General features: G+C 41.1%; 2 protein-coding genes across 5 annotated transcripts; one reads left to right on the plus strand and one right to left on the minus strand.

Moving 5' to 3' along the window:
• Nucleotides 1–773: 773 nt before the first annotated feature.
• On the plus strand, nucleotides 774–46,918 carry NRAP (nebulin related anchoring protein). Of its 2 annotated transcripts, XM_085064813.1 has the most exons (42): nucleotides 774–1,042; nucleotides 1,314–1,408; nucleotides 2,121–2,208; nucleotides 4,437–4,541; nucleotides 5,101–5,205; nucleotides 5,905–6,012; nucleotides 6,857–6,961; nucleotides 7,490–7,597; nucleotides 8,569–8,673; nucleotides 11,451–11,555; nucleotides 13,406–13,522; nucleotides 14,931–15,035; nucleotides 15,980–16,087; nucleotides 16,786–16,890; nucleotides 19,276–19,374; nucleotides 19,891–19,995; nucleotides 20,852–20,959; nucleotides 21,778–21,879; nucleotides 22,395–22,592; nucleotides 22,814–22,918; nucleotides 25,175–25,273; nucleotides 25,585–25,689; nucleotides 26,143–26,250; nucleotides 26,877–27,188; nucleotides 28,238–28,342; nucleotides 30,315–30,413; nucleotides 32,245–32,349; nucleotides 32,729–32,836; nucleotides 33,282–33,395; nucleotides 34,744–34,941; nucleotides 36,325–36,429; nucleotides 37,459–37,557; nucleotides 38,370–38,474; nucleotides 38,840–38,947; nucleotides 40,541–40,852; nucleotides 41,625–41,729; nucleotides 42,384–42,482; nucleotides 42,601–42,705; nucleotides 44,230–44,337; nucleotides 45,002–45,313; nucleotides 45,502–45,654; nucleotides 46,503–46,918. In XM_085064813.1, exons 1-42 carry the CDS (start codon nucleotides 971–973, stop codon nucleotides 46,602–46,604), a joined length of 5,214 nt encoding a protein of 1,737 aa, XP_084920939.1. In that variant the 5' UTR covers nucleotides 774–970; the 3' UTR covers nucleotides 46,605–46,918. The 2 variants fall into 2 exon arrangements, with proteins under 2 accessions (XP_084920939.1, XP_084920940.1); XM_085064814.1 differs by lacking the exon at nucleotides 19,276–19,374.
• On the minus strand, nucleotides 45,976–68,301 carry HABP2 (hyaluronan binding protein 2). Of its 3 annotated transcripts, none has more exons than XM_085064822.1 (14): nucleotides 68,146–68,301; nucleotides 60,038–60,074; nucleotides 55,372–55,503; nucleotides 54,179–54,286; nucleotides 53,658–53,774; nucleotides 53,216–53,335; nucleotides 52,712–52,883; nucleotides 52,191–52,279; nucleotides 51,839–52,070; nucleotides 50,814–50,956; nucleotides 50,327–50,461; nucleotides 48,666–48,811; nucleotides 47,587–47,787; nucleotides 45,976–46,562 (listed from the first exon to the last, which is right to left on the minus strand). In XM_085064822.1, the coding sequence occupies exons 1-13, from the start codon at nucleotides 68,212–68,214 to the stop codon at nucleotides 47,611–47,613; spliced, it is 1,677 nt and encodes a 558-aa protein (XP_084920948.1). In that variant the 5' UTR covers nucleotides 68,215–68,301; the 3' UTR covers nucleotides 45,976–46,562; nucleotides 47,587–47,610. The 3 variants fall into 3 exon arrangements, with proteins under 3 accessions (XP_084920948.1, XP_084920949.1, XP_084920950.1); XM_085064823.1 differs by having other exon boundaries at nucleotides 45,976–46,970; XM_085064824.1 differs by lacking the exons at nucleotides 60,038–60,074; nucleotides 68,146–68,301 and adding an exon at nucleotides 56,388–56,487.
• Nucleotides 68,302–144,179: the final 75,878 nt, after the last annotated feature.

Below are 144,179 nucleotides of genomic sequence, written 5' to 3' on the forward strand. Positions count from 1 at the left end.
AACAGCTTCCTTTGTTCAGAGCAGACTTCACAACCCTTATAGCTTGTTTGAATCCTAATATCAGACAAAATAATTCCTTATTGTTTTTTGGCAAAGGAATTTTTATATTCTGATCTATGCCAGTGTAGTCTTGGTGAAAATTGTTAAATGGCTGCTTTGTTCATTCTATTCAAAAGTAAATGGTTCCTTTCTGAAGTTTTTCCTGTAGGAGATTGACATTTGGATTTGTACCCATCAGGTTTAGAACTCTTTGACGTAAGAAGCTCTGCCTGTTTCACTGTGCATCCTCCTACACCTGGAGATGGAGTGACAGGTTGATGAAGCAGGAAAATATGAGAAATGAGTGTGCTCTGCTCTGCTGACCATAATATACAAGGTGAAAATGAACTTGTCTGGGACAATGGCAGTGAACCTCTTCCGCCTCCACCCAGGCACCAGGAAGCTTCAAATCCATCTCTGGCCTGTATCTCTGGTGGTACCTCCTTCTACTATGAGGCTGCTCCTAAATACACAATATTCCTCCATGGGGTCACTTGAATATCAGGGTGTGGAGAAAATGTGGTAAATTGCTGCTGCTGTATGTACTTTTCATCCTGGGTTTATGACAGCAAAAGTGAAATAAGAAATGATCAGTCTCTAACATTCACATGGATGTGATTTGTTTCTGTGAGTTCATTCTTCTATTTAGAGAAAGATATTGCTACCCTCCCTTCTGCACTGACACAGTTGCCAAAATAACCGCTCTTACTAACTGGCAGCTTTAAAAGCCAGCCTGCAGCTGACTTTGAAACAGAAGGTCAGCAAAGGGAGCAACAGACTTCAATTCAGAGCTTTAATGGGAGCCATTGACCACAGCAAAAGGCCTTGACTGGAGTGTCTAGAGTGTGCTTTGCACAGGCCAAAAAGTCACTTTCATACTCTTTGAACCTTTTGTATAAACCTATATATTTTTCACTCTGTGGATTTCAAGATGAATGTGCAGCCGTGTGCTAGATGTGGCTATGGGGTTTACCCTGCTGAGAAGATTAACTGTATAGATCAGGTCAGTTCTCTTTCTTTATCATTTTGGACTATAATAAATGTACAGATTGGCACTTTTAACACTGTGCAAATCTCTTGCTTCCAAAAGTTCTTTACTCATAACTGGGTTTAGAACTGAAATGAATTAATAACACATATATATTTGAAGAAAAAAAGAAATCATCAAATTCATTAAATGAATGGTAAGGCTCAATATTGAGATTTTAAACTTAGCAGGATAATAATGAAATACAAATAATATCTGTTTGGTTTCTCTTTTGTGGCATTTCCAGACATGGCATAAAGCCTGTTTTCACTGTGAAGTATGCAAGATGATGTTAACAGTAAACAACTTTGTTAGCCATGAGAAAAAGCCTTACTGTCAAGCGTAAGTGTATTTCCTTTTTTTTACTTCCTTTTTTTTTTAAGCAAAGGTGTAATTCACCCAGTCATTTTAATATAATAGAAGATCACCACTTGGACTCAGCTTGTCTCATGTGTGATGTGAAATTAGGTATTGTCAGTGCCTTCATGCATATCTTTGGATTTATGTGAATCACAAATGATGAGAATCTCTTTTTACCGTGCATAAATCTTCCTCATTTGGCCAGTGTCTTAAAAGATACCAAATTAAGTTCCATTTCAGTATTGTGGGAAGAAAATAAACCCAACCACAAAATTCAGTGCTTTCCAAATCAGTGGTTAAGAGTTAACAAGGTTGAGCTAATCATAAGGAAAATGTATAAAATGCAGATTTTGGAGTTGGTTTGTTCTAGGAAGTTTTTATTTTATAATGATCAATTCCTGTCAAATTTGTCAGCAGAAAAAGGAGAGATGACAGTTGTTTTTTATTCTATTATTCTCTTTTGTTATTAGAAACACAGCATTGATATGACGATCATTAAAATTAATTTTGCTCTAGGCACCTACTCCATACAATAATAACTTGAATGCAATCTAAGATCTCTGTGAGAGTGGGGGAAAAGTTGTGTATGGAGAGGGGTGGAGGCTGGCAATGTGTTTTTGAGTGCTCAAAGAGAGCCTTTCTGGTGGACTGTCTGATGCATTCCTAATATCCTTTTACGCTTTCCCTTTTTTAGGCACAATCCAAAAAACAATGCGTTCACAAGTGTATTTGACACACCAATAAATATGAATGCAAAAAAACTGTCGGAAGTAGTAAGTGAGGTAAGAAGCTTGAGGGTCAAATGGGTTTGTCTTTGTTCTACATTTTGATAACATATTTGAGTCTCTTGTAAATATAAATATGTGCTTTTTACTTACCCTCCTGTGTTCTTTTAGATCAGTAAGATCTCAGCTGGGTTTGAATCAAAATTTTTCAAATGCAATTACTCATGTGGAAGAAAGGTTAGGTTTGAGTTTGCTTCTGCTGTCAGAAGGGAAAATTGATTGGAGCTTCTCACTTGTATATCTGATAATCTATACGAATGCACAGTTCACCTAAACTGCCCAGAGCTGTGTAAACTTAGTGACTAGGAGGGGTTGCACAACCTTTGGGAACAAGAGCCACCTAATTGCTTTGTGATCTCATCAGACACCGATGCGAAACAACAGATAAATTATATTTAGGTGGGACACAGGCATAAGTTCCCATAAACACTTAGTCGAGTATTTCCGCCGAACCCGAGATGGGACAACAGGCGATGGAGGGCGCTGGGCAGGGTTTTGCTGGAGGTGTTTTTGGGGCATTGGAGGTGTTTTGGGCGAATCCACCCAGCCGCCCGGCGCTGCTGTGCCCCGGCTGCCCGCCAGGGGCGCTCACGGCCCGCCGTCAGTACCAGCGCCATCGCTGGGATCTCGCATTGTTTCCCTCCAAACAATCATTTCAAACCTGCAGTTCTGAGATTTTGATCAAATGAAAAACACAGGAGAGCCCAGGAATCGATAGCTAGCTCATTTCTCTGCATAATTCTGTTTTTTTTTTGAATGCCTCATCTTTCTATATTCTGAAATAGTATTACACATGGTGAATATAATTCATAGGCAATGTGTTTTGATGTGATCAGCCATCACCAAAATGAACAAAGAAAGTTGTGTTTCATAGGTTATGGCATTCTAAATTCATTCTGATGTCCTGTATTAGCTGTACAGTCTTGATGCACATGAATAGCCTTCATCAGACACTAACATTTATCAGTTTGTACAGCATTCTTATGCCTCAGTTTTTGCAATATCATGGGCTGTAACTATTTCAGTGGTGACTATCACACTTACTTTAAACTATGTGTGACGGGTCTGCTCAGGAATGAGTTTGGGATTACTGCAGGTTCTATTTCTGGTTTTAGGCAGTGATATGAGACTGATACTTCCAGTGCATGTGAGTACACAAGCCAGAGAAATTATAGCTCAAAGATCACTTTCCCTTGTTTTACACACCTAAAACACCTTCTGTCCTTTTCAATCACATAATGAGGTTCTGTTCCAGAGAGAAAATTGCTAAGGGTAGAGAAGAAGCTGATTCTGCAGTACCTGCTTAAAGGGAGTACTTCTGTAAAAATTTGGAGAGCAGGAAAATGTTTTTATTAGTAAACGTATAAAATAGTGATAATTTGGTAAAAGATTATGCTTACTACTATATTCTGTTATTTTTTTATACATAAGGTTATTTCTGATGCAGAAAATAAAACGTTTCTTCAATCCTAACATGATGTTCTCACAAAAGTCTTTTGTTGAGACATCAACTTGAATGCAGAGATAAAAATTAAGTCTCTCTATACAGAATTTCTGTGTTAGCAGGCAAATCACTCAACTCTCTGCTCCTCTGTGCTTAATTTATAAATGGGAATAATGGTACACATTCTCAGTAACATTTTTGTCCAGTCAGTTTAAATTTTCTACTCTGGTTTTTTACATCTGAAGAATGAATTGTATAACAGAGGTGTGATTTCAGATGGATTTCTACATGCTACCACGATAAAAGTAGCAGTAGGAAAATAATGACTGAGGACTAAATATAGTAGTCATTTACATATGCACAGTTAGGATATGATACTTTGTGGACACTGTGCAGGGAAACAGGAGAGTAGAATATTGCTCACTTGGTAATGTTTTTTTCATCTAATGCTGCATGGACTCATCCTGCTTAAAATTTCTCAGGGATTTCAATCATCATAGATTATTTTTCCCAAAAGTATTATCTAAAGATCAAATTATTCTTTCAGAATGTCGTGCCATGTTTCAGGTGTAATATGCTGCTCCTTTACAGATGTGCAGCTCCTATATTAGCAGAAATCTTAGGTAGAAGCTGGGTGTGAATAGAAAGCAGAGTTTTGGCCTTAGGGCTAAATGCAGTCCTCACCTTGTTTGTCTCCCTTCTTACTCATCTCAAAAGAGGGTGTGTATTAGTATGTACTAACAAACTACTAATACAAGTTGTTATCTTTTCTTTCTTTTAGATAAAATATCGAGAAGAGAGTGAACAATTCAAATCAGTCTTTCAATGGGACTCAAGGTCCAGAGAAATTGAAAATGTCTATAAAGCCCAGCAATTGGCTACCCAGGTAAGAAATACCCCTTGAGTCTCCAAGGCATTAGCCTACAGGAGACCAAGGATTGGCCCTGGCAATCCTGATTGTTAGGGGTTTAATCACAGCATTTCAATGCTAAAAAAAGCCATTGCTTCTCATTTGGTTAAATATTTCAAGGCAAAATAGCTCAGTTATAGCTCAGGATAGAAGAATCAGAGGATTCTGAGGAAGGAAGGAAGAGTGTGACTACAGTCAGCTGTTTGGGCTGCTGCAGGTACAGCCATGCTCTGTGTCTTCTCTCTACTGGCACTGGAGCTTCACAGCAGGTGATCTGATTCCCAGGGGATGTTATTTGAATCTCACTCCAGGATCCTAGATCCTGTCATCTTGATGTCAGTTCTTGTTATACAAGTTCTGCCTTGGCATTCCGAAGGGATGTGAAATGTAGGCCTTGCACTGTATGGCTTCACTCTGCAGAGAGTGAATTTCACTTCCACAGCACTGTGCATGTTTCCTTCTTTTCCTGTCAGAGCAGCTGTTTGAATGTTAAACCAAGGGTGAAGATAGGTACTTATTTAGTTTTTTTTTGTAGAATGCTTACTATGCTGCCTATGAGGAAGGAAAATCATGGTACCCAGGAACAATCCCAGATCCTGAGATGGTCAGGGTAACACAGGCACAGAAGGCCCTGAGTGATGTAAGTGGACTGATGTTTGGCTTTATTTTCATGGTCTATCATATTCTGAAAACTTATAAATGCATCAAAATCAGTCTTTGGTAAGATGCTACCTCCAGGCTTTGTGGTAAGAATATCTGGAGTGTCTGTCTACACTCTGATCTTTGTAAAGATGTTGCCAAAGGAGACACTGACATATTTATTTGTCAGTAACAATACTTAGCCATATAAGTGATTAAAGTCACAGGAAAGTTGTATTGCCCAGTCTAAAAATCATACATTTATATATTTATGTAATTGAGAAATGCTTCAACTGCTAACAAACCAAAGTGATCTGATCTAGCAAGCAGTGTTCTCTCAGTAGAGCAGAACTCATGATGGCAAATGTGTCATATTTGCCACAGACCAGATTTTCATTGACTGTATTTCCATGACTGATGAAAATCACTTCTGATTTATGACTAATTGTCTGTGTCCATACAATGGGTTAGTAACCCAGCCAACGTAGCCAATTAACAGTGGGCAATTGATACGAATGAGAAATGTTGTCTGTTGTATATAGGAAATAGTTTTAACTAAGGAACTTATAAGGTGTAAGTTCTTTATTCTGCTTACTTTTAAATAAAGTGATACGTTGCTTTAGGAAGCAGGCATGAAAAGAGGAATCACATTAAAGTTCAGTGGGTTCTTCTGTAATAATCAAACAAATTCATCTTCTAGTTTCAATATACGGAAGCATATGAGCCACGAAGAGGCAAAGGCAGCTTCCCTGCTATGATCACTCCAGGTTATCAGGTTGCCAAGAGAGCCACCCAACTAAGCAGTGATGTAAGTCACAGGGGTTTTTAATTATATTTTAGACTTCTGAACTCGGATAATCCTGGATTCAGGCCATTCACTTTAGATGTCATATTGTATGTTGAATATTTTTTGTATTGTTACAAAATAATAAAATTTCAACTTGATGCACAAAACAGGGAAAACAAACTACTTGGCCTGGGAGTACAACCATATAGGATAAATGACAATGTAGATATTTTCTGAAAAATGTAGCAACTCTTACTGTAATTTTTTACAACCTGAAAAAGATTTGGACTCTCACTGAAATGTTCATTTAATTCATTTAATTCACCTTTGCTTTCACATTATGGCTTTATTAATCTAATTATTTACATTTGAAATTTCTCTCTTTATTATTTGAAATCAAATAACTGTGACATTGAAATTAATTAATATACAAGTTTTACAATATTTAAATATATGCACAGAAAATTTCTTATTTATAAAGGTAGCAATTCACCTGAAAAAGATCAAGTAAAAATAAATCCTGTAGGAATATTTTTTAATTATTTAATTGTTTTCTGCAGACTCTGTCTGCATTGTTATTGCAGTATGATCTTGGGATATTAATGACTATTCTCGTGATATTTTAATCAAACGTATGGCTCACATAAATCAAGTATTCTTTGAAAATTTGAATATCTGGGTCCATTTCTGTCTGCTTCTGGTATTCACTTTAAGGAAATTGGGCCCTAAATATATTGATAACTTGACTGTATGATGTAGAATGTCGTGACTGCTGTTGCTCATTCTCTCTTGAATCCTTCTGATAGGAAATACATTTTTGCTGCTTATTGTTTGTAATATGGATATATGTGTTTTTCCTCTTCAGGTAGAATATAAGCGTGGACATGAAGAGAGAGTTTCAAAGTTCACCTCTGTTGCAGACACTCCAGAGATACTTCACGCAAAGGCTGGAGCACAGCTTGCAAGTGATGTAAGTGAAACAAAATAGATGGACCTGTTTTTCACTCTGCAAGTGGTTCTTAAATCACTTAAAAATATGAACACAAAGAAAAATAAAAAAATAATATTTTGAAAGCCATTTTGCCATTAAGCATTTAATACTTCCAGTTACAAAAACCATATTCAGTTTGAGGCCATTTAGGCTGTCAGGACTGAAGTTAGAGGGGTCTGTTCTATACCCAGCAACAGGGTGCCATGCATAGTAAAGAATGAAGCTGCCTGACTCTAATATAAATAGAGCAGGCATCTTGCAGGCACCTTCAGTATTTTCTTTGAACAACTGTTTTTGTCCTACACCCTGAAGGAGACAAAGGGGCCATGCAGAAGATGTTTGATTGGGTAGTTAAAGACCAAATTGCAAAGGTTCAGACTTCATGGTTCATATTCCTTTTGGCAGATGGAGGCCAAAAGACTGACTTTGCAACTTTAGAGATTGATTATGTGTGCAATCAAGGTACATGTGATCTAATTGCTCCTGAACTGTCTTGAATTTTTACAGCTGAAATACACGGAAGACTTTGAAGAGCGGAAGGGAAAAGGCAGCTTTCCCGCTATGATCACTCCAGCTTATCAAATAGCCAAGAGAGCAAACGAATTAGCCAGTGATGTAAGTGTGCAAAGAAAAGTCTCTTTTGGGAAAGAAAATATTAAATTGTCACATAAATTTTGAATTTAAACTTTTGCAGGTGGAAATTCCGTGAGCATGGCCTGCTGATCTTTATTGGCTTTTCTTTTCCTTTCCAAACATTAGAAAACTGCAACACCCCTGTACTCTTTAATAAGCACTATAAAAGACATCAGTATTGCTTCAAAATGTACAGTAATTGTGCTTTGTCATTGGAAACTGAAAGAAAATCTCTTTTTGTTGGAAAAGGTAACATATGGAAGAACACGTAACTCAGTGGAAGTGAATTTAAAACATTATTAAGAGTCATTGAGGAAAATAAGAGATCTGTAATTTTGAAGGCAAAAGTAACTGACTCTAAAACAATTACATGTTTGTGTGCCTTTGATCTGTGGAAAACCCTTCACTTTTGTCAGCAAACACACATGGTGATTAAAGGGCAACATCAGGTTACAGGCATTCTTTTGACTTCAGTAAATGCAGTGAAAATCTTGGTCTAAACTTGAAGGTTGATTGCCTAAAATTCCCTTTATCACTGGGGAGATTAGCATCTTTCAGAAACAAACCCATTTATTGATGGGATTCAGGTGACCCTGAGGTAAAAAAGTGCTTTGTGGTGACCATGAATTTGCATTACAATCAGTTCTATATTTTTTAACTGCTGGAGCATCAGGGATTAGCCTTTGTCAAGCAGGTGGTGCTGAACACTCCGAACTAATGGTCTGAATTGAAATGGCAAGTCCCGTGTTCCTGGTGCATTATTAAAAAGTACACCACTAGTTCTGTTTTTATACCTTCAAGTGGCATATTTGACTTGTGTAGGTTGGTGGCAATGGGAATTTTGACAATCCTTTACTGACAGCATGTGCATGTCATTGGTTGTTATTTATTGTGCAGCATCTGTGTACCAGACTAAACTCACCCGGATTATTCGTTTCCTTTTTTCCTGTTAGGTAAAGTATCATCAAAGATACGAAAAAGAGATCAAGGGAAAAGCCAGCCATACAGCTGGAGCAGATGTTGCTTTTGCAAGAGAAAATGTAGATCAATATGGACAGGTATGCAACATCCAAGAGATAGCCATGCTGATGTTGATCATTACTGCAGCTGATTGCTCAAGGCTTTAGAAACTGGTGACACCTATTTTCACTTTGTTTTCCTGTGTAAGAAAACAAGGTCTCAAAGGAAAGGGTGCTGTGAAAGCAGCACTGTGCTCCAAATGTGTAAGGTATCTGGCACTGATACTTAGAGATGTGACTACAGGGTGGCTGCACTGTCACTGCATGACACTTTGGTAGGGCCATGCTTTAAGGTAAGCCTGACCTTGGCAAATTTTATCTGTGTGCGTTTATGCACTCTAAGTTTCTATTGTGGTGTTGTTGCACATCACACTGAAATGTGTTTACTTGATTCCCATTCCATAAATAGGGAAATTCAGTCGGGAGAAAAGCAAAAGGGTTGTGAAATGGTAGAAAGTTGTTGGCAGATAGTTAAGCATATTTTCCCTGCTGGTATTTCCACAAATCTTAGAGCTTTGCAGCTCTAAATATGTGTGAACAGCACTGGATCTCTTATATACACAACCTCTTCGATTTGAGCTCCTCTACAAAAGGGTTATTATAAGCCTGACAAGCTGTATTTCTGTTTTTGTGGAACCAAACAAGCTTTAGTTCTGTTTTGCTCAGTGGCGTTCATTTTACTTTTGTTTCATTTTTAAGGGAATACAATTGGTTTTGTGGTCTCCCAAAATGCACCCAAAGTTCTATTCCAATTAAGTTAGGCAAACAGCACAGCTAAATAGAACTGAATACAGCTAAAGGTATTTTGAAAGGAATTGAATAGTGTTCTTGTATAAAGAAAACTATATGGTTAATCTTAGGGGTTTTTGTCCTTCTCCTCAGTAGGTCCATATACTTTGGAGAAATGTAAGAATAGGGTCTGCATTTTCCTAAAACCTTTGGTATTTTGCATTTCTTCACTTCTTCTGTCCAAGCCTACATCTAATATTCTGTGAAAAGCAAACCATCCTTGAAGAATATGAATTTAGAATTGTAGCAATGAAGCCTTCAATTAGTTTCTGTCTTTTGAACTGCTACAAGTTTTAATAAGAATAAACAAATAAAATTAATTTGAAAAAGCACTAATTACATTTTCAGGCATTAGAATGCTTCTGTATTAGAATTAATTTAAGTTTTTTTTTCTTTGAAAGTATCTTTGAAACTTCAGTAACAGACTTCAAATTCAATTTGAGTTTTAATCTTTATAGATTGGATACTGATATTATTAGTCAAATAACATAGAGTCACAGAAATTAATGGATCTTTCTAAGTAAATTGTGACTTAACATGGTAAAGGGATTAGATTTCTAACTGTTGAGATCATCAACAGTGAGTTGAGTGTACATCATACAGATATATATATATACACACATACATGTTTATATATATAACATGAGACAATTTATGGAATCTTACTGTAAAATTTTTATGCTGAACACCTGTTTCGTTCATGTTCAAAAACCTTAAGAGTGGCTAAAATAGTTTTCTGAAACTTTGAATGTATGCACAATTTTAGAAATTATATTCAAATGCATTTGAGAAAGTTAGAAGAAAGGCAGGTTAGACTGGAGAATTCAAACTCATTAATGGTATTTTAAGAAGGTAACCCAGGTGATTAATTAAGGATATTTTAAATTTTTAATGCCTTTTTTAATATGTAACTCTATATAATTTACATGTGCTTGTTATAATTGCATCATATTGTCCACAAACTTATGGTGTGACCTATCTTACTTTGTGACATTGATCGTGCAAAAAATGACCTACAATGGATGGTTTTGCATTGAGAACTCACAAAAGAGATATCCCAAATATTTGTAGTCCTTCCTATCCGTGCCCTCCATGGCATTCTTGAAATGCATTCTATTCCTGGCACATTCTATTTTCACTCAAACTGCCTCTTCACTACAAAGGATTTATGAGATATTGCGTAGAAGACACATTACACTATACCTCACTTGTTTGTGTTCTTGTTTGTACACCATATTGTCCCTAGAAATCACCATAGAAGGCTTTGGATGATTATTGTGCATTGCTACTTAAAAGAAAAAGCTCCAGTATTTTGATGTTAAACTACCAAAATGGCTTTCAAATTGTCGAACATTTACACATAAACTTATCTATAGATAGACTTGAGTGTTACTTCCACAACAATTGTGGTTTTTTTTAATCAGACAAATTGAATTTTGTGATTTTGTTCACTAAGGAGTTTGCCATTTTGATGTCTAGTTATCTCTGCTTCATTTATTAATCCCTCTTCAAAATACATCACTGCACTGGAGAAACATTACTTTTGGTCAATTATGATGTGAAAAATGACCATGGAAAGATCAAACACCTTCTGTAATACCACAGTGTGAGGCTGATCCTGTGTTAAACTTGTTACCTTTAAGCAAGTCTCCTGGCTGCCCAAACCATTGGCTATTTTTATAATATTTCAGGGAAACATGTATTGACAGAGACAAGCAGATATTATCTCTGTAAGAAATGATGTGAGATTAGAAGGTTGTATATCACTGTACACTTGAATACTTTCTTGACCACAGCTATCAGCTACCTAAATTTCTCTTGGAATGCAGCCCAAGTAATGTATGACACTGGTAATTTGACAGGTCCATTTCTTCTTATATTTTGGTCATTTTTTTCATTAATGAGAAAAATCACTGAAGCCATGAACCTTCCTACTAACAAGGACTGTGGGCTTTGTGAAATAACCCATGGCCCCACTTGATTATGTGATGAGTGTGTGATGAGTAAACACTCTGAATTTTCTTCAGGGATATATGGATGAGTTTGAGGAACGCAGAGGGAAAGGAAGCTTTCCTGCTATGATCACTCCAGCTTATCAAAATGCCAAGAAAGCAAATGAATTGGCAAGTGATGTAAGTATGAAACCTGAATCAATACAATTCATAAACAATTAAAAACAGCAGTTTGTCAGAGCAGTGCCTGGGAGGAGAATGCTAAAATTGCACTTGAGAAGTAAACAAAAGTGACATTTCTCTGCATTGCTGGGAACTGGATGGCCCAGGGGATTAATAATATCCATTAATAGAATGGGGCACAGCTCCAGCTTCCATGAGGGAGGAGACAGATGTTGCAACTAATGGGGATCCCTACTGTTAGGTTAACCCTCCTGGCAAATCTGCACCTGTATTATTAATGAAACCTTCAACTGCCTTAATCATCCTGTGGACTACTGTGGTATTCCCAGTAGTGAATAAATGGAGGATGAATGAACTGTACTGGTTTTGATATTTTGATGTATCGTGCCTCTAGCACAAAGCAAGTCATATGGAGGAAAAGAAACATAGAATATGACACTGCCACTTCACAGAAGTGAGCTTATTCTGGGCTGGGAATTTTTAGTTTTGGGTGGTAAACTAAAGAATTGGCAAAGAGGTGGTGGTGTGTGATTCCTGCATCCAGCCCATCCATTAAAGAGCCTCAGTCCTGTCTGAGGATACCATTTCTGGCAGTGACAAAAACTGGGTCAGTCTGTAGGTCAGTACCCTGTGGCTGCTCTGAAGGCTTCCTGTGAGTGACAACCTTTGTAGTGTGGACACCTGTCCCCAGTGGGGCTCTCTGAGCTGATGAGCTCAGCCTGTCTTCTGGGGAGCTAATAGATTGGTGAGTCTTTCAGCTTGTATTAGCCTGGACTAGGCATGAGCACTAAACTGGAGTGAAAGGGTCAGTCATGTTCTGTTACCTGAGCTTATCACTGAAAGAATATAAAAAACCTCAAATCCTCTGTGACCAATCCCAGTTTGATGACAAACTCAGTGATCCCCTGTTGAAACATGAAATATTTAACCTTTCCAGATAAAGACCACCTTTTCACAGGTTTTGAAAATGCTAATGGTCAGTAGTTTCCTCACTAATTTGTAATACTTGGAGTGTGGAAGAGGATTGTTTCATGGCTGTTCCATTTGGACACTACAGTACTCATTAATCTGCCTTATAGCTTTAAAGCTGGGAAACCTTGTGCAGACTTGTAAAATAAAAAAAACAAACAACCAACTATTTGCACTTCAGCACATGTAAAATACTTTTTACATTATGAATCTTGTTTTTGAGCTAGTAACATAAGATGTGTAATATGAGCATCTTCTTGTATGCAAGAAATATTGAAACATACTCCCAAAAGGAGTGTTGCTGGACAAAATTTGGCAAAAGGCCAAGTATTATTGCTCTTCACCCATCTGAGTCAAATTTATATCAATAACCTGATGTCTAAATTAAATTTAGAAGTCCCTTATTTCAATCTTGATTTGGTAGAGAAATACAATTCCCTTACACACACTAAAAGTACAAAAGAAAGGTTTGCAGAGCACTTGATGAATATCTGTAATTCTCTGACTAAAAGCCTAAAATTAAAGTACTGAGTATTCCTTCAGAAACAGAAATGCACACAAGCTCCAACCAGTCACCAACCAAGAATCTGCTAGTTATCTGTTCAAGCTATGAACAACAACCAGTGCTGTTCAATCTGTGGCAAAAATGGATAGAAAAATGCTGTCTAGTAAAATGTCTTGACAGGGGGTGTGAAGGGCTATGGGGTTATATTTGGGCTGTTCCAGGGAGTAAATACTCACAGTGTTTCAACCTGGCAAGTTCCATTTACTTATCAAAGCAAGAACAGGGAAAATCTTCTCCTGATTAATGAAACCAGTCCAAATAGTATGATGAAAAGGTGCACATCTATTTTATAATTCTCCCTACTTCTTTCCAGATAAAATACAAGAAAGATCTTTCCAAGATGAAAGGTGCAGCTCACTTTCACTCCCTAACAGCTGAAGACAACTTGGTCCTTAAACAAGCCCAAAGTGTTAACAAGCTTGTCAGTGAGGTAAGGGCTTGAATCGATCTCTTAACAAGTTTGGGAGCAGCTCATACAAACATTTGTGTTTGATGAGTAAGGACTGGAAGTAAAAAAAAGCTGTTCTTACTTCATTGTACATAACAAAAATCATCTGTGTGTAGCACAGTAACTGGAGAGAAAAGCTCAAGAACAAATCTTCAGGTGCTGTGTTCTGGCCCTTCCAATCATCTGCATGAAAGTGTGGGAAATTAACCCCAGGAGAGTGATTCTAGTTGTGGCCACATGAAGAATAGAAATCTGAAAAAACCTCACCCCTCCAGTCTGAATTGTGCTTTTAATATTATATTAAGATATAATGCAAGTATATTAAGATATAATACAATAACACAAGTGCTTTAGGATGAATTGGGTGTGTACCTTAGAGTGTCTCAAAGATGGCTCTTCTAATAATCAAAAAATACCATGAATAGAGCTAAAATTTATACCATTCTGTTTATGCAGATTTCTGTTTTCTTCCATCGTGTGAAAGACTGTGAGCCACTGATAATTGATGCCTTTTCTGCTTGGCAAGGGAAGATTGCTAGAGAATTCTCAGTAGATTCTGAATTATTAATTTATTTATAGTGTCATATCAGCTATAAAGCTATTAATAAATGTGAGTTTCTAGAACTTCCCCATGGCAGTTTAAAAACTTATACTCTTGAGATGTCAAAGTATAAAACCTTCAATAATGAAAAACCCCTGGAAGTAGGCTGGAAGGAGCCTCCTGGGCCAATGATTCCTGGTTCCTGCTGTTTCCACACAGTATCATGTAATCCTCCTATTCCAATTTCTAGCCTACATTTATTCCTGTCCACTTTATTACCACTGTGTTTTGTGCTAACGTTGCCCTTTAGTTTAAAAAGTTCTTTTCCCTGCATGGTTACTTTTTTGAGAGGTTTACAAATACATCATTTTCTTCTCTGCCCTTTGATTTCCTAGACTAAGCAAGCTGAGTTCTTCTCATCTTTCACAGTCTTTCACTGCAGCTGTTAGAGGCTGAGTGCATGTTCCTTAAACAGGAATGACTATAAGAGTACAAAAACTCTTGCTGAGATCTTGCAGGAACCTGGTACATAGGACATTTGTACATGTTCATTTGCTCCACATTCACCTTAGAATTCCTTTGTATATCATTGTTTTTGTTAGTAATTTTCTTCCTGTCGCTGTCTCCCACACTTTGCAGAGGATGAAATCACATTTCTTTTGCCTATACATTGAGAATTGAGTGTATGAAAACTCTCTTCTTATTAATTTTCATCATATGCCAGCTGATAAAAACCATGTATCAAAATCTCTGGACAGTGGGTCTGCCTCATTAAAAGTATGTGAAGGCACTTGACAGAACAGATTAAGGTTTTACCGTATCTTCCCATTGTGCATTTTTGTCACTAAGGTGGAGTACAAGAAGGATCTTGGAAACAACAAAGGCTACAGCATGAACTACTGTGACACTCCACAATTCAAGAATGTGAGCAAGATCTCAAAATTCACCAGTGATGTAAGTTTTCAGTACCTCATGTGAGGCTTGCTTACCTTGGTAGCTGCTGGAATCAAAGGTCATCAGTCTGTGTGTGTGTGTTTCAGATAAATGTGCGCTGGAAATGTGATTATAACTGATTTTAGCTCATGTTTGTACAACACCAATCCTAGTGTGTCCTGATGTATAGCTGGGGCTCATTTTATGTGGGATTATGAAAAGAACTATTATGGTATTTGGAAGAGAGGTTACTTACCATGGGCTACCAATCTAGAGAAGTAGTGGTCAGCTTTTGTTGTTTTCTGTCATAATTGTTACTTATTTCATTGTGTATATCCATTTTCTAAGTGGAAAGTTAGGCAGAAGATACTTCAACAGAGTTCATACCAGACAAGAATTGTGTGAAAGTAATCAGTGTTATTAATTATATCACTAGTATCTTATTAAATATAATTTTGTTTCATACTGCCTCTTACCACTCTCTGAAATCCTATAGGAGTAAATCCTTTGCCATACAGTTGAGATGGCAGAATGATCAATTTTTCTTTTCAAATCCTCCACTCTGGGATTGGTGAAAGATGCACCAAAATAACCAAATTTTATTCATTTGTTAATGTACAAATATTGTCTCCCTGGAACTTCGTTCTAAGATTTGTTTCTGATGAAATAATATGCAGCAATAGAACACAGAGGTATCTTCTTTAGATGTCATTTGGGTGATATGAAGGGCATTAAAATGACTTCTTTAAAAGAGGAAACTTACAGAGGGTTTTAGCTTTTATTTTTAAAAGTAACAACATTGTTGTGGGCTAATGAGTTCCTGTATTGGAGCAACACTAGTAGACCACAGCTGTAGCAATTTGTCTCCCTGCTGTAAAATATGGTTACCCTGAAAAGCTGAAACTCTTCAGCAGAAAAGCTGGATATGTTTTCTCAGAGTATTTTTATCTTTTTTTTTTGTACAGCTTAAATACAAAGAAACCTACCAGAATGAAATGAAAGGTCACTATGTGGGTGTTGGCATGGACAAGAGAATGCTCCATGCCATGAAAGTTGGCAGCTTGGCAAGTGATGTAAGTCCCTTTCAATCACAATTTTATGGTTGCTGCCTCCTTTTCTTTCAGTTTGCCAGAATTAAGTTGGTAGAAAACTTTAAATCATGCTGTACTGGGATCTGACGGATAGATATGTTGAGAAGAGGGGAAATTCTGGAAACCCTTTTGTACTGTTTTATAGTTCCCTGTGTGGAAGAAGTTAAAATAAGAAATTTCAGTGATCTGGCAACATACTGAGATCCTTCAGTTTTCTTTGACATCAGTAGGATGCTGAAGGTTGTTTGCCACCACCCCCAGGGTCAGACCTTTGCTGGAAAAAACAGTCTTTAATGAAGATTTCTGGATTCCAATTTAATTTACTGGGTTAGTCAAGAAGCTATTTCATTACATACCATTCCTTCAAGTACATTATTTACAAATCTGTAAGAAGCTTGAGAACTAAGCAGAAAGATAAAAGAGATGTGTCATAGGTGGAAGTTAAGTTAATGCTCCCACTGTTGGCATTGGATTAATTGAGAAGCTGAAAAAGAATCAATTAGTGGCTAAACTATGCAAATAATTTCATTTTCTTTGTCACTCATGACATTGAACTTACTTTGTTTCTTGCATTTAATATTAATATTATTGTTTCTCCTTTCCTCTTGACTGATAATTATTCAAACAAATGACAACTGAAAAAAAAGAATGATTTTTTTTTTGTTCTCCTTGTGTTTCAGATAGCCTATAAGTCTGATTACAAACACGACGGTGTTGACTACAATTACCCAGCTACTCTCACTCCTTCATACCAGACAACAAGAAAGTTGGTCCCTTTGAAAGATGTAAATAATTTCATGTTGTTTTTTTTTCTCCCTATGACTTGCATAGCTCATCATCTCTCTGTAGGATTGTGATAGATTGCGTGTGTCAAATGATGGTTTAATGATAGGAGCAAACAGCCAGTGCTAACAAAGTTAAAGCAAAAAAGTGCAGTGTCAAGAGGTCTCAGAGGAGTAGCAAGAGGTGCCATGTCCTGTCGTTGGCTTCAGTTCAGCACAGGTTGCAGAGAGATGTGAAATGAGTGACTTCTGCCCTATCCCAACTCCGTGCTGCAAAACTCTCACCATCCTGGGGCAGCTTCAACAGCAGCATCAAGCACTGAAAGCACTGAAAGGACAGGGAGACTAAAACAGCCTTCTCATCCTTTGTGAATTCCCTGAGGATAGGGGTTCCCCTTTGAAGGGGAACTAATTGGTCACATAACCTTCCTTCAGCCTATGCTCCACGAGAGAGAGGCACCTCTGGGGCCTGGGGTTGAGTTACTGATGGAACAATGTGAGGAAATTTGTGTACTGCTGCGGTTGTGTGTGTGTCCTTCAGATAAATGAAGGATGGCAGACTGTACAGATTGTTATACTTTCACCTCTCACAAGCATTAAAAGCTTGACTGATCTCATCTACTGTTGGCAACTTAACCTGTGCCTCAGCTAGGGGCTCAATCACCAGGCATTGCTTATAAAATCAACAGGAAGGGAGCAGCAGCTCTGCAGGGCATTTCTGACTTCCTGAAGTGTATATACCCTGTCTTTACATTGGAATTGCAGTAAGCCAGCAGCAATGTGCCTTAGAGAGGTCATTAACATTATGTGAGATTTATCTGGGCCTAAATACCTCTGCCAAGAAATAGATGGTAGCGTGAAGAGCTAGAATTCAGAACCCTGACGTTTTTGAGAAACTCCTTAATATACTTCAACTCTAAGATGAACCATTGCCTCTACAGCAGTAATTTTAACTTTCTCTTTGTAAAAGCTTAAACCAGTAAAATTCAATGTTCAGTTGCTTACTGTGTGAGAGAGCTGTGCTCTTAAAGCGTTCAAGGTAAGCACAAATTCATGTCCAAAATGCAAAAAGGCATTTCAACAATTCCGGTGACTTTACAATTCACAGTCAGCATCAGGGTTGGAGACATGTAATTCCATTGGCCACGGAGACTCAGTTGCACCAGTCCTGGTCATCTAGGATTTTGAATTAGTCCCAGGACTTGTCTGCTCCCTGAAAACCAACATGCTTACTCTGAATTCTTTAAGGAGTACAACTCTCTCACACGCTAAGTAATCACAATAAATACACTGTTTCAGTTAAAAAGAAAGGATCCCTTTCCATGGACTTAAAATTGTCTCTGAGGAAGCAAATGAGCTCTTTTAAGTATCTTGATCACTTTGGACCTGTGAGATAATTCAGACTTTTTTTCCTAGCTTTTGTCATTCTGGCAACATGAGCAAGATTATGTGAGGATACCTGAGATAAGAAGGTTTGCTTTGAAATAGTTTCAGTGACTCAAAATCTCTAGAAATACGCTCCACTTTACTGGAAAGAAGTGTTCTTAAGAAACTAGTTTTAAGCAATGTGATTTGCAATGTTTGAAAAGTGGTGATTAACTACAGTGAATATTAATGAAGGCCTACAGGGAATAATAATTGTGTTCTGTAACATAGCAATGAGTTCTTTGGCAGCAACACATTTGAAAGGAAGCTTCATATGATTTTTTTATCTTGCATAATTTGGGCCTTTAACATATTTATTTTATAACTTGTTTTTGTTGCTACCATATTAATGTGTTAGTAATTTAGTGGACTCCAGTTCTCTTGATGGCTGACATTAAAATGACTTTTTTTTGTACCATAAATACATATTTTTCGTTTCTCATCATCTACACAAAACTTTGACCACACAGGGAAATTCTGTGGTTAATTTATTACATCAAAATTCAGTAAAGACAAAGTATAAGAGATTTCATTGGCTCTATGTCGTTTTACACTAAACAGACATCCTCATAGACAGTTACAATAATTCTTGTCTGATAAAGATAAAAATGGACTAAGTGATGGTTAAGAATATAAATTTTGGGGTATATATATAGATTTGGGGGATTTTATAGCAACGATTTGCAGCTGGTACTGCATCTTTTTAAGAATGTGTGGGTTTGACAGGAAAGGATTATAAGTGAAGCCATTTTTAGAGTGGGATAAAAACTGTGACCTCAGACTGGGAAGTTCTGAGGTCTCATCCAAGAGATCCTGGCATTTTTCCTCTACTCAATTTATTATGGTTTAAGTAATGTTTTATTGAGAGTATTAGCTAACAAAACTTTGTCTTTTCAATCTCTCATTTTCCAGCCTGACCATTCTTTCCTTTACTAAATCTTCTTTAATTTTATACTAAATCAGGTAAACTACAGGCAAAGCATAGACAAGCTGAAGTACAGCTCTGTTGCCAGCACTCCACAAATGGCTCAAGCCAAAATAAATGCGCAGCAGCTCAGCGATGTAAGTTCTGTCATCGTTAGCCACTGTTGTTTATTAGAATTCTGAGATCATTTCATTTCATGGGATTGGTAGCCTTATGTGTTTTTATTCTTGATAGTTCTCCAGCAGATTTATAGTCAAAACAAGAATATGTATTGAATGAAATCACCTTCAGAAATGTGGCAAGCATACCAGTAGATATAATATTGTCTCCATTTTAAGGATTTGTATCAGTGTGCTTTGTTAGGAATTTATCTGCTGTGTATTTATTAAGGCAAGATTTTTAATGATATCTTTTGTACTTAAAATTAATTAGTAGCTTTTTTATTGATAGGATAAATTTCTACTTCCTAGTACCTAAGTAAGAGTTATAATTGCCTTACTGCCTTCATATTTACATCAGCCACACCTGTGAGTGTATCTTTAATTTATGGCACCAGTAGCCTGAAATTTAACAGCAATCAAGCAGTCTAATGGTTATATTTTTATTAAGTTAAAAATAACTGTGTTCCTTGCTGACCTTTTCAATATATGCAGTTGAACTACCGAGCCCAGTATGAGAAGACAAAAACAAATTACACTCTGCCTCAGGACGTACCTCAGTTAGTGAAAGCAAAAGCCAATGCTGAGTTATACAGTGAGGTAAGTCAAGCCTTGTGGAAATACTGGAATTCATGTTGCTGTTATTGGACAGAAATAAATATAAAGTTGATGACACTCTTTCTGGATGCATTTAGTATTTATCACTGCTCTTTATACCAAACAACATGAAATATGGTACCCAGAATGGACAGAGATCCAATCTCAAGGACAGTAAAACCATTAGACTTTTTTTTCAAGACATTTTCAGATTATTTGAATTTCTGTAGAATATCACTTATTCACTCCACAAAATTAACTGTTTCTGAAGTGATATTTGTATAAAGAACCAAGATTGGCGCAGTTCTAATAACTCAAAGCCCACTGAAGTCAACGGAAAGGAACAGTGACTTCAGCAAAGTTGGATCAATTCATGACAATATACAGTGATTCACTTAGAGTCTTCTGTGTGAAAATCAAGTGCTTGCAGGAAAAGTTGAACTGCTATTTAATTTTTAAAGCATTTTTCAGTCCTCCATTGTCGTAGATAGTTTTGGAGGAAAAAACCCAAGACAAATAAGTGCAAAATGAGAAACAAACCTTCTAGATAGTATTGATGTGACTTTCATTCCAGCTTCATGATTTGTCATGGTTTCCCTCCTCCATATCTATCTGAAAATGAGAGCTATTGGTGCAGGTTCTGGGACTTTAAGTACCTGTGAACTCCAAGAATAAAATTCTTGACTCAATGCCAGGCAATTAATTAACTCAAAATGACAATGAACTGTGACTTAAGAAGGTTCCAGTTTGTGGACTGAGCATATTTATACCTCTGCTTTGCTCTGTGTAATTTTCATGTTTGTTTGAAAATCCTGTGTGTTTATGTGTTAGTGACATGTTGCTGTCTTTCCTTTCTCAGATTAAGTACAAAGAAGGCTGGGAGAAGAGTAAGGGCCAGGGCTTTGAAATGAAACTTGATTCTCTGCCTTTACTTGCTGCCAAAGCTTCAAGGGATCTTGCCAGTGATGTATGTTATGTTTAGTTACCTGGGAGTTATTTTTATATAAGTAGCTATAGCACAGGGAAATAAAGCTTAGCTCACTTCATGTGGATTTTTAAATCCTGCATTTGGCTGTCCCTTTTCCTCAATCACTAAAGAATAACTGGAAAATTTCTCAGATTCTGCTGTGAAATTTCATTCTCCAAAAATTATTGGTTTTAAAATGATGTGTACAGAGAGAAGCAAAATTTGCACAACCCGTAGTGAAATTCAGTGTTTTGAATTGCTTATAGCCTTGAAAACAGTGTTATTATCTACTACAAAGGCAATGAATATTTCTTTAGTCTGCCTCCTTAACACATGTATATAAAAAAAATTTTTAAAAATCTTTCTAAACAACTTATGATTTTTAATCTATGGAGAGGCAGAAAAGGGAGATATTTTTTCTGTAGCTGGAAAGTGTTAGCAGTGATGGAGATTCTGAAATCCCACCTCATTAAGTAAATCAAATCTTTAATTCCTTGCTTGGATTGATTTCTTATCTTTGCCTCCAAGAACAAGATAATTTAGCTAATCAGAAGAATTTAAGTTTATGAGCATATTCACTTCAGACGGCTGAGCCTTAAAGAATGAGGTTAAAGACCTCAGAAATGAGATTGACCTTGCATTTTTGGAATTTCTGAGAAAATGTGGGAAGTCTGAAGTGACAATGAGAGAATCAGATTAAGCTCTTCTAAATTTTGACCCTCCAAGTCACCAATGAAAAACATATTGCTTGTCTCATGAGTAATTGGAAATATTCTTAGATTTACACTGTTTTTTGTTGTTTTTTTTTTTTTTGACAGATTAAATATAAAGAAGAATATGAGAAATCAAAAGGAAAAGCAACTGGAACCAAAGATTCAAGACTTTTGCACTCTTTGAAGGTGGCCAAGATGAGTAGTGAGGTAAATTATTTCTCTTACTCTAAAGTTATTTTTCATAATTAGGAAACTTTCAGCAACACTATGTGATCTACCACTGTTACTTCTCTCATGGTAAGAAATTCTTGGAAACATTTACCAAATTGGTTTCCTTCCTCCATCTGTTAATCTGCAGTGGTTGCATAGCAGTGGATTTTGGGCAATGGTGTCCCCATTTTGGGGCAGGAATATAACATCCTATTAAAACCTCAATGTGAATAAAATATGACATTAGAACCTCATTATCAACAGTTCTACACAGAAATTTCCAGTCTGTGAAGGTATGTTTAAAAGTAAAATGTACTGTGATAGAGAAAATGCCTCTAGAGTCTGCAAAATTTATCCTGGCATCTGTTTAGTCCCTTATAGGACCTGATTTCTATATGTGTTTGGGGGTTTTTTTTGCCTAATCTGCATAAGGACCCAAACAAGAAGGGTGATCTAGGAGAGCTTTGCAACATCTGATACAGACAACCTATTTTCATTCCTTCTGTTTCTAGATTGCCTACAAAAAGGGTTTTGAGGAGAGCAAGGCCCATTTCCATCTGCCTATGGATATGATAAACCTGAGGCATGCTAAGAAGGCTCAGGCACTTGCCAGTGACTTGGATTACAGAACAAGACTCCATGAGTACACAGTTCTTCCTGAAGATATGAAGACCAAGTGGGCAAGAAAGGCCTATGATCTCCAGAGTGATGTAAGATGATGCAAACTCAGCTAAACTGTTAAAAACAGTATAAGTGCTTAGAGAGTTTTTGATTTGGTGTTAATTCTCATTTAGTATGAACAGTGTCTGATTGGACTGTGGCTTTTTATAATGTTTTTGCAATGGCTTTGGAACTGGAAATAATGCACATGTTCACTTGCAGACATTATACTTGTGTTTCCTGTGCCAGTAAATGTAATTTTCCTCTGCAGCTCCAATATAGGGCAGATCTGACATGGATGAAAGGAGCTGGATGTATCACAGAAGGAAGTCTTAATATACAACAAGCCAAAAAGGCAGGAGATTTAGTCAGTGAGGTAAGCAAAGTGCTCAGGCTTCTGTCTGTAGTTTGTTCAAAGGCTTATGCACACTTATTCCACTACATTATGTGGAATAGGTAAGGAATTCCTAGCAAGGAATATCTGAGAAATGGAAAAACAATGGACATAATTTAGTTATTCTGTAGTTTAGAAGATACTGGGTTACAGATTAAAATTATGTTTTCCCTTTATATAATTATCACAATAATCTGTGAGGTAGTTGTCCCCACAGTTTTGCTTCCACCTCTTTTCATTCCCCTGCCCATTTTGCAGAGCAGCATTGAATTTCCATTGTTTCATGTGCTACATGAAGTACATAGAGGCTTTAAGGAGCAGTTAACCATGTTTGAAAATTTCCTTGGCCCTTGGCAAGTAGGGATGTGACTTTACTGGCAGCTTCAGCTTTTCCTGCATTTCCTTGCTTTTGTTTTATTAATTCATGGCTTTGCACTGCCATTAACCTTATGGAAGTAAGCTTCCTCAGCTTCTTAGCTATGGTTGAGCAGTCTCACTAGTGCTAGGAAAACTAGAGAACAGAGAGAAGGATAAATTAGGGGGAGTTTGACAAGAAGGATAAAATCCCACTTAGGAAGGAGGAACAGAAGCTAGTTAGTTACTGGCGATCACACTCTCTGACACCTTGGGTCTCTGACATCCTCTCACTACTCCTGCAAGGGGAAAAAATACATCTTAGAAACAAAAGAAGAGCAGCTACCTCAGATCTGGTGTCTTGCTAGGGATAGACTGACATCTGCTTCTGGGGTGTGCTGTGGTAATAATCACTTCCACAAATATTTAATCCATAATGATCTGCCTTTGCATTGCAGTGCTGTGCAAGGCCAAGAGATGGCTGACAGTCACTTAAACTGGAGACTGGTGGATATTATTTTAGAGATCTCTATTGCCATACAAAGCCTGGCGTTTTGTCATTTCTTTGCAGGATGTCACTACATTGTGTTCCATGCAATGTGACAAAACATGCTGTTTTTAATCTGCCTCCCTCCCTTCCAGGTTTCTAAAATAAAGCGATGAGCACCTCTTTGAAGTGCTGCATGCTTTTTTAACTTCTATTTTGTGTTCCCCTAGCAGAGACACAGTGTTCAAACTGATCTGTTCACCCATCAGTTCAAACAGAAGAATTTCTCTCCTGAAATGCCAGATAATGAAAAAAATACATTTACACCCTTTCTAGGTGGAATGCCCCACTTCATGACCAAACTGTTAGAATAAGAATTCAACTAAAGCATACAAGAAGTTTTTGCTCAGTCTTCCTTATCCCACTGTGGTCTTGAAACAGAGTCCTGCATTTCCTTTTACTATCTCAAAGAAAGAAAGGATGCTTAGCTTGCTCTCAAATGAGTGGTGCAAAAGGCTGAGGCAAAGTCATTAATTCGAAACAGGCCTGTTCCAAAGCCTGTTCCAAAGTTTTCCATTCACTTCAGTGTGTTTCAGATGTAAAACAAAACGTAAAATGGAATGAAATTATGGACAGTCTTATTTACTCAATTAAAACTATTAGTGTCTATGCACATTTGCCCATTCATATGGATTTTATACAAGTACTGGCATTAGACAGTGAATAAAGAACAATAGTTTTTTTCCATATCTGAGACTTAAACCTTGTGGAGGCCTCTCATGGCTGTTGGTCCTAGAAAGGCTTGACTGCAGTGTCTGTGCTGAGTTGTGCTTTGAAAAGAGGAATATTTTGAGAGGATGGGGAAGATTTTGAATTCAAGTTACTTTCAGGACACTGAAATTGCTCGCTCTAATTTAATTATTATCTTGATAATTTAAAAATATCTCAGTAACATATGACCAGTGATGTGAGTTACCCATGCATATGCTTGAGAAGTCTCTTGTAAGAAAATGAGATAGCAAGACTGACTGTGTATTATCAGCTCTCTTGGATCCTGATTTAAGTTCTACTCAGGTAGTTAACACCACTCACTGTTGGTGTGCAACCAACCAGCTGGTCTGGTAAGAGATGTAAATACATCTGGCACCAAAGGTATCCATGCCTGCAGCATCAGAAACATTTGGCACCCACTTGCAATGCCCTCCTCTCCTCAAGATACCAGCACTGGGTACTACTTGGAAGCTTATTTTGTTGACACCTGTGCTAAGCCTGTCTTGGGAATTTACTTCCAGGGCACTTCTGGCTCTATCAGTTATGTATTTTTTAAAAGTGATAGATTTTTGGGGGAGGGCAAGTACTGTAGAAAATTTTGTGTAACTTGCTTTAATTTGCTGTAGAAAAAGTACAGGCAGAAGGCTGATGCTCTGAAGTTCACCAGTGTGGCTGACAGTTCTCAGATCAAGCATGCCAAGAAAAGCCAGGAACTTCAAAGTGATGTGAGTCCTTGACTGAATTTGTCTCTTTGCACATAGCTTACCAATAATATGGTCATTACTGACATATGTACACCAGTGTGATGCTGAGAGAGCTTCCTTGAAATTTAGCCATGAGTAATTTGGCCAACCTGACTCTGTAGGTCAGTTTTTAAATCCATATTTAAAAAAAAAAAATTCAAGATGCTAAAGAATAACACACCAAATAAGTTAACCCAAACAAATCCTTGAATATTTGGGGTGTTTTAACCAGCATTCCTTCAACATTAATGTGGGCTACTGCTTGTTGACCATATTTTGCTTTCTGTGGACAGGTTGCCTACAGGTCAGGGAAGGAGCAATTTCTTCATCAGTACACCATCAGCAAAGATGACCCTGTCTTCCTGCTGGCCAAGGCAAACGCTGCCAATATCAGTGAGGTACTGTGTGATTCCCTCACTCCTGTGAATAGTTACAGCTGCTGTTAAAATATTTGTTCTGTAGGTAAAAGTTAGGTTCTTTCTCTGAAAAGGTCCTCATGTTTTAGCTGTAAAAACTTGGAATTTAATTATATACTCCTAATAAATGCTAGTCACACCTGCTGTTCTGAAGGCTTGCCACTTTTACAGTTTGATGCTGTGCATTTTTCACGCTTCCTGGTGAGTGGCACATTGACAGTTTGAATGGAACCAGTGAGATAATGGGGTTGCAGTAACCACAATATGCACAGTTACAGGGTACAAGGGAAGACACCAGGATCTGATTCGTAGCCATATGGTTTCTGGGCAAGGAGTGTAGGAGGGACTTGTTACTTGAGAGCTTTTGCTGTGACTATAGAACAAATAGAATGGACTGATAGTAATAAAGAAATTGTGTTATTGTCATCTCTTTAGAAACTCTACAGGAGTAGCTGGGAGAAACAGAAGGAAAAAGGATTTGTGCTTCGTCTGGATGCTTTGTCATTCCTGACAGCTAAGGCAAAGAGGGATCTGGCAAGTGATGTGAGTATGGACTCTATCAGCCTTCTTTATTCTTAGGACAGCTGACAGTCCAGGTTGCTGCTAGTGTTGGGGATGTGTCACATATGTTTCAGTGCCCTGAGCCACCCTCACTCGATTCATGCTAAGGAGCGATGGAGGAGTTGTCTGGGTGATTGGCATTCTGTAATTAGTCAGAAGGTTTGCTCTGAGCAATTCAGAGATTTTCCCCACATGCTGACTATGTTTTCCTATTCTCATTTTAACCTGAGGGTGAATTTTAGAACTCAAAATGAAGTGGAAATCTCCTGTGAAACATCATAACTTAATACATCTATGCCTGGCCAGAAAATTCCTGAAAGAACCTTCTGACCTCAGTGCCTGAAGAATGTTCTTTTTCCTAGACAGAAACAAATAGAAAATATTTCTTACTGTTTTTTTGTGAACATATTATTATTAAGAAAGGGCTTATTCTTTATAAACATTGATTTCTAAGGCATTCCAGTTCTCTTTTGCAAATGATCTTCTTTCTCGCTTGTATTGAGGACCTGGCATGTCACAACACTGGCAGACCATTGCTTTACTACCAGTAGAGCTGTCAGTTTGGCAGCTTAGACCATTTACTCTTGGTCTGTTCTTTTTATTCACAGATTAAATATAAGGAAGGTTATGAGAAGATGAAGGGTAAGCTCATTGGAGTGAAAGCTGTGGAGGAAGATTCGCAGATGGCTCATTCCCTGCAAATGTCAAAGTTGCAGAGTGATCTGGAGTACAAGAAGGCCTTTGAGGACACAAAGAGTCACTTCCAGATCCCCATGGATATGGTTAACCTTGTCCATGCCAAAAAGGCTCAGAATCTGGCCACAGATATAGGATACAAGACATCTCTCCATCAGTACACAGTCCTGCCTACTGACAGGAAGGTGGCATGGGCCAAGTGGGCCTACGGATTGCAAAGTGATGTAAGTCCAGAGCTTCACATATTTCAACATTCTTTCCTCCAGCCCATTCTCAGCCCCACTTAGGACTGAGTTTCTTCAGACGTTTATACTTTTAATGCCATGACATCTTTATGCACCTAATTTTTCAGCTATTAAACAGTGAATATTAACAGTAAATATTAACCACTCATTTCCTCAAGAGATATATTTAAGTTGTGCAGTGTTTTTGAGGAGGGTTATAATTCCCTTTATGAGCATGGCTTCTTCAAAGCCTACTTCAAATGTTAATAAAACACTAGGATTCCTATATGATGTACATTTATTTTTGTTTTCCAAATTTGCAGGGAGGTTAAATAATGTATGGTGATAAAATTGGTGATAAAATTCCATGTGGAGACCACATGTTCAGCTGTAACCATCAGATGAACTGTCTGATCCTGTAAAGTTAGACTTGCCATTCTGAGGTTTGAAGTCAGATCTTTTCAAGGAGACTGAGATAGAAATGTGTACAGGTCTGGTTGAGGTACAGCTGCTGAAAGCTTTCTGGAATCTTTGAGAAACCTGACTTACAGTCAAGAATTTGAAATTCTTGGTACTGTTGGTAGGACAGATTTTGTGAGGAAAGTGAGAAGTACTCCTGTACTCTTCTTTCTTATAGACACATGGAAAAATAAAACAAAATGCTTTCTCTCCAGTAAAACAAAAGGGTATGGGTTGGGAAATTCTAAGTATAATCTTATTTTCTTTGCAAGTCAGGGATGATCTGTTAAAGAGTGCTCTATACACAATAAAACTGAAGTTAGAGTAAAAATTGCAAACAACTATAAGGTGTAGACCACTTTTAAGAATTACCTTGCAAGGCATATTGCACAAGTGCTAGTGAGTCCTTATACTTCTGTTTACTTCTGCTTTTTTTTTTTTTTTTTTGCTTTTCTTGCAACTATGCAATAGTGAATAAAACAAAAGCAGCCACTAATTTGACTTCATTGTTGTTCCTGAGATGTCTGAATCCTTTAATGGCATTTTAAGTGTATGAACACCAACAATAGGACTTTTTTTTCCTTTGTCAGAACCGATACAGAGCAGATTTGAACTGGATGAAAGGAGCTGGATGGATAGCCACTGGGTCATTAAATGTGGAACAGGCTAAGAAGGCAGGAGAACTCATTAGTGAGGTGAGATTTCATGACAGCATGTATCAGAATTTGCTGCATAATGCGTGCAAAATGTCTGTATAAAATTAAAATAATTTCCACTCAAAGGGGAAAGAAAAAGGCATACCACATGAAAGCCCTCAAAACCAGGGATAGGACTGGTAATTAGAGGGAAACCAGATACCAAACACATACCAGTAGGAGTCCATATAGCCTTTGCAAAAACAAAGTAGGTGACAAATGATATTATGAATAATAATGGCAATCAAACAGCGCTCAATTGCTACCCACTAACCTACCTTTTTAATGAAGCAAAACAGGAGAGATGATGAAAAGATAGAGTCATTGGACCCAGAACTTTCTTTTGTAACAGATACACATTGCCTCTTGCTCCTTTTTCACACAGATTCATGCTAGCTATTGAAATTCATATAGATATCTCTGTCTGTAGCTATCTATCAGCCCAAGTAGTTTTCATCCTTATTTTTCCATATAACCAATATCACTTACAGCAGAAGGCAGACTCTAGAATCCTTTGTGCTTGTCCCACGAGGCCTTCAAATGAAGTTCTGGTGGAAATGTTCATGGTATTGTGTTTCTGTTATTTCAGAGGTAGTCCCACTGGCCAAATCTGTTGCTGTAGGAGACTGAGTCCTGTGATTTTTCAATAACTGCAATGCAGGAATCATCTGTCCATTCACTCTGCAGTGTCTCAGAAAAACACCGTCATCCTTTCACAACTGACTGATTGCTAACACTATTTTTTCCCCCCATGTAATTGTCCATTGTGAAGAATGATGATTTTTTTAGACACAATTAATGAGATTCCATTTGGATGTCACAGCAGTGAAAACTGCTGAGTAGAAATTTGACCCCCTAGGTTGTTCATCCTGGCCTTCTTGTGAGTGCAAAGTAATGTTAAGTTGCTGTGAGCCTTGTCCTTACATATACACAGTGACTAGCCCTTCTAATGTTGCTAAAAAGCAATCACCAGAATATAATTTCTAGCAATTTTATGCAGATATGTTCTGGTCAACTCTGCTTTGTCTCCAAATCTGATCAAGACAAGGCATAAACCACTTTTGTCTCCAGTTAAACTTAGTAAGATTGCTCATTCTTAAGGTATTACTTTCTGAAACCAAAACATTACTTATAAGCTTATAATACTTAAAAGTGCTTAAGTGTTTTCCATTGATATTTTTAGTCTTCAAAAGGTCAAGATGTTGCTTCAAGTAAACTTCTGTGGATCACAGCTCACTTTAAAGGAAAATGACAAGCCATGAGTTCATCTCAGGCATTTGGAAAATTTATTATGTGCTATTTGGAGAAGTGATAAGGGTATTGATGGATTTAAGACAACTCCTGCAGGAAGGGAAGCTTTTAGTGACCTGGCCATATGGAAAAAATGTCATTTTTCCATTGAACTGCCTACACCTTAGTGATGTACATAAAACAAGACCTCTCAGAAGATACTGTGGGTCCTTAACAGCGAGCAAAATTTATATCATTATCTAGAAGATATGCCATAATAATTAGGTACAGTGTCAATGGGTGCACAGATTTGCTGCAGGTCTGAGGAGGTAACCTAAACCCCTAAACAATAAGTTAAATAGTTGCCATTATTAACATACTACAATTGTATATAATTTCTTGCCTAAAGAAACTATATATTAAAAATACAATCAGTCATACTTGATTTGAAATAATATAAAAATGATTTTAAAATCCTGAGTTCTCGAATATTTAGGTAAGCAGAATCTGATTTTGAAATATTTTCCCTATATTTAAAGATTAATATTAATTGGCAAAAGGTTATTGTTAAATTGAAACAAATATTAATCTGAAAGTACCTAGGACATAAAGATGAGGAAAGAGGAATAATAATTATGTTCACAAATTCACTCTAATCTCCAGCAACCTATGATTTTTCTCTTTCAAATAGCATGAAAGAGCAGCACAAAATTCACAGCTTTGATCTTTTTCTGCTCAACAGAAGAAGTACCGTCAGCATCCATATGCTTTGAAGTTTACCAGTATTAAAGACACTCCTGAGATGATCCAGGCTAGAATTAGTTATAACCAGGCTGTGGATGTAAGTTATAATGTATATACATTATGATTATAAGAGTGGTATCCTCTTTGAACGACCTGATTGAAGCACTGGCTTTCTCTCTCTTTCTTTCTCTGAGATTATCCTTGGGAACCATGAAACTTCTGTATTCTGGTGTGGTGCATCCCACAAAGAGCATGTTTCTAACTTGGATTGGGAAGTCATGGGGATCCCACTGAAGTGAATGGGATTTTCATACAGAAAGTGCTTTCTGTCCCATTTATTTTCAGAAGTAAAATTTAGGAGTAAGACTGACCTTTGACCTTTAAAGAATTTTGGCCTTTTGATATTCATTGAGGAAGAATACATTTGGGGTTCTTTCCCCTTTTCAAACAGATCTTTCAAATTTCAGTTTCTGCATATTCTTTGGAAACAAAATGTAAGGCAGCATGACAAGGAAGCAAAAATAAATTATTTCAAGCTGTCATCCTGCTGAGAGAGAAATCCAGGAGGGGAAACCTTAAAGGGAAGAATTGAGGCTGTTTGGTGTTTAAACATGTTTATTTTTAATAGAAGAGCGATTTAAAAATATTGTAGACTTAACTGGGATAATACAGAAGTGAATAATAAGCAAAAGTCACTCAAAAAAGACAAGTTTCAAACATGAGAGGATGTTTTATTGTGAAAATAGATATTTTTAAAGTGAAGGAGAAGATGAAAGACTTTGTGTAAAACACATGCTATTGTAATACTTTTGGTGTCTGTGCCTTTGGTTTAATTAATAAGATCCAAAAGGCTTACATCTCAGGCAGGATAAATATAAGTCATTTTTTTCCACTGAGCCACAGTCAAAAATCAGTCTGGTGCTCTACTTGTTCACACATGGAGTTCTCATTAATTTTTCTCTTATGGAGCTGCAATACAAGTGGGCCCAGATGCTAAAAAAGTGTCAGATAGGTGAAATGGAGGGGTTCATTCTAATCTAGAGGGTCTTGAACTCTCCTGCAGAAATAATAGCCTGGGAAAGGCAAGTCAGGTGCTCCAGACATAGGTCATATCTAAGGCCAAAAAAACAGTGTCTGTCTGTACCCGTTTGAAAATTATGGTGTCAATGTAAGAAGAAACTAGGCTTGGAAAGAAAAATAATATGGAAGAGGAGAACTTGCATAGCCATTGCAGGGGAAGGTCCAGTTGCAGTTAATTGCACAGAACTCCTCTTACCTGTCTGCAGACATCTGAAAGTTATCTGGTCCTGGGCCAGCCCTGTGTTCTTCCTCCAAGGGTTGATGTGAATGGCACACACAGACAGCGCTTTTATGATGGAATAAGTCACCCTTGGAGGTTTTTAAATCTTTTCCCATTGACTGTTGAGCACCCCCTTGCAACTAACTGGATATAAATTTGGAGTAATTGCACTGATAATTAGCATCACATTTTTCTGCTAAAATTGAACACCTTTGGAGAGAGGTGTTGGGGGAACCTCAACTCCCCAGATTTCTGTGGAATTTCAGAGTGTTGGTGAGCCACTCTTTGCTGCACATCCTTAATGACTGCTATATATTTTTCTTCTTCCTACTCACATATGTTAGAAGTTTTATCAAATTAATATTCAAATATCTGAATTTTCATATACATTGATTTACACACTCAAAACTTCAAGGAGCTCCTCTCTAGCGTACTCTAGCTGATAAGTGTATCAGACTCCCAAAGCCTTTTGAATCCATTTTGACTGATACAATTACCTGTATTTATTAATGCCTCTGTTGCTTTTGTAGTGTTTGCTTTCCATAAACCTAATTGTTAATAGTTTTGTTTGAACTAATGCTTGAACATGTAGTGAGTACTTGCTACTGAAATTCATCTCTGTTTGCAGAGGCTGTACAAGGAGCATGGAGAGAGTATAAAGCACCAGTATACACCAACAACAGATCTTCCTGAAATCCTTCAGGCCAAGTTAAATGCTATGAACATCAGTGAGGTATAAACCTGACCTTTAATATTTTAAAGGAAAGTGGAAAATTTGATAGTGCTTTGCTGTTTGTCCTAAACAGGAAATCATACTATTTCTTTCCTTTCCCCAGTATATGATCATTCTATGGTCTAAATATTTCTGAACTAATGTGGGAAATCAAAATTCCTATCAAACTTCACCTACATTAGAAAGATTAAGAATGAACAAATACACTTATAATGGACATTTTTTTGTGATAACTCCCATTTGCTTTAATAGTTTCATTTGTATTTGCCCTCTGCATTAGAATAGGATGAAACTAATGTGGTAACTTTTCTAGGATCTCAAAAATGGTTCAATGTCAACCCTCTGAACAGCAACTCTGTTTCTGTTCCATATTTTCTAGGCTCGTTACAAGGAGTCCTGGAGAAGGATGAAAGATGGTGGCTACCAACTGAAACTGGATGCCATCCCCTTCCAGGCAGCAAAGGCCTCTGGTGAAATCATAAGTGATGTACGTGAACTTATTGCTGATACTGTCCAGTAGGACATGTCAGTCAGTCCAGACTGTATTTGCTCTGCTGAGTGACTCTTGATGGAAACAGCATGTCCAGCCAGCTCTACATCTGGGACACATCTGCCCTCGGACTAGTTAGGGGTGCTATTGGAAGTGCAGCCTCAATTAGGTACTTTTGGTAAATAAGCAAAGACAGGTTTGTGAAAGCAAACATCCATCAGCAAACCTGAGCAGTTTGGCTGCTCTAGTGACTGGACAGTCACAGGGATTGCAGCCAGGTGAGGTCTTCCTAGAACCCATGAAGGGTTTATTCAGATTTATTATCATACTGAGTATTGTCAGAATTTAGGGTATTATGAAACCCCTTTTATTCAGGTTTTAATAGTTGGGCTAATGCTTCTCTTCTCTCCTATCCACATTTCTATTCCTACTTCCTTTTTAGCACAAATATAAGGAGGCATTTGAGAAAATGAAAGGGCAGATGGTTGGCTCATATGGCCTGGATGGTGACATTCGTATCGCTCATTCTGTCCGTGCAACATCTCTGCAGAGTGATGTAAGTAAAAGAAAGAAGATGGAGGCATTCTTGAATTGGCTTCCTAACTATGAGTAGTTCTTCAGGGAATTTGCACTTAGCTGTGGACTAGCTGTGGAATAGCCTACTTATTTTAAACTTAGGGCTTTTTGTCCCACTTTCCAGGTATTTTAATGTTATCATGATATTCTTGCCGTTCTTCTATGTTATTTACAGTAACATTAATTTGACAGTAGAAGAAGCCTGTGTTCTTGCACACTCCCCTGCTCACACACTTCCCTGCTTCATTCCCCTGCACCAGTGGTTGCCTAGCATAGAACATTTTACTCTGTGAAAAGTGACCTGCAGAGGCAGGTCAGATTGAGAATTAGCACTGGTCTTTGTACAGAAGTAAATTAAATTAGGTAGAGATGCAAAGTTATTCAGTGTTTATTTTCAGTTTATTGTTTTCCTGAAAGACTAAACGATGAATGAGTTTATGGGATTTCAAGTTGGACTTTTTTGGTTGGGGAATGGTTCCCACTTGGTCTTGAGATGTACTAAGAATCATATAATTTGTTGTTTGCCTGTAAGAACTGTAACTGTTCAGTGCATTTTGAAGACTGTAGCTTGATCCAGAAAGCAGTGAAAAATGGGAGTGTGTTCTTGATTTTTCGCAGTGCTCATCTTGTACTGATGGCATACTTAGACATACAGGTAATAGTAAGTGTGTGAAGAATTCATCCATCGCTCAGGTTACATGACCATCAATAACTCTGGATGTTCATTATCCTGATGAACAGCCTGAACATCTCAAATTTGCATAATCTGATTGGGAAATGTCATGTGAAAAAAGTTCTTTGAAGTTTTCTACACCTTTCTTTTCCTGAACAGAGGCAAGAAGTGAAAAAAGCAAAAAAAAAGTCCCCACCACTAAATATTACTGTAAAACCAACAAATATTTTGACTGATGATTTGTGCTAATTCTAATATAAATAAGGCTGCTTGCATTTTTTTCTGAGGCAGTACCTTCCCCTTTTTGTTACACTTTCGAAAAATGCAGTGAATTAGGATTCGTTTGCCAGTTTGGTTAATTTTATAGATTGACTGTATCTAGTTTTAACAACAAAATAAATAAATAAATAAATAATCTCAGTTTAATTGAATATAATGTAGATGGCTACTTTTTTGATGAAGGCTAGGCTGCCACATATTCTAATTATAGTTATTGATCTTTCAAAGTATAGTTAAACAAGTTAGGGAACTTGCTTTTAAAAAGAATAATTTATACTGCAAAATGGAAGAAGTATGAGGAATGTCTCTTCTGATCAAAACCTGAATTTTAATTACTTTGCTGCAGTATCTATGTGATCTGTTTCTCGTTTGATAGGTGAAATACAAGCAAGGTTTCGAGGACACAAAGTCTCACTTCCACCTCCCACTGGATATGATCCACTTGGTCCATGCCAGGAAAGCCCAGTCTTTGGTCAGTGAACAGGAATACAGGCAGCTGCTCCACCAGTACACAGCTTTGGCTGAGGATGTGAGGCTGCGCTGTGCCAAGAACGCCTACAAACTACAGAGTGAGGTGATTGCAAACATCCCAGGGATGTTTCCCTCTTGGTTCTGGTGCAAGATAGTTCTGTTCTAACTTGTGACAGCTAACAGCATGGGTTTGAGCAGCAGCTGAGGGATAAACAGCGACTGTTTCCCCTTGATTACATGTAGGAATTAAACATTTATCTTACTGGGCAGTGGAACAATGTTTGTGATCACACTGCACCGAGAGAAAAAGTTTAGTGGTCTTTGATGATTGGGTAGAGAAGGGTTTGCAAGTGAGGATGATTGCACTCTTTACCAACTGGTATTTACAAATTGGTTTGCATCTGGGTGAAATTCATGTGTACTTTCACTAAATTCATGTGTACTTTCACGAGAAGGATGCCTGTTGTTAGAAATCTGATTTGTAGAACACCTATAAGTTCTGGCCCAAGACACATCCACTGAAATCCTAAGAAGGATGAGATTAACTCCCTATGTAGTCTTGAGTAAAATTAACCAGGTAATGACTTCCAAATCTGTAGGCACAGCCTTGAGCAAAGGACTTTTTGTAAATTACATTGCCCTGCAGACCCCAGGACGAGCTGTATCTTAAAAACATGCTTGGCCACAAAATGCTACTGTACATCAATTTAACATTTTTAGCCAACAGACTTAGAGATGGCAGACTGTGTCCAAACAAGTGTAACATCAGATGCTGGTTGTGTTGCCCTAATTTGGGTGAAACACACGTAATCAGAGATTCTGAGGCAGGTTTCCATCCATCCTACTCCTCATCTTTCTCATTATGAAATGAAATAATGTTGTTGCAATGTATTTATCAGTAACGTATTGGTAACTTCTGAAAAACTAAGATTTACAGTGAGTCACTGCTTGGTCTGGTGGTCTGGAAAATATTTTAATGAAGTGTATGCAGTGGCTCAGTCCTATTTTTCCTTAGTGTTCCTTGCTTATATTATGACCATTCAGAACAGTTAAAAATTGAAGCTATTTTGTCTGCAGTTTCTCTTCAAAGCTACTAGCTTTTATTTAAAGCTATTTTCTTATGTTTTTATAAACTGGTCTTATGTATATAAATCAATAATATCTACCTGTGATTTATGTGTTATATATGAAGAAAATTCATGTACCTAGAAAAGATTTTTTCAAGGTTACAAATGGAAGATAGGAGTTGAAGCACCATTTGTTGTTCATGAGGCTCAGTAGTCCTCAGAATCCTTCATCTGTGCTGTAGATCTGTCAGGGCTGTATGCACACAGACACATTCATAAGCACAAGATCTTAGGACAATGTGTACAAACTCTCTGTGGTAGATACTAATTTTAATGGATTTATTGTGCATTTTTTGGGTGAATAAATATAGGGCATCTCAAATGCAAACTCGTAATTACTTCTGCTTGGTTTTCCTTAGAATTTATATCGGTCTGACATGAACTTTATGCGAGGCGTTGGATGTATTACTCCAGGGGCCCTAGAGATTGAAGGAAAGAAGAAAGCTTCTGAACTCATCAGCGAGGTAACAAAAGAGGGTTTTGATTTCTCCACTACGAACAAGAGTTTGCCAGATGTCTTTCTATTAGACTGGGCTGGCAAAGTGACTCACTGGATAATGCCAGACTCCCTCCCCTTGTGTTTGATCATTCCATTCGTGTCCTAACTGCAGATGGGTGAACCTGATGGAGTTTAAGGCTTTGCAAACTTTGCTAATTTTTTTGCAAATCTTTTCTCCTGTGTTTCAGACCCAGGAGGTGGTTATTTTATGTTATTTATTTTGGAATTAAAATGGGCTTTTTCAACTAAGAATAAGGCTGTGCCTATCTATACTAAGTACTTTGTACTATTTCTCCAAAATTAGAATGAGCTGTGCAATGCCCAGTACATTACACTGTGCTCAGCTCTGCTCCTGCTTTACAGTCAGTCTGTTTTTCACCTGCTGCTTTTGTGTGTTACTGTTTTTCTCCTCTGTGAGTGGACTTTTATTTCCTCTGTCATATTCTCTTCATACAGTCTCTCCTTGCTTCAGATCTTGGATCTTTTGCCCATATTCACATAGATATGAAATGAGGAGAAACGAGAGTTGTGTTCTAGAGAACAGATCCCTGCTTGCAATGATCTTGCAGTTGTTTTCTTCACAATTCTCATCTAGGGTCACAGGCCAGGTGAAACCTTGTTTCTCTCACAAAAAGATTCATTGGGCTTCAGCTCCTTCTCTCTCTGTACTGGATTGCCTTTGCTGTAATTCCACTACCCAGGGATAATGACACCAAGGGGTGAAATAACCTCATTACTGTTTGCATATTCAGCACAGCAGCTTTTTTTTTTTTTTTTAATTTCACATCTTATTCCTTATTTACTTTTCATTTCCCCTATGAGACTTGACTGCACCTAATTCAGAATAGCAAAAACTAAATTAGTCTAAGGATTAATAGACAAACTAGAGTTTTAAGCACAAGAAGCAGTACTAGGCCACTGGAATTGGAAAAAGTCCCTTACCTGACAAGACAATTTACTTATTCTGTTCATTTTCCTTTGTGTGTGAACTCAGAGTAAATATCGTCAGCAGCCACATTCCTTCAAGTACACATCGGTGACAGACTCTCCTGGCCTCCTTCATGCAAAATTCAGCAATATGATTGCTAATGAGGTAGGCTCTCCTAACGTGAATCAGAAAAGATGCTTTTCAAAATGCAGCAAGCTGGGGATGGAGAAGTGGGAAAGAGACAGCCCTGTTCTGAAAGCAAAATGCATCAAAAAAAGTGCAAGCATCACTGATTTGTGCTTTTTCACAGTTAAATCACTTTTTTTTTTTTGTTTCCAAACATTTAATACCATTTTCAATTCAATCTCTTTCTAAAAGCTTAAACTGTATCCGTACAACAGAGTTCCATTATCAAGTTTTTTTGCATGAAACAGAGACTCAAAAATCAGGACTCTGGGGTGTTCTGGAGGGAGCTCATTTGCATAGTATGATCCATTTTTGAAGGCTCCCAAAAGAAAAATCACTTTTCTAAATTCTGAAAAAAACAAGACAAAACCTATAGAAAAAATACCAAAATCATTTAAAATAACATGAAGAAAAAAATTCAAGCTAGAAAATATGCCCAGTCTACCAGAAATGCTTGCCCTTTTATTTAACACACATTCACGATTCTCTTAACATTTTTAGGTCCACTTTTTCCCTGCTGGGAACAAAACAATGCAAGGCTAAGAATGTAGTGGTTTGGCATCATCATATATTTACAAAAATTAATGTAGATATTCTTTATGCCCAGTAAAAGCCTCACATCTTTTATGCCCAGAAAAAAGCAGCTTAGCAATTGCAGTGGTATACTCTTAGCTGTTTTCAGTGATGGCTGACTCTAGTTGTCATAATCATTAACAACTTAAGTGCTGCTGTTGTATTATTGAAACAATAGAGAAAATTAATTTCAGTTGTCTCTTTGATCTGTTTCCCAGCGCCTGTATAAAGCAGCAGGAGAGGACAGTCGGCATCACTACACACCAACTCTGGGTCTGCCTGAGTTTACACGGGCAAGAATAAATGCAGCCAACCTCAGTGATGTAAGAATTTGTTCTGTATTTCTTACAACTTATTTCAGATGCAGGATGAATTGCGCCGTGGCAAGGAAGATGGATAAGTAGAGGAAATTTGAGGTCTATTCTATTTATGCTTTCCCTGATTTGATTATAATGATATTTATCTCCGTTAGCATATATAGGGTTGTGATTAAATTAAATCTACATAAAGAACGAGACATGTTTTGTCTGAGTTACTAGGATTTCCCGAAGATAATTTTAAAAAAAATCCTTTGATTATAAAGAATGAGACTGTAACACAGAATAACAAATGAAAGATGGTTCCTTTGTTTGTTCCTTTGTGCATTTAAAAGTGAAACAGCAGTCTACATGTGCCTTTCCTACTTTAGGCAAAATACAGAGAATCTTGGCATAATCTACGTGCTCAAGGCTACAAGCTGACAATGGAAGCGCTCCCGTTCCAGACTGCCAGGGCCTCCAGAGAAATTGCCAGTGATGTGAGTTGAATGATTCAACCTCCCTTCTTGCCTAATTTCTGTTAACTTCATGTAAAACAATGTCTAAAGCAGATTTTACTGAATTAAAGCAACTCCATAACCATGTGAGACAAGTGTGAGACAGAATATATTACTTATGAATGAGATTCTTTGTGTGAATTAGGAAAAAAAAGAAGAGGAAGAATCGCTGCTAATCGGGAACCAAGCCAGGTTAAACATCTTCCAGTGGGAAATAGCAAATGAATCAAAGTATTTGCAAACAGAAAAAACAGGGATTCTGCTCTTTATCAGCCTTTTATCTCCTCATATTATAAAGTGCCCACAAACTCTGTCCACCCTGTTTTGAGCTGACTTTTGGAAGTGTTTAGTGCTTCCAAATTGAAATGAAGTCAGAAAAAGCTGAAGGTTCTTTGAATCTCCAAAAATCAGGAGTTGTCTGTCTGGTTAGGAAGTGAAAATCAGTGCAAGTTCCTGTAAATATGTACCCCCTTAACTTCTGAACTAGAGGAAACAAATCATCTTATCTTAAAAAATATCCTATAATTCGGATTGTTGTTTTCATATCACTCAGACATGGTGGTATCCATTTCTCAGAAAGCCTGAGTTCATCCGTCCCTCACAAGAAATTTAATAAATTCTATGAAGACAGAAAAAGTCTTCATTTTATACAGTATTTAGTTGCATACTCTAATGTGATAAAATGTGAGTATATTTTACATGCATTTGTTTTATAAAGCAACCATTTCTAGTTGTAATTTATAATATATACTTAACCATATTTTGCAGAGTGCTTTTGGTTACAGCTTCAGATCTGCTCTAGAGGGTACAAGTCCATAATAGAATTACATCCACTTACAACAGATCTGAATTTGGCCCTTCATCTTGGAAGCACTTTATAAACATTAGATGCTGTAATTTAATCCCCACAACTCTCTTGTGTGGTAGATAAGTGTTATTATCCCATTTCAACTGCATTATGAACTCTTCAGGGCCCAGGCCTTCCCTTTAAAGTTCTAAGCACCCTGTTGATGCTGTATAAATAAGCATTATCATCATCATCACTATTTCACAGAGAGGATAAATGCAAGATCACAGGGAGAGTCATAGTCCCAGCTAAGATGAGAATGAGGGGTTGCTGGTTCTTATTCTTTCCAGGAAAACTGAATTTACTCTTTAAAATAGCTGGGTGGCATTTGCAAATCTCAAAGCTACAGAGTGCATGGTGTTTCGCTTTTGTATAGATTTTTTTTCTTCTTCTGTCTTTTGTTTGTTTCTCTTGTGTTCTCATTCCTAGCAATGGGAATACCATTCTCAGGGAGATAATAAAAGTACATGATTTGAGGTTAAACATGATCAATGCTTTGGGCATATTCAGAAAATGCACTGAGATGTATTTAATTTTAATGTTGCAGCTATGTGGTATTTAAATTTGAGAACAATTAAATATTCAAATAATTGCTTCCTAGTGCTACATACCTTGGGTGGTTTTACAGAAAACATTGATGTTTCAATAATTTATCTTAAGTTAGTTAACTAGAATAGCTGGTCAAAGTTTGTCACATTTTCACTTTTACCTTTTTTCCCCATTTTTAGTACCAATATAAACACAATTTTGTGATGGAGAGAGGAAAACACATTGGTGCCAGAAGTGTTTTGGATGACACCAGGTTGCTGCACTGCTTGCATGCTGCCAAATTACAGAGTGAACAAGAGTACAAGAAGGGATCCCAAGAGGTCTGGTCTCAGTTTCATCTGCCCATGGACATGGTGAATCTTGTCCATGCCAGGAAAGCCCAGGCCTTAGCGAGTGATCAAGATTACAGAAAGAGGCTCCATGAATTTACTGCACTCCCAGAAGACATGAAGATGAAGTGGGCCAAGAGAGCCCACATGTTACAGAGTGAGGTAAAATCTTCCTTTTGGACCCTACCAGCATGGACTCCAGAGCCTGGCTAGAGAGGGACAGGACAGGACATGAGCAAGAAGCTCACCGCTTGGCTCTTTGCCTTTAGAACCCCAAGTCAGGAATCCAGACAAATGGTGATGATGGTTTTGTCTGATACCCTCACTGCCTGGTAATGTACAGCACACATGAGCTAGTTGATTCTCATGTCCTTTCACATATAGGGAGGAACAAAAAGTGAAAAAATGGATGATTGGATTAAAGGCACGCAGTGAGACTCTGAAGTGAAGTCAGGATTGTTGGGATTGAGGGTACTTTACTGACTTTCACTTTTTATTGGGTCTGCCTGATTTTCTTTAATAGATTAGGAGGTAGAAGCAAGCCTTTAATGTGAGTAAAGAAAGAGTAATATGTCCTCCTAGAAATGGGGTTAACGAGGAACCATGAACCAGATAAAATAATTAGTATTCCTGACTTGAGCTCACCTCATAAAATTATTTCAAAAGAGGTTCTTTTACGCCCAGTACAAACAGGTTATTACTTACTGCTTTGAGTCATACTAATTCACTCATGGGGCCTTCTCTTGTAACTTGCATATGATACATTATTTAATTCCTGGTGGAATGAACAAATGCAAACAGTTTGGCTTTACGATCTGATATGTGCATGGCAAATGAAAAACCTCAAAATGTGAGTATGAACCAGGGAGTTTTTTAAAAAACCTTAATAGCTGTGGATACAAAACTGATAGCTAACGATTTTCATTTTTAACAGCATCGCTATAAATCAGACCTGAACTTCATGAAAGGAGTTGGTTGGATGGCTCTGAGATCCCCGCAGATAGAAAGTGTAAAGAAGGCTGGAGAGCTCATCAGTGAGGTAACTGATAAATCTTTCATGGGATAGCAAGTCTGTAGGAATTGTTTACCATCAAGGCTCCTCGTTACATGACACTTACGAATGTAGCTTATCATTTCCTTTTGATGTGGGAGCCTGTTTATACAAGGTGTAAGTTACCAAGAAGCAGTACGGGAGACGCAAGTCCACTGTGTGACACCTGCTGAATATTTTCCATTCCAAATGAAACACAGGAGTATAAGCAAAACATGTAGAAATAAATAAATGCAGTAAACTCCATTATGAAATTCTAAGCAGGTGGTTAGGGAAGTTATATAGCAAGATACAGCACTGACAACCACACTGAAGGGGCATTTGCCTGCTCAGTATCATGCATTAATGGAGAAAAATTATGGGCTGTCAAAAGTGTTCAAAAGCTGTTTGCATGTGAATTTTCAGTGGGAAGTCCGCCTTGCACACACATACACATACAAAAAAGTTTAGTGCCTGATACAAAGGCTTTTCCAGTCCCTAGCTGAAAAAGCAACTGAGACAAAAACAGAACAGCAGCTTCAGGAAAGTGTCTTTTATGTTTTACCCCAGTTATCACACTCTTGGAATTGTCATATGTCATTAACAGAAATATCTTGTGGTTTTTTTCCTTTCTTTGTTTTTGTTGCCTCCTCCCTGTCTCAGGTGAAGTACCGTCAGAAGCCAGAAAGTCTGAGGTTCACTGCTGTGGTTGACTCTCCAAATCTGATACATGCCAAAAAGAGCTACCTCCAGTGCAATGACGTAGGTTTCATTTTAATGTATAAGTGATCTTAACTTTTGCTGTACTATAATGCATAAAAGATTTGATCTTGCCATTGCTTCCAGTACCAGTTGCATTCAATGACTTTTGGTCCCACAGAGACTTTACAAGGCTGGAGGTTCAGAGGACAGGCACAGGTACACCCTGCCTCCTGATCATCCGGATTTCATCCGAGCCCGCCAGAATGCACTTTACATCAGTGATGTAAGTAAACCTTCTCCTTCGGGGAGCTGACTTGGTAAACTTGTTTAGGAATAACAACTTTCACATATGCAGAAGCAAGGTCCTCTGAGCCTGACCAAAACAAAAAAAACTGGAGGCAGTGAGCAGCCACCAGATCACTAGGTTTGGGCTGGGTAACAGAAAAGTCTGTTAATTTTCTTTTTGAGCATTCATTTACTTTCTAGGGCAGAAAGCTATTATTAAGGATTTCAAACCTTCATTATTGATATGGTTAGTTACAAATTAAAATCTTTTTGGGTTTTTTTGGGTGAGGGAGGAGGGAAAATCCTCTTTCCTAGACTATATAATCTACTTTTCTGAAGCTGCGACACTGTGTTGAAGTGATCCCTTAGGCATAGTTGTCATCAATCTGGATGTAACTGAATCAGTGAGTGGAATTAGTTTAAAGAGAATTTGTTTCCACATTATCTCATAGAGAGGAACTCAGTCTATTCCTAATATTCCGTTCCCTGATTGAGTTGCTGTTGTCTTTACCTGTAGGGTCAGAATGACCTGAGTTTGCAAGGAGCTTTGAGATAGGTGAAAGAAACAAGTAGAAATTACACTCTATGAAGCAGTAGAGGAAAATGTAAAAAGGCAAATACTGTGTGCAAGGATTGCACACAAATGAAAGATCAGCCCTGTTAGCAGAGCGTACAGTGATGCTTGCATTGCTTCTGCCCTGGTTGTCTTGCAGGATTTCTGGCATTTCAGTTTACTTTCAAATTTAGCACAACCTAGCTAAACTACATTCACCAATGAAACAGAAGGTATTTTAAAATGTGGAGTGGATTTTGTGTTTCTTTTCACATAGTCACAAACCCCAGAAGGGGTGAATCAAAGACTTACAGAAGCAAGTGAATATAACCAGAAAGGGACAGCCAAAAGTGTCAGCTAAGATACCATGGCCGTGTAGCAGGACCTGCAGACTGGAAGTTATTTTAAGAAAGCTACTAATGGAAGAAGAATCAAATCTAGAGCAATTTCTCTTCAGGATGTAAATGTGATTCACATCCTCAAAGTCACATTAAATATGTTAGAACTGGCTGTTATTCCACATGAGTTAATGAAGCCACATGTGGCTGGGGATAGAGACGAGGATCATTTGAAAAGCTTGAAATAACTGGTATTGAAATTATGATGCCAGGAAACCCAAGACACTGCAAGTGGATGCATCAAAAGAGAGAATAAGGGCAATATCAATGCAATATTGATGTGACTGATGCATCACAGTTTCTAATAGAAATTAAATCACATCAAAAACAACCACATTCAAGTACAAAAGGAAACCCTGGTGGCACTTTTCAGATGAGGCATTTTATCATTATGTTGAATAGAAAAGAAGTTGAAGTGTTATAGAACTGGATCAAAACCTTGAAGATGGTACTGATGACTCTTGATACAAATAAGCCCAGTAGGATAAAACATTTATTATTGCAGTTATGGGACTGCGTTTAAGAAACTGCAGGGGGAAATGACTGTTTTGTTCTTTTCTTTTCAACACAGAAATTGTATAAAACATCTTGGGAACAGACAAGGGCATCTGGCTATGATTTGAGGATTGACGCCATCCCATTCCAGACAGCAAAGGCTTCAAGAGAGATTGCTAGTGATGTAAGAATTGTTCTGTTTCAAACACTTCCCAACCCTCTTCCCATGCCACCCCATCCTATAAAAATGGGTGAATTCTGACATGAGTGAACTTTGTTCTGGTGCAGAAAATTGGTGATCCAATGATACCAAGAGCTGATTAAGTGCAAAGATTTCCAACGAAAGGCTACCATTAATAATGTCCAATACTAGGCTGTTCTGTTTTATGTCCCAAGAGTTTTTCTTGGGAGGGAGACATATTATCATTTAATCAAATAAAATAGGTACTAGGCTATGAATTGTTAAAGCATGGTCTAGGATAAAGTGGGTCATCTTTGAACACTGAAGACCACAGTTGGCAAGAAAGCTAAAGATGGAGGAGCTTCATTGCTTGAGCTGTGTATTGTGTGTACCCAAGGGTGCAACAGTAGGAGGATCTCTGATTACTTTTGAGAGATGAGCATTTTGGGCCCCCTAAGTCTTTCCACTCCTTTAAAAATGAGCACAAAGGTCATTCTTCTAAAGTGTCTTGTTAGATTAGGAGATGTAGTTTGATATCAAACAAACCCTTGGTCTTTGTGCACTACAGGAAACATGATTGATAGCTCGGGGAAGATAAGTTATTTCATAATGGAATTTGAAGGTAATTTGAATGTGAAAATGAGATTTTCCTCTGCACTTCCTGCAGTACAAATACAGAGAAGCCTTCCTGAGAGACAGAGGCCAGCAGATCGGATTCCTCAGTGCAAATGATGATCCCAAAATCAGACATGTCCTCAGAGTGGGGAAACTGCAGAGCGACATCCAGTACCGGAATGATTATCCCCTAAACACGGCACAGTTCCAGAGTCACCTCAACCAGCCAGGATTCGTCCATGCCAAGAGAAGCCAGCAGCTTGCAAGCAACGTTAACTACAGGCAGCCCTTGCACCAGTACACCTGTGACCCTGAGCAGCTAGATGTGAAACATGCAAAGCAGGCCTACAAGTTGCAGAGTGATGTAAGTGTGGCTGAGTGACAAAATTACCTTCTTGAAAGAACCACAGTCTGCTTGTTAAAAATGAATAGATTTTTTTGTTATTGACTCTGCTGCTCTATATACGCTCTCTTTTGAATACTCAGGACATGTGATTTGGTTAGTAGAGCCAAACAAAATAATACATCCTGGTGTATGTTTCATTCTCTCAGGTAAAATACAAATCTGACTTGAACTGGCTCAGGGGCATCGGCTGGACCCCCCCAGGTTCTCACAAGGTTGAAATGGCAAGAAGAGCTGCTGAGCTGGCATACCTTCGGGAAATGGGATTGCTGGGTGCTTCTGCTCAGTACAGTCCTGGAGCTGTAAGTAGAGTAAACCGTTCTTCTCACAAGTCCCAACAGCTCTGCTGTGTTGACAGGCCACGTGTGGGCTCCAAACAGCACAATGTGTGCTGTGGGAGGCTTTGTGCAAAGGGGCAATGTTCCAGCCACTGCCACCTCTGTCCAACTCATGGTTAAAGAAATTACAAGCAGGGATCTTCTAGGCTTTCCTTCTCCCTGCCTCCACAGGGATGACTCCCAGTCTGCATTTTCCCAGCATAAGAGAGCAGAAGTTCTTACAGGCATCCTGTAGCCCTTACAAGTTAGGAAGCATTCAGCTACAATAAAAGAGAAGCACTGCACTTCAAATACTTTGTTCATTTAATTTTTAACTTTGGTAACAAGTCAAAAAATAATCCAGACCAAGAGAAACACTACATATCCATGATTTACATTCCCATCTGAAAAGTTACTCAGGAAATAAATGAAAACTATGGTTGAGTAATGCAGGCAGTGGGAACTACAGGCAACATCTTCTTATGTCAAAGGTATGATAATGATCCGATGGTCCCAGGGAAACCCACAGGTGTGCAATCCATGTGGGATTCAGGTGTTTGCTGGTTTGCTTTTTATTTAGAGTTCAAAATAGAAACTAGGACTTGAGCACATTTAGTCCTTTGGTATGTGAGGTATATAACTTACATGAGCAGGTTCATTTTCTGCACTTCTCCACCGCAGAAATTTGCTAAGTGCAAGCAGTGACTTAGATTTTCCTAATTTTTCTGCCAGTTGTGCAAGTTTGAGTACACAAATATTGTTACAGAAAAACAGTTAAAACCTTCTCCTGTCCACTGGCTGGTTTCACAATTTATTTGGGTGTGATTTTACAGGACCAGTTGGAGACAGAAGGATCTCAGCAAGTCGGAGTCAACCCTGATGCTTCAGAAATTCTGCAATTCAAGAGAAGACAAATGCATCTCTATCAGAAGTAAACTGAAACATGACATAACATAAATAGATTTTCATCTTGTCCTGCAAATCCTGTAGCTTTTCCAGTTTTCTGGGAAACACAATAGATGGCATTTAAGAATTCTTGTTTTAAAAAGCAACCAAAACATTGCAATTTATAACTGATTATTTTTGTGTGGATACTTTGTGATTTATCACTGAATGTATTACAGATTCTGCTATTTATTTAAAGCTGTAAATGAATTTAGTACTAGGTGACTGGCAGGCTCAGCTTTGTACCATGGATGGTAGAATATTTAAAAAATTGTAATGAATAAAGCAGGTGACTCTTGCTCCATGTTTGTAATTTTTGGAGATTTTTATGTTCCTGGATTATTGGCACCATTGACCTAAGAGAATACAAAAGCATGATTCAAGTGGTTTAAGAGATGAACCAGTCAAAGGCCAGTGGTTATCACTGACTAGCCAAAGGCAGGTTGTCTAGAAGACTTCAGGGAATCTGCTCTAGACTATCAGGATCTATTCAGATCACAATTAGTTCTTCAGTCTTTTTTAAACCTCACAAACCAAAAAATCAGAATTACTCTTTTAGAAATTATCACAGTAGGGGTAGCTATTGGCAGATTAGGTAGCTGCTTAGAGAAGGTTGTAAATCCTAGAATTCAACTAAGAATGACATTACTATTTTAAGGAATTGACTCTTCACAAACAAGTTTATTCTTTATATTCTGATTTAATAGCAGTCCCTTCTAAAAAAAAATTTGGTGCAGAATCACTGGGCAAAACTTACTTATTTTCTGATCTGTTTAGCTAGAAAATGCGGGCTTATTTCAAAGCCCACAACAGAAAAACTGTCACTGACATTCTAGCTAACAGTCTTAATGCTATTTTCAAGATGGTGATGAAGGATGCCCCATGCAGGCCATGAGAAAATATCAGTAATATTTTTGGTCAAAGAGGAGGCATTTGGGGAATTGATAAAAATAGTAAACCTCTCAATCTTACCGTTTGTCACTCCAAAGCTCTCTTTTAATGACGTGACCTTGATGCAGACTGAAGTACAGCTTTAATCCAACTGGTGAATTTTGTCACCTGGGTATAAACTCCTGGCTTGTTTTTCAACCCACACCCATCACCCCAGCTCACGAGGCCATATACGTAGTAGGAGCCATTTTCTACACAAGTCAGTGGCCCTCCAGAATCTCCCTGATGAAGGAAGCAAAATATTAACCAAAATCGGAATGTTTCTCTCATCACAAGACTTTGAAGCTGTAATGATGTTTTTTCCTATCGGATGTACCATCAGATGCTTCTTAGCCCCTGAGCAGACTTGCAGTTCTGTGACCATGTCAAATGATACCAGACTTTTTGGATGTAAGTTTTCGGTTTTTTCCAGTGTGTGAGATATATCTGACAAGGTCACATGAAATTTCCTAAGCATGAAAGTATCAGGAATTCAGAGCCTGAACTCAGAAAGATAAAGATGTTATCCCTGGCACAAACTAAAACTTAAGCTGTCTCAGACTCCTCAAAATAGCCTTATTCTAAGTTGGTTGGTCTCATTTTTTTGTTTTATTTCTGATTTCTATTGCAAACTATGCTTTGTATACTACCTTTTCCAAAGGTAGTTTGCACCTTAGGAAGTGTTGTTCAAACTCTTCCCTACCTCTCAATGGTATAAGTAGGAACTTGTTTCACATTTGTGGTAGCTGTAATGAAAAGAAACATCAATACTGACTCCCTGCAAAATCTTAGCTCTGATAGTGAAAATCAGATTAGAGTTGGCACTCCAAGGTACAGGCCATAACAACACCGAGGAAAAAAAATGCAAGTTTTCATGTTAATATGACAAACTGCCTCAGAAGCCAAGCTTCCCAGGCTGGTCTCTTGATTCCACAGATCTGCCTGTAGGTGACAGTGGCAATATTAACTCTAAGAATATACAACTCAAAGTGTACTGCAAAAAGGCTGTTGAAATACACTGATGTGGGAACAGATACATATGCAGCACACTGCCAAAGCTCTTCACAGCCTGACTCTTCACACAAAAAAATTAGTGTTCAAGTACAGAAAAAGCAACAGACCTGACAAGAATCGATTCCAGGTTTCTGAAGTTTTCCTGCACAAAACATGCTTTCATCCAGTCGGTTATCGTGTAGTTCGGGTTCATTGCATTTCCTCTGAGAAATCAGCTTGACATTGGCATCTAACAGCTGATGGGATTGCTCATCTATGGGATGTGCATCAAAAAATATGGAGTCATTTTCCTCCCATTCCTGTTACATGTTGTCCTTTATTCAAAATTCTAGCTTGCTTGCCATATAGATGGGATGGGGTAAGAGCAGGGGGGATGCATGGGCTACCCTGGGAAGAAAAGATCTATCTGGCTGAAATGATAAGGGTTAGAGTTGGAGCCAGAAGTTTCACTCAGGACACTAAGTTGTTGCCTGAATAAAAGCGAAGTTAGATATTCAGAATTTGGTTCCAATCAGCTCTATGTGTGTAATCCTGCTTTTCCAAGGTGCTGGTTGTCTGCAGCTCCCACAGGTCCCCATGGGATTTTGAGCTGCTCAGCACTTCTCAGACTGGTGCCATTAGATGCTTCAACATGCAAGCTAATGAAACAGATGAAAACTGAAAATCATACAATATTTAAGGGCAATGATTAATTACAGTGAATCTAAAGACATAACTTGACATCTAAAGGCAATAGCCAGAGTTTCAAAGTACTACATCTGTAGATAATTAAAGGTGGTTTATAAGTTTGGTTCTGCTTGAGTTTCAGGAAATATTCCATTTCTGCAGTGATTTCCTGAAATGCTAATAATAGCTCTGCTCAAAGAAGAAGCCATCCAGTTTGAACATGTACAGGGTACTTGATATTCTTTGTTGGGGAAAAAAACCCATAAAATTCCCCTTACCCTTTTTAAGGGAGACTTTTTATTTGGAACTTTTAAAAAATGTCCATTAAATTCTGTTGGTGCATTCTGATCAAATGAACACACTTGTCTCTTGTGGACTTCAATGGGAGTTACATCAGAAGGGAGAATTCGGTCCCATGTATCGTATCAGGCTGTATCAGTCACAAAGCACTAGGACACCTACTGCAGCCTCAGTGACACGTTTTCCTTCTGCTGCTTTACAGCAACACATCAATCAGAACATGAGAAAATGCATTTTTCAGAAAATTGCCATTATCTTTTTTTTAAGCATAATAATTTCTCCCCTTAGGATTTACTGCGGGCAAGAAAGGTTTTTGGATGGAACTGGTTGAACTTGAAAAGCTTGGGATTTTATTTTTTTTTCCAGTACATCTGAAGATCCAGATGCTGCTTCTGAAAAGCTTTATCTGACCCAATGGGCTGGAAAATGATGTGAAAGTTCCTGTCTTTCTTGGTGCTGTCTTGAAACACACAAGCTATACAATAGCCTCTCTCGATACTTCCTTGCTTCTGCTGCTGGCTTCAGATGAAACCGTGACATGGAGAGTCACATGGCAAGCAAAAAAAATGCATCAGGCATTTTATCAGAACTCTGAGAGGTCTGGTTGATTTAGCAGCTGGAGATTTCTGGTAATGGGTAATTTCCATGGCATGTTTTAGCTGACCTTATTTTTGAATTGCATGTCTTGCTTTCACTGGTGCCTAGGTCCGCATTAGGGTCTGGCAATTGCTACACAAAGTACCAACCCACCTTGCCCCTGGAATACCCACCACCCACCAAAATCGAGTCAGCCCACAAGTACCTGTTTCTGTCTCGCCCCACCCAGAAATGAAGCAGGAAGTCCCAACAGGAAGGAAGAAGTCAGGGAGACACGCTATTTTCACATATTTTGTTTCCACTGCACAGTGACCGTCAACTGGCTTCAGTTTAAGTAGTGCTGGAGAAGAGATAAACAACAACAAAAAGTATTTGGAGCTAATTTTGATCCCCAACCCTTGTTATCAGAGTGTGATGCAATCCCATGCAAAGCTGCATAAACTCAACATTCCATTTGCCCCCCTATGCTGGACCTGTTCCCATTGTTTGGCTCCTCCAACACACACAGGCTTCTGCCTGCCCACAAGAATTTACATCCCAAAGATTCAAATGGGTCTAGATCACAATTTGGCCTGATTATTTCCAGAGCATAGTCTCAATCAGAATTTTACATTGGCTTTAGTGGGAGGAAGACACTTCAAACGACGAAGATTGGAGGTGAACCATATGAGTATCAAAAAAAAGAGTGTTACCAATATCATTGTATAGGATACCACCCTTCTCTCTGTATTTTCCATGTAAAATTATTTCCACTGCATCAAATATTTGCTCATGATACTCGCTCTTTTTCAGGTTTTGTTTTCCAAGAGCTACTTGGATCTTTGTTTCTGGGTTTCTGAAAAGAAGAAAAAAAAAAAGGTAATTTACATACAGACATTTCTATCAGACATGGTAAAACCCTGCAATTTTAGTATCAGGAAGTCAAGATATTTCTTTCTGTTGTAGAATTTGGCCAGAAGATTTCCTAAAATCATTATAGGAAGGCTTAGTTAGGAAAGCAGTGGTGTTGGACTATATATGTGCTCTTAGCTATTTACAATAATGAAATAAAGTGATTTAAAGCTGCATGTACATTATTTTCTTTGCATTTTAGGGCAGAGTAGCAGTGTGCACACAGTCTATTACTGTGGCTGTGATGATGAGTGGCAGCTCATGTAGCCATGGGAGTACAGTTGCTTGCCACTGTCTGACCATATTTAACATCATCTGTGTTGGAATGATTTCCAGTGTGTAATTTACCTGTTTCCTGGGATGGTGGTTTCCAACTAATTCAATGCAAATGTTGGAGGAAATATATTCTAAGCTAGTTGACAAAGAAAAAAATTAAAGCTAAGCTGTATTTTGACTGTTTTGAAGAACTTAATTCTGATGTAATACATTATGATGCTTATGGCATCCCAATATCCCCTCAGTTTTTCATAGAGTTCTTTTCTTATAAATTGCAATATCTTGTTACTTTCCTCCTTTTTACCTCTCACTCAAGTACTTTAGCTCATTTTAATTGAGTGGGGCCTAAGTTTGTTATTCCAGCGAGCACTATTTTCAAGCATATAAACATTTTTATGTACGTGTCCGTTTTTTTTCACATCTATGTTTTTCTTTCAATTTGACTCCCAGCAATCATTTTGATTGCAAATAATTTGGATACCAAGCTGCTTTTACAAACCATACTGGTTTTTATACATATATGTACCCTAACCATAGGACATGCACCTACTCAAGGCAGTGTGCAGCAGTAAGAACCCAGCATGATTGAATAAGCACTCCACCACAGAAATGTGTATTCCCATTTGGAGTCCGTCTCTGCAGAGATGCCATCCAGGGATGTTTTCCAGGTTTAGCCTTGGATCCCCCATAGATCCTCTTGAGTGTCCTATGAACTTCTGGTTGTCCACATGTTTGGAATATTTCAGGGGGGTCTGTTGGGGGTTCTGTTGGGGTCTCTTCAGCTGTGTTGGAAGAGGTATAATGCAGAGATAATATCAGACTGGAAGGGTTAAGCAACAGGGAATAATCTGCTGCTCTAGACCACCTACATGCTGCCAAATCACTCACTTCTAATTCTTTACCTGAGCAGGGTGAAACGTCACAGAATTCCCAATCCACTTCATTATTTTTTCTGACGTAGCACCAGGGTTTTTCATCCTCATCAGGATTCCTGAAGGGAACAGTTGAGAGAATCAGCCATTGGGAATGGGGAAATCTCCATGAAACCAGTGAAGGAGCTGAGGATCCTTAGAGAGCAAGCCTCATGCTCCCATATGGGAGATGAACTTCCAAAGATTATATTTCATAAGATTTGACAAAGAAGATGCCTGAGTGAGGGGTGCTTCTGCCATATTACTATTCCCATACCTATCTTAGCCATAAGAAAAATGTGAGACTGGTTAAAAAAAAAGAGGGCAGCTTCTGGAAGCCTCACATCATTAAGGTTAGAGAAGGCATCTCTAACATTCTGGTGTTTTATGGGCAGGCAGTGTCTAGAAAGATATCAGATCTTTAACACCATCAGTTTCTCAAATTCATGAGCAGTTTGTCCTCAGGGATCTCTTTTATAGAGACCTCAACAGCTGCTTCTTCAAAATATTACCTGCAGAAGTTGTGTTCACCAATGCCATATGAGTCAGCATCTTCCATAAAGGCATTAAAAGGGTGGTCCAAGAGATGGTGGGAATTCCAGTGCAGGCAGGTCCTGCCATTTTCTGCTTTGTTCACCCTTCCCCTATATGTAGAGGAGTCTTCTTCATAACAATCATCTGGTCCTGTAGAAAGACAATGTCAACTAAAAATGATTTTTGTGTTGCTCCCTGCTCAAAGTTGTTCCTCTTCCTTCCCTTCCTTGTCCTACATTCATTTTATGGAGGAGCAGAAGAACCTATTGGGTGAAGTAATTATGTTCCTTATTGTACACATGGCCAGAAATTAGAATAATATCCCAACATCTCTCCACCTTCTAGCTTGCTGACTTCAAATGCCACCCATCAGAAGCAGTCCCCTCACCCTGGGGAGTCACAGGCAACTGGGCAGGCATCTTCACTACATCAGATTTTGAATGCTTAAGGAAAACCTGACATTTCTTCCCCTTGTGACATACCAATCTCACAGAATCTCCCTCTGAAAGGTTCAGGGCACTTGCAGGTGAATTTGGATCTGTGTCTGTTCCGTATGCAGGTACCTCCATTTTTGCAAGGGTTTGGCCTGCACTGTTTGGATGCTGTCAATGTGGAAAACAGAAAACATTTGTCAATGTGCTAAACAATATACAGCCACTCATGCCCAGTGGAAACTGAGGAGAGATCCCCCTCAGTCTGTTAGCTAGATTTCTTATGAAATCTCAAAAAATGCATATCACTGTGGGTTTTGCTAGTGACTGAACCACCACCCCACAAATCAAGCATAACTCATAACCAGCCAGCCCCAGGCACGGGAGCTGCAGCACAGCTAGGGCAGGATCATGCTCTGCAGTGGGTGATTGCCCACCACAGACTGGCCATGGTGCTCTGCCCACCACAATTTGTGTCCATCTGAGTGCTCACCATGTTGGCAGGAGGGTTTCTTGTAGGGAGGCTTGCAGCTGCACTTAAAATAGGGTGGGGTTAATATAATCAGGCAGTCACCAAAGTGGCAGTTCTCCTCCAGACACATGTCCTCCACTGTGGAAAACAGGGACACAAAGTACATTATCAGCATTTGTGTGTGCACAGGAGCTGTGCCATTGCAGGGATCATGGGAAGACACCTTCTCCTGGTGCTCCAAGGAAGCTTTTGTTTGGCAGGTGTGGACTTGGGATCTCACTTCTAGTTCACAGTATCTATGGCAAAAAATCTGTGGTACCAATGAGCAGCTCCCCACTGCCCACCTGGACTCTGCACTCCTGAAGTCTATTTTACTGCATGCTGTTTAGACAGACTTTGGCCTGGATGAGGTGCTAAGAACTATGAAGATGACTGCTGTAGGCTGTCATAATGCTCAGCTCAGCAAACAGTGGATTTATAAAGTTGCAACAGTAGCATGAACTGCCAAAATAAGGAGAGTGGGTTAGCAAAAGAGCCATTACCTTTTTCACATGTAGTCCCACCATATGGCTTGGGGCAATGACAGCTGAAGTCACTTCCTTTGGCTTCACAACTACCACCATTCTTGCAGGGGTTGGAAAAGCACGAGTCTGCAGAGGTAAGCATGGAGATCTTTCAGCCTCTCAACCTTCATCACCTACTTTTTTCATAGCATTTTGTGGCTGCAGGAGTCTGTCTTCCTGGGGACAGCATCCTTTGTAATGTGCTGTGCTTATGCACCAGCTCAGCAGCCACAGGAGTGATATGAGTTGCTGCAGAGTTTATTGCAAGCTGCAGTAGCTCATGCCTTGGGTTTGGAGTTCATCTACTCCTTTTGCCCTGTCTATTACAGAGCTGTAACGAGGTAAGTCCCTTCTTTTGATCAGAGATAGATTTGCCTCAGTGGCATTGCCTGTGGCTGTCTGCCTTCATGCACTTAGTTTGGAGTGATGTGGATTTGGCATTGTCCTGTTTGGAGCACAGCATTAAATCTCCCCTGGAAAAGCCATCCACCACCATACCCCTGCATCATACCCCTGAGTGGCTATTGCCACCTGGGGTGGGACCTGACACCTGATACGAGTCACTTGTCTGCTGTTCCTTACAATGTGCTCAACATCTGCAATGCAGTACAGGCTGCCAGGAGCAATGGGTATTTGGAACAGCCAAAAGTCAGCTCTTTGTACCAGGGGATAACTTTGGGAATGTTACAGGGAACTTCCCTTTCTCTCCTTTTGAGTCCCCTGAGCAATCTCAATGATCCTTTCCTGTTCTGCTGAAGTTTGGCAAAACAAAAAAGACAAGGAAATAAAACCCCTGCAACTGATAAAAGAAGGGAAAAAAAAAAAGAAACCTGCTCTACATTTGGTTCCTAGCATAAATACAGAACATATATCCCATGAAAACAGCAATTACATCTTACAGTGTCTATAGACAAATAAGCCTGCGTTTTTTTGTAGTAGCAATCAGAAATGTTCTGCATGATCAGAATCCATCCTGTGAAACCTGGAGATAAAACACGGGATCCTTACAAGAGAAATACAAAGAAGAACACTGCAAACGATCCTCCTAACTCATCCCTTTGATGCAGGCATTTCGAGAGCAGGCTGGCAGCCAGACCTGCCACGCTCACGCTTCAAGCACAGGGTTGGGATTTTACCCCTTCCTTGCCTTCCTGCCCACCCCTGAGAGGTACCTCTTCTGGCAGAGCTGTGGCCTAAAGATGTCTCGAACCAGCTCGTTTCCTCCCAGGACTGCTGCTGGAGGTTGGTGTCCTGCTCTGACTCTGTAACTTCGTAGTAGTAGATTTCATAGTCATCAGCCTCATCTGCAGGGAGGGGTGAGAAGAGAGTGAAAGAACAGAGGAATTAAAATGGGAAGGAGACAAGTTACGAGTGAAGGTATTCCCTGAGATGGACAGTCCTTTTCCCTTTCAGCTCATTTGGGATCTCAGTGGGTCTAGGGATCATCTTGAGGACTAAAGGTGCTGTTCAGCTCTTCCTTGGCACAGGCAGAGCTCACCTAGGGTCCAGCATGGCCACCCTGAGCACAACTGGCCCTGTGCTGTCCTCACTGATGCTCCTGAAGGTCACTGGCACTATGGCTGCCCAGCTGTGTCCTGTGGTGGCACCCAGGATACCCAGAGGGCATGCAGGCCAGGGCTCTGCAGGCAAAGGCGTAATGAGCTCCGTGTGGCACCACGGCCGGGGCAGACGCACAGACCAGCACAGTAACAAAAGATTAGGTTCCTATAAGAAAAAGGGGTTTTCTTTGTCCAACTGCTTTGCTGACCATCACCTCCAATGCTGCAGAACGAGGCAGGGCCCTCCCCAGCACAGGGCCCTGCTGTGTGTGGGGACAGAGTCCCACCTCGAGGGCAACCAGGGGGATGGAGGGCTTGAGGCACCAGCACGTCTTTGTGATTCCTTGCCCACAAAACAGCCTTTGAGGAGTGAGGGCCTGGTGCTGCAGACACGTGCTGAGGAGCCCATCCCTGCCTCTGCAGACCTGTGGCCTCCAGGAGCCTCGTGACCTTCAGGAGCCCATGTCCTCACAGGGCCCACAGGGACCTGCAGCTTTGCCAGCCACATTGGGGTGTTGCTTGATTAAAGTGGGCTGGCAGCTCCTTGCACAGGTATAGCTGTTGCCAGTGGAAGCCCCTCCAGTGTTTCAAAGACAAGCTATGGTAATGAGCAAAGCTAAGCTACGTACAGAGACATTTTAAAAAGCTCTCCCCTAGGGCCGGACCGATGGCCCCATGGATAATGCTCTGCCTTGAACTGATTATCGACTGCATTATCTTAGTTTTCTCTCCTCATTCATTCTCTCGCAGCCTTTATCTTTATTCTTTCTTTGCTTCTGAAAAAAAGAAAGAAATTCCACGTTTGTACAATGGGTGTTTTATATTTCATATTAAAATAGAATAGTCTTTTTTTCTTCTTTTTTTTTTCCTACATGCCAACTCTCGTTTCTGACAAAAAAAAAATAGAGGAAAGTTTCACCTCATTTATTGCTATGTCAAGTCAAGACTCCTTTTCCTCAGCTCATTATTTCCATAGGAGCTGAGTCTTGACTATGTGCAAGTGTTGCAGAAGTGTATGCCTTGCTGAGGAACAGAAGGATCTTGCTGAAAGATAAGGACATTGTCTACAGTGAACAAAATTAAATTTAATGTGATGTAGTTAAGGAAGAAAAACAAAAAGGAAGTTTTGCCTGAAATGCAGCCTCCAAGTTCACTTTGTTGGAGAGGAGATTTTGCAAACGACTTGAGGTTGAGGCAACTGTCTGAAGTAGTCTGATTTTGTATCCCCTGTTTATTTTCAGAATCTTAGAGGGGCATGTTGTCTTTTATTCCACAGATGCTTTCTGAAGGATGGGGTATCCCTTTTTATGGAAAAATATACCTGCCAAAAGTTATGAAGGATGAACAGGGGAGTGACAGATGCAAAAGCTGGACTGCAAACATGCCAGCATGCTTTACAGAGGCTGGTGAGCACTCTCCTGAATCAACAGAGGAAAAATAAGTGCCCCCAAGGAGCACAAATAAGCCATTGTAGAATCATGTATCCTGGTTTTTAAACCAACTGCTCAGTGTGTGTTGTTAAGAAATGATGCTACTGTCACTTCATTTTTGTTTGGCATAATTTCTCAGCAACAGATTAATCATTTATTAACAACACTTATGTAATTACTTGACATGTTATGAACTATTTTTAAGTGCAGCTCTTCTGTAAACAAGTTGGCCAAGAGGTAGTTCACATTTTGTAAGGTGCGCTGCTGGCGGCTCCGAGGGGTTGGGGGCACAAAGCCCCATGTGCACTGATGGGGAAGTTTTGGGATAGGCTATTGCACACCTGAGGCCAATTTGGAAGCCAGCAGCCCTTGAAGAAGGCAGATGCAGGTAGCCAGGGCTGAGGTAAAGCACACAACACTGAGCAACCCCCTCAAGGGCTGGCAATTACCATTTCCAGAAACTTTATGGCCAAAGCATGGAGTTTATGGCACCTGTGGAAAGGGCTCAGAAGACATCAGCAAACCCTCTTGGGTTCCCTGGCCCCCATGTGGATATGGGAGTCAGGAAGCTGAGGTTACTGACCAAGGTGATGTAAGAGTGCAGCAGATCTGAGAAATGACCAGCGTCCCTGTTTTCCCCATTGTCATCCCTCTTTATGAAACTGAGAAACAGACACAGCTCCTACAGGTCACATGAGTGATGCTTTCTATCTTCCAGCTATTCCATGTCATCTCCAGCTGCATGAAGCAGTGAAAAACAAAGGCCAGAAAACCCTCACTGGGGCATATGATATCAAACTACAAGATGTCTTCTTATTTATCACTGTTTTGACACTAAATAACTATTTGGCTTCCACATCTCTTACTTAAGAAGTGCTCCCATTCCATTTTTTTAAATTATTCATAACAAGCCATAGGTTTAGTAAAGCAGAAACAACATTTTTTTTTATCTGAGCACATAATTAAAGCACAAAGTCTGATACACTGGTTGATTTAAACATATTACTAAATCAGAGTGCTCGTTCTTTGTAAGTGCTGGAAAACCTTAACATGCTTAAAAAAAGCAGTGATCTGACATTTGTCACTGAAATGTGACTATTACATGAAATTAAATTAGACATCCTGCATGCAAATTTTCAAAGAATAACTTTCCTCTGTGTAGTACAAAAAATCCCCCCATAATTGATAGACAGAGATTGACTTTTAAAGCTTCAAATCAGCTTTGAGGTCTAGGTGATCTTTTAAACTGCTCAAGCTTTCATCTGCAGTTTTTCACATTGCCAAGAGCTGTCAATCAAGCAATGGATTTCTGATCAATATCCCCTTGTTCATTAGCTTACACAGGCTCTCTGTTACGGAGAGAACAGATACCCCAATGCCGACAGTCACACTGTTTTCAAAACCTTCCCTGGATCAAGTGATGACTAATGTTCCGAGTGGGAAAGTGATGCATTAGGATGCCATCGGGTGACCTGAATTGCGAGGTAACTTTGTTGGACTGCAGTTGTCAAGATGAGTGATGTGCAGAGTTAAAGCCTATTGCCAACACACATCAAGAGCGCCAGAAAGTACCCAGCATTTATTCAAGCTCTCTGAACCTCTGGGGACTGACTGAAATCTGGCCTAATTTAAGCAGGATGAGTTTTCCTACCACCCCCCTAAATACTTTTTGTCTCCAGCTCTGAGATTATTGTAGTGTTATTTTTATGAGGCTGAAATCCTGACTGTATTTTAAATAATGAGATATCCCCCATTTACTTCTGCAGAGATGAGACCTCACAGTATTTCCCCCCTTCCAAGCAGGCTGTGGCTGGAAGTATCTGCAGCTTCAGAAAGAAGGGAAACCAGCTAACAACAAAGCCAGAAAGCCTTTCAAATAGTTTTGTGGCTGTTACTTAAAAGCAGTTTTGCAGCACTTTTTTCCTCAGAGGGATGGATGTGGGGTGAAGGGGGACTGGGATGGCTGGAGGTGTGGAGATTTGGAGGGGGATGGGGAGTGGGAGAGCACAGGAAAAGTGGACGGACAGATGTAAGGACCAAACACCATAAGGCAGGGAATGATTTAACAAATTGTGAAAGGGATACTCTACCATCAAAAGGCAGATCAACCAGTTTGCACAAGGCTGCAAACTTGTGTGTAAACAGGTGTGTAAATCCTGAATCAAGTGCATGACTGTGGCCAAATATTTGCAGAACCCAAATATTGAGATCAGGCAAAAAAAATTATTTGGAAATTTGTTTTCTACATACATGACGTTAGAACAGCAACATTGATTTGGGCACTGCTGTATGAGTGACAAGATTTCTGGTTTGACCTGAAAGCCAAAATGCCACTGGAATGCACAGGAATGCAGATGAATAATGAGTGCATACTAAAATCCATCTTATGTTATTGCAGGAAAATGAGAAAAATTACTGTATTATTTAATTAGCTATGCATTACAAACAGGTCTAAGAGCCATTGAAATCAAGAAAAGAAAGAGCAGGGCTTACCTGCAAAAACACTAAACTTATCAATAAAACCATTATCTTCTACATGGACCATGTAGGCTGTGAAAGGTTGTACAAATCCTCACACATACCACACATCCTCACATAATATTCATCATAGCTTTTCCTTTATCAACATCTTAATGCAACACAGCCTTTAATGATTTTTTACTTGCATGGGCTTGGTTTTTAACCTCCTTGCACTTGAGACAAAGCCTTATTTTAAGCTCAGCAAGGCTCTGCATGAAGTTAAAATAATTCAACAGTGGGCACTAGTGAAGGGTGTTGATGAACCAGGTTGCCAGCCTTTCAGTTTTGTGGCAGGCAGAAGGTAAAATGAAGAAACTGAAACCACTTACCTTTCATCGTGTTGGCCTGGAAGGAAAAGTGGGAAGCCTGCATGAGATAATAAAGATCAGAGTGTCAGTTTCTGAAAAAACAAAAGCTGGCTCAGAGCTTTGCTTACAGTACAAAGATTCTGTTTGCCCCTAGTGCTGGACATCCTGATAAGGCTGTTGGCCACTGTGGAGCTAACTGGCCTAGATTTTTAGAGCTCTTTCAAAAGAGTAACAAAATGTCACCAACCTGTGGGCAGGTCTGGCTTTTCCAAGCATACAGCTCAAGCTGCTGGCTGGTCTGATCTGGGGCAAACCTGTCCCGAATGAGTTAAATTGGCTCTTTGCTTATGAAGTGAAGGCACACTGGCTGTTTGTCCAAGTTCTCTGAACTGCTGACAGAGTCCATGCTCCAGCTGGCTGCCAAAGCCAGAGGCTGGGAGGTACCTGGGCATGGCAGAGTGGATGTTGCGAAGTGCAGCATGGCCCAAGACCTGGTGCTACCCAGTGGGATCTGGAGCCCAGAGCTGGAAGGCTGTCAACAATTTTTGGATGCAGGAGAATATTTCTGCCACTTTCTAGGAGGAAATGCCATGTGTCCCACCTCCAACGTGGGGCTCCAGCCTTTCCTGTTTGGCTCACGATCAAGGACAAGCAACAAAAGGGAACGGAAGACAGAAAACAGCTCTCAGCCTTTGAAGAGTGTGAGTGAGGTTTGTCTGAAAGGAAAGGCACTGACTCTACACCAGGACGCATCCCCAGTGTGACAATTTCCGTTCGCTTTCCCTCTTGCTCCAAATCCCAGCTGCGGACAGGATTACCTGCCTGCAGTGAGGATACATATGCTAACAGTGGGTGTAAAGGAGATTTGAAGCTTCTGTTTTTCATTCCTCACATGATTTTAGAGAATAAAACATATTTCCCAACAATTTAACACATACAGTAAAGACAGCATACATACTCACACAATTATTATGTGCACCTATGCATTTCTACAGATACAATTAACTATAAATATATGCCCTGTTTGGTTGCACTTTATATATAGAAGAGAGACGTTCTCAGATAACCCTGGCTGAGACTAAGAACAAATGAATCACAAGCAATGAATAAGAAACAGGACAAAATAAAAAGCTCAGAATTCATGTTAGTGAATATTATCTGGAATACCTAAATGAGCTTTTGCTTCAGGCACGTTTGCGTCCCTCTTGTGTTTGAGCCAGGGAGAACAGACACTCCAGCTCTCCCCTTCCCCACTGACTTTAATGAGAGCAGTGTCCCCTGAACCACTCAGCAGAGCCCCTTCCCAGGTGCATTTGAGTGAGCCACACACATACAGAGCTAAATCCTCTGCAGCTGGAAGGACACACATCCTCACACAATTGCCCCTCCTGAATGAGTGCAGAGATGATGGTAAATGAGAAGGCTGTAAAAGCTCTGTCCTTGGTGTATATGTTTCTTGAGTGCAGGTACAGCGTTTGTCAGATCCTTTGCCAGACCCCAACGGAGACTATAAAAAGCAAAGGTCTAATTGCTCCATTTACAATTAGTGGTAGCATTCATCCATAAACTCAGACCAAAACAAACCCTGCAAGTGTACTCCTTTCTTTTGGAGGAACAGATGAAACAAAGAACAAGGAAGCAGCAATGGGAGCAGGATGATGCAACAAACATTTCATCTCCCTCTCCAGCTCTCTGTGCTGCCCTGTTATGCTGTTTGCCTTGTGGGGTTGGAAAGGGTTTGAGTGTGAAAGGTTTGAATTAGTGAGCTTTCCCCTGCACTCAGGGCAGCCCTTGGCACCCCAGGGAATGCCAAAGGGTTTCAGCCCAAGCTGAGTGAGGTGCACCAGGCTGTTCTGTGCCTCAGTTCCCCCAGCTGAAGGGCAGAAATAACAGTCTCACAATGCTCCAAGGAAATAGGAAAGATTAGAGACACAGCATTGTGCTACACTACTTTCTTTTCCAGGTTATCCACCTGCCCCTCTCTCCAAGCACCGGCAGAGCTGACCACAAAAGGACTGCCACCCTAAATTTCTCTTGCAATAAACTTATGTCCTCGACAATGTGCAGGTTTCCAGAGCAGGCAGTGGCTTGGTGGCTGCTGGCTGAGTCCTGGATTTTGATTCCTGCTTTTGGATGAAAGCCTCTCTGTGCTGGCACAGCATAAATGTTACTGGGAACAAAAGCTTCTGGAGCATCCAGTATAGAGGGCCCAGGAGTTAAACATAATCTCTACTGTAAGGCTCCCATATCTCATTTTGTGCTGCAGTTTTCCCTCCTCATGTGCCTGTCACAAGCTGCAGCAGCAGAGCCACAGGGGACAAAACCTCTGGCACAGATGATTTCTCAGCATGGAGAGCTTTCTCCTCCCTCCTGAGGTTCATGACCACTCGGGTTCAGATCTGCCACACTGGTTTTGTAACATTTTCACCCCCACGAGCCAGCATAGGGCCAAATTTTTGCCTTTTGACTCATGACATGAAGCTTGCCATGGCAGTGTGCAGCAAAGGAGGAAGAGCTCACTCCTTCCCCTCTGTCTTCTAGAGCTCTCCCCTTCCTCTGCTCCAGGGGAGGATGTGGGATGCAGGATGCTGGGTATGGGATGCAGAAGGAGGCTGTCAGAGGGGTGTGCAGGGTGGGGGTCCGGGAGGGACTGCAGGAGGGAGTGCAGGAGGGGCAGTGAAGGCAGAACCTCCTGCCTGCAGTGCCGTATTGCTCGTGGCCAGCAGAGGAGGATCTTGTCCTTCTGACGAGGTGCAACACGGAGCCCAACGAGGAGCAGGATTCAAACAAAAGGAAGGGGGGCGGCGGGAGAAGAAATTAGACGGTGGGGTTGGTTTCACCAAACAGTCTCCTTGCTGCAGCTCGACACCGATACTCTGTGTGCTCTCTCAAGAGGGAATAAAATCACTGGATTCTGTTCATACCGGGTCTGCAGTGATGAGGGACTAAGCTGGAAGAATTTGCAGAGAGCAAATTTAAATTTTATTACTTTAGGCTCATAAAAAAGAAACCCTACCAAAAAGAGAGAGACATTTTATATGGGTACCAGTGCACTGCTGACTATGTACTCAATCACATTTTTAAGGCTCCTAGAAAAAAATTGTGAAATTCAAAATATCCTAATTTCACCTGACCTTTGTTGTCTTTTGTCACTGTAATGATTAGCACTTCACCAAAACTTCATTCCTCCAAAGAACCATAAAAATTTTGCTAAATAGACTGTGTACTAAGATTGAGGATTGTAGATACATGATACATACAATTTTTTCCATTTCAGCTACTTACGAAAGAGAAGCTAATGAAATGTAATCGATTTCAAACAGGAATGACACAACCATGTGCTTTCTTCATCTCAGGATGGAATCCTATGCCTCCTTTTCAGACAAAAATGTCCAGGTAATCTCTAGCAATTCTTTCTGAGCAAACCAGGAAGATTTGACCCCAAATTCAAGTGAAATTATTTATAGCTGCCAAGGGCATTCTGCAGTTGAACTGTTTATTGTGTCCTGGGTACATTGCTACCCCTTATTACAAGAAAAACGAATCACTAAAACACAAAAGCAGGTGGAGAAAGAGAGCAAAAAGGTGGCAGCCCAGGGTTATGCTGTGAATTTATGTGTGCAAAACAGACTTCCAGAAAAAATAGTGTAATTACTCAAGCTTGCATGAGAGAGTAGCAAGAGAGATGAAAATGAGCTCTATACACACACACACATTGCAACAAAGCACTACAGGAGTTCCAATGTTAAACTGCATTTGTAGGATTTAGCCTATTCACTCAATTGCATTAAGTCCTGCAAATTCTCCTGCAGCTTGTCACAACGTGGCCTCCGTGGCAGAAAAACAAAAGATTATGCTTTCATTTGTTCATCTGTGGAGTCACAGCTTTGCAGCCAAGAAGGAGGTGGGATGGGGTTGAACTGGAGAATGAAGATGGATATTTGATCAACTTCCATCCACAAGTGACACAAGCCATGAAGGAGCCACGAGGGCAGACACAGCTACTGCCTTCTTGCAGTGAACCCCTTGATCCCGCTGACAGCTCTCAGTAGGAACCTTTGTCTGGGCTGCTCGCCAAAGGAGGAGGGAATCGACAGTTCTGATACTCTTACAATCGGCCAGATTTTTGCCTGCAACCATCTTGGGTAGTGACAGTCTTTGAACTTCAAGGGAAAGTGGCTTTTCCAGCAATGACATTGTATTTCTCAGCCAAGGCCATGGTTGCAGTTTAATGAAAGAAGGGCATATTATCATCTGGAGCACACATGCAACACATGTTGTGTTTTTAGCCTGGGAAACCATTCTCTGAAAGGATTCCACCAAAACCCCTGAGTTCTTCACTTCTCTGCTAACAAGACATCTCCTGCTTCCACACTGAACTGCAACTTGAACATCAGAGTAAATGGGGTGTTCCTTATCAACCAGTCCCGGAGTACCCAGAGAAGTTCACATTTAAAACCTTTATTTTGCTGATTATTTAGCTGTGAACCTTTCCCATGGTAGCACCTGATACAAAACCCACAGGGATCCAAGAAAAAAGCAATACTCTTCAGAGGTGCTGCTGAAACCAGCTTGGTTCTCTGCTCAGGAGTTACCTGCTCCTGTTTTCCAAGAAATCAAAGTTCCCAAATTAATCTTTGCACTGTGAAAAGTGGCTTGGTAGCAGCTGGGTGTTTTTAAAGCTGCTCACTGGTGGTTGAGGTGCACTCATGCTCCCGGGTGGAAAACAGGGTCAGTCTTGATGCCACAGCACGGGGAAACTACAAAATATGTTTCAGGGGGCTGCAGGAGCCAGCTAGTCACACTAACACGAATGCCTGCAGCCAGTGCTGGGAATGCAGGTTATACTGCTAGACTTAAAGCTTATGCAAAGTCATTAAGTGCCTTTAGTTACACGGGATATCAACCTGCACGCTGCAGGGCATAAGCTGATTGCCTTCGGGGGTCAGCGAGGAGCGCTTCCCTCTCTGAGAGCACGGTGCAAAATTAGCTGGGGGCGCTCCCAGGGCTTTGTTGCTTTCCTGCTGCATCAGGCAAATTTAGGCGAGCACTGCAGAAGGGTTTTACACCTGATGGGCCACAAATCCAGGCGGGCTTGGCAGCATTCACTTCCCTTCGCAGTGATCGGTTCACAACGCAGCAGAGCGCAAAGCCCCTGTGTGTGTGGTGCAGTCCTGGAGGGGAGCAGAAGCGGGAGTTTGCTGCAGGAATGGATCCGTTGGGGGTTAGAAAAAGATGTCAGACAGAGCTGACTTTGGAACACCCTAAAATGTTGATCTCCAAGCACCTGAGGCAAGAAAAGAGCTGCACTGCTGGCAACAGCATCCTACTTGCTGTGGGCCAGGAGGGAGATAGGTCCTTCTGATAAGCTGTCCCTTTTTGAAATTGTCTGATCTTAATATGATACTTTTATCCTTCCCTTTCCCTACTAAGTGCACGTGTTTTTTGGATTGGGCAAGTGATCTCAAAACACTTTCTGTCACAACTAAGCAGACATCAATTTTTTTAAGTTCTAAAATAATCAGTGAAGAGCCACTTCTGCTACTCTGACCCTTGCAAGTCTTCCTTCCTGCTGCCAGGGATGTTGAGTTTGCAGGGAAATCTGACACAGGGAAAAGGCCTGATCTGAGCACCTGTAGATGAAAAAATAATTTTTCTCCCTGCAAGTATGTGCTGAATCACTTTAGAGCACTGTTAAGTGGGAGCTGCAGCCTGGTGTACAGGTAGGGCCTTCACTGGGGTGTTGTGGGATCCAACTTTGTATTGTCCTGTTCCAGATCCCTCTAGCCCAACTCAGCACAACACTTAAGCATATCATTTAAATCTGAGTGCATTCCAGAAAAGTTGCTTCAATACATATCTGGGTAAGTGAAGAGACACAGCTCAACTGCAGCAGAGTTTTCTCTTCAGCTAGTTAAAGAATACTTAACCATACAATACATGATGGCAGGCACATTTCTACTACAGTATCATGCTGAGCAGAAGTGAAATGAAAAGCAAGGAAAAAAGTCCCAATCCTAGAAGACCCTACCTCCTTCAGACCATGTCTGAAGACAATCTTTGGTGCAGTTGCATCACATATGTTAATGTAAAGGAACAAATTCAATTTTCACCATGCAGCTTCATGCCTTTCATGGAAATAGTTTGGATTCATGCAGATGAAATCAGTTTTTCTTCAGGTAGTATGAAAGAACTGAATGAAAATTTTTGCCTTAGGGTTCTGCTCCAAGCCTGCCAGATCCATGAATGTCCAAGTATGTTATTGTTCTATCATGACTGACTCACCATGAGCTCCTGCTTAAACCCTAGTTTGATTTCTGCTATATTTCACAAATAATATTTGTTAATCAGCTTGTTACTTATAAAAAACTCTAAAACCAGATTCAAATAAAAATGATGAAGATAGTTCTAGGAAAGGATGAAAATAGGAATCTAGGGTGTTTTCTATGGTTTCAGCAAAGTACAACATTTATTATCTTTTCATTCAAACTATTTCAGTGCAACTTTTTCTTTGGGACAAATCATGAAGACAAAAATATCCTCTCATGACTTGTTTGTCATGCAGTGGTCACATCATGGCGACTCATTCTCCCCCTTTTTTTTTTTTTTTCCGGGATCCATGCCAAGTGCTAAGCCAGAAAACCTTGTTATATTAATTATGAAGAAAAAGCATGTTTTATTAAAAACTAGCCTGCTGAATATTCTGTCGTGCTGCTTTTCAGTGACAGCAGAATTGCTTTTGCATTTTAGCAATGTTAATGAATTTTCAGGAGTGGGGAGAGATATACTCTACATTTTCCATAGCAATTTTTAAAGCAAAGTGAGATTAGTACTGTCAAAGCTATTGAATCAATCTAACACCTAGGATGAATTAGGAAAAATCTGGGCAAGACTTCATATTGTCTAAAACTGGCCCCACATCTTCTTCACTGAGCAAGAATTAACACTGCCAAATTCATGATGAGCTTATTTATATTAGATGCTGCTCCCAGAAAATCTGTGAAACTGGCATTGAAGTACCCTAGAGCTGATCCCCTCCATAAGATGCTACTTGTACTACTGGACCAAGTGTGACATTGGTCCTGATGATACACTAATTAACAATTACTCTATTGAGTTGTGAAAATCACTAACCTCAAATTCCAGAGCTCTTAAAACGATCTGTGCCCCATTAAACCCCCTCATTACATATTTTTCCCAAATAACTAAATTTAAACATGTCAACATATATACATTTCAGTATCTATGAACCTGCATATGTAGGAAATGTCACTAAGAAAGCAGATGTTTTAAAGAACTTCTGATTCCTTCATGAGAAAATCTACTTGATTGCTTGGAAAAACAAAAGAAATTTTTTTAAAACTGACTTTTAACTTTCCTTTGATTACAAGTCATTCTTCCAGTCTTCTTTAAAGAGGAGATGAATAGATGTCGGAAAGTATCTACCAAAGCAGAACTCTGGTCACCCCTGGCTGAGTTGAATATTTTGCCATTAACCTTCCTCCCACGTTAGTGACAACAATAATTCAGTCATCCAAAACAAGTGGCTGGGGGAAATTTTCTTTTGCAGAAGAGTTTGCAAAACTGTCAAGGCAGCACCTACCTGACCTGCTTAATCTGATATTTAGTTCCTTCAGAATGAAGACTGGGAACAAGGAAGAAAATTTTTCTGTGAGGGTGGTGAAACACTGGTATAGGTTTCCAGGGAGATGGTGGATGCCCCATCCATGGAAGCACTCAAGGCCAGGCTGGATGAGCTCTGAGCAGCCTGCTCTAATGGAAAATGTCCCTGTCCATGGCAGGGGGGTTGGAACTAGATGATCTTTAAGGTGCCTTCCAACCCAAAATGTTCTATGATTTTAAGATGAGCTGCAGCCCAGTCTTTTGGGGCAGTTCTTAGTGCCCAGGGCCAGGGGAGGGATTAGGCTCCCCACCCCAGACCCCTGGGAGTGGGGTGGCCAGTGAGTGTACCCAGAAGAGCCGTTCCTTGACACTATAGACGTCTGCTCAAAAAAATACCCATATGGCTACTCTCTTATGCTGCATTAACATGGTCACCTCAGTGGCCCAAAATGCAGATACTGCAAAGCTAGCACATGCAAAGAAAAGGAGGATAAAAACATACTCACGCACAAACGTGTGGTCCCTAGGAGAATAACCAGTGGAAGAACCTGAAGCATCAAAGCACTGTTAAACATCCTCGATTTTTTCTTGAAATTAGCTTTTTCTTCTTGCCTATGCTTTTTCAGACAAGCCACAATCTTTCGAGGCCAAGCTCATTCAGTGCAAATAATTAACCGTGCTTCAAATATTGTTTAATGTTCAACAGATGGCCTTGATCAAATAAATGCATCCTGTCCAGATAATCACTGCATTGACCACTGGCAAATGTTTCACATCAGTAAGTATCAAAGATGGGAATGGTATTAATTAACAATAAAAACAAATATTTGCCTTGTATTAGAAATATCTTTCAACTATTATTATCAATTGGGAAAAAAGTGCGAATCATACTTACTTCTCCCCCACCTGAAAAATAGTGAGATAGAGTTACATAGTATATGATTTTTAAAAATATCAAAGTGTGTTTTTTTTATTATTTTCTAAATTTCAGATATGAAACACAGTTCATGTTCTCAAGCTTTAGTCCACTAATGTGAGAACCAGGATTTTTTTTTTTTTTAATAAAAATTTTAATTCTTGAGTAACCTCTAGTCTCCTGAGGCTGAAGCATTTGTCACAACAGTAGCAACTCAGGAAATCAGAGTAGTACTGCAAGAATAAACAACCCTCTATTGCGGAAACGCTGACAAAATTTTGCTGATCAGATATTTTTCTGTTACAAAAACAAATGAAGTGACCATTCTTTCTCCGAGGCAGTTAAGAACCCCATAAGAAAGAAGGTGATGGAAATAGGGTCCACATGTTGAAATATGAGGAAGAAAACAGTGAAATCCCAATGGCTTCATCATTTCCCATCCTGAATGTGATTTTGTGGTGAAAAAGACAGTTATGAGAACTTGATTACAGTGAGAAATGCAGAAATTTGGATGCCAGAGAACCTTGTTTCTGATGATTTCTTACTCTGGAGCATGAGCAATCCTAAAGGAGATTTCATGCATCAAAAATACAAAGGGTTTCAATATGCTGAATATGCCACACGTGCATAACTTAAGCAGGTGCTTAAAAGCAGTATGTGTTTGAGACAGTATGTTGGTGGCCAGCCACAAATACAAGTTTATGAAATTCCAGATTCTTTAACTAGTTAGAAAGACAGCAAGATAAAAGGAGTTAGATAACACACAACTTTATGTAATGTGTCCTTGAGTAAGCTGATTTGCACTGAATTTTAATAGAGCCCTGATTCATCAAATCTCAAACAGAATTAAGGTATGGACTGGATCCTAATAACATCATGCTTTATATCCATGAAAGATAAATTAAAGGATGCAAAACTGCTATTGACAAACATTGATTATATGTACTTTGATGGACTTTGAAGTTGTGCCAGATGCGTCTTGTCAGCCTCCAAAGTTTTCTTTTAAATCTCATTGCATAAGGCTTTTACTTTTTAATTATTTTTTCCCTCAGCCTCTTTGATCAAGAAAAAATGTAGATCATATTTGTGTGATGCCATTTCCTATGCATTTTATTTAGATATGCCCTTGTGCACAGCTCATGATATGTAAAAAAATGTTACATGGCACAAAGTGATCTTACCCTGTTTTCCTGGCTGCTATTTAATACTTAATTGACCTTCTCAAGCTGCTGAGTGAAATCTGCCATGTGCAGAGAGCTAGCATAATGCTCATGGTCTTTTTATGCCACAAATATCAACACAATAAGATGCAAGAGACAAGGCTGCTTGTCCCTCTTTGTTCACAGAAGGATTTTGACCAGTGAGAATGTCCAGTATATCCATTTAATTCTGTCCCCTGACTGTGGTAAAATGGTTCTCCTGTCAGACCCAATGAGAAGGAAAACCTCCTGCAACTTCTGCTGGTTTTAGGACATGGACTGAAGTTTATACAAGAAGTTTAAACAAGTGAAAGTCCTTTCACTTTCCTATATATGGAAATATTTTGTCAGCAGGGAGCTTCAAGAAACTGAAAAGAGGCTTTGGAACCATTTTGATTTCAGTGTTGTGATCCCACATGCACCATCTTGCTTTCCTTGTTCATGGCAAACCCTTTCAGGGCATAGGAGTGCATAAAGTATGTGGCTGTGCATGGCGAAAGGCTTCGAAGGTGGTGCAGGAGTCAGGTACAGACATTCTTTTTTTGGGAATGGACCATTCCCTACACCTCCAAGCCCATACTAGTGATCATGACTTGTACATCAGACACGAAGCATCTCTCTGTGATAATTTAGGTTCTTCAAACAATAAACATGGATCAAAACAAATAGATTAAAAACCATCAAATCCTTTAAAATTGAGAATAAATAGATGAAAAGAAAAATTTTAAGTACTGGATCAGAATTGTGATGGGGTGGGAGTTTTCTGCATAGCTGTCAATACTGCCTTGAACAAATAATTTATTCTCAATATTCCTTCATTCCACTCACAAGAGTGTGAGTAGTAACTTCTCTACTTTCACTATGTCCTGTCTGTTTAGATAATAAACTCTTCTGGCTCACTATTTTTTCCTATTAATGAGCAGCTCCAGGCAAAAGATGTGCCCTGTCCTAGCTGTGATGTCTGCTATAAAGGAAAGAAAAGAATAACCTAAAAGACTGTAGTCTCAAATGATTTATTTGGTATTACTACTAAGCATTATACTCTATAATGCTTGAGCAGCTCTGGTTGCCAGAACAAACAGCAGAAACATTACTTTGTCCTTTTTATTCCCCCTAAAATGGGAATTTCCACTGAAAAAATATTACCCTTGGATATTTTTCTGCCACTGTACAGATCACTTGAATTCTGATCTTGGAAAGCATTTTGAGCCCTTCCTGGCTGATAACTCTTCTCCATCCTCCAACACAAATGAATATTCTGTGCTGGATCTACCTAAATGTGCCTGGTGTGTGTGGATTATCATGTTGTTAGACACTCTAACTGCAGATCTAGTTATTAACACCAGAATAAACAAATCAGCACAGCTGTGAGAGAAGAGAGAAAACTCCAAAGATAAAAGCAAGATAAAAACATCTACTGTGTGACTAACAAAAGCAGAAGTTCTAGAAATACTTGCTGGCATCAGCCCACAAGAGCACAAGCCAGGCCCTTCAAGGGTAAGGATATCTTTCTTGAGAGTCAACAGCAATGTCATGGAATATGCATGGATTCTTTGACTTTGGTCTTTTCCACTGCTACCATTTTGTGGCTTGCTTTAATTAACCCAATAAATCAAAAGCCCTACACATGTTTGTGCTTCCTGTTTAGTGTTCCCTCCACTTCCATTAAATACAAGCCCTTTTCAAAATGCAAATGAAAATGAGAAAGCAGAAGCCCATTATTCCTCTTTATACAGAAAGACTGGTGTTGAGAGAGTATAGGGAGCTGACATTTAATATAAAATCTGGAAAGTGGAGGAGGGGTATTCTCTATGAGACGTTCATCTTGGTGCAGAAAGCCAGCATGAGGTCTAGACATCCCTTAAATCAACATTTAAAGTGTTGTGGTTGCATTTTGTTTCATAATTCTCTCTAACAGCACATTCCCAGTGATGGTTTCAATTCCTGGGCTCAGATCAAAAACACAGTAAAAAATTTCACGACAATCAAACAAACAAAAGCCAGAATAAGTGCAGGCAGCAGTTGGATGTGTAAGAGGGCTTTTCCCTTGTCCACTCTGCTGTAACCCAGAAGTAACACATCAAAGGCTGTATGCAAGCTCAAGGCTGGTGCAAGAAGCTCAGTTGATTGGAGAGAGAGGCAATCCCACCCCAGTGATGCACACCAGGACCAGCAGCCTCTCTCTGACATTGATTTGGTACCAAACTCTTCCTCTGAAGGTGAATGAACACCACCAAGCCCTTGAAGAACAACCTGCCACAGTGGAGTTTTGTCCCTGTGCTCAGTCAAAGATTGGCAGGCTCCTGGGCAAAAGATTTCTGTCCTTTTCTGGCCTCTTGGGTGTTCTTTTATATTTTTCCTAGAACAGCTCCAGATATTCTTGTTAGCTGTGCTACTTTCTGAGCCCATTTCTGTGTCTTGGAGCTGCCTGCTAAAAGCATTAAAATTGTAAAGTGGTGGATGAAGGAAGACAGTTTTGCTTTCAAGCTGAAAAACATGCATCAAAGGCCCTGTAGTAAATTTACAGAGTATTAAAAACAAACAAAATCTGACCGTGGGGTAACATCATTTTAGGAAAGATGCGATGGCCTACCTCAAAGTCTGCATTTAATGTGCACAGCTCTCACTTAACCTGCCTAGGCTATAAATCCCAAGGGCCAAATCCTGTCCAACCATCCTAAAACGGAGATATTTTTAGACTGCAAAGGTAGAGCTAGTGTAGTCTCTCTGCTTCAGTTACCAAACACCTCCTCCACAGGCCCCACTGGTCATTCTCCAGACAAAGTGGAGAGTAGGAACATTAATCTGAGGGAACTTGTCCAAACAAAGATGAAATAAAATATGACCCCCATGCTATTTTGCATGCATTTAGAGGTAATCAGAAATTAGGAATTTAAACTTGAGTTTAAAAAAACCCTAAGACATTCCTCCTCCAAAATACATCATTAAATAATAATTGCTGCAATTTTTAAAATTATTTTTTCCTCCCATTTGCTGTAGTGTTGTTACTTTAAAGAGGAGCCACACACTTTTCATTGAGTCGTCACTTGTTTTCAGGAAAAGAATCCAACAGGTGATCATACATTAATATACATACTAAATACCTGGGAATTCTTTGGCAGAATAATTTAGTATGCTGTTCAATGAATTGTCTGAATGACTGAAATAACAGAGACAAGTAACTTCAGGTACAACAATGCACAAGCATTATGAGCACAGCTATGTAGTTCTGACAGAGCCAATAAATATTACTTCTGTAGGAACAATCCAAATATTTTATTCTCCTAAAGTGTTTAGATTTCCATGTGCAGCACACGAAATAAGTATACAAAACAGATTCTAAATTGTTGTTTATTGTCTAATGGTCATTGCTGCATTTTGACAGAATTATTCATCTGAATGGCCAGCTGAAAAGATGTACATGGTGGTAGACCCTGCCTCAGCTTCTTGTTTTCCTTTGTGGAGGTGGTGACCTGAGTAGCCTTATGTCATGTTTATCTTTTCTTTGTGTTCAACTTGGCTGGCCTGGTGTGATAAGCAGGGCCAATTTTGTTGAGCATAAAGATGTTGATTTAATTTCAAGTCCAGCTTCCCCAGGTTACAAATCTTCATTTTGTTCCCTTGTTTCAGATCTATACTTTGACCTGGATTTTCTTTCTGAAAAGCTGTTTTTTCTGTAGACACTGATCCAGTATTGCAGCTCATTTTTCACGTAGTTGGAGTCAAACACGTATTTTTTTAATTTAAGATTTTGAAACTTGTAACAGAAGCAGCACAGCATGGTTTGCACTTTTCTCCGTGCAGCAGTGGCAACCACAAGTAAAACTGATTATGGTTTTTATCAGACTTTCTGGGATGAGAAAATTGTCTCTTCAGCAGCAATGCTAAATGTGAGCACCAGACTGATAACTGTGGGGCTAATAGTTTGTAAGTGTCACCGGAGCTGTGAGCAGATCCTAAGGGATTTTGTATCCTGTTTCCACTTAATTCATCCTTACCTTCCTCTGAAAGCTTCAACCACTGTTCTTCCCCCTAGTTCACTGCATTCAGCACTGCTTGTCTGCTTTCCTCTGTTCCTCTTTAATCAGCCTTTTTTCTTACTAAGAAGCTACCAAATCTCTTTTTTTCCCCTTTTCCACTCTCCAACTTCTGTTCTTATTGCAATCAAACCTTGCAAGCTTTAAAGATAAACTGATGGAAGGTACCAAGAAGAAGATCTGGTGAAAGTGATGGTAGCAAGATATTTGCAGCCCAGAGGGTCTCTGTGCCCCCATCACCAGCCCAACCTTCAAAGGGCCAGACTGGGAATGGACAGACCCAACACCATGAAAAATCAGAGTCTGGGGTTCATAGAGGGAAATGCAGACAGTGTCCAGTGAGGCTTCTCTCATTAACAGCCAACAACTGTATCATCTCACTGGAAAGTTACCGTGGTTTTCTTGCTTCAGAGTCCTAAACCAAAATTTGAGTATTTTTAAGGTTAAGAAACCTTTATATAAGCCTACCATGACCATGTTTCATGACAGTACCAGTCAATTTCCTCCTTTCCTAGCCCTTGGTAATAACATGAACACCCTGGTTGACAATCTTCCTGTGATGCACCATAGTCTCCCAGAAAGAAGAAAAGAGGCAAGAGTCACTATGTGCCTATGAAATGCTTCATGAGAGGGATATCAGTGAATCCTTTTGGCTGTTGTTAAACAGAACTTTTTGGGAAAAAGTTGATATTTTGTGTGCAAAGCAGCACTTTTCATACAGTAGGTTTAGACAGGCTCCTAAGCTTTTGCTGAAAATTTTGAATGTGGAGGTGCTGGTATGGGTGGCAGCATGTATCAGTGTTTACATTAAAAGTAATTACAGTGATGTTATAATCATTCCTAAGCTAGGCATAGCAAAACTGAATAATTTATTGTTAAACTTAATGCAAATGTGCACCAAAGTGTAACTGATTCCTGAACAGTCTGATCTCAGCTCTTTAGAGGCATGTTGAAGACAGCAAAGCAATGTGGTTACATTATTTTAAAGTCTGTGGTCTGTTAAAATAGTACATGATTTTTTAAACATGTATTTATTTCCCCTTTCCCTTTACTATGATGCCCCCCCTAGCACAAAAGTTTCTCCTCTCTGACTCCCTTGCTTGTGCACCTAACTGAGTGGGACCCCAAAAACTGAAGCAAAAAATCCCCTTGAGAGAAGAAACTTTCACACCATGTACAGGATGCTTTGGAAGAGGAGGCTTCAGGCAGGAGAAAAAACTGGAAAACCCATTTTCCTTGGCCTCTGAAGCTGCACCTGAACAGATGTTCCCATAGGGGAGCTGCCCAGATCCTGACATCACATCCAGCAAGGGAGTCTGACAGACAGATGCTGCCCATAAATCCCCTTTGCTCTGTACATCTTTGGGTCCATCCTTCCAGCAACCTGCCCCATATACTGGGTGCTCAAGTAAATTCCAGAGGAAGGAAAAAGCATGTCTGAAGTTTCCCCTTCCCCTTCCTTCTCTGCCCTTCCCTCCCCAAGCAGAGGTACCCCCTCCATGGCCCATATTCACAAACTTTTTGCTTCTTTGAGTGATTTTCACACTCTGAAACAGCGTCATTGAATTTTGCTTAGTTAAGGCAAGACGGCTCATGTCAGAAAATGTTTGCTAGATTGGGTCTCATTTTGTAACGTTTCCCCTCAAAGGATGATTCAATGATGCATCTTAGAATCAGATTCCAGAGAGGGAACTAAAAGAAACATCAATAAAAAAAGAAACTGTGAGGAAACTAAATATAGAACAGGCCAATATGAATTAAACAACATCCTAGAAATCTTCACACAATAATTGATTTGCTCATTTGTACTTCTTTCTATTCTTTAATCTTTCAGCAGGGCTTCAATCCTCCCCCCATTGCTTTTTTAATATTCTCTGTTCATCTGTTGTCTACAATATTGTTTCTGATCTCTCTCATCCCATCAATCATCTATAAAAAGAGACTAGTCCACACACTCTGGTCTCCAATCCTAATGACTGTAAAGAACTAATCACCTAAACTGAGTGATGTTCATTGTTGTAAGTGTCTCTTTGGTTTATTAAACATCTCTGTATAAATTCCTGCATGTTTTGCAAGTTGTTTCCTAGAACCTGTATGAAGGCGCTTTGAAATCCTAAAACTGTCTGCTTATGGGGTTTTTGGTTCAGCTAATAAATGGATTCTTGTCATGAAAAATGAGCTTTTACTTAACTGAAAGGACCACTCAATTCCAAATTCAGGTCAGAGCCTCAGTTTGAGCTTCCTCTGAATATACAGCAAACTTACAAAGGCCGCTCATACACACTTTATATTAATTTGAAAATACTATGTGCATTGCTTTGGGATGTCTGCCTGCTGATGGAAAGCCATAGACACTATGGAAATACTCCTAATGATGGCATTTTCCATTGCTGTCTCATTCACATGCTGTTGCAAGCTCTTCAGTTGGGCAAGCAGACTTCCATTCTGATTAATTAAAACTTAAGAATGAAATATGTTCAATATGTCCTTGTCAAAGCATTGTTTTCAGCACTGTGCCATTGGTGTGGATCACCCTGCACAGGGACAGGGTGGGATTTGAGTGCTGAAGTCAGGGCCTTTTTGGCCATGCATCAATGATGAGGCCACTCTGCCCACCAAGGGATCAGGGTGTCCCCAAAGCTGGGGATTCTCAAAAGGGTGCAAGATCCAGGTTTTGGGAGCTGCTTCTCCATCTAACCTTGCCTCACTTGAAAGGAAAAGAGATACTAAAGACAGAGCAGAATTCAACACGAGCAAGGTATGTCTGAAGACCACGTGAGGCTTTTGAAAGAGCCCAACCTGATGTTCTCATGAGCTAATTGTCAAAAATGGGAACTAGACAAAGCATTAAATGGGCACAGCTGTTGGTAGAACTGCACTCAGGGGACCACACTCAAAACAGAGGACTAGTTTCACCAAAAAATCCTCTCTGTGCTTTTCCTGCTTTTTCACCAGCACCTTAGGGTGCAGGACTAGAAAGAAAAGGTATAAAGTGTTTGAATGAGGCCATTCTGGGAAGGATTCTTTGCCAATGAGAATTCCACTCCCCCTTCTCGTGCTGGATTTGCACAGAATATCGAGTGCCTGCTAAAAATAAATGCATACTCCTTAATGTTCACCCCAGTCTACAGAGCAGTCCCTGGCTAATGAACCAGCCACTGTTACAGGCGGGTGAGTTTCATGCATTGATTGCCTTAGTGCCTCATACTAAGTAAAAAGGATGTTAATAATCTTATTATTACAGAAACATCATGGAAACTCATAAATATAGATTCAAAAGTGAACATCACGAATCTGTGAAAACCCTTTTTTCAGCACAGTATGGGCAGAGTTATACTGTCAGAAAAAAAGAAGTGGGGAAAAAGTATGTATAAATTATTTTACAGATTTGCTCACTTTTTATGTTTACAAAACATGCCCTAGTAACTTACAGATTTTGTGTTCTGTAACCATTAGTAAAAGAGTGTCCTACAACCCTCTGGTAAGGGTACATTAAGCCAGGCTGGTAAACCTTAGTTTGGTATATATAGTTCATGTGGGTTTCCTTTTCACTGTTGGGTTAGCAGATTGAGTATTACCCTTAGCATGAGATTTTGTTTCCTTGCATTCCCTTTAGTATTCAAAATATGCTTTCTGCCTGTATCTCAGGATCTCAAGCAAACATCAGTGTTTTGTAATTGCAGTTTTCACCTAGAGTAGACACAGAAAGTGATTAGCTTCCCCAAAAATGCCCAGGCTCAGAAAGCACTACAACACAGAAACACAGCAGAAGAGAGATCGTGGCAATAGTATTTGGGGGGAAAAAATATTTTCTTTCCCCAGATAACGGAAAAACAAATACAGAAAAAGTAGATTTAGATTTCTGTTCAAGCAAATATTTGAGGACCTGATTAGTGACATTTATAATGTTCCCATTATCTGTACTCACATATATATGCACATTGTTTGTGTAAAAGGATGTTTCTATTAATATTAGGTGAGAGCATTCCATTACCCAGTTACAAGAACATAAATAAATAATAGCCATCCACAACACTGGTGTCAGCATCTTTATCACAGATACTGATTTGGGCTAGATGATTTCCAAAATCTCAGGAAGGAGAGACTCATTTCTATTCTGAGAAGCTCCCATGCAGGGCACTGTCACACAAATGGACAGAGATTAGGGACAACCAAAAATGTCTACCTGTGTGAACTCCCTGCACCACAGAAAGGCTTGCAGGGAGAAATGTTTTTAAAGAGCTTCAGAAATAAAGCACAGGCAGGGGAAAGGCTTTGCATTGTGAGAAAAAGAGTACCAACAGGAGAGCTGAAAGCTCACAAAGAATTTAGCCCCCAAGCAAGTCCAACCAAAACATTTGCTTAGAGTCATGTCACACTGCTCTGCAGTTGGATCACCTAAACTAATACCATATCCTTAAAATATTTACTGATGATGGACTCTGTCTACAAATTTAGTAGCAGTGGTTTCACTGAGAAATGATCTGTGATTTTTCTCTGTACAGCAACACTGGCAATTTCAAATCTATTATCTCACAACCTACCTCAAGCTTAAAAATTATTTTTTTTCTCTCTTGTCAAAGAGATGCTTCCCAAATCTCTGTGGGATAAATATAGTGATGATTTAACATGTTTCACAATCTACTGAGATTTAAATGTCAGCTCACCTAGGAATGGATATTATATATTTTACAGCCCTGGTTTGGGAGAAAATCCTACATTTTAAAGAAAAGAAACAAAGACCTTCCTTTTCTGATTTGTGTGAGTGTTGTTTAGGTTTTGTTTTCTTTTCTCTTGTTTTTCCCAGAAAGATGGTTGCTGCTTGAGAGGCACCAAGCAGTAAAGAAGACTGAAAGTAGTTAGTCTTGGTGGAGGTGAACTGTACGGTTAGAGGGCAGAAAAGGAGGTCAGAGGTATATATGATCAATACAATATTGCACAGGAATTGCCACAGCGGACACCTCATGCCTACTTTGTGTGAGCACTTATAAATACCTGTCTGTATTGCCAATCCCTGGCTCAGCTGAAAAAGGTTCTGTATCTTTGACGTGAGGCAAGAAGATCTCCATCCCCGCAGTTCTACTGAGATTACTCAGCTGTGAACAGATAACTCGATACAAAGAAGAGGAAGAAAAAGCAAGGAAAAAAGTAGAAGCAGACAATTTCATAGAGCCCAAACCAGACAAGACTCTCTCTGATGACCAAGGGAAAAGCTTTGATAAACGGTAGGGCAGCTCCTCAAATCCAGGTCTCTGAAAGTGGGGGTGGAACACTGCAGGAAATAATATGAGAGTCCCTGCTGTGGGAGTCAAGGGAGACAGGGAAAATAGTTCAGGTAATAAAAAAAATGTTAATATTACAAGAGTGGAATGCATCTGAGTATAATTCCAGACTTTTAAGTTCAGTTTTCAAATCTTGGAGAAAGAAAGAGGCAGCCTGCTGCCATCTCGCTAGTTTGTCACATTGGGTTTAAGGTGTGGAATAAATCAAAACTTTTTTTTTTTTTTTGGAACATGGTACAAAGAAGCGCATTAATAATACATGAAAAAAATGTTCATCACGTTGGTGTGCATCAGTGGAAACACTATTTTAAAGAAACTATGAGCAGCACATGAAAAGATTTGACCTAGGTTTCACTTCTGATGTGCCAGGGTGGGGGCAAGGCGAGCATTTCTCTTACCTACTGATGTGTTACATCTGTGACTTCCCACTTGGGTAGAGAAGTTGGGTTCCCCACGCAGGGATGATTTTTTTTTCCCTACGAGCAAGCAAGGAAGTTTGAATCCTCTGAGCCATCCCCTCTAAGTACGTTCAAGAGGAACAGAGAGAGAAATAAAACAAAACCTCCCAGTTAGCTGGTAGCTGCCATGCCTTTTCTTCCTCTGCATGCTGAATGTTTAAATGTCTAAAGACTCTGATGTTTGCTGAGAGAAGCAGTCGTATTTGTGCTCAGCTTGGCACTAGTGCAGACACGGGACACATGCACATGCCTACATCCTGTGCCTTTCTGAAGGTTGTGATTTCCTTCCCTTTGGCTTCCAGATACACACTTTAAAAAAAAATTAAAAGTTGTTCTGATTGAAAGTATACAATTTCTATTTATGGAAGCGCATAGCTGCAATAAATATTTGCTTCGAAGCTAGCTGAATCTATCAGCAATCAGAGTGGGGGGAAGATCAAAGGGAAGACAAGATAAACACAAAAATGTTGTTTGTGATTTGGATTGTGGTGGCGCCCAAATGCTCCACACAAAAATGGGGCCTCCTGCAGTCAATGCTGTACAGTAGGGGAATTTTCAAAAAAGTGGAATTTTCATGTCTTCTGAATTACCAAGAGAAATTGGTAATTTCTCAAGAGAAGAATTGAACTCCAGAGGGATGAAAGTAGACGATTTCTGTCAGTGACCAGAATGAGGAAATGCTCATTTTGCCAAGACATCTCTGGTTACCTTGGTTTGCAAGAGCTGTGAGCACACTGTCCCCAACTGGTGACGTGGTGACAAGAGATACCTGGGTACTGCCACCTCCATGGGGCTCTCTGTCCAAGAGGGAACCCTTTGGAGCCCTTGTGCTTCAGGAATACAAGAGCTTTGGTTCCACCCGCTCTTCCATGAGCTCCCTGTCCTCTCAGAGCTGCTCAAACACAGTCAAACTGGAAAATTTCCTGCACTTAATGGCCTCTTGGTGGACAGAGAGAGGGAACAATGGGCAGTTAGGTGACTGTGCTGCCCCACAGGACAGTCAGTCATACCCCACTCTCCAACACGTGCTGGAGGACACCTGAGCTGTGCCTGGACAAGCAGAGAGGGAAGATGTTTGCTCTGCATCCTGCTCTGCATGTCCTGCCAGGTGGGGAAACCACATCTGGCAGTCCTGACAGAGCTCTTTGCATGCATTTCATTCCTCTCTCCCAACACACTGCCACTCCATCACCCTCCTTGACCCAGATATTCAGGTGGAGAGTATGGGAAAGGGGGAATTCATTGCTCTCCCTATATATGCCTTCAGCCTGTTGTCACCATCTTCATTTGTAGATTTGTGAACTACTTTTAACTTATTTAATAGACTCTCACAATAGGAAAAAAGGCCCTAAGGAAAGAGAATAAAAGTTGTTACTTTGCTAAGACCTTGCCTGGCAAATTTCAGCTCGGAAACCCCAGAGAATGCAGAAGAGATTAATGAAAATGCTGAGAATCACCATAATAATTCCAACTACCAGCACCAGTGTCAGCAGGCTCAGCAGGGCCTGTCATTAGAAAGCCCCCTTTTAAATGGGTGTCCCTCCTATTAGTTAAATTATCTACACTGTGGCGAAGAATATTCCAAGGTGACAGAAATCGGAACAGTACAGACTGCTAAAAATGAAAATCAGATAATTGCTCATAAATTACTTCTGGGGTCTTTCAAGATCTTTCGGTCTTGCTGGCTGAAAGGCAAGTCATTTGGAATGCAATAATTAAAATAAAAGCTGCAACATGCAGGAAATGTGGTTGGAAGGAAGATACTAAGAGATGTATTGTACCTGCATAAATTATCATCTGGTGTTTGATAGCATCCTGAATTTACTCTTATTCTCCTTAAAAAGCGAGTAGGCATGAGAACCTTGGTATGGAGAGCAACTCTGGCTCTCCGGTCTTTTCCCTGGATATTCACAAATATTCCAGCCAGAGGTAAAAAGGGACTGGATATTATTGTCCTTTCTCACACTTTTCCCCCAGTGCTGTGTCTGTTTAATGCTCATCCCTGACACCAGGGACCAGCAGATCTTCAAGGGTGGCACAGCAGCCCTCAGATCTCCTCAAGATTTCAGCCCCTTCAGAGAATGGAGACCGCCCTGCTGACATGAATTGAAGGGAAAACCCCAAATTTCCTCCCTTGGGATGGGACCTCAAGACTAAACCAGGAAATATTTTAAACAGAAAGCCTTTTCTTCTAATTTGCCACATCTGAAGGTAAAATTAATGTCACTTGGTGTTCAGCAGAGCCATCTCTATATTAGGTTTTTTCAGCAGTTTTAGATGAAAGTTGCTGAGAGACAGAAGGGGTGCTCTGATGAGCTGAAGGTCAAGACATTGTCACCTTTTCAGCTGTATTCTCTCTTCTTTTTCTGATCATCCCACACAGCTACCAACTGTTTGGAGGAGGATAGCCATGCAGCTCCAGAAAATGTCTGTTAAAAATCCATTTGACATTTACTGCTGACCACGTTTGGTCTAAAAACATTAAGAAACTATTTCACCCCTCTTGGCATTTATTGGACTACATGGAGATGTTTTTTCAGACTTTGCTTGTTGCTTTTTTTTTTTAAAGCCAGACTGTATTTTATTAGTTGCCCAGAGGATTTCATGCATGGGCTACTCTATAAATAAGACTTATTATTCCCCAGTGACAAATGCAGTTTCTTTCTCAGAAGTTCCATGATAGCTGATGTGGGATAAACAGGAGTTTTCTGATGGTGTTAAGTTTCACAATTAAACTGGAGACACTTCCTGCTATGAGAGGGATAGATAACCACTTTTTAAACCACCTTTTAATTGTTGAAGCCAGCAAATCTTCTGCCCATGAGCTGGGCAGTGAGAACGGGATGACATCAGTCCCCGACTGCGAGTCTCTGTGGTTCCCCAGAGAAAAAAAAATGGTTCCCCCTATCAAATTTATAGCCAGGAGGAGGTAGGGGAGGCTGTAAAATCTACCAGGCTAGCATAACAGGCTGGCACTGTTATCCTGATCTCAGTAAGGCCAAGGACTGCACAAGCAGCTGAAATTCCCTGTGGTGTTCAAGCTGAGGCAGGAGAAATTCTGCAGGACAATCACTGCAGATGGACCACATTGTCTGTTTCTGGGAAGGAACACACAGGATTTTTATCTTCAGGACTGCTTCTCTGCACTTTTTGCCAAAACTAAATTAACCCCATGAACATAGAACAAATGTACATATACCACAGGGCTCCTTTCATGAATAAAGGATGCCAGGTCACCTAACCTCCATCCAAATGAGTGGCGCAGGAAGGGAAAGAGAAATGAAGGTAATTTGATGTTAGAGCAGGGAGGAGACAGAGGGTTACACTGAGCTGAATCATCCAACAACCCAATCTACTAGAAAATAGCAAATATCACACAAATTCACATTATTTTCATCAATCTTCCCCCTGCCCTAGCACTGCTGGAATGTTCTCCAGCTGGATCTCAGAGACATTTCAGAGAGGAGGTATCTCAGTCTCCTGGCACAGCTCATTCCAGCATTGATCTCACTGCAAGACTGGACCTCAGCAGAAAGGAAAGGACAGGGATGATTTTTCCAGTTATGACGTCACTTCCCCACAAATTATGCTTTTCCCCAGTCGCATCACCTAAACCTCCCTTAACACCTGGTGGCTTAATACATGTTCACAATTCCATTACAGTGAGTCTTTACCATTTTCCTGCTCTTTAGGCTCAGGAAATACTTTGCATAGGATTCAGGGCAGGCAGGTGAGAGTGTTCCTGCAGCCTGACCGTTCCATAATCTGTAATTCTCAGTGGCCATGGTTTCACCTTTATCTGCAAACTTATGGGAAAAAACTCTTTGAAACAACGAGAAAAAGGCTGATTAAATAACTGCCTATCATCTTCTGGGATGGTTATCCCTCAGTAAATGCCTGAAATCAACAATCAAGAAAAAATAAAGAGCTCGTACTGCTATTTTATGACTAGATCTCAGTGTTACACTGAAATGAAGCCAGTTTTCCTGAGTGGCATCTGGGCCCTTTGGAGTTTGACACAAAAGGCACCATGGATCTGGTGCTCAGAGGTACCACTGAGGTGCATGGCTGCAACATGTGGGCTCCTCTTAGTCATGTTTAGGGGTCAGAGTTCCTATGTTTAGTGGCCAGGGTTCCCAGCTGAATGCACTGAGATGGGCTGTGTGTTGGCAGTAGGTAAGAAGTATGTGTATGCAGCCCAGAGGAGATCAGACTTACTGGTAGACAGGGGGACACTGAAGTGTCCCTGCACAGGAATCCACTAGAGAGCAGATGGAGATCAGTTGGTATTTCATGATAGGTCTCTGTTCCTGCACTGCCAGTTTCATGTTCTCCTGTTAAATTTCCCTTCTCCTTTACCACACTGCTTCTACACACTTGCTGCTGAAAAATATTTACATGAAAAATGTTCTAAAGGGAGAGAGGTTAGCAAAACTGTCAACTGGGCTGAAAATACTAAGCAAATCTTTTCCAGCCTCCATGAAGTGATAGATTTCTAGTGCTGCTTACTCAGGACTTCTAGCAGGCTGCTGTACTCACAGGAGGGTGCTTTCTCTGCTTATTTTATGCACCAGTTTAATGTATAATATTTGTTTGCTTCTGTGAGTGAAAAACATATATTTTCTGATGGAGATTGCTTACCTCAAGGAAAAACTAAATGTAGATCTTCAGCCTTGAGGACATTGACTTTCTGTGCAATTTAGCTAGCAAATCACAGAATCATAGAATCATAAATACCATGATGGAAGGGGACATTAAGGATCTGGTACAACCTTGCTTTGCAAAAGTACAGTCTAGACAACATGCTCTAGCACCATTTCCAGCTGAATCTCAAAGTGGCCCAACAATGGGAAATCCAAATGTAAAACTGTATCTACTCTTGAGGAATTTCTTCAAGCTGGAGCAGATGCATTCTCAAAAACAGACAGCAAAAATGTGTTGACATTGTCTGAACTCAAATCTTAGTACTTGAAAATGCATTGAATGCCTAGGTCTGAGCATTCCATTCCCATGCCTTTTTTTAGTGGTGAACCTTTATATTCTTTTCTCTCTCTCCTTGGCCACAACCTTGTTTTCCTCCACCAAGAGCAGGACCTCTGCCTCTCCAGGTAAGTGTCCAGCCACCTAAACCTCTGTGTCTAAGCCAGATATACTGTCTGTCCCAGTAAAAGTGGGGCTGCTTTAACACCTCTCCTACAAGGAATCCCTATGCTTTTTGATCTACACTGCCTCTGCCCAGCTGATCAGGGCTCACCCCTGCACCCAAATGAACTGGACCATATTTTTTGTGAAGAAACAGCGAAGACAGAAGAATGGGTGCCCTGCTGGGCTGGCTGAAAGAGAACATAAGGAATAGAGGGAAGAGTGAGGGAGTGAAGCTGCCAAATGCAGCTGCAGTGTGTGACATTGGGACAAGCAGCACAGAGGGGACAAGTACACATGGATGGAGCAAATTATGCAGTTTGTTTACTCTGCAGTGATGAAAGAGAAAGGTCAGTTTCCATACACCCTGGCTCATAGGCTGGTATATACGATTCGTATATATGTATTTAAAGTCTTCTATATCTCTCTGGCTCAGGCTGCCACTCATTTCTAGTCTTCTAACAAGCAGGCTTTTGAACAGCATTCATGCTCACTTTTTAAGTTTCGAAAGAAGCATCTCTTGCTGTAGAGGCTGCTGCTAATGAGAGATGAGGCAGAGTGAGGAGACAGCACTGCTGCAGGTCGTCTCTGTGTTGTGCCATCCTGTGCTGTGTGAGCAGATGATAGCAATGCTCTCCACCGCTCTGGCTGAACCAGGTGGGTCAGAGTCTGTGTTAGCACACAAGTAACCATTAACCTGGCCTTTGCAACTGGCTTCCAAAAACATCTCTGAGCATTCACCTTTTGTTCTGTGTGTGACAGTCGCATTCAAGAAAATGTCAGTGAGCAACAAGACAGGGTTCACTAGGACAGGAGTTACAGGAAAAGCAAAGTCATGGCAACACAGAATTCACCCCAATCTGGACAAATAAAGAAACTCTCACTGCCTGTCTGTGCAAAGGGAGCTGCACTTCAATTCACAGGCACAGCAAGGGGCTGTGGCCACAAAGTGCCCCAGCCCTTCCCACCACTGGGCACACACCTGACATCTGTGTGGCAGGAGCTGCAGGTTTCTCTGGTCTGCAGTGGGAACACCTACTGAGATGGCTGCTGAGCATCTCTTAGCCCTTGGTCCTTTGGGATTTTATTCACAAAGCAGATGAGTAACTCCTCTCTACGGCCACATCTGCTTCAGACTCAATGCTAGAGGTACTTGAAATATTGAAGTCTGAAAAGAAGGTATCCTAGTATATACCTGAAAGGGTATCTCCCCACTTGGTGGTTCACAAAATACAAGACTGAGAACAGTGTGTGCACAGTGTTATATTAATAATGCAGCAGAGCTGCCTGACCAGACATGTTGGATGGTCCCAATAGAAGTTTTTGCCTGCTCCTGTGACCCCATCTGCTCCCCTCTGCCCTTTTCAAAGACCAAATACATCTTTTTTTCACATGGCTGGAAAAGTTGTAAAAGTAGGGAGAAATAGCAGCTACCTGCAAGTCACTGCTGCTGTCAGGGTGTATCATCTAAGGATATCTCCAAACCTGCCTCAGTTCCACTGACACATTCCTGACCAGTAAGAACCCTAAAGAGACATGGAGAGTTCCAGCACCTCTCCTCCTTTTTTGCAAAAAAACCTTTACAAGAAACTTCCCCACACTTGGAACATCATTTCAGTACCAGCAGAAGATAAAACCAGTGATTCAAAAACATCTTGGAGACATGGGAGACTCCCACACCTTTGGAGGGCATCAGAGGAAAATCTCTACCCAGACCTGGTACAGTTTTCATTTGCCATGACCCTGAAAATAAAAAATTAAGTCTACATAGTCTCACAGAGACATGAAAAATGTAAGAAGGAAAAATTACTCTTGCTCAGTTATTTTTTTTTAAAATTTACAAGTGCTCCCCGCCAGCTGTGTCTTTCTCAGCACAAGGCTTCAGGGGTTGGGCAGAGCACTGCTTGGTGAAATGGATATACTAAACATTGAGCAAAAGCCTTTCTCATTTACAGGTCCCCTACCTTCAGCAGAATTACATCAGGGATCTGTTCCATCTGTGGTACAGAGCTGTGCAATTTATACACCCTCCTCTGCCTTAAAATTCCCAAGCTGCACTGTACAAGCAAGGAAGCAATAAAAGACATGGTGCACAGACAAGGCTTGCAGTCTGCACTCAAGCTCTGATGCTGTAAAAAATGCCTAGCTGAAACAAAGATCTAAGTTCCACATCATTTATTTAACTTTCAAACATCATATCCTAGGTTTTACAGTGATGGGCACTACAGAAAACACAATGAGAAATAGATGGGTAATTATGGTGGTGGTTTTGACTTTTACCATCATCTAAAACTGTAGTAAAGTCAGATGACACAGGTTTATGCTTCTTGAGATACGTGTTTAAATCCAGTTTGTGTCATAAGTGATCTGAATGTAATGGTCACAGCTTGACTCCTAACCAGTCTTAGATAAGCGACTGAGATTCAGAATTAGGCGCAATTTTCTGTATCAGAGCACGTGTACTGCACGGTTTGGTGCGAATCAGTGTGACTGGCAGCACACTCGGAACTAGGAGGGAACAAGAAACTTAATTTCTGAAAGAAAGTTGTGATGTGTGTGGGATGCTCCCTGGGCAGCTGCCCACAACCTGCCTGCTCCTGAGCCTGCAGCCTCCTGCAGTTTGAGAGAGGCACTGCTCGGTTTGGGAGGAGAGCAAGGGGCAGACAGAAGCAGCTGGTGAAAAAAAAATGTTATGAGAACAAAACAGACATGAAAGATGTTTTAAATGGCACGTATGTATAGATCACAGGGGAACTTTGAAATGCTCGATTAAGTATTGAAGTAGCCATCACACAGTCCATAACCCCTGACTGTTAGAGAAGCCCCATGCAGGCAGGTACCGCTCGGGCTGCAGCATCCTTTGATGTCCAGCTGCACGGCTAGTGAGTCACCGCTCGGCCAGGGAGAGGACATCGCGACCCGACCGGAACGGGGACAGCGCCGCACCATCCCCCGGCTGCGGGCAGGGCTGTGCGTCCTCCCGGGAAGGCTTGTGCCCTCCAGCGTGGGTGGCCCCGGCTCGGCAGGGCTGTGACCCGGGGCACAGGGTGGGTGACAGCTCAGCCCACCGCGGGGACGCTCCGAGATGTCCCCAGGGATGCCGTAGGGTGCTGCTGCAGCCAAAAGGCGCCGTGGGGCGGGAGGGTTCCCAGGCTAGGATGCCGTGGGGCATCCCTGGGTGGCAGTGTCCTCGCGTGGGGCCGCCTGTCCCCTGTGTCCCCGCGGCGAGAGCCACGAGAGGGCACTGAAACACAACCCAAGCGCGGAGCGCAGCGCGCTCGGCTCCTGCGCCGAACCGGGGTCTCGGCTGTGCCGCCGCCTTCCCTCTCATTATATCTCCAGATAAAATTCCAGAACAAAGGACCAAGGCGAGGATCTGCTCGTTGCGGCGCGTTTCAGCTGCCCCTTAGCGGGTCTGAAACAAAACCGGCTGGGTAAATACCCGACCATGGAACTCTTTGTGCGTCGGGAGATCGCAAGATGAAATGAGACTTTCCGTTGCAGTTGTTTGTCAGGCTAAAATAATAATTGCATCGAAATTCATCTTTAATTAAACTGTTTGGTGTGCTCTGGGAATCTGCACTAGCATGTATGGAGTGCCCATCATCGCTGTATCGGTGGGCTTTATCTGCACAATCAGTTAAGCTTAGTATATTTTAATTGAAATTCTTTCAGTCTTTCAGCTGTTACTTCCCCCTTCAGATTATCATTCATATTATAGCTGCATTTCATGCTTATCCTATCCTGAGTGATTAAAAGAATTATTCTGCCATTATTTTTAATGCTTCCCTCATTTTCACGATCTCTTTTTTATTATAAACTCTTGCTGTTATGAGGGAATTTGGTGCAAATCAGTTCACACCTTTCTGTTAACTATAAACCAGATGTTAGAAACCCCAACATTAAAAACATGCAGAATTGAATGACTGTCATTCATGATAACCAAAAATATGCCACTAAGATGATATGAAATATTTTAAATAGTAGCTGGAATATGCAAGATGTAAGTACTGAAATAGTTTTAGCAAAATATACCTTTAAAATTTCCAGGAGACAACCAAAAATCAAAGAAAAGAATGAAAAGGGAGAGCCTGTTACTGTCCTTTTTTTACACAAAACATTTTATTTTTTCATATAAATGAAGTTTCTTTAAAAATTTTTGTTGACCATTCTTAGCTCATCTTTCAGTGGAAAGAAAAAAAAAGGAGAAAGAAAACTAGGAGATTCACGGGTTTCTTGTATGAAAGAAAAAGGTTAAAATTAAAATTATTTAAAGAAGAGAGATCTTGATATGTGTTTCTCCAATAAACCAAAATATTAACTTAGTTAAAAAATAATTTCTGCAGATAATTTTATCTAACAGTATTTAATACTCTCTTAGCATTGCGTTTTTTACTGAAATCCCTGAAAATGTGTCTTTTAGTCTCCATTTGACATTCATTGTCTCTCACCTCACTGGTAAGGCACTATTTTCAGTTTAAATCTTGGTGCTGAAAGCTGCGATCCTGAGCAGCCTGCATTCCCAGCCTCTGTCAGAAACAAGAGACAGGATGTGGAGGGAAGCTCAGAGAAAGGAACAGCGCTGGAGTTCGATTTTACTTCAGTGGGAAGCATGACATAAGTGAGAAGAATTAGTGTAGCACAGTTTTGGAGGACAGCAGTCCACATCCAATGCTGACAAGGGAGAGGACTTAAGCTATTGGGTTGTTTCCACACCTCACAGCCATGAGCCTCAGTCAAATCCACCATGTTCTGCCTGAACTAGGCATTTATTTCAGTTTCTGAGAGCTAAATTCTTACCAGTCATACCAGCATCATTCTGGCACTCAGTGTGGATCTGCACCTTCTATTAGGAGTGCAAGGGCCCTGGGAGTGAAGCTCTACTGGGTAACCCATGGTCACCTGCTTGTCACAATTGCAGGTAACTTTGGCATTTGTTTGTCAGACCTTTAGACCTCAGGAGTTTTTATTCCTCTAAATCCAGATCACTTATATGAGTCTGTCTATGCCGGAATGGTAAGGGGGAAAAAAACCCTTAAGAATATGTATTGCCTGGTGATGGTTGCCTCAGGAAAAAGCAGGTTTTCTTCTCCTGTGATATATTTCAGAAAGTTTGTACCAAGGGACACCTTTTTGTGGCTTACATGTAGTTTCAGGCAAATTTTTTCTTGTGCTTGCAAACAACTGATTTGCATCCACAACGTGCCTCAAAATATAGAAGAAAAACAGATAGGGAAAACACTTGCATATATCAGAATATATTCTATATGATTCTATTATATATCTTTACATGTATGCACACATGGAAATTCTGCATGCTGCAGGGGGGGAACAACACACTGAAAATGCACCCCAGTTTAGTTTAGTAAATTCCTGGTTGCACTGGTTAAGGAGTGTGCAAGATTTGTCTGGATCCTGGGCAGATGACCTGTCTGTAGCACGCTCCGTATTTTCCAGCTTTAAATCTCCCATGGCCCATAAAATCTTTGCAAATATTTCCTATTGTTTAGCGCAGCATCTCGCGGGGAGAGCTGATCTCCTGAGCGATTTCCTCCCCCTGGACTCCCCAGCGAGGCAAACCTGACATCAGCACCCCTATCCACACACTCTTCTCTCCTGCACCACTGGGAAACACACAGAGCAATATCGTGCACACTGGGAGCAAACGTCAGCCCAGCAGTGCTCCAGACATACTCTCTTTCGGGGAGGGGGGCAGAAAAATATATTTCCAAATTTGCAAGGAATATTCGACTTCCTCCCCCACGTTCTTTTTTTTCCCCCCACTCTTTTAAATGTCAGACTCCTACACAGTTTCTTTGAAAGTTCTGACAGTTAGATCAGTCTGGAAGCAAAATAAACCACAGAACATTTCACCTTTTGGAGAACTTTCCAAGAGACAACATGCATTTCAGAGTGGTGACGATTCAGCGTTTAGCTCTCTGGGGCTGGGGTGTAGACCTAAAAATTCAAAACATTTTTTTGTACATCTGTGTTGAATCACAGCTTATTTCTGATTAAGGTGGCTGAATTTTTAATATTAAATTCTTTTCTAAATTGATCACTTGTATTTAGGGACATCAGATGGAAATGTAGTTCTGCTCTAACATTGTTCACTGTGCTTAGGATCCAAGTTAACTGGGTTGGAAGGTTTCTGATTTTTCCTTCAGCTGTGTTTTGCCCGAGGTACAGCCTGTGACAACAGAGCACAGGCTCTTTGACCTACTCGTGGCATTTTCTTTCACTGCACATGAAAGAATGAGCATCACTGGGAGATGCTCAGGCTGCTGCTCTTTCCCTTGTCCTGGTGCTTTATGGGAAGTTCAACTCCTCTCCCTTTCCTGCCTGTGGGAGGCTGGGTGCTGGAGCATCTCAGGCTGAGGGTACATGAGGCACAGCTGAGATAGTCTTCCCAGGCAATAAAGTGCTGTGGGAGATAGCGGTTTGGTTTTGAACCCTGAGCTTTGATGGGGAGTTTCTTCTGCTCTATCTTGCCCTGAGAACTGAGCCAGAGCAGTGAGATCACAACATAAATACTGGGAAAAGTAATGGATGCAGTGCAATCACCCCTGGTGCATTTTGTGAGGGGTCCATAAGCAGCCAAACACACCCAAACAAAGGGCATAAATAAAGGGGGATGGAGAAGAAAAACAGGTTTGAGTCTTTATTGCACCTGGTAACAAGAGTTGCTTGTGCTTCCCTGTCCTCCATTACCAAGAGCAGCACCAAGCTGGGGCTGAACTAGCAGTTAGTGGTCTACCAAAATCATCTCTGGTGAGCACTGTTTTTGTGTGTGTGTGATCATGCCAGCAGCATCAGCCAGGAGGGTCCCTGACATTTTGGGGGTGCACAGGTGGACAGTGTTGTGCTAAAGAAAGAGACCTAATGAGCAGCAGTGGATCTGAAGGGCCCAGATAACGATGCACGGCTGAGGCAGACAAGGCTGCTGGCTTGCACATCATACGCACAGGCTGTGGGAAGTGCACAGCATGATGCTCCAAGCACAGTTTTCTAACTGCTAAATGTGGGTTAGCCTGTTTATACCATATCCAGGAACCAGCAGGATGCCGTCCAAGCAGCAGGCAGGGCAGCAGGCTCACACAGCCCACACCAGGAAAAGAGAGAGGGCAGCAACAGCATGTCCAGGGGAGTTCATAGGGCAGAAAAAGGTCCTGCCTCCCAAGACAAGTGAAATCATTAAAATTATTACTGAAGAGGGCTCGACAGTGGTTTGAATTCTCCAGGACTTGTCACTGAGCTATGTGACTCCCATTCCCCTGGATCAGGGCTGCCACAGCAGCTGGCTGAGAAAGCAGGATGGGGAAACAGGAACACCACTGCCCTTCTGTGGGACCTTGACAGCCACAGTGGCTGCAGCTGGAGTTTATGACACGTTTTTTTAGATGTGCTGTGCCAAGGTGAATTGTGCTTATACCAAGTTTCAACAACTCAGCTTGTGGCTGGGGAGCTAAGGGCATAGGTGGGGGCTGGCAGCAGACAGGCAGCAGACAGGCACCACTCGGATAGCCTGAGATGGTGGGATGGTGGGAGATGAGTGACAAGGATGTAAATCATATTTGCACAATACTGGCTATCATGATATACCACAAGTCATCTCTGGCAGCTCTGTTTGCCTGGAGATGGCAGCTGAGTCCACCTCCACAGTATTTGCAGACTGTTTCATGGCTGCTGTTTGCATGCACTGAGGTAATGAAGAATTTTAATATTTAGTTTCTTTAAACTTAACAACTTCACAGACCTTAACAACCTACAAAATATTGTGATTTCTCCATCTGAGGCCAGTGGATTTACCCATCCCATGTGAAACTTTATTCCCTGTCATCGTCCATCAGGGAAGAGGAATGGCCAAGGACACCCTTTTCTTAGCCCCCAAGCCTAAATCTGTGACAGCCTAATATTTTGCCTTAACTCTTAGCTCTCCAACCAGAGTCCCCTCAGCTCTGAATTAAAGAGATGACAGAAGCACTAAAAAGAAGGTTCCTTCTGTAACAACTGTGACTTCTGAATAAGTGGTCTCTTCTCAATATTAACAACACAGAAACACTCTCGTTACCTAGCTCAACTCTGTGTATGGTCTGTGTATAACCTTTTAAACATCTTTTGCTGTAAAACACAAGTCTGTGTTTGCTGTAACAGAAGCGTTTCATTCCGCACAGTAGAATAAAAGAGTTTGCTGAAAGAGAAAGGGCATTGCAAGTCCCTGCTTTGTGCTCTGAATTCTTTTCCAGCATCTTCCTTTTAATACATCGCAAAAGGGGGGAGAGAAGAGAAAAAACACATTAAAAAAAAAAGAGTGTTTTAGAGTGTTTTCCCAAGAAATATCACACACTGAATTGAAACACCTTATCTACAAGGAGGTCCTGGTGGCAAGTGTAGAAGCAACAGAGGAAAAAAATCAATACAGCCTGCAGAGATTAAAAACATACTGGAAAAACATAAGGAAAATGTAACAATTAATGCCAGTTGTACATATAATACGTGAAAACAAAGCGAAGAGGCATTAGTCTCTACACGCAGATCTATTGGATAGGTAATGCTTTTATCTCAACTTGAAAATGGAAGCTTTATTAGACTGCTTCCCATCAGGAGGCATCATACCAAGAACAGTGTAAGGCTCTAACTAGCTGAAAGCCTCTTCCCCCACACCTTCCATCCCAATCACTTTGCATACCCGTGAAATTCAAATGGCTCAACCTCAGACTGAGGTGGTGTCAAACCAGGGTTCAGATTTACCAGCCTGGATAAAACCACCCACTCCCCCTCCAGTGCAAGACATGAAGCAGCTGACCAAGATGCCTTACAATAGGTGGGAGTTTTTGTCTGCAATTTAAAAAGCTATCCATGAAGTTGCAGCTAGAGATTATCTTATCATTACATTGTTTTATGCTGTATCACCTATTAATATATGCCTGACTTGAATAAAATGTCCAACACAAGTTTTAACTGTGGGAGGTTTTGTAATTAGGATGCTCACATACAAAACTCAGGCAGATATATAAGGTGTGGCTCAGCTGAATGATTCCTCAAAATTCCCCCCAGCAACTTTTCATTCATATAATAATTAGACCAAATTTCTTAATTTTACCTATTATCTTGAGTATAAACCTCAAGAAAAGGCTTTAAACTCTTTCTTAGTCCACTCCCTAATGTTAAAATACATTTAGAAGTCTAAGTAGAATATTTGCATCCTCAGTTTTCTGGATCAGGAGTAACACAGAGGAATATCCCCCTTCTCACAACACTTACCATAACACAAATTTCAATAAAACTAAAGAAGACTCACAGCAGGACTATACATAAGGGCAAGCATCTGATAGCTGACAATACTGGAAAAATAACACTTGAACCTTCCTTCTGCTGCCTTCACATCCAAATAAATCAAGGTTTACAAGTTTACTTTTAAACCCCAGAAACCATGACTTATGGTTTACTCATCCCCTCTGTGATGCCGGTGAGTAGAGAGACAAGTACAGGGTCATACAAGTGCTGGTGGGTTGGACACCTGGTGCTACTTCAAGGCAGTAAAAGAGCTAAGCTGACTAAACCAACTGAGAATCCTCCCAGTGAAGGAATTTTAAGGACTATGAGTGCATAAAACATCCAGGGCTCTAGCTCATGTTTTGTACAATTTACATCCAAGCACTCCCATCATACTCTCAGCATTGCAGAGGTCAGCAATGTAGCAGCATCTTTAATGGATCTTTATCTGTGCTAGACAGACACAAACAGGAACAAGCAAAGGGAGAGATTTCATGGAGCTGGGAGCTCTGTTTCACACAGGTTTCATAAAAGGCTCTCAGAGCTAAGCTTGCTTTTTGTGGCAGGGGCACCTCATGCTTTGGCCAGCCTCCCATTTTAGCATCATATAAATCCAAATGCATAAAGAACATACTTGGGCACTGGTGTTCCCACTACAGACAGGCTGCTTGCCAGCATGGATAAACAAAAGTACTTTTCATTTATTAGTTACTAGTTTTCATTCAAACTCCCAGAGTGCCGATTCTTTTACTTTGGACCACATCCCATGCTTCCACTGAAGCCAGTTTTAAGATTCTTCTGACCACGTTGAGAGCAGATTCTTTGGAAACCATTTGAAAGGCTCAGCTTTGCCATTCTCACACAAAAAAGGTGCAAAGTTACTTCAACAGGTACCTCTTGAGGATGACTTTGCACAAGCCAAATTTGCAAGGTTTTAATGAGCCTTGGGTAAGACTGATAGCTTTTTTTTAGTAATGCTGTCCACTCTCAGGGATAAGTAAAAAACATTCCCAACACCCCATGGGGCAAGAAGTCAGAGCTGGGCCTAGTTTAAGACACAAAAGCTGCAGAAAAGCTATTAAGGCTTCATAGCAAGCCAATGATCCAGCCAATGCTTGGAGTGCAGGCAGTTCTGGCTTTTAATGCACATATGAACCTGCTAGTGCTAAGGTTCAACTTTTTCCTGTCAGTCGTCTTGAGTGTTTACTAAATCCAGATGGCCTGAGGAAATAAATGAGATTAAAAAGAATCTGTTTCATTCTCACACTTCCCAAAGCCCTCTGCAAAAGTATTGAGTTGCTACAGATAACACATGTATGTGCAGGCAATGGTGCAACCATTACAGATGTGCTGGAGACTTCTTTTACCTTGTCCTCAGCAGAGCTTAAAAGCCTTTAACACTTCCACACCCATAGAGAAAAGGAACATTACATTCTGCCTTTGTTCCCATTGACGAATGCTGCCTAATCTCTGGTTTTCCACTGTACAGCTGCTGTGAAACATTTTCACTGTCATCTCCATGAAGTCCTTGGTGGCATTTCAAAAATGGGAAGGATGGGGGTATCCTAACCTCTTTGGGGGATACAGGGAGGACACAGATGGGGCATGGGCTCTCTAGCAATGGAGAGGTGGCAAGTGAAAGCAGTTGAGCTTCAAGACTCCCCATCCACACCAGAGCCAAAAAACCCATGGGTTTGGTTAGTCTAGAACTAAAGAAAAAGGCAGAGAGGGCAAAATCTTTCCCATGTCAATGGCTGTTATGAAAGAGGAATGAGCAACAGCCCTCTGTGTTCCACAGAGAGGTAAAGTTATGTTGAGTCTGGACCACCAGCCCCCTGGAGCTGCAGGAGGCTGTACTGTGCCCTTGATGGAGCTGTTAGGGAAGATGTCAGAAAGGATTTAGGAGTTGCTCAATCCCATCTCAGTGAGGGAGAAGGATTAGCCCAGCTCCTGAGGCTGCCCCACAGTACAGGGATGAAATGAGCCCAGCTGCTCCTTACTCAGGGTGTAGCAGGAGAGATGGGGGTCTTTGCAGCCCCAGGCTACAAACCAACCCCTGGCTATGCTCCACACTGATCCACAGGGGAGAGATATTCAGGTGTGTGTCCTTCAGCAGAGAGCTGACCACACAGGATTGAGTACTGCTGTGCTCCAGGGCACAGCTGAATGGGGTACATAAATACCAGGAAGGCAGCCAGGGTGCTGGAAGAGTGAGGAAGATGATGCAGTCAACTCATTTAATCTCCCACACAGTCTTTGTGGGCATGGGCTGGACAAGGAGGTCATCTTTGTCTGAAAGATTGGCAAGATCTTGATTTTTCACTTTTAATAGCTACTCTTTACTAGTAAGTCCTTCTCAGATCTCCTTACCTATGACTCTCATCCTTCTTCATTTTAATGGGATGAAACATTTCTCTTTGTGTAAGAAAAAGGCATCAGGTGGAGAGCTTCTTATAGAATGAGAGGAGGGATTTGTGCTTGGGGTAAGGGGTTGTGGCTCAGGGAAACCCAGATCACTGCTACCAGAGACTGGGACGGGTCTCCTGCTTGCTCCCCACTTCAGCTCTCCACTTGCAAGTCAAAGATAACAGAGTTCTTTTCTTTCAGCCATTTGTCTGGGAAGATTTGGGGTTACTACACATCCAGCAAGAGGTGGCCCAGGCCTCAGCGGAGATGCTGGCGCTTTACCATTGTACAAACAATAGCACCTCTGAGAAGCAAGCCCTTGCTTTGTATATTTACTTCGTTTCTTGTTCAAGCTTTGTTAGGGAACCAAGGCACTTAGGCTGGTTACTAAAATAAAGAAGTGCTATAAAAAGAGATCAGCTCTTGCAAGGAAATCCAAGCTGCAGAAACATGAACAAAGATCCACTGAAAGGCAGTGTTAAATAAATACAAATTAATTTTGCATAGTTCCAAAGTCCTTCAGTCAATAAACGCCCATTCTCATTATTATTCAATAACATTTAGCTAATATATTTGGATTTGCAAGGCAAACATTTTCAAACATTTTTCTAAATTAACACAAATCTTCTGCTTCGTCTTTTCTTCATCTACTGTCAGCGGAGCAAATAATCAGAGAACAAATAGTACTCCGCTTATAAATTCCTCTTGCCAAAGACTCGACCTCTAGAGACTTGACTTCACATTTGCTTTTCTGTAGAATTTAACAAAATTAGTCAAGCGCGATTTGTTGCGTGTTTGTCTGTTTTCAAAAGCTCAGAAATGTCTAGCTCCGGTGATTAAAGGAAGAAAGGAGATTTTACTAATAATATTTAAGTGGAAGGATATTAGAATGCAAGAAATACTTATTAACATCCACCTGTAGGTAAAAGTGTCTAAAATTTCATCTTCTGTCAAGACCGAGGTCATTCCCACTAACTGCCACAAAGTCAAAAAATAGGGAACAAATCCTGGCCTCGGATACCGCTGCATCTTCCTGGCTGGGCTCTGGGTAGGATAGGCCAAATATTAAATTTCATAACAGAATAAAGTGTGAAGCACCTGCATGATATGGCCCTACCCCGAGGCACAGACAGCCCGAGATGATTATGTATTATCAAAAGCTCATCCTTTCCCCTCTTTCTCATTAGAGCCAGAGGAACAAACTGTGGCTGAACCATTTGCTGTGTTGGGTGCAAGAAGGAGGCATCTGCATTTCAATAGGGTACTTGTCAGGTTGACAGCAACTGGAGAGCTACTTGTTATAATGCTGTGTACTCCAGTTGCCACAGCCCTACAGTATATCTCTTTTACTGCAAGCACACTCTCTTGTCATTTGGAGACCTTTAAGGCATGGGAGTTCCCTCATATGGGCTCAAACACCTCAGAAAAGGAGGAGCAGCAGAGGCTGTGGCCAGCTTCTTGGACATGGTTGTACCTTCGTTTTTATTAATCAGACTTTCTGGTCCTGAATGATAATAAATGGAGGATTTGGAGATCAAAGGTAATTTGATTTCTGAAAGAGAGCTGTGATCTGTGATAAACATGCTACCTGGGTTCGTTTCAAGTCAGCAACATCAGGGAAGTTATACAGTTATTGCACTGTTGCTTCTCTTTAAAAACAAGAAAAAGTCAGAAACTGGCAGCCCTGCTGTGTTCACTTAGGGGCTGTCCAAGCCATCACACAATGGCCCAAGTCAGCAGAGGAATGGGGAGAATGTTTGGGAAGAGTCCTGACTGTCAACATCCAGCAAGAGGTGGCAGACACTCACCAAGTGAAAGAGCTATTTGGTTCAATGGAACAGAAGAGATTTTTGTGTAGAAAATTCATACCTGTTACATATCTGGCCTTCTATACTCTGTGTTCCTAGTCCTATCAAGAACTGTGTCTAATAATAAGTATTATTCCCCAACCCAACTAGACTGACATTTGCAACCATGCCAGCTCCAATGTGCCACATCTAAATCAAATGAGATTCAGCCACTATTTTGGCATTTCCAAAAGGGAAGATTACTGTGGAAGCATAGTTAGCCTCTCTTTTTGTCAGTCTTTGACCTGGTGCTAAAAGGAGCTCCTGCTGAAGGTTGATGACACCCTGTACGAGTGAACCTCTGAATTTCAGTTGAACTGGAATCAGCACAATGGACAACACCATTGTTCACTGTCAGATTAGAGCCCAGGGGGATCACATTCCATTTTCCTCTATGAAACTCTAAAGTGCTTCATTCAAACCAGCATTAACACTTGTATTGGGTGAAACCACTGTCTGAAAACAGTGTCCAAGCCAATATCTACAGTCAGTTGCTCTCTGCATAATTGGAGCAGAACCGCTAATAAAATCTCCTCTGGAGGCTCATCCTAGGACCAATCACTCAGTACCAGCTGCTTCACTATATCTCCATTTCTTCCATTTTCCCACCTACTTGTCTCTTCTTATTTTCTTATGCCCTGCATTTCCTCTTACTCCTTGCTTTTGTGTTACTTTTCCATCACAACCTTTCAACATTCAGCTTATTCTCTTCCAGTTCCACTCAGGGAAAAATTAAAGTTCATGAACAACATGCCTACAGGCTCCTTCAAGTATGGCTTATCTCAAGTGGTCCATTTACCCCTCGGCCATTAAACAATACCTTCAGAAACACAGCAAGTTCATTCTCTGAAAGATACATGAGGCAAGAATAGAGATACTGCCTGCTTAGTGCTTTTATGGGCAGTAAACTCAGCAGGGAAGGCTGCCCTGTGGGTGAATTCACCGAGGCAGGGTGAGCATGGCAATCTGCTTTGCTTTTTGCATTTTTTCCCTTCCTATGCCTGGCTAAAGTCCTTGGACTGCACAACTTTTCAACTATGGTATCTATAGGTGACCATTTCACCATTCCTTCATTTGACATCAACCCTTCTTTCTTAACAGAAGATTTTTTAGTTTCCCAAAATTTTGTAAAGAAATAACTCCTTCTCAAAACACATGGGCAAATATATTTCTTGTTCTTTTCACTAGGTAGTGCTGAACTGCTGAAGGAGCAAACAGTTGGGGTCAGTATTACCCTTGTGGTAACAACCAAGCTGGCAAAAAATATGTCTTTTTATGCTCTAACAACACAAGCATCTTTTCTGAGCAGACTTCTGCATTTAAAAGGCAAACTATGGAAGCACTTGCTCTTGTGCTATTCAGAGAAGTTCAGACCTACATAATTATTGTAATAAGTTCATTAAAACCACCAATAAGTCAAAAACATTCTTCTGAAAGAGCAAAAGACTCACTGTGAAATGACTCTCCCTGACACTAGCCAGGAGTCAAGACAGGTTAGTTGTACTCCATTTCACACTCTTCACAGACTCTTGGAGCAGTGCAGCTGGGCTCCCAGGTACCACAGCTTGTGTCATTCCCATGACCAGCAATGTCCCTCCCTGCATGCTGGGACACCCAGAAGTGCAGCTGGAGGGTGAGAAACAATATGGGAGCTCAATGATGGTTTCATTGATACACTGTGATACGGAAAAAAATTATTTTAAAAAAGGCAAAGAAACAGGGAACTTATGATCATCCAACATTTAAGTCCTTCAGGGCTTAGAGGCCTTTTCCAAACACATCTGGATGTCCCTGAGACACCATTTATGGGCTCTCCTTAGTCGCTCCTGATGGAAGCTGGAATTCAGCAGCTGTCATGCTCTAAAACAAAGTTGCAGATTGGCCAAGACCTGCCTTTTGCTGGGTTAAGACCTAAATAATTGGGTCTCCAAGCGAATCCATCAACCTCCCTCTGCACTTTCCCACAAATGCCAGCCCTGCAAAACACATCCCTTCTGGCCTTCCCAGATCTTCTGATCTCCAAACCATCATGTGCTCCAATGGATGGAAACACACAACAACTCCTGGCTGAAAAAAACCACCAGAACACAGATAAATTGTTCAAAACCTTTTCAATAGCATTCTGCAGCTGGAAGCCTAATTCACATTAGTACTTTCAAAAACTTCACCCCGTGTTTCAGGTAAATTCAAAAGATATTGGATCTAGTTGTAATCAAAACCAAAACTTTGAAACTGGGCCTGTTTCCACTGGCCTCAGCAGGACTTGGATCAGGCTGACATTTATGTTTGAAATAATGCACTGGAGAGCCTGCACTAAGCAAGCCTGTTCTAAATATTACCTCAACCATGTGTTTATATGGAATTATTGTGCTCCTGTTACTTCACTGAGCATTCATATATGACCAAAATAGCCACTCCTTTATGATTCCAGTTGTCCAACTCCTCATGGCAGCTAGAGGTACCTCTCAGCTTAAGCAACAGCTGCAGATGACTCAGAAAAGATTGAACTGTTTTAAGTGTTTTTGTCTCAAGGATGAATATAAATTGTCTTCATTCTTCTAAACACAAGCCCTTTAGTTTTGGGTAGGATTTTTTTGGTTTGTGTGATGTTTTTATTTTTTTAATAGCACAATTGTCTTTCTTCATTCTTATGAAAAAAAATGTTAGAAACAAAACCAATACAACCTGCTGCAAGCTTCACCAAGTATGAAAACTACCAGAGGATTTGTCAGCTGCTCACAAGGAGTTAAACTTGCTGGGAGTAATTACTAAGCACCTTCCAAAATAAACAAATAATAAAAATAAAGAAAAAGTTTGTCTGTCTTAATCTACTGCATTATCACTATGTTTGCCCAGAAAGCTTCTGTAATTTTAATAATGTGAAAAATAATTTCTTTGTCCTTATGGACAAAAAGCCTTTTTCAGCTCATTGTACACTGGAAAAATCTTGACTGTAAGGTGCTTTGTAATTTAGTTCTGATATACACCTTGGCTAACAGGTGTAATTAAAAACCCATTATAATCATCCAACAAGCAAATTCAGAGCAGTCCCGAGAGGAGCTGAGCTGTGAGAGCCTCTATTTATAAAATCATATTTAATGTAGTCTTATCTCTACACTGAAAAAAACATCTGTTTAACATACTGTAAACAAAAATATTAACGTTCCCTGGCCTTTCTGTCAGAATGACTTATGACGGGATCTGCCACATATGCAATTAAGGTGTAGCAGCAGAACTGCCTAATTTCTAAAGAAACAACTACAAAAACATTGTATGTTTGCTCCTGGTTAATACTTTCAGCTCAGGAGTGAGAAAACAAGGACTGACATGGGGGAAGCTGGGGGGATTTAAGAGAGGTTTGGTCAACAATGTGCAGCCTCTTTGTTTTTATGTCTCAGCCCAGGCATAATAGAGGTGGCAACAATTTTTTTCCTATGATTTTGTCTTCAGATTGCAGGAAAAATACGTGTTGCCTCAAGTGTTAATGAGCTCAAATTAAACCAAAAACAAAACAAGCATAAACAAACCACCACCAGCACCATAACAGAGTAATAAGCATATTTGCATAATCCACTCTCTCCCATGCATTTATAGATAACCACATCTTATACCCAGACGATGAGCTACAGTTTGTGCTACCACGAGGATAAAAATGGGAATATAAGCACTTTATGGTTTAAGAAGTTCAACTAAAATAACACAACGGGACCAACAGAAATCAGCCATGAACCATTGTCAGTGTCATTCTAGGAAACTCAGTCATGAAGTCCAATATTTTCCACTGCTTCTGTGAAATCGTGCTCCCCATGCATACAGTGAATCAAAAACTGGTGGATAGACACCGAGCTAAGTGCTGGGATCTGGATGGACATTGATGAGTGGTGCTGTGCCATGGCCAAAATTCTGCGGCTACTGAAGTCAATGAAAAATTTCTGACACAGAAATTGACAACAGGATCCTGTCCTGTGTGGCAAACCTGTGCTAATGACCCCCTGCACAGGCATGTGTGGTTAACTTTCAACATCTGCTCCTCTTGTGAACTGGTGCAGAGGGTATCTTAATTCAGACAGAAGTGATTGGTAATTATTGTCTCTGGAGGTCTCATGGCTGAGCCACCTACAGCAGCAGAATTACCTGCTGTGTGTTCATTTCCGAGTGGATAAGTTGATAAACAGATGGCATGTGGCTTGCTTGGGATTACATGATTATAGTTAACAGCAAAATATACCTGGTTAAGAGAAATCACAGGACAATCCAGTTTTCAAGTGCTGTTTTTCCTTTGAAAACACTTCCAACTGACTCCAGCTACATAGCTGAGCCATTTCCCTGCTCTTCTCAATAGCACAGTTGAATAAAAAGGGAAGGATTTCCTCTGATGTTCACTTGAGCCAAAAAACCAAAACAACCTCAGAGCTGAATTTTCCACTCTTCCATAACCACCAAGTATCAGAAGGGACTGTCTGAGATCACAACCGACACACAAAGAAATTAATTTGGTGTTGACACTTCACAGTGCTTTGAGATTGTAAATCAGAAGCTGCTTGGCAGGTAACAAACACCACCTTCCTTAAACACAAGAACACAGCAGCTGAGGAGACCTTTCTGAGTCATCAGGCACAGTCCCCCACTATCATGGATTGCAGCAGCTAATATCCCTGTTTCCTTAATAACCCTCATTATCACAGCAGCTAAGCATCTGGCAAAGTACACAACACTGTCACTGTCTCCCCACAATGATCTGAGCCTGTGTGCATGCTAAGAGGGAAGAGATATGATTTGTACATTTTGGTAGACCTGTGAACTTCTGAAAACAGACAACAGTCGCTTAGAGCCCAATGGAAACCTGGGCAGGAAAGATCGTTGAAATATTTCTCAGAGAAAAACAGATCTTTTAAAAAAATCATTCTACCCCACCATATACCTGGAAAGATCACATTATATTTAGGCAACACATTCCTTCCATGCAAAAATTTCATCCCAGACATTAAAAAGAACAAATGAATCTTTCTAGTTTTAAAAAGTCTATGTACTCAGCTTAGGCAGGCACATGGCAGTGTCAAGTGAAGTGTGTATTCCCTGTGATAATAAATCTCATAACGGAAATCAAAGCCAAGTTGAACTGCATGTTAGGCATTAAGTGTGTCCCAAACTGCTCATCTTGCTAAACCTTCATAATAAAATAACATTACAGTCTATAATTACACGGTGCAATGATGCCACAGGAGTAAAGCCTAAAGAGAGGCTTAATTTTCCAGGCTTTGCAACAAGTGTGAATCGGTGTGAGGCTTAAAAGGCATTCACAATCTGGACCCGAGCCTGGGTGCAAATAGCACTGCCATATGTGACACAAACCAGGCAAATGGAGCAAGTTCATGCTCAGAGTTGCCAAGAAAGCACCAGAAAGGGAAGCTCCCAAAGCCACCTAGATTTATTGGAGCTGCCTGTTGCTCCTACAGTGGTGTTTCTGACACATCTGAACAGGGAGACCTGGAAAGGTTTGGAGATTTTTTGCACTGTTGCTTCTGACAAACCATGAAACAATGGCAGCTAAAACAAGGAAATGAAGAAAAGTGTCAAATATACAAATAGTACTTATAATAGTAACCTCCCTTCTTGTGGAGAAAGGTAGTCTATGCTCAACTGCTTCAGCACAAGGCAAAATATCTCCTGGAAGAGCCTCTCTTTGCAGGTCTGCAGAGGCACCCTGGAAGACCTTGGGTGAGATTCACAGCTTTCAGGTCGTTAAAGTTTGGTTAAATCAATCCTCTTGCTCAGCTTTTCCACTGCCTTCTCACGGAACTTGTAACCCGTGGGATACTCCACTGTTGTGAAGTCAATAGAAAACGATGGAATATCATCCAGAAGTTCATGGAACAAATTGTTTGAGAACAAGCAAAGCCAGAAGTACTAAAATGGTGATTTCCGTATCTGACTGAAAGAACATTTTGGGGATTATGACAAAGTTTAATTTTTCTTCTTTCAGTGACCTGAAATATTTCATTTTGAATCAAGACATGCCAAAACCAAAAGAAAAATAGATCAGTGTTTTACTAAGCTGAAATAAAATTACTTAGACTCTGCAGAGAGAGCCAGAATTTAGAAGAAAAGCAAGTTTTATTCCAATCCCTTTGATTTTGTAATACCATCACCTTCCCATTAAATTTATCTTCGGAATTCTCCATCAAGCCCTATGACTGTGTGACATAGAGTTTTAGACCATTTGGCAGATTTTTACTTACATTATACTCAAGGATCAGAATTTAACCCTGAAGTCCCACTTGAAATTAAATACCTGCATTTCGGTAGCCCATCTCAACCTCAGCCCTTTTATGTCTTTTTTTTTTATAACAGACTCGCTCAAAAAAATCCTGTTACAAATACAGATTCATTTTACTGAGCTAAAAATATAATTATGTGTATATATATATATATTAGAATAGAATAGAGTCTAATAATTAGCCCTTACTTATCTATGACTTAAGAGCACAGGAATTGTGCATTAAAAAACTGATCTCATTTGTCATTTTGATGCTTTCTGTGTGTATGTGTGCATTCTGTACCATTTTTATTCACCAAATTTGTATTTGAGGAACTGATGCAGATTAAGCAACTGATCCAAAGGACGTCTGTTGCAAATCAGAGGGAGCAACTTCAGCCTGCACTCCTTAGGATGATGAAAAATCCCCCAATAAAGAACAGAGCATTAGAACTAAAGGTTGTGGACTTGAACCCAGGCTGTGGGGTTGGAGGAGCCATTCCTGACTTTCTCTCCAGCAAAAGCAGGGCAGTATTACTAATCTGCCTCCCTCAATCTGCTCCAGCGCTGTATGAGCAAGAAGGAAGTATTAGTAGTTATTTACAGACATGTAAAGTCCATAAGGGTCACATAAACAGCAATAGGGCAGTGAAGAAGTCATGATTCTCCTACAAAAACTCTGCCCAGTAACAAGAACATGGTGATAGGTCAGTCATGGTTCCCCTGAGCCATGTGGGAGCTGCATCCAGGTGCCTGCACAGCTCCTCACAAACTCCAAACTACTCATTATAGCATCTCTAGAAATGCTTTTGTATATGACTACGAGAAGTAAGTCTCCCTACAGACTTCTCTGATACATTCTTCCCTTACCCAGTCCTCAGATGCTTTTGGCAAACACTAGTGAAAACAGGCTCTTGAGGTGTGGGGTTAATTGTTCTCCCTTTTCTGTATACATAAATATTCTGCAGACTGAGAATTGCTATTTCCAGAAATACACAAATCAAGTAAAAGTTTCATATCCCCAACTCATGGATAATTTCAGAGCCTGAATCATCTGGTTTGCAGCAATTAAAACAAAGGGTGCTTGTTCTAAGGCATTGTTTTCACACTAGAAAGCCCAGTCTGCCTTCAGCTGTCTTTACCAACTAGGAATTCAAGAAGAAAGAAGCTATTAAAGTTTTCTCTACCCAGTTTAAATGTGGCACAACACACATTCCTGGCCAACTTTTCAGACTAAACATCTTAGTAAATTCTTCCTGACAATAGTTAGTGACAAGCATGTCAAAACCAACAAACTCAGTCACATACAAGGCTTATCAATAATTTAGGCTTTTCCCCCCACGAGAGACTGTGTGTTTTGCAATAATGAAATATATGATTTTAAAAATAAATAATAGGCTGTTGTCAGGCCGATTGTAGCTAGAAGTTATGAATTTGATTGATTGAACATTTGAGTTCATTCTCTCTAGCAAGATCAAAGCGAAACTCTTCCATTTGCCCAAGGCCACTTGCAATTTATTTAGAGATTGTGTTCATATCCCAGCAGGTAGCAATATTGGACTGAGGTACACAGAAAATCAGCTCTTTGAGGTTTTTTCTGAGTCCAAGGGATGCAACAAATGAGATTTTTTTTAGTTCATTAAATCATTAACCACTTAATCACTAAAAAACACAACATCAGTTGCATTTTCCCTGAGCTTGGTATAAAAAGGAAGCAGTCTTGGTATTGAAAACCTCTGCTTTACCATTGATGCCTTTGTCAGATATGACGAGTCTGTAGTTTTTATTTGTATGGTTATTTTCCCCTCCCCCTTTTTGGCTTAATTATCATGGCAGAAGGTAATGACACCCAAAAGGGACAGGAATATGAATGGTAATGGGAAATCCTTTCAAGAGCAACACGGAAAATAACACACGTGCATGAAAGCACACTGAATATGTTTGTATAGCAAATATTGCAAGCACCCTGGTGCGAGAGATCTCCAAACAAATCAGCCTAGACTAATGTGAAACCTTCAGCCACCCTGAGACACAGCCAAGATCAGCTGTTTTCCCCCCTGCCCAGATAGCATTCACATGCTGACTATAGAGGTTTGCAAGGCTCTCTCGCCAGAAAAAGAATCATTCTTTAGCTCTCCTGTATTCGTCCTACACAAGATTTGGGGATTAGCAGCATTAAAAGGAACAAAATCCAAACCAAAGCAAGCAGGGTCAGCCGAGCAGCAGCTTGTTGGCAGCGATGCACTCACATGCAAATCAGCAGTGCTGCACAGGACCTCGGCGGGGCTGCCAGCAGCACAGAGCCAGCAGCCCAGAAAGCATGCACAGACAGAAAGATAAGGATGGGCTGGGAGGGGGCAAGGAGGACTTCCAGGAGTTGGGGGAACCCACCTTGGAACAAGAGAGAGGGTTTGCAGGAAGCGTGACGTGTCCAAGTGGGGAGGTCAGTGGCTGGGAAGAGGATGGACAGCCAGTACTCTGTGGTCAGGGTGTTTGGGTCCAGTTTGCAAATCACGCCACTGGTGACCTTCACACCTTTGGCCAGTGGGCAAGAGCTGTATCTTTCAGTCAAGTGGATGAAAGACCTCTCTTGGTCTGATGACAACTTGGATGAGGTCTAGATTCAAGGCTCTGGTTAAGTGCACCTTCAAAGGGCTTTGTCTCCACTAGTGAAAGCACAGACTGGGAGCAGACCCATCCATCCATGGGTCAGTGGGCAGCAGTGGTGGGTCTTCTCCAGAGGGGTTGGCACTGTCATGTGAAAAAGCAAAGGCAACTGGCATCTTGTACCTTCAAGAGTGCTCCTTGGATCTTTGAAGCACAGCTAACAGAAGCAGAAAACAGAAATAAGGGATCTAAGAGCTTTAAGAAAAACAAACAAAAAAATTAAAGTTCCACAAGTTATCTCACAGTAAGAGCTGGGAACACAACTGAGCAGTCCCAATCCTCCTGTTCCCAGTTGTAATGCTCATTAAGGAAAATAAACTTGCTCCAGTTATAGAGAAACACAATAAAAAGCACAATTAGACCCAGTAATACTGGCTGCAGATGTGCTGCTTCAGACTGGGGGAAAACATGGCACTGAGCGTTGTCAGGGAAAATTGACAGCAATCATCTGCTCATGTTATCTGTAAAAAAGAAAGAGAGAAGGAAAAGCTGAGCAAACACAGCAGTGTCAGAGGGTTTCTCAAGTATAGTACCTTCAATCTAAGTATAGAGTTAAAGAATAAAGAGTCAGTGTTTTCTCAGAAAAACCCAAGCTTCATTAAAGTTTCCCATAACAGACCAGTGCCATAAGTGGCCAACAGTCCAAGCAAGTAACTTTCAAGACAGACATACAAGATGTTTATCAGAGAATTCACAGGCTGTACCCAAAGTACAGCTCCTGACAGTGATCATCAGTCACTAGAGGGCATTTATGTCCATGAAGATGTCAGACCCAATTTTTTCACCAAGGGTATGATTAGTTAATGAGGCTTGACTGTTCCTAGAGTTCAACTAAACAGCTGAACGTGATCATGGGGAAGCAAACACATAAGCTCAATTAGCAGAGTTCTTCACAGACTTTCAGAAATGTTGACAGTGAGTCACAAGATCAAGCCTGGTTCATTTTCTTTGTGTACAGCCTGAAGAACAGAAAAAACTAAATGCTTCAGGTTACCAAGGCAGAATTAGTGAGGATTCAGGTCCCTCAGGATGAAGGGATAAAAGCAAAGATTCAATCTGCCTACAAAAATGACCTGAAGGGTTGACCAGATTCTCATTCAGAAACAGGAACATAATGTGAAGAATGGAAATAATATTTTGGATTTCAACAGGTACAAAATTGTCAATCTGGGCATCTCATCAGGTAGGAAGTTAATCAGGAGCTTACATATGTGTTCCATGGTGTCATGACTTGGGTATAAATGCTTCCTGTATGAATCAGATTTTATTTAATAAGAGACTAGAAAGATAAAGCTGCAGATAAATCAAATAAAATCTGAAGAACTGCCTTGAATCATATAAAGGAGACATGAGAGAAACATGCAAAAGCCATTACTTTAAAAAATTTTGTTTCCACTAGGTCAAATCTGAAAGATTTTGTCTTTCTTTTTCATAAATGCCAGTGCCCAGGTGATTAAGAAAAGAAATCAAACTAGACCATTGATGCTCTCTGGAACTTATGAAGAAACTAGACATGTTTAGAATAATTTATGGAAAGCTGGGTATTAACATTATATTGCCATCAAAAACCTTTTCTCTAAATACCATCTACCCACCATTAAGAGAAACAAGTTTGGTTCTGAACACTTTTCTGATTTCAGTGGGAGATTGCCAAAAGTTGTGAAAAGCAGGTGGATCTTCTGTGCCAACACAGAAAGTGAAATGAGTATTTTGAGTCAGAGCCTTACACAGAGCTGCAGGGATTATTTCAGAAACTGAGCCTTAAGGTAGTGGGCAGAGCAGGTACTATTCTTTGAAGGGAGGAAAATATTAAACTGGCCTCAGAGAAAGTGATTGAGTGGCTGAGCACATTGCTGTGGAAGACTCCAGCATTTTTGTCTTTTGTGCTGGAAATACAATTGCTGAGGTTAACAGAAACGTTAAACAAGATGTTCTGAATATACCAACAGTCTTGAAATGATCAGCTTTCACTTTACTCGAACTTGCTCATCTGTTACTTGTTCAACCATGACTAAATATTCCATGTAAGGAGAAAAAAATTAACCGCTGAATATTGGAGCAAATCTGAGCAAAAATCCTCTAGCCTTCAAACTCTGCTAGTTCATGAACAAGATTAAAGTCTTGCTAATTTGCTTTGCTTGACAAAGGATCAACACCACTGTAGTCCTGCTAGTTTAAAAATACAAGCCAGACAGAAGCAGTAAGGAAGAAGTTAGCTTATATAAAGTCAAATGGACTTGCCTCCCCTTCTAGCCCTTGCCTACATACTTTGATAATTGTGGCTAGAGCATGGAAGGTGAAGTTCACCATCTGAACAGGTGGCTACCAAACATGAGGTAGATTAACACCAGTATTTCTGGTTTCACCAGATTTCTAGCTGGTTTACTCCCACAAACTCTGCCTCATTATTAACACAAGGTGATTTCCCCCAAATGGATATTTTTGCTCCCTTTCAATCCAGCTTTCTGCATGCATATCCCATGGCCAAGACAAAGGAAGGAAAGTTTGGGTTTTTTAATTGTCTTTTGAAAAAATAAAAAATCCACTGCAGAGAAGGTTTTACCATCATCTAAGAACAGCTGAAACTAAAGAAAGGCTGATCAGCACTCAGTGTCTGAGAAGGTGCAGGCAAGTGTAAAACAGAACTTAAATCAATGAGACACAACTTCAATCCAGGAAAAAAATTATAGGCTTAAGGCCTGGTGAAAGTTCCTGTTTCCAAAGATAATTGGAAGTTTTATAACTGAGAAAAAAGAAGGAAAAGTCACATTGCACATCAATGAGGTGGAAGAAAGTTCTGGTTATCTACATTGGCAGGGAAATGGTAATTAATGAAAATCACTCACATTCTCTGGCCACTGCCAGCAATGGTTGACAAGCTAAAATTGGCACATAATAATAGGCTGAAAAATGCTGCATATATTGGCAGCTCTTCATTTTCCTCTTGGTATCCCCCAGCTGCAGAATTTATTTTTAGTTTGTTTAGAGATTTTGGATTCCTGCACCAGTCTCTTGCTCCTGCTTTGGTACTACAACACGGTGGGGTCCTAGCATAAGTTCCCAGGCATGTAAGAAAATAAAAAATAAACCAGTTGTAGTTGTAGCAGGAGGTCTAATCCAGAGTAGCTATTTGTGTTTATCATGTGACAACAGCTGGACTTATTTAAGAAGTCATCTTAAGCATAATGAGACAACTTGGGGCTGACTCCACAATGAAAATTGAGTCCTGGCCCTACAACTTCTAAATTCTTAACTATCTCATGAAGGCAGTAGTCCAGAGTTAAGCCTGAAGGGAACCATAACCACCTGAAAGCATGAAACACAAATTTCAGGGCTGAGATCATGAACCAGTGGCAAGTGCTAAGGAAAGAATAGGAGTCCTATGTAATACCAATAAGGTGCAGCAAGCATTTCAGGATAATTCACCTGGGAACTACTGAAGCAGGAGCTTGTTTACCTTTCCCATCCTCAAACTCAGTATTTTCCCTATTCTTATCACACATATCAGTATCATTTGCTTTCCTTGTCACAGAGGAACTGGAGCACTTGCTGATGTTACAGTATGAAATTTCATTAATTGTTTCAAATCAGAGCCACAAATACAGCATCCTTTAGGAAAGCTCTGCATGTGTAATAGAGCCAAATTTACCCCTTAACATCCATAAAAGGCCCTGGAACATTCAGATAAAAGGCTTTAGAGAAGCTGACAGACTAATAATTAAAACTGACTGCTCCTATTTCTGCTGAAGACACCCTGACCTTCAGTTCAGGCATGGAAATGCTGATGGTCAAAGCATACCTAGATAGGTGCTGTACTGACTGTGAAGTTACAGCAGAAACCACAGTGGAATTCCAGGGTTTTTCCTTCCACCACATTGTGCAATGTAAAGGAAAACCAGCCACCATGCTTGTGCTGAAGACCTGAAAGGTCAGTGACAAATCACCACGTAGGATACAGATCCTGTCTCTCCACTTCTGTTTTGTTTTCCTGAGCACACTGAAAAGAAATCAGTGAACCTACAAATGTGCTGCTCTGACCTCTTACATTGTTCCCTTGGGCTCAGGCACTAGTGCTGCTATGAAGCAGCTCCAAGCTGGTATGTCATTGTGGCATTGACATGCAAATGAACAAATCCAATGGAATATCTTCCAGTCCTAATGAATGCTTGATTTTGGTTGGGTTTTTTTTGGTTGTTTGGGTTTTTTGGTGGGTTTTTTAGTTTCTTTTTTTAATAGGTTGTGTTTACTTTTTGATGCTTTCATAGTCTCCCAGAATAACTTAGATGTATTCCTGCTTCAACTGCTACATTTTTCCCCCAGCAGACTTAGAGCCTTAGTATGTGTTTGTTTATATATACATATAGATGTGTGCAAATTCAGCTTACTTTAGGAACAGGAATATTTTAAGCATTCCAACTACAAGAAAAAGCATATGATGATTCTTTGAAATTCCTCTGTGTAAAACAACTGCAGCTGCCCCTGCCTTGCTTTAAAATCATCAGAAAATCTGAGACCGAGCACCCAGCAATGATTATTCAGCTTGCATGAACTGGCAGCCTCTGCACCATCCAGGAGGAGAAAAAATAATACATTTCCCCTTTCCTCTTTTGGATCATCAGGGATGAGCCAAAAACTCAACAAGTAAAAGTTGACTGAAACTTTTACTGCAAAACTGTTCCAGAAATGTACTTTTTGCATAGTCTAATTGGGTTTAGATCCCCCAGAGTCAAAAACAACTCCCCTGATTCTTTCTAGCAGCTTCCTAAAAGAAAAACATTGAAATCTTCAGGGGGCTTAACTTGTAATAAAGGTACAGGGCAGGCTTTACCCAACCATCTAAGTGCTTAAATCCAAAGTTCTGGCTGATGTCTGAGATGACACCGAAGATCTGTGCTCAGTTTACCTTGGAGATGCACATGGGGCAGCTGCACCTTTTGTGTATGGGCTGCAGGAGGATGGGAAAGCATTCATCTACCATGGCTGAGTCAAAAAACTTGAGCATATTTTTTCCCCCTGCTCTAGACATCAGGGGACATTGTTAACAATGAAAGCAATGGCAAAGCTCTTCTGCTCAAAGAGCTCACTGGTTTCAGACACCGTAGAGATGTAGGTTGCTGTAAAAGGTGCTGAATGCTGTTGTGTGCTGTTTCAAAGAGAAATGACATTTGTACCCTCCCAGATGCTTGCTGAGTGCCATTTCTACTTTCTTCTACCTATTCCTCCCCGAATTGTAACTTTTTTACATTTGCCTCAATTATCAAAAGTGAAACTTGACAAACATAGTAATGAACCCCAGGCCAGGTTTCTCATGTGATCTACCACTTTGTGCAAAGACAAGAAAGAATTTTTATAATTTGACCAGCAAAAGGACCTCAGTTCTTAGACATGTATTTTAAGGTTTCTCTGTGTGGTTTTGGTTTTGTTTTTTTTAATGTATGTAGCAATAGATATTAAAGCACTCAGAATAGTTGAAAATTCTAAGGTTGCTTAATAATAGCATTTATTTTAACATCCTTGGCTATATATAGGATCTTGAGGTTCACATCCAGAGGGAGGGTTTGTTTTGTTTGAACCACAGAACTCTTCTGCAGTGGTCCAGACAGTCCTAATTTTATTTACTTTACGAAAAAACAGGAGACAAAGTGTTTACATCTCCAAGTACCTTCAATAAACCCATGGCTTATTTTCATACCAGGCCTCTGTGAATCTCATCCCCAGGCCCAGCATTGCCATTGATTACCCTGAGGTTTTCAACAAGCTGCCAGCCCATGAATCCTCCAGAGGATGAGAACAGACAAAAATAAGTGGGTGGGGTAAAGAGGAAGGGGATATTTCAATTCAGAGGATGCTCCACTAAGCACAAATTGGCTTGAAAAACAGGAACATAAACAACACACCACCCTTGGCAATGAGCAATGAGCAAGTTAGCAAACAAAAATACCCCAGGACTTTTTGTAATGGTGCCTGAAAAATACCAAAACGGTCCTAGATTTCATTTAAATGTTAAAACTGAATTTGGATCTGAAAACAAAGGATAAACATATTTCTTCTGACATTTAGTGATGTCTGATGACATGCAATTTCATTGCTTTTTCTTTATGATGTAATTTTTGTAAGTGATACCAGTTGTCATCAAACGTCATAAAAGCCTGACTTGCCTCAAGTCATCAATATTTATTATTCTCTTCCAACAGAGCCTGTTTTGAGTTTGGTGAGCATGGCTTTAATTGTTCAACGGAAGAGTTAAGCCCAACCTTTCCTAGTATAAAACACCAGGCTGAGACGGATCTGCTGACATGATGCAATTGAGATCTTCTGGCAGCTGGTGCAGCAAATGCCCTTAAAAGAGGGGGGAAAAAAAAGATTAAAAAAATAGGGAAGAGATGGGGATCTAGCTGGATGCTGGATACCTCAAATACTATATGTTATGGGATCATGGGGAACAAAACCACCACCACCACCACCAAAACAAACAAGCAAACAACAACAACAACAAAAAGAGAAAACACAAAAACCCCAAAAACCCAAAAAATCCCCAACCAAATCCCACACTTTCTCTTTTCTACTACTTGTTCTCCCACTGCTGTCCAAACCCTGTGTGTTGTAGGAAATCATGGCACATCCCTCAGAGGCACTGTGAGAGATGCTCATCTGGAGGGACATCTTAACCCATGGACACCCAGAGCACCAGCCTCTCACAGAGCCATCCTGCCAGCTTATTCTCTCCTTTCAGGAGATTTACAAGTCTTCTTGCCCCTCTTCTTTTGTCAAAGGGAAGCAGTTTAACTTTGTGGGTGTTTCAGGCCTGACTGGAAGAAAAGCTTTTGGATATGTGAGGCCACTAAAGCACAAAAATGAACAGCAAAAGCCCATTTAGAAGAGATGGGGACTGGAGCAGTGGAAGTTTGACAAGGAGAGGGACGCAACAAAGAGAGAAAATATGACATTTTTGGAAGGAGCTCTCTAAGCTTGAGCCTCTCTGGAGAGCTGTGTAAAATTCACTGGAGCAGCTGAAAGCATGGAATAAAATTCACGTGACTTGTCAGGAGAACATTGCTCACAAAACCCTGATAATTTGGCTTTTAAAGCACACAGACTAACTCATATGTGCAGAGGCTCAGACAGAGGCACTTCTGATTGCTTGCCACATTTCGTTTAACTGGGTAGGTTTTGTTTTATTTATTTAATTTCACTTTTTTTCTGTCCACACAGCTGGTAGAGGGAGCCTGTAGCAGCTTCAGTTCACATTTGTCTTTGTGAATATTTTATGCTACCACCCAGGATATCAACACTAGATCACCAAATCTCAGCACAGCACAGGTGCTGTACAGCTCAGATGTACCTAGGATTAGACAGCCTAAAAATCTCATGCTAAAAAAAAAAAGGAATTTCCAGACTTTACTTACAGTTTTAATTGGCTCACTAAGTCTCCTCACACATGGCATGAGGCAGACTGAATTTTGCTCACAGGCCTGCAACACAGGGAGGATTGGTCAGGATCTATTAAAGCCTGTTTTCATCACATGCTTGACTTCCTTTAGCAGTGCCCTGAGACTCCATGGTTTTCTTTATTTGTTATTTTGCATTTATCAACCCCAGATCCTTCGTGCACATTCATTAAGGAGATCTCACAGCTTGCCTGTGGAGCAGGTTGCTGCTTCTGCTCATTGCATTTCATACAGAGGAAAGTCAAGCACAGCAACAGCTTTGTGTGCCTCCAAGGGGGATGCCAAGACACTGTGAGGAGTCCAGACCTTTAGAGAAGGCTTCTGGGAGAACATTCCCCTAGGTGCCACCTTCCTACCTGTGCTCAGGGTGCTACGTTCCAGTGGGAATGAATTAAACCTCTCTGTTGTTTAACATTGCCTCTCTACCTGTCTCTGGAAATCCCAGTGGGGTGGAGTGGAGCAGGTTTTGTCAGTCTGCATTGAGGCTTCTGGGGTTTTGGTGGCCAGCAGTGGTCTCTCCTACAGCCTCACAAAGGCTGCTAGCTCAGGGCAGGGAGCACCAAGGCTCTGCTCCCTCAGCAAGGTTCCTGCCCAGCAGGAGCAACAGGACAGCCAGGTCCAAGAGAAGAAAGATAAAACATGCTCTGCATTGCACCATGCACCAGTACCCAACCTGGGGAACTCCCCTTGCTTGCTTAGTATGGGGCAAGATCTCAGCTCAAGATCCAAGACACCAGCTCAGGATACAGCCTAGCATGTTTTCAGCAAAGTCTGCACTGGGAAATCCAAAACCCCAAGACACTGAGCCCAAAACTTCTTACCCTCAGAAGTGATGCTCTTTGAGGCCTTCCTGCAGGAGCAGCTCAGCTTCCTTCCAGGCTCTCCCACATGCCTTTTCTGGAGCTGTACCACATCCTGTAAGACAACCCCTGCTGGAGGATGTCATCCTGCTGCCTGATGGCACATCCAGAGATGGCCCAGGGGAGCCTGCTGGCCATCAGGGTGCTCTTTGATCATTTCCATTTGTTTCAATGCTATGTATGGTATACTGCTGGGGAAAAATATCTCTCTCCATCCTTGTCCTGACTCTGTGACAAAGGCTTGGCTCCAAGAAATTTGCAGGCAGCTTATAACTGAGTGCAGAGGTGGTGATACTATCATTTTTCAGTCTCTGAGCTATCATATAGCTTTTGCTCATCTTGGAGGCTGGGAGCAGTAAGCTTGCATTTGCTTTCAAAAACCATAAAATAGATTTTCAATCTACTCCTGTTTTCAAATGTTGATAAAGAGCTCAGTTTGGTTTTCTTTTTTCACAAAGAAAACCTGCTACAAAAAGTAATGTAAAATATGTATTTATGTTCCTGACACTTCAGGTCTTTTTTAACAGAAAGAAAAAGGGCTGAGTAAAGAACACAGCCTTTGCTAGATCATCCAGTCCAGAAGATAATGCAGCAACACTGTTCTTTTTAAATAGTAGAAACCTTAAATATAGTTCCTAGATGGAATGACACTTTTGATACAAATTATTTTAATTTTGGCTAAATTTTTTAATTTTTTCTTTCATTGCCAAACACAAGTTCCACTCTCCTAGAGGAAGAGAAAAACAGCCCTTTTCTAGTGTATAAGATAGTTTGTCTGATTTTCAAACTGTAGTGCAGCTGTGTTACCTTGGAGAATGTTTTTTCCATGACACCAGAGGATAGCCCATGGAGAAATGACTTCATAAATATCATGGAAGAGACTGGATAAAGATTTATACACATGAAAATTGGCCTTAAATGTAAGTTTGAATAAAAACCTGAATTACAGGACCATGTGCATACAGGCTGCTCTTTAATGTAGTGTATGAGTCTGTCCCAACACCACCATTCAGTCTGGTTCCAGTTCAGTATTTCCAGTGGTGAGAGGTCATCATGCAGATTTCTGGTAGCTACTGAAGCATTGTCCAGTAGAGGCAATATCTGGAGATAGCTCATTTGTTAAAAAGCTCTGGGAGTACTAACCTTACAGAATAGCTCATCGAATTTTGGGTGAGCGTTATGTGATGTGAAGATTAATAATGTAGGCACTAGGAAATTGTGAAGCACACAGGGAACAAAACTACACAGACTGCTTTTAGTTGATGATGGGAATCAATGTTTTCCTTCCTGTTCAGCAATTGTGGCAGTGGAGGCAATGCCAGGAGATGATATAAATGTACCCTTCACCCTAACAGGTGTGCTCAGCCATTTGCAGTGAGGGTGTAGGGCAAATCTTTTCTCTGTAAAAAGCGAGGAAGAAAGCTCACACTATTCAACAAAACACTTTCTGGTAGGTACGAAGAAACCTGTTTTCACATAGTTCATTCACCTCTTGAAGCAACATTAGCTGTCACCTGTTTGTGAAGAGACAGGTTGCCATGTCCGTGGGGAGCTGATGGAATGTCTTGGGATAATAATTGGCCTTTACAAGAGTCTTTATTTAAAAAAATTTTTTTAATAATGTTGGTGTAACATTCCTTGCTCAAGAGTGCCTGGGTATCACCAAAGACAGTGGTGTTTAGTCAGGCTAAGGAGCTTCTCAACACACTTGTGTCTGGAGTACAGAGCAGCCAGCACGGGGCAGGCAGGGTGTGGAGATGCAAACAGCCCCTTCTGCTCCCCTCCTGCAGGCTGAGGCTGAGTGGGGCTCCTTTAGCTCCTGATCCAGCAGTGCTTTCAAAACTGGATTCTGTGGGTTGATTCCCAACGGAACACTGGCTAGGTTAGTTTGTATTGGCTGATGCTGGCTCCGAAAAGTAAACGGTGTGCCCTGTCTGCTTTAATAGAACAGACCTGTCTGTATGCACGTAACCCTCCCAGCTTCTTCAGGCCCTTTCAGCTCCTTGGATGACACTGGCTGAATGCCAGACCTCCACTGCCCAACAAGCACGTGGAGAAACCCACAGGAGAGGCTGGAGCACCTCACTGTGTTGATAAAGCCAGTTCTGCTGAAACACCCAGAATTTTATCTTTATCCAAAACATCGCTGAGCTGGGCCAAAAACACCATTAGCTGTTTCCATCCTTATCCCTGATGTTCACACAATGCAAAAAAGTGAAGCATGATGTTATAAAAAAAGGGTTTGTGTTTTTTCAGATGCAAGAAAATAATTACTCTGGGAAAGGCTCATTCTTGTTGTCATATCCATCTTCTGTTTGGAGAACTTGATCCTGCAGAGCTCCTGGCTCCACCTCTGACTGTCAAGTTTTTAATACATAATGAAATGGAAAAAAATTCCCAATTTTTCCTTAACCTTAAAGCCATTTAGGTTTAGACATGCAGTTAGACATTACCTTTGGAAAGACATAGCCCTGGAAAGGCACCAGATATGAGCTTGGGAGCTCCAGAATTGGCCTGGAAATATTACTCTGTTTGAGGCAGGCAGTGTGTGTGTAAGTAAGCACTGTGTTCCATCAGAAAGGATGCAAGACAGAGTTTACAAATGAATCCAGGAGCATGTGGTTTACCATTATTCATTAATAATCTCTTTTGTTCCTCCACACAAAGGTGTGGAGCATTCCAGCTGAATACAGTTTATGGCACTATCCACCTTGGATAAACAATGTGCAGGGTAGTGTTCCTGTAAACTCCTTGGCCAAATAATTACTGGGATTCTTGTCAGGGGTCTGAAAAGGGGGAAAAAGGTCTTTCATGAAAAGAAAAGCCACTGACCTTCATGCAAATATTTCTTTCTTGTACTTCCTTTCTTCTCTCTTATTTTCCAGCAATAAGCCTGGTTTAGATGCCCAGGAAAAATGTTGTTTGGGAATGGAGGTGCTGCATTTTGGTTAGTGAGTATTTTCTCTGCTTGTTTGGTTGGTTGTTTTTTTGGGGAGTTTTTTTGTTGGTTTTTTTTAAGTGTATGTAATTTCACAATTAGCCTACAGCAAAAATTAGCCCTTCATGTAGATTCACACATAAAAAAATAGGCTTTTTGCTGGGACTGTAGTAAACATTTTTAAAACAGACGTAGCCTGAGGTAAAGCTATTCTTGTGCTTGTGTTTAGAAAGGAAAGGATAAAAAAAATTGTGAAATGGATCATTCCTGAGTGGATTAAAACTGTAAATGCCTGTTAAAAACTCAGTCTCCAATCATATGGGCAGATAGTGCATCCTACTATATAATAATGTCTCTACCTGGAAAAAGGAAGGGCAATTTAATTCCACAATAATATACCTTACAATGAGTAAGTCAGAGTTTCATGCTGTAGCCCTTATTCTTGGCAGTAATCTTTGCTCACCAGAGCAGTCTACTGGTTTCACCTTTTACCAGCACTAAACTGCGGGGAAAATAAAGAATATCCATGGATAAGTTTTTATCTTTGTTAAGATGACACATTCTCTTCAACCATTCAAGAAATATCGTCCTCTCTTATCACCCTCTCAAGGTCTTCAAGTACCTACATGGGGAAGAGGTTTCTGATGGAAGAAGGGTCTTTAATCTAGCAGAAAAAGGCATAATGAGATCCAGTGATTGAAAGCTGAAGTTAGACAAATTCAAACTATCTTATCTAGGAACTTGGTAGATTCCCCATCACTTTTGAAGTCTTTAAGAAGATATCCAGTCTTGATGTAAAAGATATGCTCTAGATCAAACGGAAGTTATGGGTTTGATGCGAAAATTATTGGGTGAGGTTCTGCAGTCTGTGTTATGCAGGAGGTCAGGAAAGGGAATCATAATAGTCCCTTCTGGCTTTAAAATCTGTGAAGCCCAAACACGACTTCAATAAGGAAAAAGCAAGCCACCCTGATGACCTCTTCTGCCCACAGAACTTTAATTTTGGAAACAGAAGCTGGTTAAAGCAGTTCATCAGCCTTACCTGGACTCTGCTTAGCAGACTATTCGTAACACCTCGGGTTCTTTCAAAGAAAGAAATTTAAAAACAGTCTAGTTTCTCTTTAATAAAAGTAGTTGGAAAGCACTGACTGGTTTCTCAACCAGCATACAGCTATTTCTTTTCAAACTATAACAAATTTATTTTAAATTTGCACAGCAAGCCTTTTATGTTGTTTGTCATAATTGTCAACATCTATTTATTTGATACTCCTAATAACATATTCCTGCAAATGAAAAGGAATTGAACTAATTAGGTAAGATTCCTACATTTAATAGCATTTATATAGCTGCTAAATTGGGAATAAATAATGTCTTATAATCATATTATTTTTATTGCTTTTCTTCTATGTAGCTCAGTTATGAAACAGCTTTCAAATCGAGTCCTAACAATACCAGCTTTCACAGTTTTATCTTGAGTCCTGGATAATTTTCCTTAAATTGCCAGCTCCAGGAGTCATGTGAATATATTAAAATCTTCACATTCCTTAAAAAAAAAAAAAACATTCACAGTGGTTGCCAGTAAAGTTTGAAAACATGATACTCACTCCTCAAAAGACCTAAGCAAAGAGCTAAGTAAATAAACACCTCCATTTCCTTTTTCATCTTATAATTTTAAAGCAAATCTCCTGATTCTGAAATTTAAACTTTTGAGGTTGGCAGTTCCCAGGTGTATTGAGACTTAACTTCTCCCATGGGGAAGGAAAATCTGGCTGGGGTAAAAAGGGCCACCTCAGTTTAACTGACTAGGCTTAAAAATACTTATTTTTCATAAATAAACAACGTACAAGAAAAATCAAAGACCTGAACACAAGATGAAACCTTGGAGAAGCTTGGGCCAGACCAGGGACTTTGTGTGGCTTCTCTGACAGCATCTTTTCCCCTGGTTTGGTTTGGAGGGAAGCCACTCAGCTGGCCTTTGAGCTGGGATGAATATTTGGGTGAGGATGCAGCAACTCACACCACAGCCCTGCCCCACTCCTGCACCACTGGCAGCATCAGCCAGATGTTTCCTGCACTGGTGGTCTTCAAGAGGCCAAACCCTGTTTTCTGTGACACAAAGTGTTTTATTGATGTGGGGCTGCTGCCTTGCTCCATGCATTTTTTGGGCAGGGATCAATCCAGTCCTCCTGCAGGTAGCCATGGGCATGTGGGGCAGTTCAGGGTGTGTCCACAAAGTCCTGGGAGTCATCACTGGGTGGGAAGGGGTCTGTGGGTTGCAGGAGGGGATGGTAGTGGGACTGTCCCCACATCAGGGCTCCAGGCACTGCAGCAAGCTTTAGACTGTCAAGCCTTTGAAGGGTAACAGTGTGGATCAGCAGCAAGGTGGGCAGAAACTTGGGGCTTAAATTCCTTCAACAACCATGTGAACCTGCTCACACTGGCAGCAGCAGGGCCCCCAAATGGGCTGTGGTGCAGCCCACATGTGAAAAATGGCAATAAATATAAAAGCCTCTTTAAAGTCTCCAGTCCTTAAAGAGGCATGGACACCCTGCCAGCTCTCCAGCTCTTTGCTGTTGTCATCTCACTCCAAACTGTCACAAGATGTCAGTGTTTTCAGACACTCCTGCTATGGCTGAGCAAACAGCCTCTCCACACTGCCTGGCTGACTTTCAATGGCATAAAATTCATCCATAAAATTGAGCCATAAGGTTCTCAGCAGAGTGGCGACACCACAAAGAAGCTCGACTTAGGGACCACATCAGCCTCTGACAGCGGAATCAAGATGTAGCTGCAGTTTACCCCTTTCCCTGGGGAAGCTGAAAGGCACCTGGGTGCCCAAGCTGAGGTGGGTGATGCTTTTTAGGAGCTTGGTGTTAGCGTGGAACTCCTCAGAGCATAAATGCAGCAGGGTGAGCCCAGAGGAGGAAAGGTGGCAAAGAGGCAAGAACATTTGTGTGTGGTTCGCCATGTGCTGCAGGGCTGCCCTTTTGGGAGGATCCTGGGGACTCAGAGACAGGCCACACTCTTGTCACAGTGTCCCCACGCTGGCAGTGTGACAGACAGAGGGACACTGCTCTCACAACTGCATTGCTCCTTGCAGAAATGATGCCATGAACAGAAAGGAAGCAGGTGGGAAAGGAATTGGCTGAAATTGTTAAGGTGCAATTACTTAGCAAGACGGTGCTTGGGCAAGTCTCAGGGCTAATGTGCTGGGGTTAATTCAGCCCTGGTTTTGAAACAGAATATTTTCCCCCTCCCCATGAAAAATTCTTTTGGAATGTTCTGGGATGAGAGGTTTGTTTTAGCTGGTAAATTCCTTAGTTCCAGATTTCCCTGCACAACACACCAGTCACGATGCCCTTCAGTGGGTAGTTCAATATCCTGCCTATTGGCATTTTCCAAGTTCCTCTCACATCCAAAGAGCTTAATCCAGACCCATCTTCACCCATATATACATAAAAGGATTTTCAGGGACCCAAGGTCATCCACTCTTCCCGGAAAATATAGGATATGCAATTTCTTATCCACTGCTGACCCTGCTGCTCTCACACATGGGAGTTATAAAAAACAGTGAAGGTTTGTGTTGAGAGCCCTGGGCCTCATCCTCCCAGTGACCTGTTATTCCTACTAATGTTAAAAGTACACCTGAAAAATTTAAGAGGAGAATCTTAACACGAAAGCCATCCACAATTACAGAGCTATCTTCAGTGTGTCTATAAAATCAAGGCATGGGTTATTAAATCAATGTGGGATCCTACTTTGGAAGCTTTGAATTACCCTTTTAAGAAGTCACTCGTTGCCATCATCTAAATAAGAATATTCTACCAGGCAACAGATAGACTCCACCAGCTGGATAGCACTAATGTCCCCTTGAATCACCAGACCTTCCCAGCAGTATTCAGTGATCCTTGCAATGGGGATCAATGGTGCTGTATAAGAATTTTTTCCCATCTTCTTTATGGGAGCTTTGTCCTTTCCAAGACCCATGGTATGGAAAGTATGTTTGGATTTGGGTTTTTTAAGAGACCTTTGTGGAGAATCCTATGAGGCCATGAAATTTAGCATAATTTCAGAAGGGGGTGTGTTACAGGGGAGAAAAACACCTGGTCCCATTGCATAGAAAACTCCTAGGAAAAATGGAAAATGAATAGGTATAGCAGTGTTTGCAACCCAAACAGATCTGAGTCGAGCCCTTTGTGTTAATACCAAGGTGTTTATTTCAGAGAGATGCTCTAGCTAGGCTGTCTCTGTATGAAACAGCTGATTTATGCTGTGATTGTTTGCCACTAGCAGTCCTGCTGCCTCGCAAGCCACACCCTTTGCTGCCATCCCGAGGTTTGGATTTGATTTCCCCTGAGAAAGAAGCTTGTGTTCATATTCCCATCCACCTGTGTTGCCTCAATACAGCATTGTATGTTTCCTGCTTTTTTTACCCTCCCCTCCCCACCCCTGTGAATTTGCTCTCATTGAGTGGCATGCAGAAAAATAAAAATAAAAAAAAAAGCCCACCTCCTACTAAGAGGACTAAGACCTGGGGAGCCAGCGAAGAGGAGAGGCCGTTGCCTCTAAAGTTCAGAAATAAAAAAAAATGACTTGTTCTTTTGAGCTTGCTGTTCCCTGATGTGACACTGTGATCAGTATCAAATGCTTGGTGGCAAGGATTTTTGTCAAGTTTTCCCAGCTAAAATAGATTTAACCTACCAGTTGCTCTTTGTGGGTTTAACAATGTGTGTGACAATAAAGGGCTGCTGCCGCTGCATTGTTAATACATGAATAGTCCCCGTTCTCTGTATTTACTATTGTGCACTGCAGATTTCCAGGAAGGAGTGTTTGGCTCTGGCTATTGATATATGTCCTGTTTTGCAGAAGGAGCTGAATCAGCCCCTCGGTGATTAGTTGATGTGAAGGGGCAGTTAGGATTTAATTGAAATTAAGGAAAGCACCTGATTGCCTTTGAACTACTCTTTGGGCTTTCTCCCCTGCTCAGAGGTGGTGTGCCTGGGTTTCACACTTTGCTGTCGCTGCCTCTGCATGTGAGGAGTTCACCCTGCGGGCAGGAAACTTTCAAAATGCCAAAATCAAGGAAGAAATCTGTTCCTTGATAGCAGTTTATATATATATATATTTTTATTTTTTTTTTGCTAGGGCTGGCCAGCAGTGCTGTGACAAGAAAAACAGGTAACAAGAAAGAAACTGATTCACTCTGCTCCTCCAGGAAAAGCACTGTCGGAGAGGTCTGAATGAGAGGGAAGCTGCAAGAACCCCCATGGATGCTTCTGGTGACTGCTGTGCATGTTGTTTATTTTCATTTTATGTCACATAACACCAAAAGGACCTGACTGGGACTGGGCTGCCTGGGTTGGAGAAGGATGATGAAGGCAGAAGGCTGGGTGGGATGAAGCAGGATGCTGGCAGCATCCCAGTGTGTCCATCATGGGGGTCACTGACTCCTGCACAATGGTGGAGGTGTGTTCTCACCACTGTGCTCTTCTTCATTCACCTGAAATACCCTCAGAGCCTCCACAGGGCAAGGGAACTGTCCGTGAATCCTGGCCAGCCTCATCAGTGTCCCCCCAGGAGCAAATCTTAGCAATGCCTTTTCTCCATCCAGCCAAAGCAAGCCCTTATGGGCAGTGCCCTCGATGGGAGGCACATCTGGCTCTCCCCTGGGTGGCAAGAGCCAGATGTGTTCTCAGTGACCCATAGTCAACCCTGGGCAGGAAGGGAAAGTTGCTCTCAGGTGCTGAGAGAAAAAAAAGAAAATCCCCATAGGGTGAAACATCTCTCCATCCTGGAAGCGATCTTTGCCGGTGTTTCTCTTGGTTTCATTTCCGTAACAATCAGCCACTTATTATTAAATCAATGCTGCTGGGGAAATGGAGTTAAATTAAGGGAGATCAGAGGCAGGAACGGAAGCGACGTCTATATAAATATCTGCCTATATTATATAGAGTACTGTAGTTAATCAATCCTGAGAACAAAGAGCTTGGCTTGAACTGAGGAACAGCCACAGCCAAGTGAAGGAGCCCTGCTGCGGTAAGCAAGCAAACAGCGCTATCAACAAGGAAAATGTTTATAAAGACTTCTCTCCCACTGAAGGAGTTGAAAAACAAGGGTTTTCGGCCCCTGGGGCAAGCACTGGTCCCCTGGCTCTTTGGGCGAGTGCTCCTCTGAAGGTTAGTGAGCGCAGGAGCCAGATGAGGGGACAGCAGCTTCTCTTAACTGAGGCAAAAATCTTATTGATTATACGTTCAATAAAAGGTCAAAACTCCCTTTGAGGGTCACCACAGTTGCAGTAGAGCTCTTCCCAGCCCCAGCCCCTCTCCCTGTCTGCAGAGTGTTTTGTGCCAGTCTCTCCAGGTGGACACCTGGGGTAAAAGTGAGCTGCAAATGAGCTAATCATCATTAATGTGTCAGTAGAACCTGCCAGCCTGACATCCCTCCTAATGGCTGACAAATGTCAGGGTGACTTGTATGCTTTTTTTGTTAATTGAATTGGTTAATTAGGTCCCAGAGGCCTGGCTGCTAATTGTGAGCTGCAGTGGAATATGGGTTTAAAAAAAAAATGCCACAACAACAAAAAAACAAAAACCCCCATAAAATCCTATGCAAGGAAGTTAAAACAAAAGAGAGTGATGGGGGGAAAAATATCACCCCCCACTCACTCACTCACTCCCTCACTCACTCACATGCACACACAAAACCTCCTTTGTGTTCTTTACAATCTGTACAGTTACCTTCCCTTAATTTCTGACCTGCCACATGCTACTGCCTTCTTGATGTGTTTTTAAAAGGAGGGTTAGAGAAATTCCAAATCTGCCTTTTTTGACGAGAGCATCTGCTCAGTCAGAAACACAGTCATTAATTTTCTGCCAATTAGCAAAAAGAAAAAGAGAGAGAAGGAGAGGGGAAAAAAAAAGAAGAGGGGAAAAAACCCCTCCAGATTTGCATCTTAATTTGTTACTTTGTAAAGATGTTGGTTTTTTTAAAAGTTAAATACTCCCTCCGGTTTGCCAGCCATAGAAAGTGAAGAGATGATAGCAACTTCCCACCAAGAAAAGGCAATTAATCATTATATTTTGCACTTCTGTAGCAGCTTTCATCCCCTGATCTCAAAGCGCTTTGTGAAATTATTGTATTAAGTCTCCTGCCAAGCCCCGGTGAGGGTGGCAGTGTACCAGCAAACTCCTTGGGGCCAAGGTGGTCTTAATCTGCGTCTGCTGAAATGTGCCAAGGACACTAATAAACTTTTTAACAAATAATTACCAGTCTACCTGTTTCAGTAAGGGTTAAGCAGAGGCTTGGGGAGCACTTGGGGGCTTCCTGGAGCAATACAACCTTGAGCTGGAGGGAACATCTTGAACCACCTTCCTCTAGTCTCAGCATTCCCACTCTTTCTTTATTAACAGCCTCATCTGGCAGCTACAGGCAGAGAGATCTCTGACATTGCAGGAATTAAAAGTATTATAGCTAGAGTTGTTCAGGAACCAGATTTTCCACTGTGCAAAATACCCCACAGACCATGAAAGCTCCATCCACTCTGTTCTGAAAAAAAATTTGGGAATTCAACCATTTCCTTCCAGGCAAAAGTTAAAAAACTAATGCCCAATCACTTGAAACATCTTTTCATGAATGACACCACTTTGCACTATGTCTCAGCCTTGCAAACTTCTGTGTTTGTTTCTACCTTCCGAAAAGAAAATTTGTTTTGTTTCAAAAATCAAAGCTATCACTTCTGAATGAATTAAATGAGGGTATTTTTGTTCATGGTATTTGGCTTTTTGTTTGTTGGTGTTTTTTTTGTTTGTTTTGGTTTGGTTTTGTTTTTTGTTTTTTGGGGTTTTTTTTTGTTTTTTTGGTTTGTTTTTTTTTTAATCAGATGCTTTCCTCCATAACTGGTTTGTTCAATTTTAAAGCAGCATGTCAAAATCCATACAATTCTACAGAAAGGGAAAGACGGCATAATTATCATTGAATGATGATTGCTCCTATAATAGCCTTTTCAGGACCCAACACTTACATGGAAAACTTAGCTGTTTGCTGGTTTCCATGTGTATTTTGGATTTCTGGGTATTTTTCTTCCTTCACATAACAGAGGGATCCCACTGACCCAGAAAATGGGAACCCTGGTGGTTGATCTCTGGTGTCATTCCCTGTGCAGACTTGTTGCAGCAGCACGAGCTGGTTTGCCTCAGTTTCCCCTTTGCCCCCTTGGGAAAAGGGGATGGATGATGCCCCCAGGTGCCTCCTTGGCCAGCCAGGCTCATGCCTTTACTCCTCACACCAGACTCCCACGGGCACCTGAGGGCTCTCAGGAGGGGCAATTTGTGGATCTGGCAACGGACTCACAGCCCTCAGGTGAAGATAAAATACGACGATTATCCTGCTGGCTTCCCCACCCCCCTTCCTGTCGGATGGCAAAGTTGCCTTACGAGTTAAAATAAATTGCCTCACGCTCCCCACTGAAAGCATTTTGACTTTGTCTTGAATCGCGTATTCCAGTAGTCATTATACTTCAGCTGCTTCTTCTTCTTCTTCTTAGCATATGACATACATAGCAGTTCAAAAGTTGCAGCGAGCTGCTGCCAGGTCACATTCAAAGGAAAGTATCTGGGAAGCTGGCAGCTAAAAGTATCTGATAAGTTGGCACTGTTACTGCTCAGCAGGAGGAGGGAGAAGTGAAGGAAGGAAGGGGAGGGGGAGCCAGGCATGGGGGAGCAGGGAAGGGGAGAGATTCAAAGGGCTTTTGTTTCTGGATCAGATTCTTCCAGACTCTGAAACTTTTGCAGAGATGTATGTGCCAGGGATTTTTTTTTTCCCCTTCTCTTCCTCCTCTCCATAGTTTAATGCATTAAAATAACCTATTAAAAGGCCTATATTTGCTTTCAAGCAGACTCTGAAAGGCGCTCAAGATGTCACTATTAAAACCGGCGCTGTGCTTTGCAGGCGAAGGTCTGTGGTGAGGAGAATAAAGCAGAATTGATTAGCTGCTCCGACTTTGCCAGCCTCACAAAGCCTGCGGTGTGCCACAAGTTGCTAGAGAACAGATCAGCAGCTCCCAGCCAGCCCGCCTGTATACAAGGGTGCTTCACTTTGAAATCCAGCTTGGTTCTGCAAAGCCTGCCGCTGGCCCTGCATTCCCACAATGTGCACACGTTTCCCACTTCCTGATGTCCTATTTTCCCCCTTTTGTGAATCATTTGGGAAGAGTCAAAATTAAACCATCGTGGCATTGCCTCTGAAACCCAGAGAACAAAATTCCCTCCCGGGAGGCTGTGCAGGGTGTTGGATCCGAGGAAGCCACGGGACCCCAGAGCAAACACTGCGGCTGTTGCCCCAAGAGGCTTCTTCCTGGCTACTTAATCGACAATGAATATTAGAACAAACAGACTGGAAAATGTTGGAAAACGCTGCAAATGGCCAAAAGCAGAAAGCCAAGGCACAAAGGTAACAAGGGGATCGGAGCCCTTACGTTCTGCATAGAAATGATCTACTCCACACCTTTGAAATTAGGGGATGGTGTTCATGTCATGCCGTGCATCAATCTGACAATCCACCCCTGAGTAGTCTTTGTCATTATACCACGGGTCACATTTGTTACAACTCTATTAATGTGTATGAAGTTACTTCCAGTCTAACACTGGTCTAAGAAAATCAGGCTTAATTAGATTCTCCTTGTAATTAAATGCAATTTATTCTTACGCTTTGTGTTATGCTTCTGGCTTGCCCGTGCTATTGTCTGCTGATTATTAGAAATGTATTTATGAAAGGTGTAACAACTGTGTAAGAGCTATGTTTATGGCAAACATGCAATTAGCTTTGCTTGTACCATCCCTGGCACAGCAGGGCCTTGGCCCCTGAATGCAGCTGGAGTTGGGAGTACTTCACAAATAAAGAGTAGGCACAGGCAAGCCTGATCTCATTTGCCTTGGTAGGTTAAGGTTGTATCACATAAAATCAGGCTGAGTCTCTGTGTTCCATGTTTATGCCCATAACTCTTCCCCAGGAAAGCTCCCACTAGCCCTGACTTAGTGACTGAGCAACTTCAGCTCTGCTTTTCCAGAGGTTTGCACATGATTAACGTGTCCTGTTAAAAACAGGGCCACTGACTTTAACAGAGATGAGAGCAACAAGGTAAGCATGTGTCAGTCCCTTAGTGGTTCAGACTCTGTGCTACACAAACCTGTATAACAAACCTTTGTGCAACTCAGCTGCAAAACACCCTTTTTTCCCCTTGACTATTATGCCAACAGCTGCCCAAGGTACAAGCAGAAGAAGAGGTCCAAGAAGATACAAGGCTGCAGAAGCAGGTTCACACCAACAGCTGCTCTCTTCATGCATCCTCTCACCAAAAACTGCCAGCCATTAGGTTTTCATTCTTTGTTTTCAGGGGAGCATTGCCGAATGGTTCTTCCATGCCTACTGAAGTCAAGAGAGTAAATTGAAAATAACCCAACACCTTCGTTAATTTCCATTTAAATAAAAGGTAAAACTAGGTGCAGAGACCAAGCCAGGTCTCCTTTGCTGCTACTTAAAATAGTTTAATAGGGGGGAAACACCTTTGCAGGTGAGCTGGCTCCGGGAGAGTGACAGTCAGAAGCAGATTGTGGGAACAGTTATTTACCCCACCACCAGATATGTTCTCAAATAACCTGATTATTCTCATTAGCGCTGCATTCGGATGGCTGCGAACGAATAAAAGAAAGCAGGGGCGGGAGCGGGTAGTAAATCCTCCATATATGAATATGATGAGGAGTTTAGGCAGCTCCCTCCCACTCCCGCTAAAAAAAGTTTTAATCTTGGCCACTGCATGCATATTGACTGGCTGCATATTGACACGCCACCTGCTGAGGCTGCTTCAGCTATTGATAACCAATGCCATCACGCCTAAAGTTCAAACAGCGACCGGCGGCTTTCATGTTTGTAAACAGTATTGATCTGCATAAATCAGCGTGCCATTAGACTGCCGGATTAAACAAGGACGAAGACAGAACATTTGTGAGATTAAATCCGGAAACAGTTAATTAAAAGCTGAGCAATAAACCCGAGCTGTAAACAGCAGGCAATTAATTCAGGCATCTGTAGATCTATGCGCACAGTCCTTCGCTGCGTTCCTGGCTGTGCCCCTCGCTGGTCCCCTGTCCCCCCACCTGCCACCTGTCCCCAGCACCAGCATCCTGCCTCCTGCACCCACCAACAAAACCTGTGCTGGGGTGCTCCCTCACCACACTGCTGCAGAAGGGGCTCTGAAAAGTAATCTTGAGATGTAGGGGCACTTCTGTTGTGAGGAGGGGGAGAGGGAAGTCCTCTAGGCTTGCCTTGTGCACAGTGTGGTTGTGTTGCAGTAGAAGACCTCATGTAGTTGCCTTGTGAGCAGTGATGGTCTGGACCTGGGGAGGATCCAAGGATTCCTTTGGTCTAAATATCTTTTCTGACACCGACCCCCACCATGTGGCCTAAGGGTCATCACTGCAGTGTTTCACTTCAGTTTTTCCAGCTGCAATGGAGAAGACAAAGCTTTGGCTTCTTCAATTCAGCCATACTTTCCAGTGACAAACAACCCATTTAATTAAACAGAAATTTCTGGCATTTACATCAATATTCATTTTTTAAACAAACAAAACAAAACAAAAATAAACAAACAAACAAAAATAAACAAAAACCCAGCTCAATGATCTTAAAAAAAAAACAAACAGCAAGGTTTGAAGATTTTCATATTTTTACTCTTCCCTATTGGTTTTCTTCCCCTTCTTTCCTTTCTTCACTCTTTCTAATGAAAAAATGAGAAAGAGAAAGGAAGGAGAGACTTAAGGCTGCTAAAGGAAGAAGAGCAAGTTCATTTAACTATAAGCAAACAAGTGAATTTAGAAAAAAATAAAGGTTATTTTTAATTCTCCCTTGAAAAGTTTCCCACATTTTCTAACCAGTTCTGTTAGTTACATGTCCTCAATCCACGCCTTATAGAATTACAGTTAAGTTGGCTTCATTACAGATGGTTTAATGGTTATTTTATACTGCATGTGGAGAACTTGTAGGCTCTAAAAACAGTGCAGTGTGACTGAGTCTATAACTGTGTGGGATTTATAGGGCCATATCCCTCACAGCATTCAAGAAGGATGTGCATTCCCCTACCAAGTGTGCTTTCAGAAGTGGGGAATTAGGGCACAGAAATATTATGGAAAACCAGGAAGCAAACTCAGACCTCTCCCAACCTTGTCCAACACCATGACCAATGAGCTATCACCAGCAGCAAGCAGTGTGAACTGTCAGCAGATCTCACGAGCCCCAGGGGCTGCTCTGTTCAGCTTTTCCTGTCCTGCTGCTTCCTACAGAGTCTCATGCTGATTTTATAGAGGGGAATTGAATCCTGTTATTTCTAGATGGACAGATGAATGTTTCTGACAGGGCTGAACTCCTACAAATGGTCCCAGTGGATTGTAGCTGACCACAGTGGATGACAAAAACACCTCCCCTCTCCAAAAGTGGATTTGTGATGGCACCAAAGCCAAGGCTTCACCCAACTATGGCTCCAGGAATACAGTGTGCTCTGCTAGGTGAAATACCTGTATCTTAAAACCCACATTCATTTTCCAGGCTTAATCTAAATTACAGCAAACTACTCCCATTGAGGTTTTACATCTACATAAGATTCTCTCTCATGGGAAGAGAGCAAGAAAAAATACCTAATGAGCAGCCCTTGAAATTAAATGCCTGTTACTCATCTTTTTGCAATAGTTATCTGACATGGTGTCTTGGGTCCTCTGCTCTGGACCATGGCAAGAAAATAGCAGACAAAATATTTTTGTGTGCCAACACTTTGTAGGAATGATTGTTGCCTGTCAAGTGCCTATGCAAATAACATGCAAATGAAAGATTGCACAGAAGGGTGAGAGTCCTTCTTTTGAGGCCCAACATCAGAAATTGGTATTATCACATCTGTAGTTTTAAAATGGTTAACAGGTTTTAGGGCATAGTGGATATTATTTTTTGTAATAATTGTAAGATTTTCCCAGCCTGTAGAAATCACCTCACTTTAGTAAGCAATGCCTGTGCTAAGAACATCTCACCAGTTTTCATGAAAGGGACAAAAACCAAACCAATCCAAACTGAACCAAAAACCAGGAAAAAAATCCTTTCTTTTGGAAAATTAAAAGTTGCTAAGTGCAAAAACCCAGCTTGCAGCACAATGCCAGGATGCTTCATTGGCACAGTTGAAGAGCTGTGAGCAGGAAGGAGAGAAATGGTGTCATGAAAAGCACAGAGTGATTCTGGTGGGGTAACTGGCAATGCCTTCAGTGTTTGGAACATGAGTTTTGCTACTACTGCTAGTCTGTGTGATGCCAGAGCTGCTGCTCTAAACCTCTGGATGTCAGCATGTATGTTCATCAGGGACAGCAGGAACTCCAGGGGACACTGTCACAAAGTACAGCACTCTGGAGCAATTACCAAATCTAATGGCAAATAAATAGTAAAAAACACATGTGACTTTACTGACCATTTGGATTTGGTCTTTTTAATTCCCCCATTTTCAAGAAAGTATCTGAAATCCTCATAAATCCTTCCCCCAGTGACTCAGCGGGTCAGTGGTGGGACCAGGCTGGTCAATACAAAAGGTGTGTCTGTTCTGCTCCCTGATCCACAGAGAGCAAAGCTCACCTGGAAGAACCTGGCTGGAAGTGAGAGGTTCAGCCAGCAGTGACTCCTTCCATCAGTCAGCCCCCTGAAGAATGTCTCCAGGCCATGTGGGGGTGTGAGTTATTTGTTAAATGGACAGAAACCCACGTGCTGGGAAATTAACTTTTACAAGTCAATATGTTGACAAATGCAGTACAAATTGCTGCTGTCAGCAGTGACCAGTTCCTCCTGACTGGTGCTGCCCAAGGCCTTCAGCTAAAGGGAGAAAACAGGTCAGGGCTGTGTTTGAGACCTAACAAGCCTCAGCCAGTCACTGGCTTTGCTTTTGTCACCCTGACATGAGCATCACTTGGGAAATGCAAGTATAATGCTGAATCGTGCCATGATTTTAAAATTACCTCTCAAAGCCCCCACACCAGTGACAAAACCTGGAGTTGCTGTGGATGGTCAGAAGGATATTGTGCTGGGTAGGAGGGGAAGATGTAGGGGCTCAGAAAGGCAGTGTTTTCTCCCTTCTCATCCTGTCCCCAGCTGTGTCACCACACACTGAGCAAAAGCCTTCTTTCTTTGACAACTCTCCACTTCACTTAGGGCCAAAGACCATGCACAATTCAGGACCAAGAGTAGCAGTGGGCAGCACAGCCTTTGAAGACCCTTCTATTTGGCCTTGCTCCAAGGTTTTATTACTATTTATTACCTCATGAGGTTATTACTGGTATTTGATGATATTATTTTGGCACTTAAGTTGTATGTCAGACATCTGTCATGAGCCAGAACCCTTCTGTGTTAGATGCTGTACAACTCCACAGGAAAAAGAAAGGCAGAATTGTCCTCAAAGCTCACAGCCTAAATATAGTAGAGCATTACAGCCTTTTGTCTTCATGCAGAGCCTTGTTTTTAATCTCCTGGATTCAGCTTGTAAATTCAGGTGCAAGGACTGGATTTTTCTTGTAAGAACTCAAGTACCACCAGTGATTACCCAGAATTATTTCACTGGTATTGCCAGTCTGCTGCCTGCAATGTGCAGTGGAGCTCAGCCACATTCACCCACAGCACAGCAGGACCTCTCAAATGGTGTTCTTACCTGGGTAGGGTCAGGCTCAGGATAAGACAGTTCAGGGAAATTTCAGACACTAGGCATTGGAGGAGACAGCAGAGAGTTAAGGATGCTGCTGCTCCCCAAAGGCCATGAGGAAACTAATTCCTCTCCAGCTGGAGACTCTTATAAATGGCCTTCAGTCCTAAGAAACAGATCTGTTTAAATTACGATATACGTGTCACAGTATGTAAGAACCTGCTCAAATCATATGGAAATAACTATTCTTGGAACACCCAGGTCTCCTGACATCACTTCCTTGAGAAATAGATCCAATTAATTCCGCTGAGAGACCAGAAAATGGATAGGGGGAAGAAGGAAAGGAAAAGAAAAGCCCTGTCAGTGAAAGGTCAGAAATTTCTGCAGGTGGAGACCTTCTCTTTCTTTTTCTTCTCTTTTATTTTCTTCTTTTTTATATTTTTTTTCTTTCTTTTCAGGATTGTTTCAGCATAGAGGAAGGAAGGATGGCCTGGTGGATAAAGGTAGAGGAACTGTTGACAGTTCAGAGTTGGCTCCTGTTCCACTCGGCTGCAGACATCCTGTGCAACCCCAAGCAAGCCATCACCTCCTGGTGCCCTTCCTCCTCCCTTCCAAAATGGGTTAAAACTGTGTTTACTTGTTTCTGGAAGCACACATGGCTTAGGGCTTCTTCCTCTCAAGGTTTGGAAGGTTCTTGCAGAGAGGGGAGGGAAAAAGCACCAGGATGCAAACTTCCAGCCAGCAAATATTGGAGCTGCATTGTGCCCTGCAAGGCAAGCAGAGCTGAGGAGCTGAGCTCTTTCTTTCAACCTCATATTCTGATGTTCAGCCTGCTCTAGGGGTGCTTGTGAGCAGAGGTGATGCAATGTGACTTAGATTTTGGTAGTTGTGTTCAGCAAGATAAAAGATGGATTAAAGCAAAACATATCCAGCAAAAACTATATGCCTGAGCAGCATCAGGGTACAAAATTTTCTGAGCAAGACAGGATTCTGTGTACCTCTCCACAAAGTAAATACTACCATATGTGCATTAAAAGGCTCCTATTATTTACAGAGTGCTGACATGAAACCCCCTGAAAGAGTTAGTATTTTGTTAGGTAAACGTTTTTCCCTCTGAGCATTTTCCTCTTCTCCCACTCCCCTCCCCCTCGCCCAATAACTTACAGATGTTAGAACAATAAATTGAATGAATAGTTTCCCACACTGGAATGCCTGCATGCTGAAGAATGCAGAAATGATTTCTGGCCAGTTTCTGACACTGATCTACAACTACACTGCATATATTCTGTTGCTCTTGTATCAAGTCTTGAGCTGCTCCCTGCCAAGAATTAAGTGCTTGTTCCATAAACCTGGTGTAGATTATCACTTAGCTGTATAGATGTATCTAATAGAATTAAATAGTTTGGCTCCTGACCAGTAACAGATGTGCTACATATAATGCAATAATAATGAGACTGAAAGCACTATGTTATGCCAAGGGAACATTGTGAGATAGCTCACATTTCTTCTGTTGCCCAGTCAAAGCTCTGCGAAAAGTAAATCGAAAGTCCCATGTTTATACGAACAAAACAAGCTTTGGCTTTCCTTCTTTTTTCATTTTAATCTTACAATGGGTTTGTTATCCAGCCCATGCACAAAGGTGAGCGAAGGGTCAGCTTTCGTTTCGATGGAGCAATGGATTTGCTTTCCTGAAGTTTTATTTTTCACTGAAGTTCTCCTGTAACTGAAATGGTTATAATAAAATAACGTTGAACCAAGACATAACTATCTGCCTGGGACATGTGAGCCCACATAACTTGAACCATTGGAGACAGAATGGGCTGGGTAGGAGGAAGGAGAGCTCAGCTGTACACATAAGCCGATCTTTTATTTTCTGAAATAAAACTTTAAAAAAAAAAGAAAAAAAGTCAGGACATAATCACATAATCCTGGGATGAACTATATGTTTCCTACAAAGCACCCAAGTCCTTTCTGATTTCTGTTTCAAGGGAGGTTCTGAGTACTCCAGCAATGAGGTTCTTCCTGTGTTCTGCAGGGAAGAAAAGGGAGGAAATGCACTGGAGGCCATGTGGAGAGCCTGGCCAGCAGGCAGCAGAGGTTCCATGGCCACATCACCTTCCCACACAGCCACTGCCTTGCTTCAGGTCACAGCAGAGGCTCAAAGATGGGCAGGGGCACTGGTGGCAGGGATGTGACCTGCCCACCAGCTGAAATGAACCTGCATTGTCCACCACAGCTTTTGATTAGCATCACTGATCATCGCAGAGGGGGAAGAAACTGCCCCCTCTGAAACCGTAACAGGGCGGGTGGAAGATACCTCTGGAAAGTGCAGAGAAGGTGCCCAAACAAGCTACTGCTGGATGCTGGCGATGGGGCTGTGTTGTTTCTGTTCTTCAAGTGTGGGCATGTTTAATGAGAAAGTTGTGAAGGGAAGCGAATTCCCCGAGTACCTGACTGCTCCAGCCTTTCCTGACCCGTGTTGATCTGGGTACAGACAGAGTAGAGCACAGAGACTGCACTGCACGGGCAGTCCAGGTTACAGATGAATATCAGGGCTCCAAGATGTTATTGTTAGATCTATCAGCTGTCTTTGATGCCCTGAGGTATTGTTGAGTTGCTTTTGATCCTCAGCAAGAATAGATGGGACTGTGCTCTGCTCACTTTTCCCTTAGCTTTCAGAGAGATCTCAGAAGGTAATTTTGGATAACTGCCCCAGTTTATTGACCTTCAGGGAACACTGCCTGATGTTTCATCGGTAATGTACACAAAAACAGTGGGGGCGATTAATGAATTGATGCTATTTTTTGTATTTCTCTTGGACAGACAGAGCTATTATTAGCATTGGACAAGAACCTCTGATTTTATTCTGCGCCCATCCATTCAAATGCAACATGGAAAGGCCAGGCTGTCATGGCGATATTCAGACAAAACCAGTCTCTCCAGCTTCAGTGGGAAGACCACATAGGAGAGTGTGAAGAGGGCTGATGCTGTAACAGAGAGCAGATGGCCCCTTGGGAGAAGAAGTTGAGTTGGCCTTCGCTTAGAGTGTGAATTCAAGACCCAGAGATGAAGATCCAGATGAACAGATGTAGCTTCTCTTTCTCCCTGCTTTCCCCCTTTGAAGGGAAACACTCTGGGTGACAGAAACATGACTGTGACCACTTTTTAAAGGAACAGCTATAGAAAATTCATGCAAAACTGTATCCCCAGAGTTATGACTGACAGCAGCAGCGGGGCCAGGGCCATGAGACTCCACCACATGTCTGATTAAAGTGAAACCACCCTGCTTGATTTTTCAGGATCAAATGGCTGTAATGCATTGTACAGACCAAGGACCAATATTCTGTGATGAGAAATTCTGGACCAAGCATCAGAACCAAACTACGCTTACAGATAGTTCCAAGGGATGAGAAGCAGCAGAAGCAGCAGCAACTAAATTTGGCATATAAATAATTCACCCAGTTCCATTAAAAGCAAAAGAAAGGGACAGAAAATAGCCATCTGGCAAGCAAGGAAAAGCTCAAGACAATTATCCTCCTTACTGTACATCATCCCCACAATCATACTTAGGGAGAATGTGACAATTGATTAAAACTAATTGGAGGTTAAATTAAATGATAATTAGCATTAATCAATAGCAGTGTTGGCATGCCAGTGCATCTCTCCTTTAGGCAATTCACCTCCAATCCCCAACACACCAATAAGGCTGGTGATCTGCGAGCCCAGCATGTGCTCCTGCCATCAGTAAAGGAACAAGTCCCAGCAGCAGTGACCTGGAGGGTTGGAGGGAAGAGAGCATTTCAGTGTAAGGCAGCCTTGCCAGAACCAGGGATGGGGCTGCTCCTCTCCCACAGCTAATTGCAGCCAACATCAAAGGCTGGGCTGCCCTCAAATGATGGAGGCTGGGAACAACAGCTCAATGCCCGCCTGCTTTCAAACAGCATACCACAAAGAGCCTTGCCTTAGCATATTATTATGTTTTTGTTAAGAATGCTGGTTCTCTTCCTCTCTCCATTTTTGGGTTTTTTGTGTTATATCATTGCGTGGCCAGTGCACAGGGAATAGCCATGACTGTACAGCCCCAGGAAGGCAGTGCTGCCTCCTTGCAGAGGGCTGGATCTGCTGGGAGATTGGGGAGGTTTCTCCAAGGGTGTCTCCAAGTCAGTGAATTTTTGCTCTGTTTCTAACATTAAGCCTCAATTTGTGGTTGTGTTTATGGGGAGAGGAAGAGTAATTTTGTCATCTGCCCAGAACTGTGGATCAGCTTGAATAAATAAAATGCAGCCACCTTTTATGAGCACTTGAAGAGTGCATGCACTCGTATGCCCATGTGCTCAATGCTCTGCACACATCCATCAGCCCTCCAGAACCTGGCTGCCAACAGATGGTTGAGAATCCCAATCTGAGGCAGGAGGATTTAGGACCAGCCACACACGTCCTTTGAAGTTCCACCTGCCTCCTAGCCAAGAGCTGCACAGTTTTCCACTGCAGAATTGAAAACAAATTTTTCTCAGGAAATTTTGAGCAAGGATTTGTCTAAACATTGTCAACATTTGCATGCCAAATTGGACACTTCTTGGGAGACTTTTTGGCCTCTCATGTCTCCCCAGGTATCTCCAGTTCAGACCCTGGAAGCACAAGGTTATGCCGAGTGGACACTTGCAGGAAAATGCAAGAGGAAAGTGTTTTAATGCTGCTCACATCTCATGCAGTGCTTTGGGGTGAGCACAGGGAAAGGAAGCACAACTGCTTCCTCTGCCTTTCCCTGACTTGTCCCTGCCAGGAGCAGGTCTGGAGGGCAACAGCCCATGCAGGGCCCCCAGAGAACATCTCCACTATCAGTTACCTTTGTTTTCTCACATAAGAAATGAACAAAGAACATTCATCTGAACTGAACCATCTTCTTGCCTCCATCCCCAAAGCAAGGGAACCAGGAGAATGAGAGAAAAGCTTACCTGCCTTTCGAATTCAGTTTCATCAGCGCAGCTCACAGAAATGTAGTTTTGTGCCCAGTGTAAGAAATGCCAATATCAGCATTTCTATGCCAATGCTAGGGGATTTTGTTGATTTCATACTGCAAAACTTTTCTTTGGGATGTTTGCCAATCTGCATGATGAAGGTGGAGGGAAAACATCCTATATTTAGCTGATGTCTCTATGCTGTCAGAAATCCTGATGCCACCCAGTAATGGGACACACCTGCTGGTAAGTGTGGCTCATTCCGACACTGTGAATCCTTGTGGATCTGCCAACTGCCCAACTCTCCCATGGTCCTGTCCATGGTCCTTTCCATGGTTTTGGGCACCATTTCTAATCTACCTGCCCAAGGTAGGGAACTGTTAGGCATAGAAATTCTATGTCATCAGAAGAATGCTGTTGCCTTTAAAAGACCATTTACCCTGGGCGGAATTGTCAGTGCAATGGTCCCTCATTTTAGCTTTTTGGTGCACTTAATATGAAGATATTTATGGCTGTAACCCTTGCTGTCTTTTCATGTCATGCACACTGTTGCTTAGCCTCTCCCAATGAAGGCCATAAACTATAATTTTCTGGTGTGTTGTGGAAGAAACCAGATGCTGGAATGCATCTCTAGGCAGCTCACCTTGGCAAACTCTTCCCAAGGCCTGAATGCCTGGAGGAACCAACTCTGCTCCAAAAGCTGGGGATCTGCTTCATCACACAGCAATCCCTGAGCCTGTAACACCTGCTGAGAATACTCACCAGCACAGTCAAGTCCTGTGTCACACACTCAGCTGCCAGTTCAGAGCTGTCCTGCACCTGAGCAGCTCACAGCACAGCAAGTGCAAATCTCTCTGAAAAAGGCTGTAGTCGACCTACAGAGACACCAATCTTATCTTCACTGCTCCATCAGCAGGAGGAGGAAGGGGCTGTGTAAATAACCAGATATTTAGATTGCACCTGAGATAATGGGAAGAGGACAAAGAGAAACATCTCTCCAGCCTAGAGGAAAACGTGGTTTTCTTTGCTCTGACCACACACATTAAGCATCTTTGATCAGAGGAAAAGCAGGTGGTAAAAGACAGTATATAAAAAGCTTGGTCATACCTAACACGTCCCTTTCCAGATCAATATATACTTGTGAAGATATAATCTTCCTGCTGTAATGCTGACAGGTTAATGACAGCATGAGTTATCCACTATCTAAATGCCTGCATCAGTACCTGAGTTAGATTAACCCCTGACAGATTTAACTGCTTGTGCATGCGACTCTGAACCTGTCATCACAACACCCTCACCTGTGACTTTTCCTGCCTTTTACTTATTAAACCATCATTCTGCAGGCCCTCACCATCCCCTGTCTGTGTGATGACAGGTGTTGAGGGTGGCCAGGGAATCCCTCCATCTCCTCCAAGCTGCAGCCTGGGCAAGTCTGTCTGCAAGATCACTGTTTCCAGCAGGGACATCGCCAGTGTAGGCACACCATGGGGTGGGAAGAACCCTTTTTGCCATGGGGAGGAATGGAAAAGTGGAGATACCTGCTCTGTCAGTGCATCTGAGAAGCAGAATAAAAAGCTGAGACCTGTTCCTATAATATCCCCAGCATGTGGCTCTTGTAAGTTTGAGTGGATCTTTTATTTTAAAAATGAACACTCAAATTTCTGTCTGCATATTTTAAACAGGGTTTGGGTTTCAAGTGCCCTTCAGTCCTTCTATTACCCCTGCAAAAAATGTCCAGACAGCATGCTGTAACATTGCAACAGGTTGGAAGAGACATGGCTGCTCAGCATCCCCAGTATCTTGCCCTGGCTTTGGCCCAAAATTTGCAAAGTGGATTACTACAGCACATAGCTGAGGTCAGAGTCCAGTAGCCTTTGCAATGAGAAGTCTGCACTGTTGCTGGCTTGGGACTCAAGGGATTTAGGCTTTAATCCTGCTTCTGGTCTTGACCTCCTGGATAATGTGGGAGAGAAAGGCAGAAGGTGCAAAGATTTAACAAGGTAATTGAAATCTATTGGTCTAAATCTCATTAGAATAGCCTGGCCACACTCCCATCAGCTGCCAGAGAAATGCCACTGTTAACCTCCAAATTGGCTCATGTGCTCCATTTATAAAGCAGAGACAAATGTAGTGAGTGCCTGGCTGCTGGGTATCTCTATCTGAGTGTGCCCATCACACTCCAGCACCCAAAAAATCCAAAGAGGGCAAGTTGGGATGAGCAGGGTGCAAACATCTGCCTTGCCTGCCTGCTGTGTTTGGGCTGCAAAGCTCTCGCACTTTGCCTGGGAATATTGGTAGTTTAACACGTAACAGAATTAGCAGCAAGAGAAAACAAATCACATGTGACTGAGCCTTCTGACAGAAGCAGCTTTGATGTCCTTCTGGTTGGGCTTGCCTGCTTCTGAGCAAAACCACCCCCCACCTGCACCCCACCCCATCCCGTCAATAAACTGTTTGTTTAGCCTTGCACAGATTATTCATTTCTTGGCACAGAGCTCTCAGCTCCAAAGAATTAACATTTGGATTGTATTTGCTGGCTAGTAAAGTGCCAGCAATACAGCTGGGATTCGTTGCACAAACTATTTTGATGGGGGAAATCAATGACAAACCGAGAAGAGGAGGATCAAACAGGGAACCCTTTTGCAATCGTTGCTTGAAAACATCATGTTGGTGATTTTTGGAGTTTCTAAAAGTGGGGTGGGTGGCAAATAGGGTGGGGCAAGCTTCTCCCAGGTCATCTTACTGACTCCCACATTCAACAAACTGACCCCAGCCAAGTCCTAGATTAGATTAATCACAGGACATTTCATTTTAAACTCAAGCTCATGAGTTTTTTTTCCCTCCAGAAGAGGAGACTCTCTGAATGTTTATTGCTGTTTTGCTGGAATTTCTTTTTGGTCAGAGAGGGATTTGAAAACTAAATACATTTCCTGTTGGAGGCCAAGGGCTGTGAGCTGCAAGGAGAAGCATAGCCTTTGGCTTGGTTCAGCAGTAAATAATCACTTGTGTTCCAAAAAGTCATTCACATTGGCAAGGGCTCCCAGCACCTGCAGATAGAAGTGCCCGGGGCAAGTCCAGGCACTTCATTTAGACTGTCCCTTATTATGATCAATCAGACCCCTTTCCTTTTAGCCACAGGAAATTCTAGGCTTAACACACATGCATTTTAAAATTCAAAAGGTGGAAAGATGTGCAGTTAAAGACACAGAAAAAGATACAGGAACGAAGAAGTGTTTTGCTGTGTTTGCATGAGAAACTTTCTTTTTTTGATTCAACTCTCCATGTGAATTGTAAGCACGTAAAACCTTCATCTTATCAGTATTTTGAGCCTTGGAGAAATCTAGTAGGCAGATGTTTGACCCTAACTTTCTGGTGAAAGGCTAACACAGCAGGAATTTCCTTTTCTGGGGAAAAAAAAAAAGTTAAAAACCAAACAGTTAAAAACCAACCAACCAAAAAAACCAAAACAAATCAAACAGCTGAAGTCCTTTATATCTCAAGCTTGCAGCAGTACACTGACTGACTTCAGGATCAGGACCTGACAGCAAATCTGTGAGATGTGTGTGTGTGGATTACTGCACGAGCAGGGTTGGGGGTCACATCTGGCTGTGCTCAGGATACTCTCCCACTTCCTCGCATCCGAACGGAATTCAGTTTCACACAATGTATTTCCTAGCCCAGGTGTCACAAAGCAACAAGTGCTGCCAGCAGTCACTCTGGGCTCTGCTACAGCTCCTTCTAATTTCAAAGCTGTTGCCAGAAGACACAGTGTTTTTTGAGGTGACAGAGTGAATTGTTTGCATGAATAGCCCTGGAGTTTTCACCATTACAAACCTAAACCCTCTTCTCCCGTCGACCACAGTGCTGCAGAGTGCAAACTGGGTGTGGGCTGTTCTCTGTCACAGATGGAGCTCTGACCAGCCCAGGAGCTTCCAGGTCTGGCTGTGCCAGGGACACTTGGTGCATCCTGGTGCTATTTTTACCAGTGCTAGGAACACCGAGTTCAGGCTTGCACTGGCACCAGCCAAAGATGAGCTGGCAACACCTTTGGGAATGTGACTCAAAGTACCTACCTCAGCACTGTGGTGTCCCTGAGTACCAAAATAACCATGGATGTGGAACATGCCAGGCAGAGATGGGGAGCCATGACTCACTGAGATCACACAGTGCCAGGTTGCTTTTCTGTACAAAGACAGTTCACAGCACAATAAAGCAGCATCTGCTCCTCCCCACTCCAGAGATGCTGAAGGTCTGTAGCACTGGGACTCCAGCCTCCCTTGATGTGCTGCTGGGTTTTGTACTAATGCAAACCTGTCACCACAAGTGCTTGGTAGTGCATGCACTGCATCACAGCTGAAGTTCACTTCAGCAGGCCACTGCAGGCAATTAGTCTGGAGCAAAGCTCAGCCTCTGTCAGAAATGCAATGAAAACACCAGAAAGGCAGCGCTGGGTCCCTCTTGGGCAGAGTCCAGAGGTTCTTCTTTAACTAAAGACAGGTAAGTGGAGGCTGCCACCACCCCTGCTGCTCCCTGGGTGTCAGGGCACTGTCCATCAAAGCAACACCTGAAGAACAGCCCTGAGTCAGTGCCAGCTGCCAGGACAAGGCAAACTCTCGTCCTCTGCTCAACAACACAAAGGGCTTCTTTCCTCCTCCTCCTCCACTAAGTAAACTGCTAAAGACCATGACCCCTGGAAAACATAACAAGAGCAGAGGAATTTACAGTCGCATGTTACAGGTCAAGGCATCGAGCGTTTCACAACCTTGTGATTCCAGCTAAAAGCTCCTCTGTCTGTCTGCTCTGTGCAGAGGCAGCCCTCATCCCCATCGACATACTTTCACATGGACCTGCATGGTAAAAAGGGTAAATGAAGGCCCAGCTTTTGGTTTTTGACCTTCCTGCCGTAAGAAACAGTGGCAAAGACCTGAACAGCAGGGCTCTTCATAGAGACCTGAAAAACACCCAGTGGCCATTTGTGACTGTGAACATATATGTCCTATCACATAGTGATTAAACACAGCTTATAATGAGGTCAATGTTGAGATTCAGTCTAAAACAGAATGCAGTGACAAAAAGAAGAATATGCAATGTATCAATTAAAAATATGCATATGTAAAGTAAGTCATCCTCACTGATCTTCTGGAGCTCTTCTAGAGTGCTGTTGTATGATCAATGTCAAAACATTGTGGAAGCCTTGTACTGAAATTGAATGCTTAAGACACAGTTAAGTCTGGATTTCAGACTGAGAACTGGACTCAGGTACACCTAGGTGAGCAAGGACATATTTAAAATATATTTATATTAGTTATAGAATTGTGCAGAGGACTAAACATAAGATTTGATGTATAAGCTCAAGGATGCACAAAACAGGATCAACAGACTCTTAAAGCCAAATTAGCCAACTCCCTTTGCTCAGGCCTCTCACAACAAAACAAATGCAGGCTGGTAGCAGGAGCCCATGTTTTCATCCTTCTTACATCTCCAACTTCTCCATCAACAATTACCAGTAATAAAAAGTTTAGCTGCAGACAAGCAAGAGGCCATTGCTGGAATAAAGCAAAGAAGAAGCAGAGTCTGTTCTCACAGTACAGAGTCTGCAGGAATATCTGTCAAAGTCCTCACAGGAAATGTGCTGGCAACATCTCAAGCGTAGAAAACACCTCCGCATTGTACCTGCTTCCCACCTTCCCCTGCAGACACACACACAGACAGGGATGGGAAGAGGCAGATTTAAAGGCCACTGACACCTCCCATTTTTTAATGGCTCTGTGTGACTTCCTGACACTTTGGAATATCTTTGGATACCTTCTACTTTGGGATCCCAGAATTCAGTGAGGAAACCACCACCTGAAAAGTCACTAGTGCAAACACAGCATTATATCCCAGCTATAAGACCAAGCTCCCTCCTCAGTATTTGTTAAAGTTTGCCTCCAGATCGAGTTTTCCTCTAATTTCACCCACTCTTTGCCCCAGACCTTTTAATATGAGATGTAACCCAAAACCCAACAGAAGAAGAGAGAGCCAGAAGCAACCTTCTGGATGGTGAGAGGTGTCATGTTTGATTTTTCCAGCTAACAGGAAAGTGAAATATTTAACTCTCCCTTTTGGATCCTTTTCTCTGTTCCTCTGCCTTTATAAAA

The sequence above is a fragment of the Lichenostomus cassidix genome, chromosome 6 (genome assembly GCF_008360975.1).
Source record: "Lichenostomus cassidix isolate B80296 chromosome 6, HeHo_3.0, whole genome shotgun sequence".
NCBI lineage: Eukaryota > Metazoa > Chordata > Aves > Passeriformes > Meliphagidae > Lichenostomus > Lichenostomus cassidix.

Coding starts and splice junctions, on each gene's coding strand:
- NRAP (XM_085064813.1), top strand. CDS start 971: ATGAATGTGCAGCCGTGTGCTAGATGTGGCTATGGGGTTTACCCTGCT. Junction 34,942..36,324: donor CCTACAAACTACAGAGTGAG/GTGATTGCAAAC, acceptor GGTTTTCCTTAG/AATTTATATCGGTCTGACAT. Junction 38,948..40,540: donor CCAGAGAAATTGCCAGTGAT/GTGAGTTGAATG, acceptor CCCCATTTTTAG/TACCAATATAAACACAATTT.
- HABP2 (XM_085064822.1), bottom strand. CDS start 68,214: ATGTTTAACAGTGCTTTGATGCTTCAGGTTCTTCCACTGGTTATTCTC. Junction 52,884..53,215: donor AGGGAGATTCTGTGAGATTG/GTATGTCACAAG, acceptor GTCTTTCTACAG/GACCAGATGATTGTTATGAA. Junction 47,788..48,665: donor CTGGAATCGATTCTTGTCAG/GTCTGTTGCTTT, acceptor TTCCTTCATCAG/GGAGATTCTGGAGGGCCACT.